Source organism: Setaria viridis, chromosome 1, assembly GCF_005286985.2.
Source record: "Setaria viridis chromosome 1, Setaria_viridis_v4.0, whole genome shotgun sequence".
In the NCBI taxonomy this organism is placed as follows: Eukaryota; Viridiplantae; Streptophyta; class Magnoliopsida; order Poales; family Poaceae; genus Setaria; species Setaria viridis.
Window position 1 is genome coordinate 23,281,463 of NC_048263.2, and position 144,179 is coordinate 23,425,641.

Genomic DNA, 144,179 nt, shown 5'->3' on the forward strand with positions numbered 1-144,179 from the left:
AGACCTCTGTCCCTCCTCCTTGATGGAGTCCTCCGAAGCCCCTCCGCGGTCTGCGAATCTTGTTATCCAACCAAGGAAATGGTATTGTTAGTTTCATTGCGTATTTAAAACATGTATTCATCACGCACCGTAGTGGCGTAGCTATGTGCCTGGTGCAGCAGAAGAGGGCCCCGCTCCACTGTAAGCTCTATACATCTGTGAGGCTGTGTTAAGAAATTATAAGTTATTAAGGTGAATGGGGCGCCAGTTTTATCCATGGTGTACGACAAAATAACAATCACGTACCTCTCAGGGTCACGTACTGTGGAATAGTGAATGGGCTGGCGGGGGCATACCAAAATGGTGGTGGTGCTGGTGGGCCCCAGGCTAGCCCGGCCGCTAGTGCATGTGCCTGTGGTGCAGTACAGAGGCCGCGTACGGCGGACGAACGGGTGGCTGAGAGGACATACCGCCTGGTGAGTAGGAGTTGGAGAGGACGAACGGGGGTAGGTAGCCCGTGGTGGAAGCACGACGCCCGCGTGACCGCCACGTACGCGGACGAACGGGTGGCTGAGAGGACATACCGCCTGGTGAGTAGGAGTTGGAGAGGACGAACGGGGGTAGGTAGCCCGTGGTGGAAGCACGACGCCCGCGTGACCGCCACGGTAGCTGACGGCCCTTAGGAACCTATTGTAGGCACCCAAGGTCCTCATGTACAGCATCTCATGCTACTCCACAAATAGCTGCTGGAAGTGCTCGATGCTGTATCTCAGCTCAGTGGCGACCTCTGCAATAACGTCGTACTTTTAGCAAGAGGATAGGGTTCAAGTTAGCCACACACATGATGCAAGTTGAGTAACAGAGATGATGCAGAAGCTTACCACGATGTCGAAGTTGACGTCCCTCGAGCGTGGGTATGTCTGCATCATAGGCACGGTCTCCGTTAGTGGCTGCCTCAGAACGTACATGACCCGCGTCCTGGTCCTCGGCAAGAACCACTGAACGTATGCTGCGAAAGCATCATCGTCATGCGCACGGTCCTCCTACACTACCTTGTCTAAAGCGGTCGTCCACATCTCAACCCACTGAACCATCCTCGAACCCCACTGGGCCTAGGCCCACCACCACCCTAACGGGTAGCCCTAACATAACCATCATGCAGCGGATTAGATAAATAAAAAATCTTTATTGCAAGGAGAATGAAAGGGTGGGGTGTACCTGTGAACGGCGGTCAGGACTGCTGATGTAACAGGAAGTGGGGACTGCTAGTACAGGCCAAATTGCCTCATGACACGGTGCACCGCGTAGTCCTCGACGTTGATGTCATAAACCAGTGGTCTTGTCGTCCTCCAGTAGTCCATGTCCCGATGGCACAATGAAGAGAGGCCATGCGGGGCACAAGCATGCACCTCATCCATGGTGTAGGGTCTCCACCTCATGTCGGTGTCGACAAGAGCGTCGAACTGACTGACAAAGTCCGGGTACGACTTCTTCATCTGCACCCCAACCCACGATCCCTACAACAAATAAATTCACGACAAGGCTCACAAAATGAAACACCGAGCACCTCCCTTATCAAAGAGTAATTCCCACTTTTCCTTCGGCTCATGCTCAATCCACTGTGAGAAGATCTTGATGGACCTTCCCTGTCTTCGCCTAACATTCGGACCATCGAGCCCGACGTCCTGCAGAGACACAGGGTGGTCCGCCTTACTGTTGACCGGCCTCTTGACTAGGTCTTCGTATTGTTTCTCTGTAAGGTCGTCAAGTTTCTTCCACGGCAGGTTGAATTTCTTCTCCTGATTTCTTCTACATAGACGCTTGAACAATTTTATAAGGCTCTTGTTCTTGAATTGCCTATGGAAGTTTGCACCCATATACCTCATGCACCACCTACTCTTCAAGTCTGACCATATCGCTACCCTGCAACGCTCCACACTTACATTCTGTAGGTCTTTAATTGCTTGTAGAATACCTTTCTGCCAATCATGAATGAGACAAACCCCCTTCACGTCCTTCATAATCATGTTCTTCACCCTCTCCAGGAACCAATATCAACCATCTTCAGAATCCTCCACAAATGCGATCATAGGTGGAAACACCTGATTGTTGCCGTCGGACCCAATAGCTGTCAATATTCTTCCTTTATACCTTCCAGTCAGAAATGTGCCATCAATGCAATGACTTGTCAACATCGCTGGAAAGCCACAATGCAAGGACCCAAGGCTAGGAATGACCGCTGCATGATCTGTTTGCTTGAAAATTGAGCACATGGATAGGCTTTCACGTCGTTGAATCTTCCTGGGTTCCTTTAGCATATGGTGTGCAACAAGACAGGGATGTTGTCATAGGATGCTTCGAACATACCCCACTTCATCTCCAGCGTCTTCTGCTTTGCTCGGTAAGCTTTTCAGTAGCTAGAACTTCTCCTCTATTGCACAAACAATTGACTTGGACTCAAAGCTGAGATTCTCCACTATTTGAGGATATATATATTGAGCAACAAAATTAGCAATGAGGTTGCGATGTGTTCCTTCCAATTCAGTCAGTAAGCATTGGTGCTCAACCACTCTAGCCACCTCCCAGTAATCCTTCCACTTCCCCTTGTATGCGTGCACCCTAAACGGACAATCATTTCTCACACAGCGGACATCATACACTGTTAGGTTGCTCTTCTCCACCCTGAACTAATGCTGCAAAGATAAAGTGGACCATCGCTTCATAGCTGCCTTCACCTCATCCCCACTAGGGTACAAAGCACCCAATGGACATAAGTTGACCAGTTCCGCAGAATAGGGTAAGCATCTTTCTCATCCGACGAGTCATCATCCATGATACTATTGGCCTCCTCTCCTTCCCTCTCCACCTGCTCAACTAACTCAGCAATTTCTTCCCCTTCATCAGCCTCCCCATTTGGCTCATGGGCTGCAACATCATCCTCTACATCTCCCCCTTCTGCTCCATCATCATCACCTTCTTCATTTGCCCCATCAGTACTCTCCACATCTTCCTCGGCTTCAACTTTAGCACCTCCCACTTCTTCTTCCATCTGACTGTTAGACCCAGCCTTCGTGAACAGTTGAACATACCATATGAGCGGTAAACCGCGTCTCGTGCAAACTTTTACGTAAGCCTAGTAGCTCGGGGTTCCTTCAAGCCGGAGCCACTCCCAAAAGTTTATGTCAGGCCGTCTCTTCACTACAACCCTCACAGACACATCGACTTGATTTCTATCAACACCGAAATCCTTACAAAGCCACCTGCATATGCCCCCAAGTCCTCTCTCTTGCTCTTGGTAAATACCTGCACAAATACTGAAATCCACTCAAATCTACCCCTTCTGGACCATATCTAACCTCCCCCAGACCATAGAACACTTGGAAATATAAACTATCCGACATGCCTGCCAATATACATGAAACAAGGTGTCCAAGTTACTCTCAATAACTTAAATCAGTGAACTAGAACGACACTTTCATTTCAATAAACGGTGGAATCATTTATTTCTATCATCGACACTAACAACTATTTAAGAGTAAACCAACCTTAAGAACTAATTCATTTCATTTTACTCGGTCAATATACATGATACTATCATAGTCATTTACAAAATATACGTGATACTACCATAAGCAATTACCCGGTCAATATACGCGACAAGCATAAAAGTTCTAACTAAATCTAATAATATAACCATAGCATTTGAAATAAAATTCATCTAAATTTAATATACCTAAATCAACAACCTAATTTAACTGTCAACTAAATCCCTAAGCTAAATTCACTAAACTATCTAACCTACATTTTCTTATGTCTCAAATCCACTAGACTAATTAAACTAACTACTACATTTATCTAAACTACTAAATTTATCTACTTCTAGATCTATTCACTAAACTAACTAAACTAGGGGATTACAAAAAATACCTGTAACGACGCGAGGAATGGGCCTTCAATCTCACCTCCCTCCCTTTCTTTTTTTCTTTCTTTCCTTCTCCCTCCCTTCCTTTCCCTTCCTTTCTTCTCCTCTCCCTCTCCTCCCCTCCCTTCCTCTTCTCTGTCTGGCTCTCGGGCGGGCGCACAACAAATGAAAGGGGCAAGCGCCCTGGCACCTGCGCGCTGCACTTATATAAGCGCAGCCCCGCCGGCTCATTCGGCGGAAAGGGGTGGCTTCCGCCATTTGAATTGGCAGGGCGCCAGTTCCGCCAGTCGAAACAGCGACAACGTCTTGAAACCTACGCCGTTGCAACTCGTGGGCGGCCCGCCGGACGGGGGTGGTAAGAACCCTTACCGCTGTTTCAACCGGCAATACAGGCCTATAGACATTTCGTCCGACAACATAGATCTATTTCTGCAAATTTTTTGTTTGACTATTTATTCTACAAATTCGTAAAAAAAATATAAAAATAAAAAAATTCCCTATGGTTGCAAGCTACAGCAACTTATGTAATTCCCAGCGACGAAACTCTCCATAAGCTCCCTGCTCTGGTGTCCTCCATGGTAATTTGCTCCAGCAATCTCAATCTTTTCGTCCCTCAAGCAGGCTTGCTCAAATATGTCAGAAGAGGTCTACCGTCATGAAGAAAGAGAGATGTCTACATGTGTTTTCTCTGTAAAAATTAAATTGGTTTGTTGATGTCTGTCATGTTCTAGAAACCTACATATTTGGGAAGTCTAAGAATTTCCTATAACTTGGATTTTTAGTATCCCGCTTATATGCTTCAGTAGTCTTTTTATGTTGTCAATGTTTCTTTTCAGTAATTTTTAAGCAACTACAGAGAATGTCCACCGATTATTATTTTTAGTAATCTGTCTGATTTGTTCCAATACTTGATCCACTGCGTTCAGTAGCCATCGTGTCCATAGTTGGCCCATCCCGTTGTATTAGAAGTTGATCCGTTAATTAGTGGCAGCAGTTGATTAATTACCTTCAGCAGTAATCATGATAATTCATCTTCAGTAATGGACGAGTTGACTTATTGCCTTTCACTCTGCAATTACTAGGAACCACTGAGTAATCTCTTTCTGGTCATTAGTATTTGATGTTCAGTAATTGCACAATCCTTGCCTGCAGATTGGATTCTCTTTGATACTTTCATTGTTCTTCTCTTTAGTAATTTTCTTTTCATCAGTAATTGATGTCATTTATCTTTACTTTCATTATTCTTCTCTTCGGTAATTTTACCGTTCATCCTTTAATAGCGAGAAATACCAAAAATTTGACTTTCATTATTCTTTTCTAGTCAGTATTTTTTTCTTCAGTAATCATCTTGAACTACTAAACACAATAAGCCTTCAGTAATCACCCTTTCTTTTTACTGACTTAATGAAAGTTACTGACTCAAAACTCCATTGACCCATGTGGATCGTGCTACCAATAAAACAGGGACCACCTTTTTAATTTTACTGACTTGAAGTTCAGTAGTAGTTCATCCTTTTAGCATTAAGAAATACCAAAAAAATTGAATGTCATTATTCTTCTCTTCAGTAATTTTTTTCTCGTCATCAATTTTGATGGTTCAGTAATTTCATGAATCCCTATGTTTGTTGCTACTTTTTCAGAGCATGGCAACATGTTCATTGTTCTTCAGTACCTTGGTCATTTCTTTTCTCTTCAGTAATTTTCTTTTCATTAGTATTTTTCCTTTTCTTTTAGTATTTATTTTTTAGCATACATTCAGTAATTGATGGTTCAGTAATTTCACATATTCTCCTTAACTTTTATTGCTTGATAGTATTCTTCTTAATTCTTTTCCATCATTCATTAATCTACAATTAAATGATTTTTATAGTGCTTCAGTAATTTCTAGTGCTTATTAGTGTTTTTCTTTCAGTAAGATTCCAAGTCGGTAATCTCATAGCAAAAGTATGAAAAGTTATGTGTGTATGTGTTAGTAATCCTAAATGATAGCAATTTTTGTCCTTTTCAATATGCAGGATAAATTTGGTGTTCCATCGTAGTGCAACCTATCAGCTTCATTTATCTATCCTTTGGCTTCAGTAATTTCTAGTGCTTATTAGTGTTTTCTTTTTCTTCAGTAAGATTCCAAGTCAGTAATCTCATAGCAAAAGTATGAAAAGTTATGTGTGTATGTGTTAGTAATCCTAAATGATAGCAATTTTTGTCCTTTTCAATATGCAGTATAAATTTGGTGTTCCTTCGTAGTGCAGCCTATCAGCTTCATTAATCTATCCTTTGGGTTCAGTAATATCTTTTTTTATTCAGTAATATCTTGTGTTCAGTAGTACATCCTTTTTTGGTTCAGTAATTTTCAGAGCATTACCGAGGCTGGAGAGTTCCCTTACAATTCAGTAATCATCCATGATTTTTCTCTCCTATATGCATTGCTCCACTGCACATTCATGATTGAAGAATGCTTATCACTGATGTGTGGTTGTGGCCAAATGCAGGAGCGTAGTTGGTGCTTAGCCAAGTGAATCTGTACGGTAATCCATTCCCTGATACAATAAAATTTTCAAACTTCGCTACTGTACCATTTTGTATCCTATTCTTTAGTAATTGTAAGAAATTACTAACAATAAAATTTTCTACTTTGTCAGTTCCTGTCAGACTCTGCTACTTGTACCATTTTGTATCCAATTCTTTAGTAATTCAAACTTATTTGTTCTTTCATCCAAATCACTAGCAGGCAGTGGAGGCCCTTCTCTTAATCTCCTTTTCTCTCACTTGAAACTACATGTCACCATTGTACTATACCATCGGTGAGAGCAGGAATGGGAGGTAAAGAAGCAATTGTAAAATTGTGTCGTTGAAACCACCACTGCATCAGTGAGCATCATGGTTATGGTTTAGTCATTCGGTATCCTCCCCCTTTTCTCCCTTTATCTCCTTTGCTTTTTCTTGTCATCAGTTTGTGATGGTTCAGTAATTTCATGAATCCCTATGTTTGTTAGTAGCTTTTTGGAGCATAGCAGAATGTTCATTGTTCTTCAGTACCTTCATTGTTTCTTTTCTCTTTAGTAATTTTATTTTGATTAGTATTTTTGTTTTTCTTTCGCAATTTATCCATACCTTCAGTAATTGATGGTTCAGTAATTTCACATATTTCTTCATAGTGTTTTTCTTAATTACTCAATACTTTTGTTATGCTTTTCTCTTCAGTAATTTTCTTTTCATCCATTAGTCCAAAGGTAAATGGTTCAGTAATTTAAGTGGTAGAAAATTGCATATCAATAATTTGGGTTCAACATTTACCCATCATTCAGTAAATCCAAAGTTAAATGATTCCATAGTAGCTTAGTAATTTATGTGCCAGTAATTTTCATCATGTGTTCAGTAGTACTCTCAGGTCATAGGTGTCAGTATTTTCACGAGTCCTAATGCTTTGTTGGTACTTTTTTATTGTACTCTCCATAATTGATGGTTCAGTAATTTTTACATATTCTCATTATTATTACCTTGTTAGTCCCTAACTTTTTGAGTTACGATTCTCGCCCAGCAATCATAGTAATTCAGTAACCAACAGCACTCGTTGACACTCATTTAGTTCAGTAAATCCCATAGTACATGGCACTAATTAAACAGCACACACGCACGGCACCAGTAATTTAGTAATCCGCAATTTTCAGCACACGCACATGTGGAGGAATTGGGAGAGCAGAATCTGCGCATGTTGCTCTCAAAGCATTGAATCATTCTGTAAGGAGGTAGGTTTATTTTTTAACTGACAGTAGTGTAGGATAATTACGAAGGAATTTAAAGGCTTCAATCACATCAAGCTCTGACGGAGAAAATTGGAAGCTTCACACGCCGCCGTGATACGCTGATTTGACAGCAGCGAATGAGCGGAAAGGTAGGATTGGATGCCGAGTTGCAGGATTCATCGATTTTGCTCGCGTCCGCCGCTCTGCTCCTGTTTGTCGCGCACTGCCGCTTGCTGGATTCATGCCTGGGCCACGCCTGACGTGCTCATTGATGAATAGAAGAAAGCACAATTTGCATCTAAATCAAAGCAAATCAACACAAAAAAGGGAGTTTTCCTCCTGCGAGGTATAGGATTCCTTTCTCACTATTTTTTTTTTGCATTTGAGCCTCAGCTGCGTACGCACGGGGGAAGCAGAGCTTCGATGGTCATGGTGTGCAGGATGCAAATCGAGTTCAGATCCTGTCATTGAATCGCTGGTGCCAGCGGCTCTGCCCCCGCTCGCCGCACGCGCTTGCTCCGGTCTCGTCGCACGCGGTATACTCCGCCGTGCCGATGGGGCCTGCAGCGCCGCCTGCGCCGCTAGCTCCCGCCGAATCAGCTTCGCGCAGACCCCGCGCCGGCACGGCTCGCGCTCGCCACTCGCCGCGCTCCGCACGTGTCGTGGCTCGCGCTCGCGGTGGAGAACCAACGTAGGAGGGGATCGGGCGGGGCGACATGGAGGGTTATCGTGTTGGGATGGGGAGGGAGTGGGATCCGGTCTGGTTTAGCCAGGTTGCTGGTTGAGGTGGGGGTGTTAGGTTGGTTGGGTGTAAAATACTATTCTACACTAGGGTGTAGAACAGTGCTGGTTGGGCCGCATCCCACACCAACCCAATAACCCACCAACCGATCCCCTTCTCCCCGTCCACCAATCCGATTCCCCGTCGCGAGCGCAAGCCGCGCGACGCGCGCAGCGCGGTGAGCGGCGAGCGTGAGGTATGCCTGCGCGGAGCTGGGGTGAGGAGCGTGCCGGCGCAGCGGGAGGCCCCAACGATGAGCGTGCCGGCGCAGCAGGGTCAGCGGTAAGCGGCGCACATCTAGGGCCCTGTTTGTATACGCTTTTCCTAGCCACGCTTGGATTATAATCTAAGCGAAGATTTTCTCGCTTCTCGCTTTTCGCTTCTCGTAGTTCAAATCGTTAAAGCGGCTTACCACATAAGCGAGAATCGGTGGAAATAAGCAAAGCGTTTGGCGGGATTCTCTCTTATTTCCACCGATAAGCCGCTTATAAGCGGATACAAACGGAGCCTAGCAAAAAAGGCCGCGAGCAGCGAGCTACGATGAAGACCCCTTGATGGGGAGCAGAGCAGCAAGTACAAGCAAATCGACAAATTCCGCCGCCTCGCGTCAAATCTCGTTGTTCGTCGACATCCTCATTGTACTACTCATCTCCTTCTGTCATTGACGAATCTCTCCGCGTGCGTTCAAGCCTGCCAGGCTTTCTCCGTTTCTTTTTCTACTTAGGGTACTTTAGTAGGGTTTATTGGACAGCTTCTCGGGTGGCTTCTGGAGAGGCTGTACCAAACGCCCTTCCAAAAAATGGCTTCTCTCGCGAAGCACCCGTGAAGCCATTCTTCAATTTGTACTAGCGAGGAGAAGCTCAAAAAATCAGCTCCCCGCGGCTTCCTCTCCGACCGCGCCCCACTCGATATGAAATTGCCCCTGGACTTCGCTGAAATTACAGCCCGGATGCCACCGCCCCCATTCTCATCCACACACCAAACCGCACGGTCTCTCCCCCTAATTGCTCGATTCCTCACGATCTCTCCCTCTCCTCACGGTCGGCGGCGGCGGCGCCAAAATGGAGGATGGGGCGGCGGCACCGACCGGAAGAGGACCCCTAGTGACTGAAAGGGGCGGATCCAGTGGTGGTCTGCAAGATGCGGCCGGTGGAGGCAGTGGTGGCATCCTATCCCATTCTCGTGGCACGGAGGCCCGTCGACGGGTCCCTTGGGCGCACTGCTGGCCGCCACCGGAGTTCCCCTAGGAGGGTGCGTGGGCGCATGGCCTGACGTCTCTGGCGTGGGTGCATCAGCGCCCGCCAGCCTCCGGCGGCATGGCCCCAGCAGCGGCGGGCCTGGCCTCTGGCGCATGGCCCAGCATCGCCATGGCCGTATGCACAAGCATGCCCCCGAGGATGGCCAGAGTGGTGGGCTGGAGGCTCTAGGGCCGGAACTGCCGATCCTAGCACTTCTAGCATCGTCAGTGGATCTCCGGCGCTGGCCATCAACGAGACAGCTTCATAGGAGGTTGGAGGCAACGAACAGGGTGATGAGCGGCTGCTGGTTTGGGCCAGCTCTGGTCCGGTTCAGGGCTCCTCAACTCGCCGGCAAGGTGGCCGTGTACCTAGGCTGCCACCGACGGCTAGGACAGCTCCTGCTCCTGCATATGTGGACGTCGACCTCACCGATCCAAGGTAAGAACATATGATCCAAGGAAAGTGATTTCTTAGTGGGTAGCACTATGGATTGGATTTGTTTCATTGGTAGACACAACAATCATCTGAATGGATCATCTGATATGCTTGTTTGAGCTTTGTAGATGTTTTGGATCATGATCATGATATTCTTAAATCCCAACTTGTTTGAGCTATTAACTTATCTAGAGTGTTGTCGGTTTGATTAGCCAAAAAATCATTTTGAGGGACATGTCTTGTTTGAGCTATTAATACAATGTGGAAATTTGGCATTTTGGGCGTTGATTGTCATGACAGTGAAATTCACTACCCTATACATCGATAAGCTCTGATTTTTTTTCGGCACTACTAGCGCCCGGACGTCCATTCTGGGCGCAAAAATCGGACGCACTCTCCACCGTCGGATTAAAGACGTGTCAGCCGTCAGATGAAACCCAAGGAGGGCAACTAGTCAAGTCCGCACCAAACACAAGGAGCGCACCCTGGCGTCAACTTCTTCACACGGGTCGGGACAGGAGCGAGCTCCTAGCTTCGTGCCACCGCCCAGATCCGCCGGCGCCGAGTGAAGATGGCGCATATCCTTCAAAAAATAGAACCCCCCTCCAAATCAACCACATGGCGGCCACCCACCCCCAATTGTTGCTCGGAACCCCTTAGATCTACAGATGATTGACCTCAACACCCTACCAGGTATGCCGACCATCCACCCCCCTAAATGTTGCATTGAATTCTTCGAACAAGCGTGATAATTCACTTTAGCACCTGCCCCCAGGTCTTTCGAGCAGCGTCCATGGGGGATTGGCATCCGAATCGAGTCTCCAAAAACGGCAGGTATGATTTTCAAAGCTGCAACCTCATTCGTTTGAAACACTAGATGTGACAAAATTTTATACAGTTTTGCAACATCTAATGATAGCATGTGGCACATTGAAAAACAGTTATTGTAACATCTCAAAATGCTCATGGGTTAACTGAATGTTACATATAAGTGTTGCAAGATCTAATGATAGCATGTGCCACATTGAAAATCAGTTATTGAAACATCAAAAAATGTATGTGCTAACTGAAAGTTACATCTTACTTCCATTTACAGTTTTTGCAACATCTCAACATTGATTTCGCTAGTCACACTAACTACAACATTGATAAGCAGGGGGATGGAGCATTGGTTCCTGTTGCGAGCATATCAACACTCTCAAGTGAAAATGTTTCAGTACAAGTTGGTGCAAATAAAGAGGTCTACCATGAGGATGAAGACGTCGTATGCTCACAGCCTATTGTGCCGAAAGTTGGGATGAAATTTGACACGATACAGGAAGCAAGGCGGGTTTCCAATGAGTATGCCATGAAGTTGGGTTTCAGCATAAGAGTGGCTTCTTCAAGAAATAGCAACGTCACAAAGGAGCTGATCAGAAAGGAGTGGGAGTGTTCTCATGCTAGCAAGCCAGCTCTTGATGGAGAAGATGATGGAGAGGAAAACACATCAGTGAGCACAACAACAAATGACACTGCAACACTAGTGGGATAAAAAAAGAGCAGCAACAACTGTGCTTACCACGGCAACAAGGAAGCGCAACACTATCAAAAAGTTGGACTGCAAAGCTCATATGGCGGTTGTGTAATACCTGCCATTTTTAGTCATTAAAGTGACTTTGAAGAAGTAGAAGCAATTCATGAAGAAAAGGGGAAGAAATCGGCTAAAAATCAAATTCGGGTCAAATTTGATCGAAATTTGAATTTTGAATTTGAAATTCAGGAAAATTTGGCAAAAATATGGAATGGAAGTATCAAAGTGATTAGAACTTGAGGATCAAGAATTTGGAACAAGAATTGATCCTAAATACCTCAAGAAAAATCAAAGAAAGAAAATGAAAACCAAGGTTACTGTTTCCCGTCCGACAATAGCAACTTCAGAAGAATCTCCGGAGTTTGAGGAAGTCTTTGAATTGGTCCCCTGCGAAGCCAACCCTTCGGACAGTACTAACCTTTTTAGCGAACAAGGCAAGCCCCGGTGCATTAATCCCTATTATTTTGGAGTCAATATTTCATGTGACCAATTATTGGTTAATTGCTATATGTATGCACTAAGTCTAGGAGTTGCTTGAGACCCATTCTTGTGCATTATCATACCTTGTTTTAAGGACATCTTTGCCACTTGTTTAAACCTTTAATAGATAACCCAAGTCTAGAATTGCTTAGTTGCTTAAATGCTTGGCTTACCAACCTTAAGGAAAATTTTGAGTCATACATGTTAATTAAGGAAAGATGACTTGGCAGTAACGAAGCAGACAGAAGCTAAGGATATAGTTCTGTCTGCTAGTTTAATCTGGTTAAGGCCCGATTCGTTGTCTTAACCTTTGATCAAGTGAAAACAACTGATCACTTACTGGGTATGGGACCAGTAAAGCCCAGTAGGTTAGTAAACTCTCTGATCGGGAATACTTCGTACCCACGCTTGACGTGCTGGAGATTGGCAGGGGCGTAGCCTGAAACTCACATGGTGATCGGGCCAGACGTGGGGTCCCATGTGGGGGTGCGTCCGTGGGTTCGGGTAGTCTTATTCCCAGTCATTGGATTTGCTAATCGAAAAGTCGTTACGTACGACCTGGACAGTCGTATATAACTGGTGATCAGGGTACTCTCCTGCAGGATGTAATATGATCCGGATCGCCGCAATTCTCGGTTATGAATGCACTTGATCACTGTTGAGCATCGTAGCATAAAGTTATGAATGTCATATCTTTCTGATAATGTTTAGTGTATGACTTAATACCTTGTTGTTCGCAATTAATCTTTATCACCACTTAGAATAATTAGGTAACAACTTAACCGAAATAAAAAATAAAACTAAGGTCTCACTTGTAGTAAGCTTTTTTGGCAAAAATGTATCAGCCAAGTACACCAAAAAAAGCTATCATGTACTTCTAAGAAAAACTATTATATTGGTTAGTTGGGTAAGACTTGTTGAGTACCCCGTACTCAGGGTTATCCCTTGTGGCTATCTTTTCAGAAGAACCGCAGGAATCCACCGAGGAGGAAGCTCCAAAACCCTAGGGTATTGTTATGAGTCTCACAATACCCTTAGAAGAAGTTTTATAATACTCATCTCCACCTGAGCCGTTTATGTTTTAAATCCTAGAACTCTGTCTAACACTGCACTGTTAAGCTTGCTTCAAACTATGTCTTGTATTAACTCGTACCTCGTGTATGTATGTAAAAATGTAATATTTGTTGATGCTATCCCATCGCGGATACAATCCTGATGTATGGCTATGAGACACGACGTGGATCGTTCGAGGAGTCCTAGGGACACTCGACGGACGACCGGACTTATACTGTTTTAAGTGCGTTTCGGATAATTGCTGCATCGGCAGCGATTAGGCGCATTTAAACCAGTTTAGGTTGGACGGTTCCGCCACAGCTGGTATCAGAGCCGTATGTTGGGATAATCAATAGATATTACCATTTAAAATACTGAGACTCTATTTTAAACAAAGAAAACATGAGTCACAGGTGGCAGTAGTGTTAACTGGTTGTTTATTTTGCAGATGCTAACTGTTTGCTGCGTGTCGCTAGTATTCGGTAGTATATTATTAGGGAGAGATTACGATGCCACCAATTTCTCTACGAGTGTGTATATGAGTCTGTGAGTCCGTAGGAGTCGTTGCATCATGTTGCATGAGCATGTTTTAAAAACTTTTGGGTTGGTGAGTGCCGTTAGACCTAACCTCGTTTCTTTTATAGGATGTTCCAAGAAGGCTACACCGACCAGGACGGATGGACCCGAGGGCATTACCTGGATAAGCCAGGGTTTGTGCAGCTGCTATGGAAAACGCTGCAACAGTTAGGCTTCCATAACCCTCCAGAGTACTATTGGAGGAAGGAGGACACGGGTCACAAGCAGTGCTGCACTGTTTATGTGCATATTCCAGATGAAGACACCAACCCCAATTGGCATCTAGAAGAAGTGATGGAGTCGGGCTTCGAGTTCAACGACACAATTGAAAGGGCGGCTATGACTTCTCTCACCGATCTATGTGAGAAGCACAAGGTAGAGATAGGGTCAAGCTCTGCTCGATTTTATCCTATAAAGCATCAAGATGATGGAATCTGGAAGAGAAAGATTAAAGCCCTGAAGAACTCTTCTCGTGTAGAGCATGACATCTTGGTTGCTGCTGCCTCCGACTACATGACGGCCATGTACAACTTGCACCAATCTTGCATCAGAGAGTATTATAATCAAAGGAAGAAAAATGAAGATGCCAAGATGGAGTTAATGGGTGCCAGACACGATAAGGAGTTATACAAGAAGGCGGCATTAGCAAGAGAACACGACATGGAGAAAATCATGAGAGAGCAGTCCAGAAGAATAGATGAATATGAAGAGAAGCTCAGGGTAATGCAAGGATTCATAGAAACCAGTAGGAGTATGGCAGACAGGGCAAGAGAAGAAGCCGAATCCAATGTTAATAGGCTTGAGGCAGAAAGATTCCAGCAGCTGGATGAAATCTTATCTCTTCGTCTGGCTTTGGAGGAAATGCAGGCCCAGGTACCTGCTCAGAACATAGTCAATGTTCCACCGCCTCCACCACCAGAAGAACCTCAGCCACTGAACCTAGAAGAAGCAGATCAGTTGGTGGACGTTGTAGGAGTGGAGGGTGATATTGCTCCACCTGCAGCTCCCGAGATTGACTTATACGCTCACGAGAACTTAGAAGGATTTGATGTTGACATGGAAGATGATCAGGGTGAAGCTCCCCTGGGAAACCAACAATTTTCCTGGGCCAATGCAAACGCCGATGGGTTAGATCCACAAGGCTACGGACCAATGCAGCAGTGGGGTGAAGCGGAGCAGGAAGACGGGGAAGAAGAAGAAGACCCCGAAGAAATGGAGGGAAATTCCGGAGTTAGTACCTCTGCATCCTATACTTCCTATACTTCAAGTGACCCCGGACCAGAATCAGAAAGTGAGAACTCAGTGAATCAGGCCCCACCTGTTGCTCCTCCGGGACAGACGCTGATGACAGTGGATCAAGATGTTCTGCAGGCAGCAATGGCCTGGCTAGGACTGAATGCCGAAGAGCTAGGCATCTACCCTTATGATGGTTGAAGCAAGACCTTAACCAAGAGATGATGTGATGTAGTTATGTAAGATAAATGCAGTGGATGAAGTAGTACGGTGGTTTTTGTAAAAAGTAACTTCAAGTCATGTAATATAAATAAATATGTATATAAGTGTGGTTTGTGAATGGTCATGCTGTGATGTGTGAAATATTAGTGTGCAGGGAACTGTTGGTGGAATGTAACTTAGATATTAATATTCTGTTTACTTTTGACAGTATGACGGATCCATGAGGTCCACGAGCTTCAAGGTCAGGGGGCCACGAGGAAAATTTACCGAGAGCTCCAACGCTGGCAGACGCCATAGCCAGCCTCATGAATTCCGGAGCCGAATAGGCTCGACTGCTTCAAATGATCGTGCAAAATACCGGCAATGGTGGAAACCGACGAGACCCAGAACGGGGTGTATCCTACACCTAGTTCCTGGAAACTCGTCCTCCAATATTCTTAAAAGCTGAGCACCCACTTGAAGCAAATGAATGGCTTCAGACGATGGAGCAGAAATTTCGAGTAATTCCCCAGTGCACCACCACCCAGAAGGCGGAGTTTGCAGGACTCCAGCTCCAAGGTCCCGCTGGGACCTGGTGGATCAGCTATCTGGCTAGGCAGCCAGTTGGTAGGGAGGTTACATGGGAAAACTTCAAGGAAGCCTTCCGGACACAGTTTGTGCCAGAAGGTATCATGCGTATGAAGCTGGAGCAATTCTTAGGGCTACAGCAAGGGACCCGTAGCATTCTGGAATACACCAATGAGTTTGATCACTTAGCCCAGTATGCACCGGAACATGTCAACACAGAGTCCAGGAAGAGAGATTGTTATCTTCGTGGGCTTAATGCACAAATGCAGGAGAAGCTGTCCACCTGCACCTTTGCTGACTATAGCTCTGCGGTAAGCACAGCCATTACTGTAGAAGAGAAGATGAGAATCTTAGATGAAACCTTAAGGAAAAAAGAATCCTTGAAGAGGAAGAATATTCCTTTTGGAACCTTCGGGGGTGCCCCACAGAGAATGAAGGTGATATACCGAGGTCCTCCTAGACCCGCGTATCGACCTTCTTTTCAGCAGAGGCCCTATCAGCCCTGGAATGCCAGAGCTCCTATTAATGCTCCTCGTCCTGGAAATGCACCACCTCTTGGGTTTCGTAACCCTACTCCTCCAGGGAATCCACAGGTTTGTTTTAACTGTGGGAAGCCGGGACACTTTGCCCGGGACTGCCGTTTTCCCAAGGTTGGGGGAAACGCAAATTTAAGGGCTCAAACCTCTGGTCAAGGCACTGGGCAGAAGTTTGTTCGTCGCAAGTTTGTGAACACCAAGACAGGACAGACTCATTATATGAATGTGGAGGAGATTCCGGAAGGAGAGCCTATTCTGGCAGGTATGTACCTTGTTAACGATTATCCTGCCATGGTTTTATTTGATTCGGGTGCATCACATACTTTTATAAGTAGAAAGTTTGTTACGCAACACCAACTAGAAGTACACACCTTAAATGTCAAATATGCTATTCAAGCTACTAGGGCTACTCAGAATACAAATCAAGTAGCTCGCAATGTGATTTTGAATTTAGAAGGAAATAAGGTGGGTGCTTATCCTTTAATTCTGGAAGATCAAGGAATAGATATTATTTTGGGGGTGAATTGGATGAAAGAACATAAAGTTCAAATCGATATGGATAATCGGGTCGTTAGTATGAGAGATGACCAAGGCCATCCTTTTGAGCTCCAATTACCTGCTTATCCCTGTTTGGACCAGATGGTCAAAAAGACTAGAGCAGTGACTCTAGAATCTATTCCTGTGGTTAATGAGTTTATAGATGTGTTCCCAGAAGATCTGCCTGGACTACCGCCTGATAGAGCGGTAGAATTTACCATTGAGTTAGAACCGGGCACTGCTCCTATCTCAAGAAGACCGTATCGGATGCCACCTAAGGAGTTAGCAGAATTAAAAATACAACTCCAAGAATTGTTGGATAAAGGTTTTGTCCGACCTAGCACTTCACCATGGGGCTGCCCTGCTCTATTTGTTAAAAAGAAAGATGGCACATTAAGGTTATGTGTGGATTACTGTCCCTTGAATGCGGTAACCATTAAAAACAAGTATCCGTTACCCCGGATTGACTTGTTATTTGATCAACTAGCTGGAGCCAAGGTCTTTTCAAAAATCGACCTTCGGTCAGGATATCATCAGATTAAGATAAAACCCGAAGACATACCTAAAACAGCCTTCTCAACCCGATATGGATTATATGAGTACTTGGTTATGTCTATTGGACTGACAAATGCCCCAGCGCATTTTATGTACCTCATGAATTCGGTATTCATGCCAGAATTGGATAAATTTGTGGTCGTCTTTATAGATGATATCCTTGTCTTTTCTAAAAATGAAGAAGAACATGCGCAACACCTGCGTATTGTTCTAACTAGACTCCGGGAACACCAGTTATATGCCAAGTTCAGTAAATGTGAATTCTGGTTAAAGAAAGTTCCATTCCTTGGGCACATACTGTCCGAAAAAGGAATTGAAGTAGATCCCGGAAAAGTCAAAGACATATTGGATTGGAAATCACCAACTTCGGTACATGAAGTAAGAAGTTTCTTGGGAATGGCCGGGTATTACCGTAGGTTTATCCCCAATTTCTCAAAAATTTCCAAACCAATCACCGAGTTAATAAAGAAAGAAGTGAAATTTGAATGGAAACCCGAATGTGAAGAATCGTTCCAAACCCTAAAGAAGCTACTGACTACCGCCCCAGTGCTAGCTCAACCTGATATAGAGAAGCCCTTTGATGTGTACTGTGATGCCTCAGGGACAGGCATAGGATGTGTTCTCATGCAAGAAGGAAGAGTTATTGCTTATGCTTCTCGTCAACTGAAGCGTCATGAAGAGCATTACCCTACCCATGATTTAGAGCTTGCTGCTGTAGTCCATGCACTAAAGATATGGTGACACTATCTTCTAGGTAGTGAATGTCGTATCTTTACTGACCACAAAAGCTTAAAGTACATCTTCACTCAATTGGACTTGAACATGCGGCAGAGACGGTGGTTGGAGTGAATTAAAGATTATAAGCTAGAAATCTACTATCATCCTGGTAAAGCCAATGTAGTGGCCGATGCTTTGAGCAGAAAGACCCAATGCCACTGTACTACTATCCAGCCTAATCTTAAGACCTTATGTGAAGAATTGGAAGATCTAAGCTTGGAAATAGTAAAACAAGGCGCCCTCCAGAACATTATTGTGCAAGACACTCTAAAAGGGAGAATCATAACAGCCCAAAAGGAAGATGGAAAGAACAGAAGGAAAGATTCCCGAACTCACTCAAGAAGAAGATGGAGGACTGTATTTCAAGAAAAGGATAGTAGTTCCTAAGGAGGAAAGCCTAAGAAAATTGATCTTAGATGAAGCACATCTGTCTAAGTGGGTAGCACTATGGATTGGATTTGTTTCATTGGTAGACACAACAATCATCTGAATGGATCATCTGATATGCTTGTTTGAGCTTTGTAGATGTTTTGGATCATGATCATGATATTCTTAAATCCCAACTTGTTTGAGCTATTAACTTATCTAGAGTGTTGTCGGTTTGATTAGCCAAAAAATCATTTTGAGGGACATGTCTTGTTTGAGCTATTAATACAATGTGGAAATTTGGCATTTTGGGTGTTGATTATCATGACAGTGAAATTCACTACCCTATACATTGATAAGCTCTGATTTTTTTTCGGCACTACTAGCGCCCGGACGTCCATTCTGGGCGCAAAAATCGGACGCACTCTCCACCGTCGGATTAAAGACGTGTCAGCCGTCAGATGAAACCCAAGGAGGGCAACTAGTCAAGTCCGCACCAAACACAAGGAGCGCACCCTGGCGTCAACTTCTTCACACGGGTCGGGACAGGAGCGAGCTCCTAGCTTCGTGCCACCGCCCAGATCCGCCGGCGCCGAGTGAAGATGGCGCATATCCTTCAAAAAATAGAACCCCCCTCCAAATCAACCACATGGCGGCCACCCACCCCCAATTGTTGCTCGGAACCCCTTAGATCTACAGATGATTGACCTCAACACCCTACCAGGTATGCCGACCATCCACCCCCCTAAATGTTGCATTGAATTCTTCGAACAAGCGTGATAATTCACTTTAGCACCTGCCCCCAGGTCTTTCGAGCAGCGTCCATGGGGGATTGGCATCCGAATCGAGTCTCCAAAAACGGCAGGTATGATTTTCAAAGCTGCAACCTCATTCGTTTGAAACACTAGATGTGACAAAATTTTATACAGTTTTGCAACATCTAATGATAGCATGTGGCACATTGAAAAACAGTTATTGTAACATCTCAAAATGCTCATGGGTTAACTGAATGTTACATATAAGTGTTGCAAGATCTAATGATAGCATGTGCCACATTGAAAATCAGTTATTGAAACATCAAAAAATGTATGTGCTAACTGAAAGTTACATCTTACTTCCATTTACAGTTTTTGCAACATCTCAACATTGATTTCGCTAGTCACACTAACTACAACATTGATAAGCAGGGGGATGGAGCATTGGTTCCTGTTGCGAGCATATCAACACTCTCAAGTGAAAATGTTTCAGTACAAGTTGGTGCAAATAAAGAGGTCTACCATGAGGATGAAGACGTCGTATGCTCACAGCCTATTGTGCCGAAAGTTGGGATGAAATTTGACACGATACAGGAAGCAAGGCGGGTTTCCAATGAGTATGCCATGAAGTTGGGTTTCAGCATAAGAGTGGCTTCTTCAAGAAATAGCAACGTCACAAAGGAGCTGATCAGAAAGGAGTGGGAGTGTTCTCATGCTAGCAAGCCAGCTCTTGATGGAGAAGATGATGGAGAGGAAAACACATCAGTGAGCACAACAACAAATGACACTGCAACACTAGTGGGATAAAAAAAGAGCAGCAACAACTGTGCTTACCACGGCAACAAGGAAGCGCAACACTATCAAAAAGTTGGACTGCAAAGCTCATATGGCGGTTGTGTAATACCTGCCATTTTTAGTCATTAAAGTGACTTTGAAGAAGTAGAAGCAATTCATGAAGAAAAGGGGAAGAAATCGGCTAAAAATCAAATTCGGGTCAAATTTGATCGAAATTTGAATTTTGAATTTGAAATTCAGGAAAATTTGGCAAAAATATGGAATGGAAGTATCAAAGTGATTAGAACTTGAGGATCAAGAATTTGGAACAAGAATTGATCCTAAATACCTCAAGAAAAATCAAAGAAAGAAAATGAAAACCAAGGTTACTGTTTCCTGTCCGACAATAGCAACTTCAGAAGAATCTCCGGAGTTTGAGGAAGTCTTTGAATTGGTCCCTGCGAAGCCAACCCTTCGGATAGTACTAACCTTTTTAGTGAACAAGGCAAGCCCCGGTGCATTAATCCCTATTATTTTGGAGTCAATATTTCATGTGACCAATATTTCTTACCAACCTTAAGGAAAATTTTGAGTCATACATGTTAATTAAGGAAAGATGACTTGGCAGTTAAGAAACAGACAGAAGCTAAGGATATAGTTCTGTCTGCTAGTTTAATCTGGTTAAGGCCTGATTCGTTGTCTTAACCTTTGATCAAGTGAAAACAACTGATCACTTACTGGGTATGGGACCAGTAAAGCCCAGTAGGTTAGTAAACTCTGTGATCGGGAATACTTCGTACCCGCGCTTGACGTGCTAGAGATTGGCAGGGGCGTAGCCTGAAACTCACATGGTGATCGGGCCAGACGTGGGGTCCCATGTGAGGGTGCATCCGTGGGTCCGGGTAGTCTTATTCCCAGTCATTGGATTTGCTAATCGAAAAGTCGTTATGTACGACCTGGACAGTCGTATATAACTGGTGATCAGGGTACTCTCCTGCAGGATGTAATATGATCCGGATCGCCGCAATTCTCGGTTATGAATGCACTTGATCACTATTGAGCATCGTAGCATAAAGTTATGAATGTCATATCTTTCTGATAATGTTTAGTGTATGACTTAATACCTTGTTGTTCGCAATTAATCTTTATCATCACTTAGAATAATTAGGTAACGACTTAACCCAAATAAAAAATAAAACTAAGGTCTCACTTGTAGTAAGCTTTTTGGCAAAAATGTATCAGCCAAGTACACCAAAAAAAGCTATCATGTACTTCCAAGAAAAATTATTATATTGGTTAGTCGGGTAAGACTTGCTGAGTACCCCGTACTCAGGGTTATCCCTTGTGGCTATCTTTTTTCAGAAGCACCGCAGGAATCCACCAAGGAGGAAGCCCCAAAACCCTAGGGTATTGTTATGAGTCTCACAATACCCTTAGAAGAAGTTTTATAATACTCATCTCCACCTGAGCCATTTATGTTTTAAATCCTAGAACTCTGTCTAACACTGCACTGTTAAGCTTGCTTCAAACTATGTCTTGTATTAACTCGTACCTCGTGTATGTATGTAAAAATGTAATATTTGTTGATGCTATCCCATCGCGGATACAATCCTGATGTATGGCTATGAGACACGACGTGGATCTTTCGAGGAGTCCTAGGGACACTCGATGGACGACCGGACTTATACTGTTTTAAGTACGTTTCGGATAATTGCTGCATCGGCAGCGGTTAGGCGCATTTAAATCAGTTTAGGTTGGACGGTTCCGCCACAGGTTGGCTTGAGAAATGGGAGGTAGAGAGTGATTGTAATGCAACATGACCATACTCATCCCATGGTGAAGGCGATTGGGGTTAGGAAACACTTGAGGTCCCACCGAAGCATCTCGTGGGCTGATTATGAGCTGCGGAAAACTCTACACCATAGAAATATTAGCACAACACAGATCATGGGGGTGCTTGCTGATTTCCATGGGGGGCTTGGCAACCTTACTTTCAACAGCAAGGATGTTTCAAACATGAGGACACACTTGAGAGGAGGTCTCACCTACAGGGATATGGATGCAACATTAGAGTATTTTCAAAAGCAACAAGCTGAAAGTCCTTCCTTCTATTATGCAACGATGATTGATGATAATAATGTTGTTAGAGGATTGTTTTGGGTAGATGGGAGGACTAGAGAGCTGTACAAGAGTTTTGGAGATTTCATTTTCTTTGACACAGCATATTGCACCAACAGATACGACATGCCATTTGCACCAATTGTTGGGATAAATAACCATTTGCATAGCATACTACTTGGATGTGCAATGTTGCCAGATGAGACAACGGAAACATTTGTTTGGGTGCTAGAAAGGTTGAAGGGAGCGATAGGTGGGCATGAACCAACCAACATAATGACAGACCAGGATAAAGCAATGAAAGCAGCAGTAGCAATAGTGTTCCCTAATGCAACACAGATGTTGCAAGTGGCATGTCCTGAGCAAGGCTAATGATAAGCTTGCTTGGCTTATTAGTGAGGAAGAAGACTTTGCAAAGGAGTTTGACTACTGTGTGAACAGGACTGAAACACCAGAAGAATTCGAGATGTTGTGGGCAAGCATAGAGGACAAATACCACTTGCAGGAAAATGAGTTCTTTCAAAGTATGTCTGGTACAAGGAGGATGTGGGCGCCTGCGTACTTCAGAAAGTACTTCTTCCCCTTCAAAGGCACAACAGGAAGATCGGAAAGCATGAATTTGTTCAAGAAAGTTGTTCACCCTTAGGACTCAATGTTGCAATTTATAACACAATATGATTACATCATGGACACCAAGGCAGAAAGAGAAAATAAGGAGCGTTGCAAGGGGGAGATTTCAGATCCACCACTATGGGGAAGGTATGCTTTTGAGAAGCAAACTGCTGCATTCTACACCGGTGAAGTCTTTGGTAAATTTCAAGAGTTGTTGCGTGATTCTACAAGATACAAGGTAGGGGTTGTTGAAAGTGATGACCAGGGTTGGTCCATTCAAATTGTGCACCCAAATTCAACTAGAGTCCGCATGGTCACCATTGATAAAGATGCAACGTCATATACATGCTCCTGCAACATGTTTGACTGTGATGGTCTCTTGTGCCCTCACATACTAAAAGTATTCACAAACAGGGATGTCGAAAAAATTTCAGAGAAGTATCTACTTAGAAGATGGTCAAAGGAAGTGACTATAATGATACCGGAACGCCTCTCGGGTATAGAACCAGCATTCGGTGTCCCAACCACAAACAAGCTAAGGTACAATGCATTGTGCAGAAAAATGACGTCACTAGCAGCTGAAGCTTGTTTGGGTCCTGAAAAGTATATTGTAGCTTCGGCTGGGATAGATACATTGGTACAAGCAATCAGGATAGCAAGGGGTTCACAAGAAATGCAACAAGATGAAGCGTCCAATGTTGCAACAGGTCAACAGTCCAAAACTCCTACTGTCATGGTAAAGAATCCGACAAGAACAAAAAGTAAAGGGAGACAAAAGGAGAAGGTGGAAAGGTTCAAGTCAATAGTAGCACAAGCTAAGGAAAAAGCAATGAAAAAGAAGGCTTAAGGAAAAAAGACGGCCCAAAAATTCCACCATGCTCATATTGCTTTGAAGATGGTCATAGTGTACAGACTTGCACGTACATGGCCAAGGCGGAGGCACTTGCAAAGGATCTCAAAGAAACGGAGTTGAAGCTCTAAATTTTAATTATTCTTTTATTAGAATGAGCTGAAACATGTATTAGAAAGTACTGCAACATTTCATTTTATGAACTGCAACATTATATCTCATTTATACTAAATTTTTTTTGTTGATGCTGTTGTTATGCCCATGTATGAGATTGAGCCTTTTGGTATTGGCATAAGACCATGAGCTGGAGATGAATTAAACTGCATGTTGTGTGGCATCAAAAAAAAAGATGTGATGTATCATTGCGACGGTTGATGTTGCAAGTTCAGTAGTTTGGTGTTTCAAATGTTGTGAACACTTGTTGCAAAATAGAAATGGCGCGACAACATTATTGCAACATGGTTCAGTAGAGTTTGCAACATTAAAATTATAGTACAGCAACATTGATAAAAAAAATATTGTACTACAACATTTGAAGATATAAAACAAGGAAGAAGGCATGAAAAAAAGATTTATAGTATATGTTGCAAAAGTAAGTTAATGATGTTTCATCAGTTATCCATGCATGTTGCAAACAAAGAAAATAAAAGCCAACATTTCTGCAACATGGTAAACCAGAATTCACAACATATAAAGTGCACTACGGCAACATATAAAAAAACTAAGCTGTGGTACAATAATTGTTGACTACATTTGCACAAAGAAATAGATTGAATAAACTGATATATGAAGCCAAAGGATTGCAACACTTGAATACACTGTTTGAGACAAGGACATACAAATATCTCAACGTTGTATCCCACAATCATGAATACTCCATACATCCACATTTCTAAGATGATTGTTACAGTGTCAATCATATAAAACTGCTAGCTATATACAGAGACCTAAACTCCTATATTGCACAACGAAACATGATGTCACTACTTCTGGTTGCAATACTTTTCAACAAACTCGCTTGTCAGGATATCATTTCTTGGAGAAAGTAGAAGAATCCCTGCAGCCAATTTCCTATAGTTTGCAATCATGTGCTAAAAAAGGGAAAAAGAAAAAAGAATTAGGTACCTTAAATTGCAGAAGTAACATCATGTATTTGGGTAAAAGAATTAGGTAGCCACATTGCAAAAAGACATACTAGCTCAAATGTGGTGTCTATCTTCTTCCCATTCCAAGACTCCATATATAGCATTGTGTATAACCTGCAATCGTGCCTAAAAACAAAAAGAATTGGGTTATCAAAAGAAACATGATGAAAAAACTGCATGAATAATTATTTATGTAAGCATATGAATGATGAAAAACTTACAAAGATTTTTGATGCGGGTAGTCCGTGGGATATTTCCAATCAAATAGAGAGACGTCTTTGTTTAGCACCTCAGCTTGTAGACATGCTTTTGAAAAATTGGTGACCTAACAATAGAACCAAATGGTACGTTATATATATTTGTTTGCAACATCTTTTCACCTTATACTATTGAAACATTTCAAATCAGCAGCTGCCACAATTATAATTAACTATTGAAACATCGCAAAATTAAAAGGTTAATTGTCTGTTACAATTTACAACATCTATAGTTCTGCAACATCGCAAATCATCAGGTGCAACATTGATTTTCAATTATTGACACACCATAAAATGGAAATGCATCAAGTAATAGAGGCTATTAATAAATAAAAAAGAGATGCAAGTTTTAGAGTACAGACCACATTCTTGGCAGAAACAAAACATATTGTATCATGAGATCCACCAAGAGAATTGAACCAGCAAATTTCCTTTAGAAACATGTTGACACTGATAAGTACCCAATGCCCTTCTTCAACAATAGGGAAAAATAACTACAAAAAAAAGTAGATAAGAAAAAAAGAACGGGAAATGAAAGGCAACTTAATTATGCAACGCATTACCAGATCCATTTTTGAGAGATCCCAAGACTTGTTCAACTTTGTCAAAGCCGTGTTGCAGCTGTCTTGTATGAAATTATCAGGTTCAATTTTTAGCTTATCCTTGAAAAAAAGTTAGAAACTATAAAAATGAATGCAGGCACATATGATGGTAATAAAAATTATTGGCAAAACAGAATTCAAATCTTACAGTGAGAACAGTAGATAAAGCAAATTTCTTGACGATGTTATTGTCCTTCTCACGCAATTCAGCTTCTTCAATGTTGAATTCATAGGACCATAAAGCCATCACGTGGTTATTAATTTCCCCCCTTTGCTTGAAGGATCCATAGAATTCATCATAAGGAACATGGAAGCTATCAATTCGAACAAATGGAGGGTTGTGATAAAAAAACTAAATTAGGATTTGAAACATTTAACTACTCCTAATGAAACATGTGAAACATACACAAGGAACATTGGAAAAAAATTGAACTATTGTAACATGAGTACTACATACTTGAAACATTTAACTACTCCTAATGAAACATGTGAACCATACAGAAGGAACATTGGGGAAAAAATTGAACTGCTGTAACATGAGTACTACATACTTGAAACATCTAACGACACCTACTGAAACATGTGAAACATACAGAAGGAACATTGGGGGAAAAATAAACTGCTGTAACATGAGTACTATATACTTGAAACATCTAACTACACCTACTGAAATATGTGAAACATACAGAAGGAACATCGGGAAAATTTTATTCAGATATTAATGATATTAGACATAAAGAGTTGCTCACGGTTGTTCTTGTTCATCATTATTCGAATTTGGATTAATTGGCACTTTCTTCATTATCCTCTTGCTGAGATACTTGTTATATGCAGTAAGAATTTTATCATCTAACTTAATTCTCTTCAATTTCTATCCTTGGTTCAGATGGATGGTAGCCCTCTTCCTCCTATTTTTCTTGTCAAATGTACTTGACCCAGACTTGTTAACAATAGTCTCATCAATGGTGAGATCAGCTGCAAACACAAGAATAACAAAATACTCAAATACGTGTAAGAAAAGAGGATTGAAAATGGAGACAAAAAAAGGTAAAAAAAAAGTCACCGAAAGTAGTTGTTGCTGCCGCTGGGGTCAAACAATCTGTTTCAATTCCTTGGCTGGACAAGAGATCAAATGAAGGGATGTCATTAAGATAACTTTAATCGTTGCTTCTCTTGTCAACAGGTGAACCAGCAGCACTGGTGGGGGCTCCTAAAGTGCTAGTTGATGCATCTGTTGTGGCAGCAGCATTAGAGGTTTGCCCATCTGAACCACCACACATGGAAGGAGCTGTTGCATCAACATTAGAGGTGGAAACCCGTACTTCAACACCATCATTCCTCGCCATGTTAGCTAGATATGCCATCTTGCCCAACATTTCAATGTGACGCCTCTTCCACATAGCCATGACCTTATCTTTAATTTGTGCACTGATGGTTGTAGAGATAGCATTGGCAAGTTGGAGAACATCTTGCTCCACAAGTTTAGAGTAATGAGAAGCAATATTCTGATACTCGAGAGGGATCTATTATATAGAATTATAAAATAAATAAAAGAGTATTAGCAAGAAGTGTATTGGCACATTGCAACATGATGGGATGAAACTAAAAAAATGAAAAACACAGAAAGTTAACATGCAACACCATAAGAATGTGAACTGAAACATTGGTGAAAACATGCTGAAACATATTATATTTTGTGAAACAGATGTATTTTTCTGCAACACCTATTTGTTCATTCTGAAACATTAAAGAACTACTACAACAACACAAATTTAAATGAAACCAAACTATGGGTCCAGAATTCATGTTAATCATATTGAAGGAGACATAAGTTTATTGCAACACTTATATTGTATTGTTGCAACATTAAAGATATACTACAACAACATTAAAAGTGTTTGAGCATAGAATGAATTGCAACACAGAGTATAATAAGATGACACAATCAGACACTGAAAATGTAACATGTTTTTTAACCTGATGTAGAAGATTGTTACTGGATGGTAGTTGATGCAGCCATTCATCTAAAGACCTGACAGCAGAGATTTTCTCAGTGGCAGCTGGGGCAAGGACTTCCTCAGTGGCAGCAGGATAGGAATTTCAACAGTAGGGGCAGGGTGATCTTGTACAATTGGGGCAGCACCATAAGGAGTACGGGAGAAGTCGCGAAACTGATCATGAAAAGAAGCATGAAAATTTTTAGACGGCAAAAAGCAATGAAAAGAAGGCAAAAGGAATGAAGAAAAGATTATGAAAAGAACATACAGGGAGTTTTCCAAATGTATTGCCTAATGCCAGCCTGTTTTTATCAACTGCCAAGACAAAATCAAAGTATATGTTTGAAACATTGCAGATACAAGGCAGGTTGTAATTCAATTGATAGCCTCCTCGATCAGTTGGCAAATCAAGATGGTCCATGTAAGCAATCTGAAATTACAAGGCACATGTAAGCAAGTTCAAATCAGGCTGAGTTTCTAAATTTTTTTTGAGGGTCGGCGGGGGTGGGACGGGGGCCCACCTAAATTCCATTATAGGACCTTTTGAAGGCCAAAAGCCTTAACATCTTGAGGTTGAGTAAAAGGAAAATAGGGGGGGTCATTCAGTTACAAGGTACTACATGGAAGAAAAGGTAGTACACCAGGCTTCAGTGACCACTCAATCCGCCGTGCGAAATCTTTGGCTCCATAGTCGCACCTCATCCCTGCAGGATGCCCAAAAGCATCCGTGAGATGGCGGAGCTCTTGAGAAGATAACGTCGTTGCAGTGTTTCCACAACATCCATGAGATTAGAAGGAGAAAGCAGTTGTAGTGCTACACTGGGATTGTTGTCGGGTGAGGAACAGTCCATAGGGATTGTACAAAGGAGTTGGTAGTGTGAGAGCCAAGCGACGCCCAAACCTGTGATGCAAACGGGCAACGGAAGATGATGTGATTGCAATCTTCTTCTTGGCTGCACAGCTCCCATGATGGATTGTCAAGAACATTCTTCTTCACCAAGTTGGTGCGGCATTGAACGCATTCTTGGACCAGCAGCCAGGCCAAGAACTGAACGCGAGGTGGCGAGTGATTGCAGCAGACAAACTTGGCGAAAGCACATTGGGGGGAGCCGGTGGACACCATGATTTTGTTATAGACTTCGCCAGAGTGCAGCACTCCTGCTTTCCCATTCAGAGGGCAACAGTGCCAGTCTGAACCTTCTTGGAGTGACACTTGAGCAATCAGTGTGTTCATCTTCACCAATTCCTCGCTGACCGCACGCGAAAGTCATGGAACAAGGTGTCTGTCCAATCCTTCCTCAATGACCTGGGCTACCGAGACATCTCCCCTGGTGGCGTGCGTGTGCAGCAGGGGGAACAGCTCGCACAGCCTGCCGACAAAGAGCCAGCGATCGAGCCAGAAGCTGGTTGACACCCCATCAAAAACCTCACAAATGGTGATAGCATGGTAGAGCGGTAGCAAGCCCTCCAGCTCTTTCCCGTGCATGCCAACAATGTCACCATGCAGGGTCACCAGGTCGATGTGGCTCCGAACCCAACGTGCCCGAGATGAGTCTTTTGGGTAATTGAGGCGATGAAGGAGCTTGAGTAGGAGGCTTTTGTTGTTGGTCACCAGGTCCTTGATCCCCAGCCCGCCCTGTGCTTTTGGTTGGCATGCCAGCTCCCACGCAATGAGGCATTGAGCGCCACTAACATTATTGTTCCCAGACCACAGGAAGCTTCGCTGCCGGCGGTTGAGTGCGTCGATCGTCCCTTGTGGCAGGAGGAGCACCGACACGATGTAAGTTAGTTGGGTGTCCATGACACTATTGATCAGTACCATGTGCCCCATTGGGTTTAGCAGGGAAGCTCGCCATCATCTGAGATGCCTATCTGCTCCGGTTATCAGTGGGTTCAACGTAGAGAGGCGGAGCTTCTCGTTGGATAGCAGCAGCCCCAGGTATGTTTGGGGGGAACTGCCTATCTGACACCCAAGGAGACCTTACAATGCCAACACATCAAGCTGGGAGTGTTCATTGGCACCATGGTGCCCTTGCTGTAGTTAATATGGAGTCCAGTGGTTGCAGAGAAGAGATCGAGCACCTCCTTCAGTGCCAGCAGTCTAGCTTGATCCGCCTCAAGGAGGATGAGGGTGTCGTTAGTGTATTGGAGCACTGGGCACAGCTATCCTCGCGCAGCGGGGTGTGGAATCCTCCCATCGCGCTTCATCATATATTGGAGAACATTGGCCACTAGTAGGAAGAGGTAGCGGGAGAGCGAGTCTCCCTGCCTCAGGCCTCTTTTGAAGGTGAACTAAGGACCGGGAACACCATTTACCAGGATGGCGAGCTTCGATGTTGCCAACATGTCTCCTATCCAATTGTACCAGAGAGTCAAAGGTCTTGGCAAAATCCAGCTTCAAAACTAGAGTAGGCAGCTTGCGGCGATGGCAGCACTGGATGAGCTCCATCGCGTAGATGAAGTTTTCAAAGATTGCACGGCCCTTGATGAAACCTGTCTGGTCCGGGTCAATGAGCCACGGGATTTGGTGCTGCAGCCTTGTCGTCAACATCTTGTCTATGATCTTGAGGGAGCAGTTCTGTAGGTAGATAGGGCAGTAGTCCCCCGGCCTTGTAGTGGTGGTGTGCTTGGGTATCATCACGATGTATGAGCAGTTGAGCCGCTCAAGCTCAGCAGAACCCGTCTGGAAGGCCCAGGCAAGATTCATGACCGCCAGCGCCATCGTGGCCCACGTCGCTATGTAGAAGCCCGACCTAAAGCCGTCTAGTCCACGCATGCTTCTGGCTCAGTGAACGGTGCAATCAGGGGTGCCGTGTCCACCTTCGTTGAAACTGCATAGAGGGCAGCAACGTCGATGGAGCCTGGCGCCACCGTGTTCGCGCCCAGGAGACTTTGGAGGTGAGATCTTAGCGTGGCCGTCTTGTCATGGTGGGAGGAGACCATGATGCCGTCCATCTCCAGGGCTCGGATGTTGTTGTTTACTAAAGGTTGACTAAATGGTTGACTAAATATGGACACGACTAGCCACTTTGTATTGTTTACATGGTGACTAAATAGGTGGAACGGCCACATAGTCAAACAAGTACAACTGCTTGCTACTAGCATGAGATTCGGAAGATTTTTGGTTGACTATTTAAGAGACAGTTGTAAGCTATCAGTTAAATTTAATTTTACTAGTTCTACAAACAGATACATTCAATTTCTGAGTCATTTAGTCAGATTACTAACAGAGAGAGTGAAATTAAATGTAAGAATCTATCTGATCTGGAACCAGGGTACTGTATGGCATACTCCTTTAGCAGTGAAATCTTTGGTAGAGGTAATTTATGCTACTTAATTTACCCTCTTTGTTCGTCATTGTACTTCTACTCTCTAAATTAAGATAACCATATCACAAATTTTGAATCTATCATTATGCTCTTATTGACTTGTTAGCACCAGTCCTATTGCCATTGTTAGGCTTCCCAGTCAATAATGCATATTGGATATCCTCCAGGTCCATCAGTGCACGGAGAAACTAAAACCCTATATATTGTAATCAAAATCTAACTGAAACTATGCATTTACTAAAATTTCTCAGGAACCAAGATTAGATGGAGTCAAAAACACCAGATTAATTGGTACTTGCACTAGGAACACTACTATGGCCTAGGAAGGGCTATGAGCCTTTTTCAGGCCTACCAACTGGCATTTAATATCTAGAGGTTAGAGGTGAACGCCACAAGCCTTTGCTGCAAGCTAACGAGCAAACTTAATCCCATATGGCATCACGTATCTAGTCAGCAAGGTACCTTGAGGAAATTCACCGCTATCACGATCGCAACATCAAAGAATGTTCGTTCCACATAGGCGACATGGTCCTCAAGCATATCCAAGACACCAAGGGGCTGCACAAGCTGAATTCACCATGGGAGGGTCCTTTCATCGTCTCCAAGGTCACTAGACCTGGGTCGTATAGGCTCCAAACTCTCACTGGGGAAGAAGTCGACAACTCATGGAACATCGAACACCTATATCGATTCTACCCATAGTTTACATACTCATGTAATTAAACTGGCCATCGGCCCCAGTTGTATAATTACAATTCAATAAAGCAGAGTTAATTTTTATCGTAAAACGACTAGTCTTTGTCTGATTACAACTTGCAAAAGCAAGATCGCCGAGCTATTCAGCTCCCACGGGTACTATCACCCAACTCGTGGCTTGTATTCACAAGACTGCACAGATATTTCTCGAGTTATTCAACTCATCTTTCATCACATGATAGGACTGGCTGTCCTTCGCATCAATATGCGTGTGTTTGCACTGGTCCTCTCCCACTGCTACATTCTTCTCCGACGAGCGGCCTCTCCCATCACGATTTCCTACTGCCACCGCAAGCTTGGCCGCTGGAATATGTGGTTGCCACGCTCGATCGCCTCGACCATGGTGCCCCGCCGCTAGATCAAGCGCTCGCTTCCGTTCCACTCAAGTGCCCGAGATGAAGAGGAGTGACAGTGTTGAAGTTGGACACAATCATCCGCTGAAATTGGAGAAATATATATATGAGCGTCCTGCATCTGAGATAAATATTCCCCTTCTGGGATTATCGCGTCATACTCATCCCCATCGAAACACCGTCAAAAGTAGGTCCGACCTATCCCTATTCCACTGAATTTGGAACCAAACACATGGTATCTCTTCCGCACCGGGATGCCCACCGGCGGCTACAAGTGCCCCGTAGCTTGATCTTGGTCCTTTCATTTCTTCTCTTCGATTTCTTCTTCTTCCTCTGACCTGAAGGTGAAGGTGCAGCGAGTGCAGCCGTTGGTCTTCCTCTTCTTTGTTTCCTTTCCCTTTTTCTGGTGAGGATTTTTCCTATCTTTTTCCTCCTCCTCCTCCAAGTTCCAAGTGACAGCAGCAATTCGGTGGTCAAATAAAATCAATAACATCCACGGCAGCAAATACGAAATGCATTACCATGGATTTGGATTTATATCAACTCGTGGCTAGAATTTTTTGCAGTTTAATTTCTTTATAAGTAAAAGAACAAAATTAAACTGCAAACATTCTAGCCACGGCTGTTGTTTAATTTTGGAATATTTCTTTCATCTGATTCTAAATAGCATCGAGCTATAAGATCACCTCTTCATCCGATTTGCAGCAGAAACAAGATTTATTTTTCAATTTGGATGGAACATGCTGCCAAGGATGCTGTAGATAGGAGGGAGAAACTTTAAAATAGTAGTCTGTAAGTGGAAGAGTAATACGGGATGGGAAGTTTTTTATATTAGCCCCTGGGACCACGCACTGCGTTTTCTCCGTTAACGGATGCTAAATACGGATGGATATTGATGTTGTATTTGTATCCGGCAAATATGTAAATATGGATATCCGTATTTATATCTGATTTTAATATGGATGCTAAAGCCTAAATGGATGTATCAAGATCTGATTTCCAGTGTTTTTCTCTATCCAAATCCACGTTCGTATTCGAAAAAAATGTGAAATTTTCGACATAATCTGTGCTCGTAAAGAATAAAGTACCTGATGAAACTATCTAAATGTTATATCTATGGTAATGGATTCAAAGCATTTATATAATTTTCTAGTCTTGGATATTAAATCAGACTATATCTCAATGTTATATCTATGATAGTGGATCCAGAGCATTTACATAATTTTCTACTTTGGATATCGAGAACAGGTTGTATCTTAATTATTGCATGTGTTTTACCAATAACAATGGATCCAAAGAAAATCGGTTGTCTGATTCACGCTTAATAAATGCCCCATCACCCGATTTCACCTTTTATACAATAAATAAATGCCACCATCACCCCCCTTCACCCTTTATAAGCAGGGTGTGAGGAACGGACATTATCGTGACATTCCTCTGCACCCAGCCAGTGAATTGGAAGACCAAAACCTGGTTCTTCCAACGCTGCTCTCTCTGCTGGCATTGGCCTCTCGCGCCTCAAATCGCATCAGAGAGGAACGGAAGAAGACCACCTTCTCCCCATCGTAGCTGTCGACCGCCCGCAAGCACCTCTGCCGGTAGCAGTGCGGCCGCCTCGGTATGGTTCTTCTCCATCCTACTTGGCCGTCCCCTTCCTTGATTTCGAGGATGGGGGATTTGTTGTGCACTCATCCCGTTTAATTTGAAGTTAACCTTAGTTCTTTAGTTTCTTGCCTTCAGCAGATTTCTCGTGCTAAGGTTTGCGGCTGGGGCGCGTGTCTTCTTGTCAAAGATGGAGGGAAATCTGCGACCGCATGCCCTGACCCCCGGAGGAGCCCCCTCCAATATGGAACAACCGCTCTGCTTCGTCTCCCAGCCCCAGCAGGTCGGGGTTCAGGCTAACCAAGTCGCGTTCACTGCTCCCGCAGTGAACCAGATGCAGGAGATTGAGAATGGGATCAAGGCCTCACTGAGCTTCAATAATGAACCCCGTGGCAGGGCAACGGCCTCGGCCTCTCAGAGGCAGCGCCGGGTCAAGTGGAACGGAGACATGGCCAAGCTGCTCGTGTCGGCCGTGTCCTACATAGACGACGACATCGACGCGGACCATGGCAGTAGGAGTAGGGTGAAGAGGATGGGTAAGTGGAAGCTGGTCTCCTGGGCCATGACCAAGAGGGGCTTCGCTGCGTCGCCACAGCAGTGCGAGGACAAATTCCACGACCTCAACAAGAAGTACAAGAGTCTTACCGAGATCCTCGGGTGGGGAACGGCTTGTGGCATCGTTGAGAAACCGGCTCTCCTTGAACAGATGAACCTATCTGACAAGCTCAAGGACGAGGCCAGGAAGCTCCTGAGCTCGAAGAACCTGCACTACGAGGAGATGTGCTCCTACCACAACCGTAACCGGCAGTGCCTTCTTGATGATCCCTCCCTTCAAAGGATGCTGTGGAGTATGGCACGTGGGAGTCCGGTTGAACAGGGAATGGAGTTCCCGACTGGATATGGTGAGGATGATCACATCGTGCTTTCCGTTGACAAGGAGGAGGGAGGCGACGAGTTCAATGATGATCCGGAGGGCAGTACTGAAGATCATCATCATCAGAGAGTTCATGGCACCAAGATGCTGAAGCATGATCGAGAGGAGGGATCTCATCTGTCACAAGATGCTGCCAATGACATGAAAGCAATTCAAATCAAGAGAGAACGTTTGAAGATAAAAAGAGAGACGCTCGAAATGAGGCAGAGCCATATGAAGCAGATGAGGTCCATCAAGGAGCAGGACAAGGAACTACAGAAGATGAGGCTGGACAATGAAATGATGGAGCTGGAAAATGACAAGCTGGAGCTCGAGCTGGAGCTAAAGATTAAGGAAATGGAGATGATGGGCATCAAACCAAAGAGGATTTAGTGATTAAAAGATAAAAATGGTAGAACGAGACACTCTGGAGGTGCTGATGGTGATCCTTTTATTATTGCCGTAGCTTACAGATTGGAGTATTACATAAATTTTCAGTTTGGCCAAATGCATATCGGTTAAGTTAATGACTGTTCCAGAGTTAGTGTTATCATTGCATCTGTTATCTGTGTTATGCGTTGATGGAGCTGTGTATTTCCTGTTCTGCTTGTTCTGTGTCATTATTATGAGTTTATGACTATGTCTCCAATTATTCAAGAACCTGTCCCGGTTCGTACTGCTTTTGTGGGATAATATGTGTTGAGGTGTTGTCTTTGCACTTTTTGAGTCATTGTTATATTATAATGTCAACCAGGAGTTTGTATCTTCATGATTTCCAGGTTGTTTCAGACAGCTCACGGTTATGTTTCAGAAATGCTGTGGTTTTTCACTGATTTTTAGGACTCATGTTTTGCACGCCATATCGACCATCTTTCAGGACTTCTATACAGGAGCAATACTAGTTTACTAGCAGCTATTCATCTCTACAAGCTATTTTTTTAAAGCATGTTCTGCCTTTCTTTGGACAAATACATGGTGGGCTACAACCTACAAGCCTACAAAACTACACTCATACATTCTAATGGTTTTACTCTATTCTGATGCTTTGCCGATTTATGTAGTGTACACTTTGCATGTAATTATGTGACAGTACAATAGTTCCTGCACGTAGCGCCCAGTTTTGTCGAAAGGGGATGAAGAGCTTGTAATCGCTTCATTTGAGGTACTGCAGAGTTTGATTGATCACTTGATCTAAGGTACTGCACAAAGATTGAGAAACCAATTCCCACTGATGTTTAAGATTGCTTCAGATCATAGGGTCGGTCAAGAAAACTCATCAGAAAATATAGGGCTGCAAAAGCACAGGACACCGGGTTTCTCCATTCACCTGTTACTCCTCTCTATAATTTTTCTTTTGCTTACCTATTGTAACTTACCTTCATGCCGTACGTCTTATGTCGCTTGCTAATCACCAGCTGCACGGCCCGCACCCACAGCTTCTCTCATTGTGCATCATCACCGTGGTCATTGACACTCGACACATTGCTTCCTATGCAGCTTGCCCCATGCCCGCTGCACTCGCTTCTATCTTGTGTGTCTCCCCACTGTGTCCAATTCCACCCACCATACCAAGTGAAAAAAATTACATTCTTGATGCCTCCCAATTCTATCCCAAGCTACCTATGCTGTTTGCCACAATTGCTTTCTAACCTACAAGAACTTACATTGCAGAGGAAGTATTAGTGTGATTTGGGGAGTGCAAGAAGATATAGCTACATTTATATATGCCCACCAGAATGTCCTCCTAATTCTGAAAAAAATATATCAGCAAAAGGGAAAACAAAACCTAATTAATCTTGAAGTAAAGGTTGATATGAAAATGGATGCACAGATGGGGCAATCTGTTATAGCTTGATGGATGGGTGAATTCGATAACTGTGTGGAAATGAAGGTGAGATATTAAAGTGATGTTATTTTGATTGATTTTTCTTCTTTTTCTTTCTGCAGGATGTTTTGTAAGTCCAAATGTCACAAAACAGTCCTGGTAGATATTTTAGCATCTCTATTTAATAACATATTAAATCTTTGTTGTTTATATATATAGTAACTTAACCATGCATATTTTTTATATATTTGTGGAATCCGCGGTTCTGCATTCACTATCATTATTAGACTTTGTGTGAATGTAGCAATCCAGCAAAGGAACTAAAGATTATTTTCATATTAGTTAAATACCAATTTTAATCATAGAATACATAGTTCCACAATTGCTTCCCATCCACCTGGAAAAGGAAAGTTAGCAGGAATAATTCTAGAAAGGAATTATGGTTCCCAAGGGTTCAAAAATTGACTTCTTTCTTCCTTTCTGTGAAATACAAATTTTAAAGAAATGTTGTAACCCTTTCATTTTCTCATCTGATATCTTCTAAATATGTGACGCCAGAGTTTGTTTAATGGATGCCAGTCTTGCCAGTGCAATCGATAATCGAAGAGAAATCACACGTTGCTGCCATCGGATTCGAGCTATGTCAGGCAGCTTGCTTAAGAGCACTGTTGTCTGCACAGCACATGCTAAGCACTCCTTTTCTTCAGTACGGCTACAGAATATCAAAGCCAACCAGGGCCTTTTCTTTTTGCCCTCGATTGACATATCAATCCGCATACTGCCTTCTTCGAATCAGTAGCAATTATGGTAGCAAAGCATGCCAGATTTAGAGGAGTGTCTGATGAATTCATTCCCAATACCTCAGCCATAGCATAAACTACAAGCACTCTCGAATAAAATGGCCTCGAGGGTCATAGGGATGTATAAATGGGGGGGGGGGGGGGGGGGGATCGAGGGTCATGGGGATGTATGTATGGGGGGTGGGGCATTTGAAGTCTTAGCTCCACAAATGCCTTTTTTCAAAAAAAATATTTGTAGATTGCTACAAATTAACTGCAAGCAAACCTCTATTTGGGTCAACAATAGGGGTGGACCCAGGCTAGAAACTGAATAATGGCCACCAGAAAATTCCATAGGAATTGCAAAATTTGAGTGGCAAACCATGCTAGGTCCGCCCCGTTCGGCAATAAGACAAGCAATGAAAGGTAAAGAAACCCTATCTAGTTTCATAACGATTGGACTCATGTGCATCAACCTATCTATCTTTGTCTAAGCTCTTCATACATATGCCAGCCTTATCATGCTTCTTCACACTGGTAGAGAATTGGCCTTTAGTCCCGGTTGATAGGATGCAAATCTCCCGAAAATCCATTCGGGATAAACCAACCGAGACAAAAGAGGGGGGTCTTTTGTCCCGGGTCACTTAACCGGGACTAAAGACCCCCTTTTATTCCGGTTGGTAATACCAACCGGGATAAACAGGTCACCATGCCAAGCGCTGCAAAAAAAAAATCCTGGGAGGGCCCCCAGACGCGCACGTCGCTAGTCACAAGTCACGCGATTTTTCACTCGTGGGGGACCCTTTTACCAACCGGGATAAAAGAACCCCTTTTATCCCGGTTGGTATTACAAACCGGGATAAAAGGGTTCTAGGGATTTAGCCCTCTTTCAGCCACCCCGTTTGGGACCCTTTTATCCCGGTTTGAAACACCAACCGGGATAAAAGACCCCCTTTTATCCCGGTTGGTATTACAAACCGGGATAAAAGGCTCTCGATCCTTTTATCCCGTTGGTGTTACCAACTGGGATAAAAGGTGGGATCTTTTATCCCGGTTGGTGTTTCAAATCGGGATAAAAGGCCTCTCAGGGTCCTTTTTTCCACTAGCCTTTACAACCGGGATAAAAGGTCTCGGTTGGTGAGGCCCCCACCAGTGACCGAGCTTTAGTCCCGGTTGGTGAACCTTTTGTAAATGCCCAATTAAGGTGAATTGAAGGTGAATTCTCTACTAGTGTCGGTAGCACATGGAATCTGAAATAGCTGCACAGGTTACAAGACTGATCCGAAAAGCTAATGTCTGGTATATCTCTTTCAGCTAATTAAGGTGAAAGCAATGGGTTCATCTACATATTTGTTGAAATTTTCAATTCTCACTTGTACTTTCAAATTGAAAAAAAACATAGTAGTTCAATTTTGGCACTTTATAGATCCGTAAGCATAATGTGCAGTTTTCGAGACAAGCAGAAAATAATTTGAAGGCACAAGATGCCAGTGAACCTGTTGGAGCTCATGCCCGGCAACCATGCATAAACCTCTTGCAAAGCATACTCGACATAAGTTGTGACTGAAAGTTGAATGTGAGTTAATTTTCTCAAAGGAAAAGGGTAAAGTAGATTGTGTATTGTTATTTTTCATGCATGAAATACAATACATTAGTAAATGTTCATGAGAAGGATCTTCTAACTCCTTCTAGCTTGCTCTAATTGGCATTTACTCGGCGCGAGGATTGCGGTAGCAAAGGGAGCCATCAAGGTTGCGGTAACAAGCGAGATCAACAGACTACGATGATCTCATTGAAGCGGCGGCGCACCTGGCAGGTTTCAGCTCCGGCGAGGCACAGACCTATGCCATGGAGAAGCTTTCTCCCGTAAGCAAAAATCCCAAATCCGATGAGGAGATCTGTGAAGAATTTTGGAACCAAATTGGTTTCCCAAAGGGATCCCGGTGGTGGGAGCAACATGAATTGGAGGCAAACCAATCGTCTGCACCATCAACGGAAATCCTCAACGCAACTGAGCCAATTCCTACCGTCACGGACCAGGGGAAATCCTGTGTTGTCGCCGGCCAGCAAGCTCGTTCAAGACCGCAAGGACGCGATGTTCGACGTGGTTGCATGATTCGTCCCTGGAAGGGGCCTTTGCCGCGGCCGAAAGCAACGACGATAACCTTGGCGGCGTTCATGCAATCACTGGCGACCGGTTCGGCAGATTGGCGAGATCATCGGGCGATTCAAAATTTGAACGCCGTCGAGGTATGGTGTCCGACCTGATCGGAGCTAATCGTGCAGGCAAGAAACTACGTACAAGAGTGGATTTGAGTGAGAGGACTCCCCCTGGGCCCACTGTTCGAGCATCTTGTGGGGCTAGCCTGAACACACGTGACCTAGTCCACCCTACGTCTCTCGCTACCGCCATCGCTCACGAAACCATCGCTCACGTCACTCAGTCGTCCTTCTTACGCCGCCATGGCGGCTCGTCAACCACCACCACCCAAACGCCAGGTGCCACCCCGTAATCCACCGCCAGCAACCATAGGAGTCAATCGGGCCGGAACTTTCCTCACGATCGGCAACAGAGTCGCCCCTACCGCCCTGATCGCGGATCAGGCCGAGAAGGACAGGGCGCTGGTGGTGGGTGACCTGGAACTGGCCATGGTGTCTATGGATCAGGCCATGGTAACCCAAACCGGGAACTACCACAGCAGAGGTACCAACCTGTTACGGCACTACATGGAAGACATCCCAATGCACCAGTGCCACAGCAAGCTCCTTCCGTGGCACAAAAGCAGTCCCGAGGAAGGAACCTGCAACATCACTTAAGAAGTCGCGACCACCGTCTCCCAAACCAAGACAGAGAAAGAAGAAAAGAAAGGAGCCTGAGGTGACTCACGAGGAACACTGGGAGATAATGACTCAAGCGAAACAGTGGGCCGAAATCCAAGCAGAAGCCAGTGAGTGGTTCAAGAAACAGGCCGAAGAAAAAAAGCAAGGGAGATGGAGCCACCACCAGTAAATCGAAGAGAATTAAATTCTTTTAATCAGGATGGAAGAAGGAGCCAAGAAGAGGATACTACTACTATCGAACTACGAACGGGCGTTTGTCAAGGCTGATGAGAGGGAAAAGGAAAGGAAAGTCATCTTCCAGTGGTGCTGTCCTGATCTCGGGCATCTACCAGAAAAAGACGCTGAAAAGATAACAGCAATGCCCTTGATCAACAAGCACAAGTATTGAAATTCATGGAAGAAACAGGAATGAGACTTGATGAATGTCTAGGGCAAGTTGAGGTGCCAGCTGCACCGCCAGTTGAACCGAGATGGAACTTTGAGCTAAGCAAGTCTCTAATAAGGCCTGAGTTGGTACGGAAGCTATCAACAAAGATGTACGAATTCCATCAATGGTACATGAAGGTGTCTGCCGACTCGAGGGAGATGTTCGGCCTTAAGGTAAAACCGATAGATTTTGATGGCGAAGGTGAGAAAGTCCTGTGGCTAGAATTCAAGGATATATACGAAGTGTACCATCATGATGCCCTGGACGTCTCTCTGATTAGCGCCTGGGTTTTGTAAGTGTCCGTTTATCTACATGTAAACTTTAGCTCATATCATTATTTTTTTTGTGTGCATCACCGTACTAACTTTATTTTTACAGACGTGTCGACAAGAAGCGTACCTCCATATTCGCTTCATAGATCCATCCGTAGTTAACCAAAAATAGATATAGGTATCGCTGGAAAAAACCTTGGTGGAAGTATACAATTTTCTAGACAAACAAAAATTCAAGGATTTCATACTAGTTCCATAGAACTTCAAGTAAGTATGTGTATACCGTTTACTTTCGTTTTCTTTTTCCTTACCTGATTAATGTTAGTTAGCTCTAATGTATATGAATATTTATGTACGCAGCTTGCACTGGATCCTCATTATAATTGAGCCTGAAAGAAGCCACATCACTATCTTCAATTCATTTAGGAAAGATCCGGTGGAGTATCAAGACATGCAAGACATGCTAGGCTTGTAATAATTATGGACCTTTATCTCTATGCAAAAGTTTATTTTCTAAATTTTATCCCGATTATACTATATCATTCATTATTTTAATCCGAAGCGTATGGAGACAATTCATGAGGACATACAAAGATCCATTCAAAGAAAAAACTTACATGGAACACAGACTTCCGGTACGTATGAAGCTGCACATTTTGTACATTCTATAACACGAATATTTCATAACTTATTTTTTCCCCACAGAAGTGCTTAAGACAGGAACCCAGGAATAATCTACGTGGCTACTACATCTGTGAGCACATGCACAGTTTTGTGGGACCCAAGGGACTAAAGATGACGCCGCACAACTTTAAAGTACATAAAATAAAACTATTAATAGTTAATTATTTCTAGCTCCTTATATTTAATTGTTCGTGTAACATTCACATATTTCCAAATTATAGATGTTAAATATTCAACAAGGACTCTTGAAGAAGGAAAAAGTAGCGGCAATATGTGAAGGTCTCATTGGATTCCTGATGGACGAGGTGGTAAATCCACAAGGAGAATTTTATTACGATGGACGAAATTTAGATGCTCCTAGCAACATCTCGACGGGAAGATTGTAGATATATAGTTTCATTTGTATATATAATACACTAAGATTGATTTGTATAGTATGCTAAGAATTGTATATATATACTAAGAATTGTGTATATAGTAATTGTATAATTACTAGTTCCATTCGTTTAAATACTAGTTTGATTTTGTTATAAAAAATCTCAACTACTAAAGGTTAACAAAAGGACCGAGGTACGTACGTGATGTATGAAATTACATGCACCTGCATGGCGCGCGCCAGCAGGACTTTAGTCCCGGTTGGAAAACCCAACTGGGACTAAAGGGGCTTTTACCAACCGGGAGTAAAGGGTCTGTCCCGCGCCTAGCGTGGCAGGTCCTTTAGTCACGGTTGGTAAAACTAACTGGGACTAAAGGGTGACTTTACTCCCGGTTGAAGGATCCAGGACTAAAGACCCCCTTTTATCTCGATGGGTTTATCTCGGATGGATTTTTGGAAGATTTGCACCCTACCAACCGGGACTAATACTGAGTTCTCTACTAGTGAGTAGCAGTTCATCAGCAAGTATCATCCAGCGACGCTGGTGTGGGAAAAGCTAAGAAACCTCGCCCTCCTTACTGTTGGAAATGTAAATCAAGTGTGCACTGAGCAGAGGATTGGAGACACTATCTTGCTTTCTGGGCGCTGGGCACAGTCGTTGGTGCAACTTCGGAGGTACACATGCTGACCTACCGCAGGAAGGGAGTAATTCGCGTTCTAGTAGGGATGCTGAACAAAGCACAGTTACCCTATACCACAAACATTGTTTTCGGGAAGGAGGGATACAATGTCACATTTACTTTGGAAGACAATAGTTTTGAGCCAGCCCTGTCAACACCTCCTATCCAGTACCCCTCAGATCGGGATGATAGGGGAGCAGATAAGGATGGAACACATGGGGACGAAGACTCTACAAATACAGGGAAAAAATCAAAAACCACTCAGCAAATAACTCAGCTCTAGGTGCTTCGGGCACAGGACCTGTTCCTATATATGCATATTGCAAAAATTCACCATTACTGTTTGATGGGAATTTACCTTTACCCCAAATTGCAGTCACGCCTCTCCCCACTAATCCTAATAACAATGGGAAAGAAGTGCATACGGGCAGTACCTGGTGAGAAATTACTGATGTCATCTAGTGATTTCTTGTGCACAGATACCAGTACTGATTCTATATTGTTGCATGCAGGAATTGCTGAGGAACCAATCGCTCATGTCCCCTTCACCCATGCGAGGTATGCCACCTCCTGTTTCACCAAAGGCCTCACGTCAAGTGGGCACAGGACATAAGGATGTTGCGCTGAGCGCTGCAGCATGCACGACCACCACCATGCCGAGAGTTGCGCTGAGCGCTGCAGCATGCACTACCACCACCATGCCGAGAACCTCCCCGACGAACACTCGATCTGGCAGCCCCACCAAGACGGGACTTGGTCCAAGCAGATCAGCCCCCGGAATCGAGTTTGTACGGAGTGTCCCTAACACCATTAAGCAGGACACTCGAGGGGGCATATTGCCTGTAGTGCAGCCAACCAAGCTGGAACCTGCAAATGCGGGCCAAAGTTTTCGGCAGGCACATGCCTTTTTGGTGATGAGGTTTCGCCGACGATAACAGCGGCTGATATTGCTACAACACCGCTGCCATTTGTTTCGCACCGAAGCGAGATAACATCAGGTACAGAACCTCAAGAACAATTAGTTGGGTCTGTATATTTGGATGGTAAACGTCGCAGCTTACGCCCTAGTGCAGTATCCTCCCCTAACGGAATATCTCCTGCTGATCAGGACATGCTTGTTAGAGCAATGACGCGTGCCGCGGTGCGGAACTTGGATAGACTGATGGAGAACAAGACGGAGGTATACAAAGACATGCCACCACGATCGCCTTCGACTCCTCACAACATGACGCCGGGTACATCTAACTCTTGCTCTGCATTTGCACTTTGTTTCTATACCTAGCGATCGATGTGCGTCAAATTTGAACAGACTGGGATTCTTATTGGGTACCAACAACAAGAGTGTCAACATGTCCATCAATGCATTAAAAAGCTAAGAGTAGACATGGATAGGATGACTGTGACCCCAAACACAAAAAGGAAAATAAACCCAAACTCAAAATACATGGATCAGAACAATCCCATAAACCCCTTCCATGCCAGTGATGACGAGAACACTGAATCTGACAGTGCCCTACTCGCCCACTTGGTGAAGGGTATCTCAGATGTAGGCTTTGATGACACGGACCTGGACACGAGAATTTGATACCTAATGGCAACCGGTCGAAAATCGAAGTCTAAATCTAAAAAGAACAACAAAGGGCGTATAAAGGGAACAAAAGCTAACCAGTCAGTTTCTCCATGAAAGGCTTCTTTTGGAATAGCAGAGGTCTATCTGACTTGGCTAAATATCGATACATTGCTGAAGCAACAAAGATCATAGTTTAGACTTTATTGCGGTCATGGAGACTGGGAAACAAGACATGTCAAAGTCGAATCTTGCCCATCTCTCTGGAGGGGCAGATTTTGTTTGGCATTGTCTTCCCCCGTGTGGGAGGTCAAGCGGTATCCTTCTTGGTGTGAATGCAGATCTACTGGACTTGTCATTGATTGTAGAAGGGGAGTTTTACATCAAATTCCATCTCTGCAACAAAGCTGATAATTTCAAATGGATTCTGATGGCAGTTTATGGCCCAGCTCAAGATGAATTTAAATCGGGCTTTTGTCTGAACTAGCAAGAGCTTTTCAACAAAATCCTTTACCAACTCTTATTGGAGGAGATTTTAATGTCATGAGAAAAGTAACAATAGATATAGTGACAGGTGGCCATTCCTATTCAATGCTGTCATTTACAGTTTTGATCTTAGGGAAATTGATTTAACCTGACGCCAATTCACCTAGGCAAATTCTCTTACGAACCCAACCTACGAAAAGCTGGATAGAGTCTTAATGACAACTGAATGGGAATTTAAATATCCGGTGGTGACCATACATGCTCTAGATAGAGGTGTTTCGGACCACATGCCTCAACTACTAAATACTGGCCGGAACTCCTGCTTATACGGGAAATGTATGTCAGTTCAAACTAGAACTTAGTTGGTTCTCCCATGAGGACTTCTACGATCGTGTTGTAGAAATCTGGAATAAGCTTGTTCCTTGAAAAAATTCCGTCCAGCGATGGAACAAGAAGATGAGTGCTTTACGTCCACATCTACGTGGGTAGGCATCTCATACATACGGAATTTACAAACAACAGAAATCAACCTTACAGGATACAGTTAATGTACTAGATATTGCCGCAGAGATCCGTGCTTTGACAGAACTAGAACATGATCAACTCACTTAGGCACGAGAACAGCCGACTAAACTCCTCCGAGAGGAGATCAATTATTATCAGCGTGCGAAAGTGACAGACATATATACTGCTTGGGGATAACAATACTAGATATTTCCAAATGATTGCCAATGGAAACGTAGGAAAAAAGGATTTTTTCCTTGGACCATGATAACCGTAAAATTTTTGGTCAAGCCAACTTGAAAGCTTACATCACCCAATTCTATAAAGATCTATTTGGTGCACCTGAAGAAAATTCTTTCGCTTTAGATGAATCAAGGAAAGATGACATTTTTCAGGTCACCCAAGTAGAAAACGATTCTCTTGCAGCGCCCTTCACAGAAAAGGAGGTTTGGGATGCAATATTTGACATGAAACATAATAAAGCACCAGGTCCCGATGGTTTCCCAGTAGAGTTTTGTCAAAAGTTTTGGGATATCATCAAAAGTGATTTGATGCAATGTTTCATGAACTGTATGCTGGAACCCTGCCTCTTTTAACCTCAACTTTGGAGTCATAACACTTAACCCTACAATCCAAGATGCAAATCGAATTCAACAATACATGCCAATTTGCTTGCTCAATGCAAGCTTTAAAATTTTTACGAAAGTGGCTACGATAAGAGTCAACGCAATTGCGGATCATGTAATTAGCCCAACTCAAACCGCCTTCATGCGAGGATGTAACATCGTAGAGGGTGTCGTCATCTTACATGAAACCATACACGAGCTGCATCGAAAAAACAGAACGTGGTTATCTTCAAAATTAACTTCGAAAAAGTCTATGACAAAGTAAGATGGCCATTCCTAATACAGACTCTACGAATGAAAGGCTTCTCGCCCAAGTGGATGAATCTCTTGGGTTGAATCTTTCATTTCGGGAGGTAGTATAGCTGTAAATATTAATGAGGACGTCGGGTCATATTTCCAAACAAAGAAAGGCCTTTGGCAGGGGATCCTTTATCACCCTTACTATTTAATATCGTGGGCGTTATGCTAGCAGTCCTAATAAATAGAGCCAAAGCGGATGGTCAGATTAGTGGGATTGTACCGCATCTTGTTGATGATGGATTGTCTGACGATACAATTCTTTTTATGGAACATGAGAGAAAGCACATAACATGAAGCTATTGCTTTGTGCTTTCGAGTAACTTTCAGGACCTAAAATCAACTTCCATAAAAGTGAAATTTTCTGCTCTGGCGAGGCACAAGAAACAATCAATCAATATACTGAACTATTTGGCTGGTTGCTATTTGGCTGTAACCAGGGAGATTTTCCGCTGAAGTATTTGGGTATTCCAATACATTATAGGAAACTATCAAATGTAGATTGGAAGAAGGTAGAGGAGCACTTTGAAAAAAGAATCAGTAGTTGGAAAGGTAAACACCTTTCAAGGAGGGCTGAGTAACATTCATTAACTTAGTGCTTAGTACTTTGCCTATGTATATGATCTTTCTTTCCGATCCCCAGAGGGGTACTAAAGAAACTAGACTACTTTCGCTCATGATTCTTTAGGCAAAGTGAAGACTAGAGTACCGCCTAGCCAAATGGAGTATCTTGTGCCAACCCAAAGATCAAGGGGATCTAGGAATTCAAGATTTAGATATTAAAAAGACTGCATTACTTAGTAAGTGGCTTTTCAAGTTACTCGCAACAGATGGAACTTGGCAAGAAATACTTCGTAATAAATATCTTGGTTCTAAGCCACTTTCGCAAGTTCAATGGAGGAATGGGAACTCACACTTTTGGGCTAGCCTTACGAAGGCAAAGCAGGAATTCCTACGATTTGGAACCTTCATAATTAAAGATGGAACACAAGTTAGGTTTTGGGAGGACAAATGGTAGGGAAATTCAATGTTGCGAGAACAATATCCCTGTTTGTACAACATAGCTCATCACAAACGGGACACTGTTGCAGAAGTGTTTGGGACCTCACCATTAAACATAAGTTGGTGAAGAGATCTTATTGCACACAAGTTAACAGCTTGGAATAATTTATTTCCACGTATTGCTAACATTGTGCTAAGCCGGGAACCAAATGAATTTCAATGGAACCTACACCCAAACAGTCAGTTCTCAGTGAAGTCTCATTATCCGGCAATGGTCCATAGTGATGTTCCCAATTTAAACAAGAACCTATGGAAACTAAAAGCTCCTTTGAAACTCAAGATCTTTATGTGGTTGTTATGGAGGGGTGTTGTTTTGACAAAAGATAACTTAGCAAAACACAATTGGCAAGGGAGTAAAATATATGACATGGGTCACAAGAATGAAACAATTAAACACCTTTTCTTTGAGTGTCGCTTTGCACGTGCGGTGTGGTCCATTATATATGCGGTGTCGGGACTTTCTCAGCCTCATAGCATGTCTAATATATTTGGGAATTGGCTATGGGGTATTGAAAAGGAGCTGAAACCGTTAGTTCTACTAGGAGCGGCTGCTACATATTGGTCGCTATGGCTATCCAGAAATGATATAGTGTTTGGTAAAAAAAATAACTCATCTGCATTGCAAGTTATATCCCAAATTATACATTGGTCCATACGTGGGCTATCTTACAGAAACTGGCTTCACAGGATATGGTTATTGCGGCATTACTACAGTTAACGTAGGTGGTCAAGGAGTTTTTTACCCAGGCACATGGGTGGCGATCTAGTCTGCGGATTGATTGTCATTAGATTTTTTGGGTTTCTTTATTTCTTTCATAGGCTGTGTGCATCCTTCTATGCAGAGGTCGGGGATATTTTTCAAGACTCTGTATCATCTCGATGTAATGCTCTTGAAATTTAATAAAGGCACAACACGATCATTCTTGAAATTTAATAAAGGTTGAACAAGACTTCCACCCCTTCTATCTAGAGCATAACACCACTGTGTCAGCTCTTCAGCCTTCTTATCCCACTTAGGTATTTTTTTTCTGATGTACCCACGAGACCTGGTTCCATGGGGATTGACATTTTTCTTAGAATTCTCAGTTGTGCTACTTGATTTTGCCTCCACCTGCAGCTTGTATTCGACATTGCCAAGTTTTCTCTCTACTTAGGATAATTCTTCCAATCTAGTTAGGCTCCCTCCTTTACATGGTTTGTATAGTTGCGGTGCCCTCGTCATCGCTAGTTCCTTAATACCCTCAGGGAAATTGAAACCCCGCTTTAATTATGCTCATTTGACATCTTAAATATTATTGTCATTTCTATAAACTTAGTCAAACTTAAAACCACTAGACATAGGACAAACCTATTTCCGGACGGAAAGAGTATAAGAGGACTTTATTCCTGTTTACATAATTTACGTACCACTTTTGGTGTTATTATTGTTTATTATTATTGTCTTTTAGCTATCAAAAAATCATTTAAACTCTAGAAATAGCAAAATAGTTCAAACAGTTCTGAAACTCTTATGCTCAGCTTGTATTGAAGTATAACACATGTAAAAAAATGTGTTTAGGGTATATAAGAAAATAAGGTCAACGAGTGTAGAAACTACAAAGTATGCCTTGAGTAGTATGAAATAGCATGAGAGATGTATAAGTTTATTAACAATGTATAGTCTAATTTTCGTAAAATGATTTCAATCTTTTCTGACAAGGTTACACATATAAGAGGACTCCGTGCCAATTTACAAAATTACGGACCACTTTTTGGTGTTATTATTGTTTTTTATCTACCAAAAATTCATTTAGGTCATAAAAATAGCAAAACAGTTCAAAAAAGGACCGGGAGGATTGGGGAAGCGGTGTGCTTAGGGTGGAGGTGACGGCAGGTTAGCGTGCGAAGTGGGGAGGGGAGGAGAGCGGTGGATTGGAGGCTGCACATGCGGGATGGGCTTCGCGGCCGAGCGAGATGGGTGTTGCTGTGCGAGTCAGGAGAAGGGTTCCAGTCAAGATGTGGTTCAGAAGTAGCACCTATGATTTTTTTTTCTTTTTTTAATGGCACGCGAGGATTTATATGCCTGTGCGCTAGCATGGCTGGCTCCCTCAAGTGCGCAGCCATGAAATAAGCACACAAAATGAGCACGCCAACATGTTTCTACTGCAGCTCCTACCGAAAAAGGGGAAAATTGAGCGGATATTTGGTGCGAGCCATTTGAATGTTCCTCTGAGTTTGTGTACAACCGACAGGCCTATATCTTAATTTCCCTATGCGTTTTCTCATAACTCACAGAGAATTTGTTATTGCCACATGTTTCTGAAACACAAAGGATAATGCTTAATTTCTTTGTGTTTGGATATTTTCCTATGCCTATATCGAAAACTGGCAGGATAAAATGTATTTCCCTGGATACCCACAGGGAAATTTGGGTTCCTAGTAGTGTTAGGCTGTTAGTGACTGATGTCAGTTGGTAAAGGTTAAAAATTATCGATGGATTATCAGTCGGTAAAAAGTTCCAATGAAAGGAGTATCGAATGAAATGGCCCATCAACGTACTGCTTTCTCATCTCACATCTGACCTTGAAGTGGGGTTCGGGTGCAAAAGCTCATGCGCACATCATCCCCAGCGCCCAACTTTCCCTCTTCCCCTTTTTATCATACGTATCATCATCATCCTACTCTAATTGTGGGTATTTCTAATTGTAGGTATTGTACCTCTGACAATGGATCCAAAACATTTACAAATCATTGTATATGTTGTATTTATGATAAACATCCAAATCACTTACAGAAATTTCTAGGTTTTCGATATTGAGCCTAGGCTATATCTTAATTATTGTGTATGTCGTACCTATGACAATGGATTCAAAGCATTTATATAATTTTCTAGTCTTGGATATCAAGGCAGACTATCTCAATGTTATATCTATGATAATGGATACGAAGCATTTATATAATTTTCTAGTTTGGATATCAAGAACAAGTTGTATCTTAATTATTGCATGTGTTAATATATAAGAATGGATCCAAAGAAAATCGTTGTCTGAGTAGTTTTTCACTATGCTTAATAAATGCCCCACCACCCACTTTCAGCCTTCATGTACTATATAAGCAGGGTGTGAGGAAAGGAGCAGGATTCAGTGTCGTGAGTTTCCTCTACATCCAGGCACCCAGCCAGTGAATTGGAAGCCTAGGACCTAGTCTTTACAACGCTGCTCTCTCCGCTTGGCATCTGCCTCGTCGAGCACTTCCGCCTCAAATCAACTGAGAGAGGAAGGCAAGAAGGCAGAAGCACGGCGGCTAGTGCTACTGTCGTCGCCCGCAAGCACCTCTGTCGGTAGCAGCGGGGCCGCCTCGGTACAATTCTTCCCCTAGTTTGTCGTCTCCTTCCTTGCTTTCGATGATGGGAGATTTCTCGTGCGCTGATCCGGTTTCAGGTTAATCTTGGTTGCTTCCGTTCTTCCGTTTTACAGATTGCACGTGCTCAGGCTGGGAGGGTGTCTTCCCGTCGGGGATGGAGGGGAATCTGCAACCGCATGCCCTGATCCCTGGCGGAGTCTCCTCCGATCTTGAGCAGCCGCTCCACTTCGTCGCCCAGGCCCAGACCCAGGTGGTTCAGGCTAACCAGGTCACATTCGCTGCCCCCGTGGAGAACCAGATGCAGGAGCTCGGGAATGGGGAAAAGGCCTCGCTGATCTCCAAGGAGGACCCCCGAGGCAAGGCGACGGCCTCGGCCTCCCAATGGCCGTGCCGGGTCAACTGGAGCGCCGACATGGCCAAGCTGCTCGTGTCGGCCGTGTCCTACGTCGACGACGACATCGACGATGCAGAGCACGGCAGCAGGGTTAGGAGGATGGGAAAGTGGAGTCTGGTCTCCTCGGCCATGACCGAGAGGGGCTTCGCTGCGTCACCACAGCAGTGCGCAGACAAGTTCCATGACCTCAATAAGAGGTACAAGAGGGTTACCGAGATCCTCGGGTGGGGAACGGCTTGTAAGATCGTCGAGAAACCGGCTCTCCTTGAACAGATGAACATATCTGAGAAGCTCAAGGAGGAGGCCAGGAAGCACCTGAGCTCGAAGAACCTGCACTACGAGCAGATGTGCTCCTACCACAACCATAACCGGGTAAGCTTGCTTGATGATCCAGTCCTTCAAAAGATGCTGCGGCGTATGGCGCGTGGGAGTCCGGTTGAACAGGGAAAGAAGTGCACGATTAGAAATGTTGAGGATGATCTGATGTTGCTTTCCGATGACGAGGAGGAGGACGAGGAATTCAATGATGATCTGGAGGTCAGTGCTGAAGAACATCGTCACCAAGGAGTTCATGCCACCAAGAAGCTGAAGCATGATCGTGAGGAGGGGTCTCATCTGTCACAAGATGTTGCCATTAACATGAAAATAATTCAAATCCAGAGAGAACGTCTGAAGATAAGGAGGGAGACGCTGGAAATGAGGCAGAGCCATTTGGAGCGGATGAAGTCCCACAAGGAGCAGGACAAGGAACTGCAGAAGATGAGGCTGGACAATGAAATGATGGAGCTGGAAAATGACCAGCTGGAGCTGGAGATGGAGCGGAAGATTAAGGAAATGGAGATGATGGGCATCAAACCACAGAGGATTTAGTGATGACAGCAGATGGAATTGTTAGAACGAGAAACTCTAGAGGCGCTGGTGGTGATCCTTTTATTTTATTGCAGTAGCTTTCATATTAGAATATTGCATAAAGTTTCAGTTTGCCTAACTGCATATCGTTTATGTTAATGAATCTTCCGGTGTTACTGTTATCATTGCATATGTTATCCGTGTTATGCGTTGATGGAGCTGTGTATTTCCTGTTTCTGTTTGCTCTGTGTCATTTGTTATGACATGTCTCAGATTAGTCGAGGATCTGTCCTTGTTGTACTGCTTCTGCAGGATAAGATATTGAGGCGTTGTCTTTTGCACTTTTTGAGTATCATTTCTATACCAATGTCAACCAAGAGTTTCTATATTCATGATTTCCAGGTTGTTTTGGATGGCTCACTGTTAAGGTTCAGAAATGCTGTGGTTTTTCACTGATGCTTAGGATAGCTCAGCTGGACTTGTGTTGCATGCCACTGCGTCATCACCGTGGTTGATGACAGTCGACATTGCTTCCTATGTGCATCCCACTCACAATGCCTGCTGCACTCAATTCTATCTTGTGTGTCTCCCCATAGTGTCCAATTCCAGTACCCACAGTACCAACTGAAACAACTATTCTTGATGCCTTCCAATTCTATCCCAAGCTACCTATGCTTTTTGCTACAATTTCTCTCTAACCTATAAGAACTGACGCTGCAGAGGAAGTATTAGTGTGATTTAGGGAGTGCAAGCAAATATATTGCTACATGTATATATGCGCTACAGAATGTCCTATTGATTAGTTGATTGTGAAAAATATATCAGCAAAAGGGAAAATAAAACCTAGTTAACATTGAAGTAAAGCTTGACATGAAAAGGGATGCACAGATCGGGCAACCTATTATAGCTTGATGCGTGGGTGAATTGGATAACTATGTGGAAATGAAGGCGAGATATATTAAAGTGACGTTATTGTGATTGTTTCTTTCTTCTCTTTCTTTCTACAGGATGTTTGTTAAGTCCAAATATCACAAAACAGTCCTGGTAGATATTTTAGCATATATTTAATAACATGCTAAATATTTTCTGTTTATACATGTAGTAAACATGCATATCTTTTATATATTTGTTGAACCCATGGTTCTGCATTCAGTACCATTACTGGACTTTATGGGAATGTAGGCATGTAGCAATCTAGCACAGGAACCAAAGGTTATTTTCATATCAGTTAAATACCAATTTTAATCATAGAATATATAGTTCCACGATTGCTTCCCGTCCAGCTGGAAAAGGAAGTTTGGAGGAATAATTCTAGAAAGGAATTATGGTTCCCAGGGGTTCAGAAATTGGCCTCTTGCTTCCTTGCCACACCAGCAATTTATGGTTCCACTGACGATTGTTGTTGCCTCCCATTTCTGTGATTACTCTCACAAATCAGAAGGGAGGCACTCGAGTTGATGGAATAATCCCGTATCAGTAATAATTTTACAAGATATTATACGTACACTTTCGGTATATTTAATATGAATTTTGAGTGACAAAAGACAATGCACATTATAGACCTAGACTATGACTAATTTACTAGGGTATTTCTTTTTTCCCCTACCGAGAGATCATATTTGGTTCAAATGTACAGAAGCAATAAGCAAACGTAGTGCGCTCGAGTGCACAGCTATCATGGTGCCCTTTCCTGACGTTCAAATTTGTTTCCAACGTTGCTCCTCCACAAATTATATTTTTGGAAACCTTTCTGTGTAGTATAGTAGGTTTTAAACAAACGTTGCAACCTTTCTTCAGTACGAGTGTACGACTACATAATTCAAAGCCAACCAGGGCCTATTCTTTGTGTCCTTGATTGACATATCAATCGGCATGCCAAAAAGCATGATAGCAAAGCATGCTAGATTTGAAGGAGTGTCTGATCATTTCATTCCCAATGCCTCCCAATTCTAGCTCTAGCCGTAGCATAAACTACAACCACTCTCAAACAAAAAGAAAAAAGGAAGTCGCAAACAAACAAAACGAAAAAAGGAAGTCGCAAACAAAATGGTCTCGAGGGGGCATGAGGATGTATATATACATGGGAGTTCTTCTGAGGTCTTGGTCCAACAAATGCCTAGCTTGCTACAAATTAACTGCAAGCAAATCTCCACGTGGGGTCGATAATAAGATCAGCAAATTAAAGAAAGGTATAGAAACTCATATCTACGGTGTAGGTTCTTAATGATTGGATTCATGTGCATCAAACTAGCTATCTTGGTCTCCTGAACAGCATGAGCATCAAAAGATCAAAAGACCTAAGATATGTGTGCAGGGTTGTTGCCATGGCCACAGCGAGTAACACGGCAGGTGAACATGGTCGTGTATGAGGGTGCTCAAAATGTTGATACAATGGGAAGTTCGAGAATGAACATCACCAAGACCTCAAATCTAATTTGTATTCTGCTAGGTTCAGCAACCAGAAACAACAAATGCGGCATCATTAGAAAATTTAGTCCCATGCCAGGTTCCAATCCATTGACAGACGAACAGGCACAGAAGTGTGTTAACCCCCGCAAAAGTAAGTTGTGGAACACTTCCTCGACCGATCCAGTGAGCGAGGGGTACAAAAGGGAACTTCATAATCCCTTGGAACCTAGGTTATAATTAGCAAAAGGACATCTAATTGTTATCCTAAACCTTGATTCTTTCACAAACTTCAATTCACATACAGCTTGACTGCTTGGACAACAGCAAAAGAGGACAGCTCCATCTTTTCAAGGAGAGTACGTAGTGCAGATTCTGTACAACTTTCTGACATCCACACTGAAAGTCAGCTATTCTCTCTCATTGTTCCGAGATATCTTGAAGGATTTCAAAGCCTCCCTGCATATTTCAATCAGAATAACAGTATAGACGGATGAGATCCATTACAACAAGGACATACATTTCAATAAGAATATCAGCATGAGGTTATTGAGGCAGAACTATATATGTATTGACGAAAGGGGCATGTAGGTTACCATAAAGCGGATTCTATCTCTGCATTCTCTGGCTCCAGTTTCAGACCATTAAGGAACGCACCACATGCTTTTTCATAATCCTGAAGATATAAAGATTAGTGCATGAAAAAGAAGTTGTCAGACACTGCAGGGATGCTGATTATTTCACCTAAACTTCAGTATCATTTGAGCAGCTCCTTCACGGTAGCAGGCTTTCGACCAGCCAGGTCGCACAGACTTGCAGGCAGCAGCATCTGTCAAAGCCTTCTTCCCATCGCCCAAGTGAAGCCAACAAAGACTCCTATTTGAGAACAAGGTTGCATCATCAGGATCAAGATTCAGTGCCTGCAACCAGTAAACAGGACTAGCAATTAGCATAATTCTGCACGTCATTCTCACATTTCCACAGAATCTGGCATGTTGCTTGCATCATAAATGTGACTAAAACTTAGTACAAATAGTCATGACTGACATAATCATGCTCAGATGAAAACTGATCGGCTGAGTTGATCAGTTCACAGTTCTTGGATATACAAAAATACAAAAACTAGTATGTTGGCGAATAGCTCAAGCACAACATAGTTCATGAAGGACATAAAACTACAAAAAAAAGGAGAGAATTAAGTGAAAATAAACCACAAAGTTAGTTGTGATTATGCACACTCATTGGCAAGCCTCATGGTCCTTACATCAGACTTCCAATCAAATATGCTACCAGGTTTTACTGCTAAAGATTACATATCTTGCAACAATGGCTCAAGATTAGTTCCTCTTCTTCAAAAAAAGGAAGAGCACAGGGTGGAAGTATAGGTGCAAGGAGCATGCCACAATAATAACATGGATTTAATGAAACCCACACCATTGCATTAAGAAGAGGATTAAAAATTCTCACACACCCTCTCCCTAGGACAGGAAGTGTTACATCGTGCCAGATACAAAGGATACAACCTGAACCACACCAAAAAGGAGACTCAAGGATCAAGGTACAGCTACCTCCAAATGCGCTAAGCCCCTAGCCCCTGCTAAGCACCACGGGTTGTTTCACAACAAGAAAACTCATAAAGAAGACTTTGAGGTGGAAATATGTTTTTGTTGTCAAATCTCATCTTCTCGTAAGCGATATGGCCTAGTACATTACTATCATGATGGTGGCATGACTTAACTAAATGGGTCCACAAACACTCCCGCCGGATCAAGCCACAGCAGAGCTCCCTATCATGAGCTATAAGGTCCCACGACTCTTCGTGCCCCCAAAAATAATGATCACTCCACAGTAAGCATATACAACATTCATATTCTGCGGTGGGCAAACACGCCAACAGGGGAAAAGCACAACTTGATCCAATATGATGTTTATAAGAGGGAAAGTGTGGTGCCTTCACCTTGTTGCTATTGATCCTCTTCAGATATGATCCCATATTCCCATCTAACCGAAAACATGATGAACTGGCTAAGCGTTCTATGCAAGGAAAACTGATAGGATGGATGCTAATCAGTATACAAGGGAAATTTAGGAATAAATAGGATGGCTATGCCCAATTGGAAACTCTTAAAAGAAGTTTTGGAATAAATAGGATGGCTATGCCCATTTGGAAACACAGTTATCATTGTTTTGTAACAAATCTACTTGAAGCCATCATGTTTTGAGTGGACATTATTCATTAACTCTGTTCTCGCGATTTGCTTCAATTGGTGATTGCATGAGCTCAATGAATTATTGTCTTTGGCACAGTTCATGAGGTTGGCCTTGTATTGTTACCATTTGTGCACTCAAGGGCAATTGTTCAATCAATCAAACTCAGTGTTCCACAACGTGTGCGGACAGGTCCATAACACAGTTCTTGCAAGTTGGATTCCCATAGCACTTAAACTTTGCCCTTGAGGTGGAACCCTATAGTTACTGTTACATTAGTGCTATAATAACAAAATGCTCAGACTGACTGCCTGATTATCGACGTTCCATACAAAAGGACATTAATAACCACAAACTATTTGAGGCAGAATTCCCTACCAGCCAGGCTATCATCAGTGGCCAGTACCAGCATTGGCTTATTGTTTTCTGGTGGTTTTAAATCAGAATTGTTGAGAGCAGAGAGGGAAGCACACTAATGGAAATAATGCTGGAGAGAAAATGCTAACTGACTATTGATATTCCTTGCTGTTCTGACGCCAATAACTATAAACCAATAAGGTCGAATTCCCTACTAAGCTACTGCCAGTGGCAATTATTGGTTTATTTATTTTCTGTTGTTTTAGTAGGAAATGTGGAGAGGGAGGAAGGTAAACAAGGAAAAAAAAAGGGAAAAAAATGCAATTAAACAAGTGAAATGCAACAATATACCTAAGTGTAAATTTCTTCAGCACTAAGGTAATCCTTGTTCTTGACTGCTTCATGTCCTTGAAACTTTAAATTATCAAGCATAAATCTGTACAAATGCTCATCCTAAAACATAGATAAAAAATCAATGGATCTGATTAGCAACATTTTAACAATGCTAAGTAGAGCCCTACCTAAATCACTGCAAGAATTCAACTCATAATTTAACCATATGCGAAGTGGCTATGAATACTGACATAGCACCTCATGTGATTCCTCAATTTGCCTCACTTCAACACTTTGAAAACAATGTTAGAACTGTTTGACTTGTGTTGCCACCAAATAATGTCATAAGCACTACTGAGTTGTAAAAGATTATAGGACAGGTAATGGTATATACTTCTCTCAATGGACTTTATTGCTGACAAATGAGTTGGCCACAATATCATATATGAATGCAAAGTCATATTTTTATATCACTAAAAAAAAATCCTTGCAGCAGCACAGCTAGAATACTACGCAACATTCATGATGGATCTATATTGCTTAACATTCATTCGAGGGTAGACTCAAGTTTCTGATTTTATATAATTGTAGTGTTTCCGATAATACCTTGGGTGCAGGCTTTGATTTTGCGTAACTGATAATTCCATCAACACTCCAATCACACACACTAGGAATACAAAAAGTGATAGGAAATAGTATCTCAACATCTTCCCTCCTACTGTAACGTGCAGCATTTTCTACTGGAGTGAATCCAAACTATCCAGGAAACAGGAATAATTAACTTAACTGCCGCACTTGATCAAGGACAAAGCAAAATAACAGGATAGCACCCATATGAAATAGACAAGTGTTGACCACAAGCATGTGATATATGACAAAACAAACAGTATAAATTAGCCAAAATACTACTACCCCATGAATTACCAATGTGAATGTTAAACCACACCAGGCAGACCTAGGACGAGTGCTGCTACACTTTATCAATTACCGTTGAAGCATTAAGAACATTTTGCTACAAAATCCATAAGTGCTGATCTGATGTGGTTACAGAAAAATGGAAGATAAATGCTCGAGGTATACAGCAAGTAAAATAGTGCATTATCATGAGCAATTAATAAAAATAAAATTACTAAGGAACCAATGAAAAGGGTAATTATGCACAAGGACGATCAGTGTATTGGTGTGACAACTAGAGTAACACAGTAATCATTAAAAAAACAAACAACGAATATTTAGAAGGATCCATACATATGGACTGTTGGCCCAGGCAGGTAAGCTCCCTGAGCTCACACCCTCACACAGCACACACGCACACTAGCCTGAAGGTTGAAGATGAGGTAGAGCACAGCACACACACACACACAAACCTGTTGCTGCTGAACTGAGTAGAGCTGCAGCTGCTCCTTCTACTTTATAGCACCCAAAGTCAATGTAGAGTACACTATACAATGAGTATAACTACCAACTATCTATCTACTCTAGTACCACAAAAGTGACAGGGCATACTGCCCACCTACTGATGGCACTGCTGCTCTATACAGCAGCCAGTCGCCTGCTACAGGGCATGGCCCAAAATGAGGAGCACCAACTGCTCCATTGACTTTAGCAAAAGAAAGGTTAAGCAAAGAGCTAAACAATTAACTAACAATCCTTCCCCTAATTGTGATGCTCTTGCTTGATCTCCTCCACTCCAATCTCCTTCCTCAACTCCTGGAGCTGAAGACGTCCCAAAGGCTTGGTGAGGATGTCCCCGAGCTGTCGAGCAGTCTCGACATACTCGAGCTTGATCCGTCCTCCATCGATGCAGTCTCTGATGCAGTGGTATTTGACGTCGATGTGCTTGCTTCTGTCGTGGAGGACGGGGTTCCTTGCCAAAGCAATGGCGGACTTGTTGTCCACCTTCAGGACCGGCGCGCTGAGCTTCTCTCCAGTGAGCTCTTGCACCCAGCCAAATCCCCTGGCAGCACGCCGTCGCCGCAGTGATGTACTCTGCCTCGCAAGTCGAGAGTGCAACGACGTGCTGCTTTTGTGTTTGCCAGGAGATGGGGCAGGAGTTGAGGACGAACAGCACGTCTGTCGTGCTCCTCCGCCCATGTCGCTATCGCTGAACCCAGTTAGCTCCAGCCTCCCTCCTCCGCTCCCCTTCAGATAGACCAGTCCATATCCAATGGTTCCTGCCACATAGCGGAGGATCCTCTTCACGGCGGCGGCATGATCTTCACATGGACTTTCCATGAAGCGACTCAGATAGCTTACCACAAACTCGATGTCTAGGCAAGTGTGAGTGAGGTAGCGCAGCCCGTCGATGATGTTTCTGTACTGCGTCGCGTCCACCTTTGCCGCCGTGCTTTCGTTGGAGAGCTTGGTCTTCTCCATTGGCGTCTGACTCGCCTTGCAGTCAGTCAGGTCGCCCCGCTCAAGCAGCTTCCGCGTGTAGGAGCTCTGCCGCAGCGTGATTGCACCCTTGCTCTGCTCCACCTCGATGCCAAGGTAGTAGGTGAGCAGACCAAGGTCGCTCATGTGAAACAGCTGCTTCTTCTCCCACTTGAACTCCTTGGTGTCCTCCTCCTTTTCTCCGGTGATGATGAGGTCGTCCACGTGCACGCCGATGATCAGCAGGCCCTGCCCTGACCATCGCTTGTACAACGCGTGCTCGCTGGCGCACCTGGTGAAGCCGAGCGATGCGAGTCTGGCATCCAGCTTTGTGTTCCACGCGCGCAATTCCTTGTGCTCCTGGCCAGCGACAGCAAAGCCCAGCGCCTACCGCACGTAGACCTCCGCGAGGTCCCCGTTGAGGAACACGGACTTCACATCAAGATGATGCACGCTCCAATTCTTCGCCGCCGCCAGCGCTAGCAGCATCCTCACCGACTCCATCCGTGCCACCGAGGTAAAGACCTCCTCGAAATCAATCCCCTCGTGCTGCACGAACCCCTTCACGACGAGCCGCGCCTTGTGCCGCACAACTTCCCCTACTCATCACGCTTCACCTTGAATACCCACTTCAATCCAATCAGGCAGCACCAAATCGAAGGATCCACAAGCTCCCAGGTCTTGTTTTCTTCAATTGAATCCATCTCCTCCAGCATATCTGCCCGCCAGCACCTTTATTTCTCCGCCGCCGCAAAGCTTGGCGGCTCCTCAGCGTTGCCCAAGTGCAGCTCAAGATCATCCAGCACACGTGCTGCCCGCCCAGGTGGACTTGTGTTCCCAACAATGTCGTCCACCGGCCTGAATCGAAGCGGTTCCTTGTCGTGCTCAGCATCAATGTATGGTGACAGGTTTACCGGCGAACGGATGAAGCGCACCGAGGACCCGGAGCTTGACGTTGTGGAGGCAGGGGTCCCTTGCCAAGCCGGTGAAGGTGTTGACGCTGCTCCCCCTGTTCCTGGCGCAAGGAATCCTCCCGTCGAGGAAGGCGGCGGCGAGGCTTCCCTTGCTCCTAGAACAGGGGATCCTTCTCCTTGCTCTTCCGCTGCCACTCCTCCTTCACCCCAGCGTGAACCTCTTCATACTCCACCGTGAAGTGGCTGCCCCTGCCACCAATCACTCCTTCACTGGACTCCCAATCCCAGCAGGCCGCCTCGTCGAGCACCACGTCCCGTGACACTGTGACGCGCCGAGCTCTTGGATCAAAGAGCTCATAGCCTGGGAACACCATTGGCGTGCTTCTATCATCAAGTTTCTTCAGCCCGGGCTTTGTCACCTTCACATGCCCGATGCAACCAAATGTCCTGAGGAAGGAGACGTCCGGCTTCCATCCATGCCATGCCTCGAACGGAGTCGTCCCCCTCAAACTCTTCATCGGCGATCGGTTCAGAATGAAGACCGCCGTGTTGACCACCTCGCCCCAGAATGCCGCCGGCATCTGCTTCCCCTTCAGCATGCTCCTGGCTATCCCAACGATGGTCTGATTCCACCGCTCCACCACTCCGTTCTGCTGCGGCGAGTATGGTGCAGTCAGGTGGCTTCCCACGCCTTCTTTTGCGCAATAATAGGCGAATTCAACCGAGGTGAACTCTCCTCCACGGTAAATGCGCAGCACCTTCAGCTTCTTCCCCGTCTCCCCTTCCACGCGCGCCTTGAGGTGCCTGATGGCCGCCGCCGCCTCGTCCTTGGACGACAGCAAGGTCAGCCACATGTAGCAGCTGCTATCGTCGACGAGGAGGAAAAATTGTCTTCCTCCGTGTGTTGTCGGCAAAATTGGCCCACACAAATCCCCGTGCACGAGCTCTAGTAGGTCTTGGGAACGGTAGGTCACCGTCTTAGGGAATGGGGCTCGCTGCTGCTTGCCGGCGAGGCAGCTTGTAACGCCTCAGTCCCAAATATGCCTCAGTCCTACTCGCACGCAGAGGAAAACATGCACTCGCATCAACCCCGCTTACGCTTTCGTCCTCGCTTCACATAAAAAGGTTAACCCGAGGGCTGGAATGCATTTGGCACTTGGGTTTATATGTTGGTGAAACCCACCCTCAACTAGCAAGGTGGGACTATTATCCACACACATGCCATGCCACTCACATGGGCCTCTAGTAGGCTCAATTCATCCTTAGTTGGCCCGGGCTGTCACACAGCTCACCCATGCGCTCAATGAGCACACCCATGCGCTCAATGAGCAGGAGCCCATGGACCATGCCGTGACGCGCCATGCTCGCGAGCGCGTCGAAGCTCTGGTGACCGAACCTTGTGTGCCATCACCATGCTTCATCATCCTTCCTCGCCAGGACAAACCCTCACCCCTGGATGTCGACGGCGGAGTTGTCGCCGAACTTCACCGTGCTGACGATGCTGGTGTCGAGCTCGGAGAAGGCTTCCTTGTTCCCCGTCATGTGATTGCTTGCCCCGAAGTCGAGGTACCACCGCTTCGCCTCACCGCCGTTGCGCCCAAGGTTGACCAGCGCGTACTCCTCGTTTAGCTCAACGCGCGCGCGCGGAGCTTCTTCAACTCCGTCGCTGAGGGCGCATACTTGTGCCATCAGGAGCGCGGGTTCTTCTTCCTCCTTGGCTAGGTGCGCTCCATCTTGGCGGCACGGCTGCTTGTAATCTCATGCCCAGTGCCTGATTTTGCCACAATTCAGGCACTGATCCTTGCTGACGTGCCCACCGCCACCTTCCTTGCCGCTGGCCCCACCCCTCTTCCTGGTCTTGCTACGCCCCCTTCCTCGTCCGCCACTACCTCCGCCGCACGAAATAGAGGAACCTTCCCCTGCCTTCCTCCAAGGAATAGTTGCTCTTACTGTCTTCAGCTCTTGTTCTTCAAAACACTCGAACGACGTTCCTTCTACTCACAACAATCATCAGGCACAAACATACAAGCAAACAAACAAGCACAACTAAGAACAGTACACCAATCATTAAGAACAAAGAGAGTAAAGCACTTTAAATTATTTTGCGCGTTGTTACGATCAAGTGAGCACAAGAATCGCTGAAATCATAATTGAATCGAATAAGATATGGGTTTTCAGAAGAAAAGGATAATTATTTGCACATGATGTAAGGATGATGTCACAGTAAAGCAATAATTGAGAAAGAAATTAATTGATAGATAAATTGGTTATGACGTGAGCAAGGGTTTTATAGTTAAACAAAGGATTATTCTATAGATCAAAGATAGTCAAGGCCAAAAGACTAGTGGAGTTTTAATATGCTGGAAAGAAAATACGGTTAGCAAGCATCCTAGTTATTTCTCTGGAAGAAAAGGTCCTACTTACTACGTAGGCATGACATCACCATGACATCATCACTTGCATGCCGAGTGCCATGTTCGCTTCTGCATATAGGAGGCCAGCATCAGTTGATTGATTATTTTGCTCGGCTTGCAAAGATCATAGCTGCTTAACGACGTGCCCAGCTTGCTCGACGGCGATGGCCAGTGATCTGTGCGGCTCGACAAGGTAGGTTGCATGGCCAGAGTGGCAGAGATGATGCAGGCATGGCGCGGCTGGCTTCCTTGTTTTAGCAGGCCAGTGGAGCGGTGGACGTAGTAGCAAACGCATGTTACACAGAGAATAAGTAAGCAAGCTAGAAAACCAAGAGATGATTCATGGCCGGCAGCGCTACGAGAAACTAGGGAGATGCGGTTGAGATGCAGAACAGAAAGAATGCTGAACGAGGAACGTGATGGCATGCTCACCTATGGCAAACGATAAATGACGGAAACGGCAACGGGCGGAGAACCAACTTCGTTGAGGATCGCTACGATTCAACCTTCGCGTGGACGTGCTCTTCCTGTCCTCAAGCAGCAGTTCGGCAACGGCGACCTCGGGATGGACTACCTGAAGGCTCAATGACGCTCGGGGTAGGGACGGCCGTCGGCGTTGGCGGTGACTGACGAGGGCTGATCGTGTGATGGATTCGTGTTGGCGGGAGCTTCCTCGAGAGGCTGCGGTGACGAGCGAGAGTGTGTACAATGTTGCCGTTGTGTGTCATTGATGGGGTTGCCGGCCAGCACAGGGAAGCAGCGAGGCCTCCTTGTGCCCTTGCAACGCTGGAGGTGGACTTCACTGGAGCCATGGAGATGGCTTCACGGCAATGCGGCGGTGGCAGCTTGCCAAGGAGGTAGGGCACATGCGGCTCTGTTTGGTTGAGGAATAGAAATAGAATTGACACGATGAGGCAGCCTGTACTTTATATAGAGAGGGAGGCGGAAACAAAGATGTGCACGCCCGGAATCGATGCGGCCGCAACAACTTCTGACTCAGGCTCGAGTTTGACATGAGGTCATCCTTGCATGGCAGATGGCTTCTATGCTTTTGTACGTACATGGCTTCCTTTCCATGGCTACCATCTTGTTGCTCGGGCCTCCATAACTTGTGCTTTGCACCTCATGGCTAGCAACGACAGCGGCGGCGGGGATGAGCTCGACACTGGCTGAAGGCAACGCAGGACCAGGGCAATCATCTGCAGTGATGCTCATGACCGATCTACGATGGACACCAGCAAGGATGAGGCAGGCGACGTCCAAATTTGAACGAGCTATGAAGGCAATTCCATCAAGGGTCTCTATGCCGGCGGCGACTTGGTTGAACGGATAGGGTTGGCAGCGACACCTAGGTGCTCCAGGTACTTGTAGTTTTCCCTGGCAGCAAGATCGGTCTGCGGTGACTCCAGATGAAGGCGGCAGCTCGAAGATAGTTTGGGACACAATGAATCCAAATAAAATGTTTGGAGCTCGTGAAAAGGATTATAGAGCCTTCTAATAAATAGATTTAGCTCTAGGAAAATAAGAATGAATTCCATAAAAGTTGGAAAATTCTCAGAAGAACCTTATCGTCGTCTAAACGCATTTTAAAACATTTGCACTCATGAAACACCAAAATGCATCGGCAATAATGCAACGCACACAGAACCATTTTATTTAATTCAGAAAAACAAGCAATTGTTTTCCTATACTAAATTTAATGTCAAGAAAATAAATGTTAGGAAAAATTTTAAAATTATGAGAAAATCATTGTTTAATTATTCTTTCTAATCACATCCTGAAATCCAAAAATTTCAGGGTGTGACAGTATTATACTCTTCAAATGAAACCTGATCAAGTTCACACAGTGAATGTGTACACTAGAAAGCTAGCGCACACTGACGAGCAGGGACTCCACCTGATCACTGCTGGAATACATTACACGTATACACCAAAATTGGACATTTTGGCACTAAAAACAAGACTACGTATGCACATCAGATAATAAGATTGTGGTTGGGGAAAGAACAAAATAGCTGCCTCTTCCCAGAAAAAAAAAACTGACTGCACAAAAGGAAATAACCACGATGACTGATGCATCAGCACAGAAAGATGAAAAGGAAATAACAGTGAGAAGTGCAACTTATATTGTGAAAGGAATTAATTTTCCAAAGCAAGTGGTGGACTTGGATGATTAAAAGTTAAAGATTTTTATTGAACCTTGAAGAAATCAAATTTGAGTAGACACAATGCACCGACCAAATGAAAAAAATGGATAGAGAAACTATCCAATAACAAACTTTATCATATTTAGCATCCTAAACAGAAATCCCTAGCAGAGAGAAAATAAAGTGAAGCCATACTTACATCCGCATGGTAATTCAACAAAATCTTCACCATATCATCACGCCCATTATGAGCAGCAAAATGCAGTGCTGCCCCAACAGTAGTTAATGCATCAATATATGCTCCTTTGCAGACTAAGGCTTGTACTATTTCACAATTTCCTGTAGATGACACAGAACATATCAAGAATTAACCATACCTACTTCGTAGTAACATGGTCTTCACAAATATTTGCTAATGTTAGGTAACCTGCTGATACTCAATTTACTCACCATAAGAAAAAAAGTGTAAACAAATATATACACTCAGTCCACATAAAATTGGATCAATAATCATTTGAACTGATGGAGTGCATGGAATTTGGACACATGAGCATGTATGACTAAACAAATAAGAAAGATATGAAATGGGAACAGAAAGGGCCAGCTAATTATATTTTCTTTCAATATATATAGCATGATGTCCATTTTAGACCAAAGGCACATGCCCGGATTTACTGAAAGCTTAAACAGAGTATAATAGCATGATGCCCATGAGAGGATAAAATTTCAACATATGACCTGTGACTACCCTTTCTCAGTGTCCAAACTACATTTCCTGGGGTTAATTTCATTACCTTCATTGCACTAATGAAGGAAAAAGGGAAATATTAATGATATAATGTGTGCAAAAGACTGCATGGAGATAAACTACCTTTTCCAACAGTGCAAACAAGAGGTGTAAGCCCAGTGCTGATGAGTGTTTCTGTATCAGAACCATTATCGAGGAGGTACTACACCACATCCACGCTCCCACCATCAATAGCATATGTCAAGGGGGTCAAACCTGTCATGGAAACCCAAAACCATGAACCAACATTAACAGCAAATTTTGGAAACTGGAGGAAACAAGTTTCCCAAACTAGAAAAGGGCAAGCACTAGCCCATCGGATGCAACTAGATCACTCTACTCCAGTATGTGACAGCAATCAATTTGAGAAACAAAGAGAGAGACGCACCCCCCTCGCTGATTGAATTGACATCCAGATGGAGCTCCTCGACCAGGTACCGGCACACCGGCAGCTTCCCACGGGCGGCGGCGGCGTGCAGCGCGCCGAGGCCGTTGCTGTCCCGCACAGCCCTCACCTTTTCCGCGGCCCGGCCCTCGTCCCCGCCGAGCTCTCTCGCCATCTCTGCAAGTACGGATCGATCAGCACCACCCAAAACGAAATCAACACCGGGACAGGAAGCGTCAGAGAAGGGGAGAGCGGCCGCGACGTACCCTTGACGATGCGGAGGTTGCCGTCGAAGGCGGCGCGGAGGAGGAGGTCCTGGGGCAAGCCGCGGGGAGGGGAGCGTGGCCTAGGGTTAGGGTTGTCCGGGTCATGGGGCGCGGCCCCGCGCCGGAGGAGGCCGGCGAGGGAGGGAGGGAAGGTAGGCGGCGGGGGGGCCATGGCGACGGCGGACAGCGGCCGCCGGGCGATGGTGGGGGCCTAGTGGTGAGGAGCGACGACTGAGAGTGAGGACTGGGCGAGTGGGCGGCGAAGCGGAAGTGGAAGCCTACGCGGGAAGAGGAAGAGACGAGGGTAGGGCCCGTGAGGGAATGGGACCGACTGCAAAATGGCGAGCGTACCCGAGGATTCTGCACGATGGGTTGTGTGAGTGTGATTGTCTCCTGTGTTGGGTTTGAATTTTAAATTTTAAACTAGTTTTCTAGGTTTGAATTTTAAATTTTGGACTAGTCTTCTTTCACAATAATTGTTAATTTTATGTACATTCCGAGCAGCTGGAATGTATCCAACAGTGAGCCATTACGGTGGACAAGCAGACTGTCAGTGAATTCCTCAAAGGCCTTGTTTAGTTGTTAAAAAATTGGGAGTGCCAAAATTACTGTGCCGTCACTGTAGCACACTGTAGCGTTTCGTTTGTATTTGTGAATTATTGTCCAAACATTAACTAATTAGGCTCAAAAGATTCATCTCGCAAAGTACAATAAAACTGTGCAATCAGTTTTTAATTCCGTCTACATTTAGTACTCCATGTATGTACCGCAAGTTTGATGTGATGGGGAAGCAAAAAGAAGATTCACCATCACATCAAACTTGCGGTACACACATGGAGTACTAAATGTAGATGAAATTAAAAACTAATTGCACAGTTTTGTTGTACTTTGCGAGACGAATCTTTTGAGTCTAATTAGTCAATGTTTGGACAATAATTCACAGATACAAACAAAACGCTACAGTGTGCTACAGTGTTGTAACAGTAATTTGTCACCTCCAAACTTTAGCAACTAAACAAAGCCTAAACAAGAGCAAACTTGCTTTGGGCTCTTCACCCCGATCGAGGCCGATGGTGCCCAAGAACTCTCTCTCGTCGATGTCAAAGGCAGGGCACGGAGCGCCAGGGATGCCTCCACCTCTTGGACAGCACGCTGGTCTGGACCACCTGGCGGGCCTTGAGGCAGGAAAGGATGGCGTGGAGGACGTCCGGCAGCTCGCTCAGCTGGTCCCCGGCAGAGCTGCTGCTGCTGCTGCCTGCTCCACGGGCCTTCTTCCTCGAGGCCGCCTCCATGTATGCGCGCGCGCCCCGTCCCTGCAAATAAGTGAATCCACTTATCCACCACATTTAGACGAATAAAGATGCAAATTCGCAACCGTCGGGGATAGATCAGCAAGGCGCGCAGACAAAATTGAGCCTGGATAACAAATACGAACCGGATCATGTCTAGTATGGATCTTGGGGCTACTATATGGGAAGGAAGCATGGGGACGCGCGGAGAAGGGGATGAGGACTGGTTTCGCTGTGCACTGTTGGAGAGAATGGCAGTCATGGTTTTCTTTTTTCAAATTTATTATTATTACATCATTTATTTGAGCCAAAACTGTCTAGAGATATGTAAAGTTGATCCTACATGGCTAAGAAGATCTAGAGTTTGAGGCTGAAAGAAAACATAAATTTTCCTTTATGTTTTATGCCTCTAAATTGTTGGCAATTTTTTCTAAAAAAGAAAACAACCTTCGTTGGGTGTATAATCTTATCGAAAAAGAGTGTGGTTGCTAGAGACAAAGCATGTAAAGTCACATGAAAAATACCTTTTTATAGAAAGAGCTTTTTCACTTCATGAAGACCCAGCCGATGTATCCCCACTTTCACATTTGCTTCCCTTAATTTAAAAGACGGAATGCTCCCCCATACTGATGTACTTTTACATCTACAATTTCGGTAGATTGATTAGCCCATTCATTCTCAGTATAAAATGCGCTCGATCATTGAGCTATCAGCCTATTACGCACTTTTTAAAGGATGGCTCTATGTCAATCCTACATTTTCTCCGTCAAAATGAGAGAGCATAGGCTATGAGCCTACTCGTCAATCTTAAGTGGAAATAAGTTTTTATAAAAAATGTCTAGTCCTGGTGTGATGTAAATATGTAACGAAGCATGACAGACATGATATCTCCACATAAAGAATGTTCATCGCACGATCGAGCAAGCCGCTCGTGCATGAGTTTTGACTTTTGTCAATATTTTTTTCTTTTTGGCATGAAAGATGCTCGTTCTATTTTCCTTTTGGTCAAATGCACTTCCTCAGATTCTTCCACTATCTTAAAATCTGTCTAGCGAATTTTCTACATATAAAGTTTCTCAAAGAAGAACAAAGAAACAAATGCGAAAGAAAAGTTCTTTTGAAGAAACGCTCTGACAAAAAGAAAGAAGGAAATACACAAAACTGGAACGGCTTTTTAAATAAAGAACATTTTATAAAAGAACCGTAGAAGAAACTTTCAGATAAAAAAGGATCGGATAAAACAATCTGGAAGAAAAAGTTCAGATTCATGAAGGGGAATCTTTCAAATGGGGAACATAGAACTACATACACATTTGCTTTGTTTCTCTGGGACGCACATATAAATGTTGGCCTGCAATTACTTACAGATACGAATACGAATGCTAATAAGGACCGACGCGCCATGCATTCGAATGATGAGGACACCATGCTCTGCGTGTGCTATTATTTTGCGACTAGGTGGGCTTTAGCACGACGTTCCAAAACTTGACGCCATATCATTTCTTTAAAATTCAATAAAAAGAGAAATATTAAAAATACAATATAACATAACTTATCCAAGTACAATAACCCCATTTTATCTTCCACTAAATTATCCATCCATGCAAGAAAGTAAAAATAATCTTTTCTGCGAGAAACTTCTCCTCGAGATTTTAAAGGCAACCGACGCTGCTACGAACTCGCAAGGAAGTAGTTCCACGCAGAAAGGTAGCACGTCTCTAAATTTTACTAGCATTTTAGCATTCGTCCATCCATTGATCAAAATCATTATTCTATTCGTCTATCATATATTCATCAAAATCGTTCATCTATTTATCTAGCCATATATAACATATCCATCCATCCATCCATCCATAACATATCAATTCATCAATGCATAAAAGGTACAAGAATGAGAGAATTCACCCCTCGTTGAGGAGGAGCGGCCCAACGGTACCAGAATGCCAGGTTGGGGTCCGGGTGTGTCAAGTCGGGTTCGAGCGGCGTCGTATCCAGGTCTAGGCGCGCCAGGAGGAGGAAGCGTTAAGTCAGGATCGAGAATGGATAATGTTTGTTCAAATAATATTAAATAAAAGAAATGCAATAATCAAAATACACATATTTTATCATCCAAATTATATATCATTTTGATTTATATAGCTTGTATCTAATTAAGTATATAGCAAAAGCTATAGACTAAAAATCAAAATGTGTATATAATTTTTTGTTTGAGGAACATGTGTATATAATTTGAGACTGATGGAGCACTCGCATTGCTGCGTCTTCGATCGGAATCACGATGTGTCATTGGTCGGCCAGGCTCGGCACAAGTCGCATCACCTAGTACGAGGTAGCCGTTGACCCATCCAACTGAACTCGATAAAGTTTTCGTTGGGCTGGTCCACACGTCAGCGAGACGACGCTCATCCCACTCATCCCACGCAGTGAAGCAAACCGTGCTGCGTTCTGTGACCGCGAGTGGCAATGGACAACCACGCCGGCGAGGCCCGCCGGACCGTCTACAGCTGGATTACGGCCAGCCCCGGGGCTGCCGCCTGCACCATTGGAAGGCACGCCCTTCGCCCACTGGATGCCTTCCGCTTCTGCTCGCAACCGGGGCCTGCATTTCCCCGGCGCGGCGGGGCTCCGCTTCGCTGGCAACCTGTTCGACGAAACGCTGCTGCGAGGTAACTAACCGTGGCGCTTGGGACTCTGGCTGCTTCTTTGATAGTTTGGTTCCTGCTGCTTGTGTACGTGGTGCTCGATGAATTTCAAAGGATCGGGTGAAAGCTGGACGCTGGTGGTTGGCGGATTGCAATGCAGAGATGGAACTGAGTCCAGAGGGGTGAAGATGAAGAAACGAGGGTTCCGTGAAGCTGAACAAACAGAAATGCGGAAGTTCGCAGATAGAAATTCATATATTCAGCAATGCGAATGATGCTACAGAGATACTGAGCTAGAAGGTCCAAATGTAGCAGCTATCATACGGGGTTTCCACATTTTCAACCACAAACAAGAATTGAAGGAATTTACAATTTCTTTGTGCTGGACAACAACAACCGGGTCGGTTCTCTTACAACTACCGTGAACTCGCCGCAGAATAGTTTCATCGTTGCTGATCCTTGTAACAATCTTCTCTACTCTACCACCGGTCTTGTGCAATTGATGCCATCTTCTCCGTGCTTGGTCAATAGGACTAACAGGCTGCATAGAAATGGTGTGGCACCGGGGAAAAGAAGGAACCTGGCGGCTCCATGCAGCCGCGATACATACCAGGAGCAGAGGGTGCCACAAGACCCGTGCCAACGCCAGGATACGCCGCCGCCTGGTAGAAGAGGCCTGAGACCGCAGCATCGGCGTCCACACATGCTCCAGGACTCATCACCGCCGGCAAAACGCCCGGGTTGGCTGAGGGCAAGTCTCCACCGTCTCCAATTGAACTCATGAGCTCGTCGAGTTCATCAAAGTTCTCCAGGATGCTGAAATCCCAGGACGTGTCGATGCCGCCAGTGGTGAGGTCATGGCCTGCAGAAACTGTCACCGGCGCTGCGTAGTGTTGTGCCCCATTGACATTGATGCAATTGACTTCAGCCTGATCTGCCAGCACCGTCGAAGAACAGATGCCAGAGGTGAGGTCCTTGCCCGCAGAAATTACCGCCGCTGCTGCGTGGTGTTCTGCCCCATTGACGTAATTGACATTAGCCTGATCTGCCAGCGCCACCGAAGAGCAGATGGGATGCAATGATGGCATGTCGAGCAGAGCATCCTCCGCCACACGGCGCCGGGCGGTGGTCGGAGCTGCTTCGTTATCTGCTTCTTCCCTCTTCCTCTTCCTCCCGTGGCCGCTGAACCGGAGGCGGTAGAGCCTCAGCTGCGACGCGGCCAAGTGGTCCGGGGCGGTGATGGCGTACTCGTGCATCACCCACCCGGTGCTGCCCTTCTCGCAGCCGTCCTGGAAGCTGAACGCCTTCTTCCGCCAGGCGCCGCCGGCGAGGCCGGGGGCGCGCAGCTCCTCGCCGTCGACGCAGGTCCTCTCCCCGTTCCAGAACCCGCCGCCCGCGCAGGTGCGCCTCTGCCGCGATCCCTTGCCGCTCTTTGCCTGTCCCAGCGCGAAGAAGAAGGCGTCCTCCTTGCGCCCGTTCCGCTCCAGGAGCTCCCACGGCGGCGCGCTCAGCGGGTCGTCGTCGAGGATGAGGCCGTCCAGCGGGAGGGGCTGGCGGAGGACGCGAGGAAGGAGGTAATGCGCGACGGCGTCGCAGTCCTCGGGGGCGAAGAGGAAGCCCGGCGGGAGGCCGAGCACGCGCGGCACCTCCATGGCGCCGCTCTGCTTCCTGCCGTAGCTGCTGAGCCGGATGTGGCACAGCCTCAGGGGCGACCGGGCCAGATCCTCCGGGGCGGTGACCGCGTACTCGTGCATCACCCACCCCGTGCTTCCCTTCTTGCCGCCGCCGCCGCAATGGAAGTTGAGTGCTTTCTTCCGCCACGCGGCCTCGCCGCCGCCGGGGACGCGCAGCTTGTCGCCCTCCGCGCACGTCTTCTGGCCCTCCCACCAGCCGCCGCCCGCGCAGGTGCGCTTCTGCTGCGTGCCCTTGCCGCATCTCGGCTGCCCTTCCGCGAAGAAGAAGGCCTCCTCCTTGCGGCCATTCCGCTCGAGGAGCTCCTGCGGTGGCGCGCTCAGGGGGTCGTCGTCGAGGATGAGGCCGTCGGCCGGAAGCGGCCAGCCCAGGAGGCGGGGGAGGAGGTAGTGCTCCACCGCGACCTCGTCTTCGGGGGCGAAGAGGATGCCCGGAGGGAGTCCGGTCGCCGCCATCGCGCCGCGCTCTGCTCTCTCTTGCTCTTGTGCGATAGGGCCGGCGATTGCTTGCTTAGGATTCACGCGTGCAGGAGGGCGCGCCAGGATGGTTTCTTTTTATTGAGGCGTGGCCGTGGCGTGGCTGCGAGCGAGAGGACGAATCCGACTCGGTCGGGGCACACGCGCATTTCTTTTCTGTGATCAAATGGGAAACTCCAGCTGGAATGTTTTTGTAGCAGTGCTCCTGCTGTTTTTGCAAAAAAAAAACAAAAAGTTGCTGTAATAATGAAACAAGCAATCGGATTCACTGCTACCCATTCATGAATCACTCGTTCACAATCGGATTCACTGCTACCCATTCATGAATCACTCGTTCACAATCGGTTTCACTGCTGTTCTGAATCACCTCCTAGATATGGAAGGCTAGCAATCTCCGGTTACCATAGTGAAATAAGTGACATAATCACATATTATAATAAAAAACAAAAGCATGCAAAAAAAACAAAATATTATCTAGGGGACTCAGAAAGGGACAGACATCTCAAGGATGTAAAATATTTAACAGATCGTAACAGTATAGTCAATAAGATGATATATATATAGACACACTATATATGGTACCTTGGGTACGAAATAAGCTATCTCGTACCAAGCTCACCCGCCGGATCCGGCTTGCACCTTCCCTCCCGCCGGTTTTTTTCTCCCCCACTTCCTCCGGTTTTTTTGTCCAACATGTTTCTCACGAACGTGGGTCTTTCGTCATGCGTGGACCTTTAGTTCCCGCCCAGTTATCCATATGCTCTCTCCGCTGCTAGCCTTTAGCTGCCGCCGCCGGTCGCCAACTGCCGCCATCACCGCCTTCCCGTGTTGTTCCCCCTCCAGGTCCTCGTTGCCTTCTCACCGCCGCTCACCATCGGCAGCGCCCAACGCCACTCCCCATCCGTAGCTGCCGGCGCCACTCCTCATCGGAACCAGCCACCTCCAATCTCCATCTGCTGTCACCGCCGCTACAGAGTTCTTGCCGCCAATCCCCATCCGTAGTCGCCGCCGTCACTCGTCATTGGAACCGGCCACCTCCATTCGCCATCCGCATCCGCCACCGCCATTCGCCATCCGCTGCTACCGCCCGCCTGCCCGAGCTTCTCGCTTGGGTCGGACGTGGAGCTATCGGGCATGGACGCGATGATGTGGCGTGGGGACGTGGTGCTAGGTCACCTTCGGCGCATCCCAAGCTGCTCGCCTTCTCCATCGCTCCCACCCCCGATTTGACGCGCCCAACTGCCAGCAGTGAGGGCCTCCACCGCATGCGGTTGACAGCTCCTCACCCGCAGGCCGTCATCTTCAATCCGGCATTGGTTTGACTACGTTCAAGTAGGTCCTCATCGGTGAGCACTTCGTCGCGCCCCTGTTCTTCTCTTTAATTCGTTGCTCATGTGCGCCCCTTATATCATGCAACACTATTGAGTTCCTGTCGGGCGAGCTATGTCCGAGCCGGGCATTAGATTTAACAATCTGAATTAACCATTTGATTTCACACATATTCTGTAGGTAACTCTGGGTCGAGGTGGGGATTTCCTCCCCCGTGTCAGGCAGCTTTCCCATCATCCCTCTAAGCTGTGTTTATCTTCATTTTCATACTTACTCATGGAGTCTTCAGGTATGTGCTAAATCGTTACAACACGAGTAAAGAAAGAGTCTTTATTTCTAATTCTCTCTAATTATTTTCTTCCGTGTGTAGGCTCTGTGCTCTTGTGCGACCTCATTTGCTTGGTCTTCAAAGGCGTATGCAACAGGTGGTTGTGAAATAGGTTTGCCTTTTTTATAACCATATCCACTTTGTTGCCTTCACTGTCATAAACTCTCGTAAACTTCAGATGTGCATTGCACTTCGTCTTCATTGTCGTCTTGTTCCGTACTCGCAGAGCCTCATCACCTTTATAATATTCTCCTTTTCCTTCACAGCTACACCTCATGACTCTAGAGAATTTTTTCTTATTGCCCATTTTCACACCGAACCCGGCCAGTTGTGCATATCTCATGAAGAACTCCTTTGCTTCAGCTTCTGAGTTGAATGACATCCCTTCTCTGGGAATCAACACTGGATCCATGCTTTCCTTCTGCTTCAAATAACAATAATTTCGATTAACATCACATACTGAAAGCCATTTGTTGATGACAATGGTCAAACATAACACCACCACCACTAACGCACCGTCAAATGATTCAACCTTAGTGTAGAAAATTCGATTAGCATCACAGACTGAAAATATGACATAATATATAATTTTTATTAACTACTCACAAACATTCGTGCTTATTAACCATGCATCACTGCTTTCAAAAATTCAAAAAAGGTTAACCATTCATGACTTACGTGTGTTTGTGGTGGAATTTCTTCTTCACTAGCATTCATCTGGATTGCGTTCAAAGTAGCCAGAGGCGAGAACACAACACTCTGTCTTCCTGTTGTAACGGTTTGACACTCACTTCTCCCATCCCGACTGGGTGTCTGTGTGGGCGGCGTTCTGAATCCATCGCTGAAGCTTTCCACCACCTCTGGAATGTTGATGCTGGAGTCCACAGTGCCTCGTCCTCCTGGTTGTGACGGTTCTGAACCACACGGTGTCCTTTCCGACACTTCTGAATTATGCACGTCGACGGCGACAGTCATGTCGTTCATCTCCAGCCTTGCCGGTGAAGGGCTTTCAGCAGACTCCCTGCTCGGCCCTGCTTCTTCAAACAATAGCCTCCGACAACCCATCACTGTCAAGGTGGTCTGTAAGGAAACAGTACAATACATATCCATTAGTGAACTGCAGTTTGCTGATTCAAAGTTTGTATAAATATTCAAGGATACAACAACCATTAGTTTTGTTCAAGGACAAAAGCCATAGCAACTGCATCATTCAGGTGAGTTAAGGTTGTTTGAAAGGTAACAGCACAATGCTTATCCATTAGATAACTGCAGCTTGGTGATTCAGAGTTTGTAAAAAACATTCAAGGACACAACAAATTGGACATATTGGACATGTTGTTGGACAAATAAAAGAAAGAAATCAAATTTTTCTTTGAGCCCAAAGTTTGTAAGTTGCACTGTAAAAGACTTGACTGTCGAAACTGAATGGCAATGACCATTTTGATTATAAAGACAGTTAAACTTGGTTGACTTTGGCTCAAGACTTTGAAGAATTCTATATGTAAATGATGGGCAACAACTTGCAAAATGGGATCTTTGATACATACTCAACAATTCACAGTACCTCTTGGAAAAGACAAAGTCGGATTGAATATTTGAATTGGAGTTCAAAGTTCGCACAGTGGCTGTCTGAATGTTAACTGAGGAAACTGAATGGGACTTCTGTTTCTCTAGATGGTGGCACTGACGCAGACTAGTCTTCTGCTATTTCAGGTTCAGAAATGCGTAGTGCACATAATAACACAGTAATTCTCCTTTCCAAGGACCTGAAAAAGCAATGGTTTCAATCTCCCAGTATGAGGTTGATCTTGCAGATAAAAATGGCTCCGATTCTATATGCGCTGAAGCTACCATGACTGGAGACATTCAAGGTGTCAATAAATCACCTTCGTGCCGATCGAGAGAAACGGCGGCAGCGGAGTCCGCTCTGCCTACGGCGTAGACCCGATGGGACGGCGTCGCCTGGCGCGGAGGCTCCGATTCGGCGAGCTGTTGCGGGAAACTGGCGACGGAACAGCGGTGGCGGTGACGCCGCGTCGACGTCGGAACTCCCAACTGATGCTGCGCTTTTCTAAACGATGGCGTGCGTGGTGGACAGTCCGGTTCCTGGATTCACTCAACCGTCAAAAAAACCGGACCCTGAAGCGCGTGCGATGGAGGCTCGGTTGCGGGAGTCGGGAGGGGCGCTCGGACGGGCGCGGAGATGGTGCTCGGGTACGGAATAAGTATTCTGGACCCTAAAAGTCTATTTGGACTAAAACTAAAACTAAAGTTTAGCTTTGGTAAAGTTTAGCACTAATTTTTAAGCGTCAAGATGGTTTTTTGTATTGAGGTGTGAGACACGAATCTGACTCAGTCTTCTTTCTGCGATCAAATGGAAAACTCCAGCTAGGATTTATTGGAAGGTGTAGTGCTGTAATAATGAATTAGTGAAATAAGGAATGGGATTCGCTGCTAGCTCTTCATGAATCACTCGTTCATGCACTCCTTGGAATGATTCGGCCGAGCGCGGAATCTGCAAATGCAGACAACTCTTTGGGCGGCGTGAGATGCCTTATTGCATGCAATCGGTTCATTTGGGCCTGTTTGGCTGCGGCGATCAAAACTGGCGCCGCACTTCTAGCACGTTTTGGCGTCAAAATACATTGGCTGGAGCCGGCAGCAAGTGCAGCACGCAGCATATGAGGAAGCCAAGCAAACAGAACAGTAGCGGGCACCAGAGAGAGTTTTTTTTTTTTGGCAAACTAGTCTTATGAAAAAAGAAAGGGATTAGTGCTTTGTCGATCTCAACATTTGCTGGATCGAGTTCGAGATCAGCAAGAAATGCATTTGTAAACTTAACTAATTAAGTTTGTGTGTTTATGACCCTTTGTGATGGAACCATGTATGGTTTGGGACCCTAAGAATTTATGCTTATCGAACAAGCATCGGTGTGTCCCTGATCGGTAGGGCATAGTCGATAGGTCGGTTTAGCTAATTTAATTTGAGCAGGTCCTCACAGGTATTGTTTTCATTTAATCGACTAAGATCTCTCTTCGTGAGCTTATTAGATGTGTGTTCATTTGTGGCACGTCTAAAAGCGAGCGTATGCTAGCTCCCGTCTATCTTTGTGTTGATTCAATTTAATCTATGATATTTTGGACGGCTTTTCACTACCGCCGCCATGTGGAAAAGATAAATATTCATGCTAGGACTAGTATGAGGCCAAATTGAACAAAAGCCCATGTCCCATTGCGTCGGTCTCGGAATCGAGGGGCGGGGGATGATTGGGCAGGCTTGGTTGGGGAGCCAGCGATTCGCTGGTGATGATCATAGTTAAAACTTTTGTAGGCTACCAGTACAAAGCCTACAACAGATTCCAAGCGGTGTCCCTTTGAGCTCTTGAGGCAATATAGGATGGAGAGAATCCCCTATTTAACAGTAGAAAAACTATTCGTTTTTTTTACCCTTAGAAATTTTTTTCATTCTGTATTTGACACCGAATTCAACTTTCATTCCTTATATATTTTTCATCCGTAAACCGTTAAATGTCCTGTCAAAAGATGATTTTACCTTATGGGTCCCACCACCCTCCTCCCCTCTCTCCTTCTTCCTCTGCTCCACACCGGCCTGCCGGCTGCCGTGCCCCCGCGGGAGGCTGAGCCCTGTCGGCCGTCGGGCCCCTTGGGAGGCTGCGTGCCACCGCGGGAGGCGGGCGCCGCCGGCCGCCGTGCCCCCGCGGGAGCACCGAGTTCCAGCCGCAGTGGGTCACGAACCCGCCCACGGCGCGGTACGCCAGGATCTCCGCTTACGGCGCCCACCGCCTGGCCACCACCATGCCGTGGCTGGACGGCGCTCCTCCCAAGACGTGCCGCCGCCCCCACCCTCCCCTCCGGCCGCCAGGATCACCCAGAGGAACGGCCGGCCGGACGCGCGCAGCCCGGCGGCAAGCTAGCGGAGGTGGCTCTTGCCCAGCGCGCACGTACACCACCGACCCCGCCGGGCGGCCGTCGAGCCACTGCAGGATGGGGTCCCGCTCGGCAGTGCGGGCAGAGACGGCGGCGCCGCGCGTGGGGCCGACGAGGAACACCTCCTTGGGGCGCCCGACGAGCTGGCTCTGGTAGTAGGCGGCGAAGTCGGCCTCGAGTGCCGAGAAGGTGTTGAACGCGATGGCGCAGCTCTCGACCTCGGCGGCGCGGAAGAGCGGGAGGGGCGCCAGAGCCTCCTCGTTGACCTGCGCCCTGCGCAGCTTGAGGGGGCACGAGAACCCGCCGGGAACGATGAATGGGTCCGGGAGGACCTCGGGACGGTGGAGGTGGACCGTGACAATGACGGCCGCGGCGAAGGCGCTGATGGTGTGGAACGTGACGTGCGGCACGCCGCAGTCGCGCGCGACCCGCGGGGTCCAGTAGAGCACGGCATCCGAGACGACCGCCACTGGCCCATCGCGGGTGCGGGGGGCGGCCGCGAGCGCCGGCGCCAGCGCGGACTCTGCGACGGTGAAGAAGGCCGACCCGGAGGATGCCTCGTCCGGGAGCAGCAGGGAGAAGTCCTCGTGGCCGCACGCCCGGGCACGGCACCGAGCGGCGTCCAGCCTCCTGCGGTGGCGCGCGGCCTCCCAAGGGGCCTGACGGCCGACGGGGCTCGGCCTCCCGCGGGGGCACGGCAACCGGCAGGCCGGTGTAGAGCAGAGGGAGAAGGAGAGGAGAGGAGGAAGAAGGGTGGTACAAAATTATCTTTTCACAAGGTATTTAACAACAGATCACGGATGAAAAATCCAACAGAATGTCATATAAGGAATGAAAGTTGAACTCAATGTTAAATAGGGAACGAAAATTTTCTGAGGAGGAACGAATAGTTTTCCTAATGCTAAATAGGGAATTCTTTCTTTAGGACGTGCTCTCAACCATAACGCATAGCCTACTCGCCCATGAGTGGCGCCTGGTGACATACCGTACGACAGCAAACCATAACCCATAGCCTACTCGGCCATAAGTGGCGCCTGGTGACATGCCGTACGACAGCAAAATTCATGCAGCCGAATCAATTGATTGAGGCAGAACATGAAGTGATGATCGTCAAGATCACACATTATCATCTCGGATAGAATCGGAGATCCTCAAGTAGGACGGCAGTTAGCCCACTTATTATAATCTTAATGTTCAAAAATCGTCTTGAGGGAATCGATATTTTGACAATATCCGCAGGGTATCCCAGCACGATCGACTCAAAATGGGGTGAGGCTCAAGTCGAGCCCTTAGCCACCCAACAACACCCAGTTTGATGGCTAAGGGCAAGTACATTGGTATCGTCTAATAGACGGTCTCATGCATTGACACGTAATCTTGAGACGATTTAACAGACAACCTGTACAATAGGTTGTCCTATAAGTTGTCTGGTAGTGGTATATAATTCCTTAATTGGTGCATAAGAAAAATAAAATATTATGAGTTGCATGAAAACAATAACTCGTACAATGGTTGTTAAGTTGTCTCGTAGTCCTACAATTTAGCTCATGAGGTGGTTGTTTCGCGAAACAACGACATCTTTCTCTCTACTCGCTCTCTTCTCCACATCATCAAAAATCCTACGTGACACTGCATAAGACGACCTATGAGACCGCTGACGTGTAGCAATGTACTTGCCCTAAGTCCTAGGGGTCAACAACGCGGTGCTCTTGTCTGCTTTGCCTGCCGCTGCAGTCCAGTATATCGCAGCTATTACTAGAGGCCAACTTACTGGCAACAAGGACTTACAAGGGCTCCATCACAAAGGATCATCTGCAATGCTGCTAACCAGGGAAGATACGCCGCAACAATACGAGCTCGCACACTGCAACAGGCAGCCGAATGTTCGTCCATGCACACTCTAACTCAACCGCGCATCCTGAAACGACTGGGGGCACGAAAGCTGCAATACAACATTCAACCGCTGGGCTCGTGGGTCTGATCAGATTCAGCAGCAAAATGTTAAGGTTGTGCGGTACTCCAGGGCAAGGTTTCACTGAGCCAATGACACTGCAGACAACTGTTTGGCGGCGTGGGATGCCTTCATGCAATCAACAGCCTCCCTGCAAAACAAAGTACGGCAATAAGGGTCTGTTTGGAAAACAAAGTACGGCAATAAGGGTCTGTTTGGATACGAGGTGCTAAACTTTAGCAGTGTCACATCGGATGTTCGGATGCTAATTAGGAGGACTAAACATGAGCTAATTATAAAATTAATTGCAGAACCCCTACGCTATTTCGCGAGACGAATCTATTAAACCTAATTAATCCATCATTAGCAAATGGTTACTGTAGCACTACATTGTCAAATCATGGACTAATTAGGCTTAATAGATTCGTCTCGCGAATTAGACTCCATCTGTGCACTTAGTTTTGTAATTAGCCTATGTTTAATACTTCTAATTAGCATCCAAACATCCGATCATCTGGACTTTGATGGAACCTTGAACACACAGGAGAGCTGCATGGCATTTCATCAAAGAAGAAAAGTATAGTTACCATCCCTAACACGGCACTTCTCTCAGGTAAGTACACAAGAAATTGGTGGGGCAGCTTGTAAGCTGGATATTAATTACCCGAGACATCAGATCCATGCAGAAGTTAAAGACATCTATCTGAATATGAGCTTTTGTCACGTCAACGAGATACATGTCCATGCTATATCATAACATATTTTTCACAGATACTCCCTCCAATCACAAACAAATGACATTCTGCTGTCTGAAGTGAACTATTTATAACTTTGATTACAAATTATTATTTTTGTTGACTTATGATACTTGAAAATGGTACAACTATTTTTTTTATCAGAAAGTAGTTTCAATGTTTCATAATAGTCTGCTTTTGCTATACATTGTAAACATATAATAACAAAAAAAAATAGTTGTCAAAGTTGTGTTCTGGACACGGTCGATGTCCAAAACATCATTTACTTGTGACTAGAGAGGGAGTATACTTTGATCCAGTAGTTATAATTGAAATTTTGTAGTAAATCTAAAGTGTGAATGTGTTGATTTTCCAGCAAAGTTTTCTAACAGCGATGAGATTGGCAAAAGTATTCCATAATGCAACCCTGTCACCAATGCAGAAAACTTAGTAGCATTGGTACTTAATCACAACAATGATTGCTTTCATTAGCAATCCATGCAGAAGTAGCATTCTTAATTTTCCACACATTGTAAGTGAACTAGCCAAAAAAAAAAATTAAACAGAAAGGAACAAACAAAAGGAGAGCACATACATTGTAATATTACTAAACCTTACTGAAAATCAAAATTAATATAAACCATGTGCTCAACTTAATAGAGATATGGATTCTTTAGTCTGGCCTTCAGGCAATATATAAGGAGTTTACCTGCCCCAGTATTAATATTTCGTAGTTGATTTTAGAGGTGTTAAGCCTGTTTATATTCCTACTCTTATGAAAATTAAGTTCATGTCCTTTTATGGTTAGTATCTCACAATAATCATGACTGGATAATTTGAAGAAAAGAGAAGTAGAGAAACTTTTGCATTGCTCTTTTTAAAGAGTATGAATCTGTTAATCATCTTTGGTACGAGTATGTTGTTGCTAGAGCTCTGTGGGAGTATGTTTCTGAATTTGTAGGATATGAGTTTGGAAAAAAATATGAGGAAGTTGCTGGTACCAAGTCAGAAAACATTTATCATATATGCCATTTCGGCCATGTCTATATGGCAGTGTCTTCGCCTAACTATTAATGAATTTACATTTCGGAAACAGATTGGAAAGACAAAAAAAAAGTGCCATGACTCAAGGTGAAGAATATGAGATGATGGCTACCTAACGATTAAGTGCATGTGAAAAGCTGAAGGCAGTCCAGATGTTACAGCTGAAAGCGAGTTGAAAAAGGATCAGAGAGGTTAAGTGGTAATCAGTAGTTACAGTTTTGTTCTTGGCCAAGTGCCGGACTGCCGATAAGCTGATTTGGCAGATGTAGGGCCGTATCAAGACGCACTAGTTTGGCTGGTGGCTTGCCAAGCAGTTTGTTGACTGTTGAAAACTCTGTGCTGTAAACTACTAAAGTCTTGTTCCAATGGAAATGGGACAGTAGCGCAGGGCTGTGGCATGTCGTTCTAAGAAATAGTAGAAAACATACCAACGGTAAATTTAGATACCATCCAACAGAAGATTAAGTGTAGGCTGAGAAAGATGATGCAATAATACCATAAAGAAGAGTTTTGCTGCAGTAACATAATCCTTTCTCTTGTATGCCTTGCTTCCTTCTAACTTGATATCAGCTGGTTTCATTCTGTACATGGGGTCATCCTGAAACAGCAAAGTAAATCATTTGACTCAGAGGAAATGCTGAGAGATAAATAGTTACACGAATTAATTGGCGACAGTAAAGGATTCTGGAGAAAGAAAAAAGGCATCTGATCCAGCATTCTTATAGGTTCACTTCAATCATTTTTATGATTGCATAGGCAATTACTTATTTTACACACCACACTAAACATCATATTGCTTCCTTAAAGAAAGATGGATACACATGTTTTGGGTGCTCACTTTTAGTTTAAGGACACGAGTTGAAGAAACAACAGAATAGAAACTGCTCTACTGCCATTGTTATCCAGCGGTAACACAAAACAAGTGACAATGATGCCTTGAGGCGTACCTCCATCGATGGCATTGATTTCACATAATTTATTATCCCATCAACGCTCCAATCATGCACATATGGAGCACGTGAAGTTACTGGAAGTAGAATCTCAACGTCTCTCCTGAGCGATTTCAATTGGAAGGTAGCCAAACTGTTAGGGGGAAAACAAGTATTAATTTAACAGCAGCATTTGCAGAAATACAACAACAGCTAGGAAGCATGAACACAAGGTTTGTGAGAATAAATATAGAAATTTTAGGGAGAACTGAAAAAAAAGAATATCTTCAATATACAGCTAAATCTTGCAGTAGAAAAAAATACATAACTGAAAAAGGACTCACTAATCATTGTACCAAAATTACCATCTCAAACTCTAACCAAACAATGCCAAAAAGGACTGGATATCTGGAGGTGAAGAGATCAGATTAAATTATATAACCTTTTAAACTCCATTGTTTCACTCTACCTCTTGGCATTCCTTATTATAGTTACTAATGGCTTGTTTTTTCATTAACATCCATAAATGCTCAGCACACCGATACAATGTACTCAAACTGATATTGGCATTGTTGGGGACTCTATGCCTGTGAACTATCAGCTGCACTTATCTTAGCCTGCCTCTATTGATCAAGAAACTGACAAGGCATCCTTATTACCTTGGGTGGACAAAGTGACTGATCAGCTCCCTCCGTGGAAGGCAGCCTGATTCATCCTGCTGGTAGAGCAGTCCTCATTAAAGGGGTAGTCACCTCCATTCCCATATATTTGCTATTGGCCATGGATGTGCCGCATCCACTAATCAAAGCAATAGACAAAAAACTGTCATTTCTGTGGAGGGAATGCTGCGGTGACTGTTGCGCCAGCAGAGCCTGCTGCTGGACCGGGCGCTGTGCAGGAGCACCCCGGGGGCCTGGCCACATGTATGTGGAACCAGCCCACGGGTTGTGGAGGCTGAGCTAGGTGCTGCCAGATGCAGAACCAGACCCAGGGCCCTGCTGTGATGAGGCGGAGCTGCCGGAGCCGCCTTTGCCATCACCGGAAGGAGGACAACCACCTTTCTTGCCACCCCATTTGCCATGCTTGGAGGAGCCGCCAGTGGACCCAGACTGCGGCTGGGAGGAGGAGCGTGGCGTGGATGGGGGCTTGGAGGAGGATGGCGCCTTGGAGGAGGTTCTTGACGAGGCAAGGAGGGCGGTTGACGGCGTGGACGACTTGTGGGACATGTGGAGTTCTTCAAGCAACAGCTCGTTGCGAGCCTCGAGGAAGGTCGGGAAGGGTCAACCGCGCCAAAGATGGATGCCGATGGTGGTGAAGTGCTCGTTGAGGCCGCAGATGACGTTGAGGATGAGCGTGTGATCAGCGTCGCCGAGAGCGTCGGCCATGGCCTTGAACCGGCAGCAGTACTCGGTGATGGAGAGCTCCCCTTGGGCGAAGTTGCGAAACTCGACGTAGAGGAAGAGGGCGCGGGTCTCCTGGTTGCCGAGGAATTGAGATTCCACGGCAAGCAAGGTGGAGCCGGCAGTGGTGTCGCGGTCCATCACGGTGTCAGCGAGGTGACGGAGATTGTCGCGAGGATCCAGGACTTGACGACATAGTCTATCTGCACCCAATCAGGGGAGGTAGGGGCCTTGACGTCGGAGAAGACGTGGTCTTCCAGGGAGTACTTCCCGACCGTGAACAGGAAGGATTTGCGCCAACGATTGAAGTTGTTGGACTGCAGACCGAGGACGAGCGGCACCAAGGAGCGGATATTCTGCATGGCCACCGCCTGGGCGTGCAAATTGAGTGCGGCGACTCCATGTAACAACAGGGCATCCTGGACGGTGTGCTGTGGAGGAGCCGAGGCATGGGAGGAGTCATCGTCGTCGACGTCGGGGATTTCCTCGGGCTAGGCGATGGCGACATGCAGGCAGGCGTCGGCCTCATCGTGGGGCTTCACGGCGGCGGGCTCGGCCGCAACACTGCGGGCAAGCGCCACGTCGCGAACCTCCACGGTTATGCGTGCTTGTGCCTCCTTGGTCGCACGGGCCCGCGTCTCCGCGGCCGCGCGGGCCTATGCTTCCTTGTTCGTGCGGTTCTGCACCTCCTTGGCAGCGGCGGCGATGAAGCGCTTGCCGGCGGCGGCATCAGCAGCAGATGAGGAGGAAGAGGCGGGTGGCAATTCGCCAGCCCATGGGTGCAGCGCAGAGAGGTGCGCGCAGGGAAAGCAGTGCCAGCGGCAGCACGCTAGAAGATGACAGTGGAAGGTGAATCCGATGAAACCCGGACTCGTGATACCATGAAAGCAATGAATATTGCGTGGAATAGTAGATTGAATTGATGAGGGCCAAGGGTACAGCTTATATGGGCAAGGTGACCGTGGAGAAACAGAATCATCCAACGGATATCCTTGCCCAAGCTCTAATCAATCTATCCCTAATGGCTGGCAGCAGCTAGAGGCACACGCCTAAGCCTGCCATGGGTCGAACCACACATATAGCACATATAGAATGTGTTTGGTTGCTTGGGTTAGTTATAGCTGGGCTAATAATTATGCATGGCCCAATGTAGCCTGTGTTAGTGTAGCTAGAGCCCATCTGTTTGGTTGGGTGGCTAATCTGGGTCAGGCCAAGATGAATTCGTGTTTGGTTGATTGGCTAACAGTCCGGCCTGCATAACAATGGGCTTTGCATCATGTTTGGTTGGACTGGCCAAGCCCGGTCACTAGTGTCAAACACACGCCTGCAGTAGACGGCAGCAGCCATTCAACAATCGCTCAATCGCTCAGAACTCAACAGAACTCAACAGAAAACAACGTTGTCACTTGAACTCAACAGAACTCAACAGAAAACGCCGGGCTAATACTTCTCACTTGAACTCAACAGAATACTAATGAGTAATAGCATATAGGTAGCAACTGATAACTCAACAGACTTCTCACTTGAACTCAACAGAATACATGTTCCAAAGAAGCTCAAAACTGAATCATTCTAATGAGTAATAGCATATAGGTAGCACTGATAAACCAAATAACTGAGTATCGACCGCACAACTGCGTTTGCAAGTGACCAATTGAACTGATGATGAAACCTGAGTGCCAAGGGCCCAGGACATAGAAGTTCAGTTTCACCAGTACGCTATGCCTAGTAAGACTCTCTTTACTCAGGAAGTTTGCCTAGTATTGACTCTCTTTCCTAGCGACACAATAAGCGATTGCTCAGGAAGTTTGCCATTACAGGAGAACGGGAACGGGATGCGCTTCTGCTCCTGGGGCTTCTGCTTGCAGATCTTCCACGAGAAGGCTGCAAAAGAGTTAAATGAACTGCATTTGAACAAAATAACTAACATACCATTTGAGATACTCATAAAAAGATAATATTTCACAGCATGTAAATGGATTGGTTCATAAGGGGAGCTACAATGCTTAGTACACATTTTGGTGTTTATGCTTAATACTTCCAATAAAATAATATTGTTTTTAACTGGAACTGCAAATAAGCAAACTAAGCAAAGTGCATCTTAAATATTATTATTAGTGTCAACTTATTTGAGATAAGAGCAAGCTCAGAATGCACATTTACAATAAAATGCTTAAAAAACATAATTTTTTTGTGTGCAAGAAGCACTAATATGAAAATTTTACCGGGATGGTAATATCAATTCAACAAAAAACTTGTGACTTAAGGTCCATTTAGTGCCATTGAAATTCAAGCGCAAATAGTCAACAGTTGTTTCAGTAACACCACAAGATCCATTTTAAATATCCTTACTGTCAGTCCTATCTTGCTCCTAAGACTGGTTGTAGCCCACTTGTCATACATGCATCACAATCCAGCTCTACTATCCAATGACAAGTAGTAGTAGCATATAGCATATAACAAAAGTTCAGAGGTAAGCAATCACCCAATGACAAGTAGTAGTAGCATATAGCAGAAGCATATAGCATCAAATTTTTGTCTATATCTCTACAAAACATATGTAAAGCTAATAGGCTGCAATTCTTGGAAAAGGGTGTCATATCTCAAGCTGACAACATGCAGAAAGAACATGTAACACCCTAAAACTGTGTAAAGCTAATGAGCTAAAGCTAAAGCTAAAGCATTATTGACAGTGTAAAGCTAAAGCATTAATGAAATGAGCTAAAGTCATACCAGAAATGTAACCATAACAAGTCATATGACAAATATTCAGTGTAAGCATAAGGAGAGTAATTCTCAGAAGATAACTTACTTTAGAGCACTAGCTTAAGCTGCATCTTATGATCACAGAAGGTTATTGTCTTCCAGGTAGGTTCTCATCCACAGGTCTCTATCTTCTGGTGACATCTTCACAAACTGAATAGCACTAGCTTTGTTTGCGGTCATGTGGTTCAAAGCTTTCATCAACAAAGGTCTTGGAAAACCTGGAGTGTTCATGCATGCTTCATATGTTCCAGGGTACACTTCAGCATGAGCAGCGTCTTGCACAGCAGCTGCAAATCCCCAGATAGCATCAGTCATTGCATGCATCAGTGAAGCATCCTCTTCGCTTACCATCCTCTTCCTCTTCCCCCCGCCAACCTTGCCTCCAGAGCTTGAAGCATCCTTTGCTCCTTCAGTTGGTGCCGCTGTTGCTGGAGCATCTGCCTCCACATCCATTGTCTCAGGCACTACAAATGGTTCTCCAAGGGCTTCATTTGATCCCATTACAAACCTTCCTGTAGCAACACCACTTCCAAAGATCATCTGCATCTGAACAAAGTTCTTGATTGGGATGTTGAGGTACTCCGCATCCTTAGGGTGGTCCTGCAAATACTAATATTGCTTAAACATTGCTGGCAGTAATGCTTAAATCAGTAGTGTTATCATGTAGACAGCAAGTTCAACAACTCACCTTGATGTGCCCTTTGTAGTGCTCTGGTGCTAGTGTTATCATGTAGTTCTCTTCATCCCAGTTGGACCCGCTAAGCTCCTTCAGTTTGCTGATTTTCACCCATTTGACCCGCCATTTGCGAAGATGATTGTACACTTGAGTTCCGCTAACCTCCAACCCTGTAAACTCACGCAGATCACTAGCCACACTATTCAGATGTACCTCTTTAAAACCTTTGTCGGTCTTTAGTCCCTCCCCAACCAGCTCAGTGAACCTCCTTAGGACAAATGCAGACATTACTTCTGTCCACACTAGTCTTGCAGGCCCCTGCCCACCATTTCCCTGCCCACCACCTCCCTGTCCACCATTTCCCTGCCCACCATTTCCCTGCCCACCATTTCCCTGCCCACCATTGCCCCCAAATCCCTCAAAGATACCCTCAAAGATACCATCATCCATCCCTGACTATGTAAGATAAGTATGTAAGACATATTGTAGTCAGAGATTTGAATCCAGCAAGAACATGAAGAGTTACAGTCAGAGATTTGAATCCAGCAAGAAATGAAGTGTAGAAATGTAAGACATATTGTAGACATATTGTAGTCAGACAGCTTGAAGTAACTGTTAAGTAACTGGAATGTAACAAAATAGCAAGAGTTACAGTGATCAGGAAAGGTAACTGATGATAATTGAGATAATTGATCAAGATAATTGAGGTGTAACAGATCAAGATAATTGAGGTGTAACAGATCAAGATAATTGAAATGATAAGTAACTGAAATGTAACAGATCAAGATAATTGAGGTGTAACAGATCAAGATAATTGAAATGATAAGTGTAGAAATGTAACTAAAATGTAACTGATGATCCTTTGATCAAGATAATAACAGAAAAATATTTTAGAATCTAAAGAGCAAAAGTAACAGATAAGTATGTAAGACATATTGTAGAAATGTAACAGATAATTAGGTAAAAAAATAAGTAGGTAATCATTGCAGTGCAGCAAAGGTCTCAGAAAAAGTTAACAGATAAGTCTCATCATAGCAGTGCAACAAAGGTCTCAGAATAAGTTAACTGCATCATTGCAGCAATACATAGTCTTAACAAATATTACAGCAACAACTGATAACAACAGTATATTCTAGTTTCTAAGGTTGCCCCTGTTATTCCACATTTGCTCAGCACAGTTGTCTCTCAGGGAGGCCCATGTGCTATTATCCACAATGACATCATTGTGGACAGTCTCATCATTCACATTCTCATTCCATGTGGACTCATTAGGTACATACTCATCTACTCCAAACCTAAGGATCCAATTGTGCAAGATGCAACAAGCTAGGACCAATTTGACTTGTGTCTTGTATGGGTGGAAAGGCTTATTGTCCAAGATCCTGAACCTATTCTTGAGAGCACCGAAAGCCCTCTCCACTGTGGTCCTAAGGGAGGAATGCCTGAGGTTGAAGAGCTCTTTAGGAGTCTGTGGCACCCTTGCACCAAACTCTCTCAAGTGATATCTTGTGGCTCTGTATGGAGGCAGGAAGCCTGGCCTCACTGCATATCCAGCATCTACCAAGTAAAATTTACCTACCATATGACAAACATAGCCAATGAGGTGGTGTTTCTAATTGTGTGTGGTATAAATAGGAGCATCCTATTGTTAGTTACCTGGTGGCACCCTTAAACCGTCTTCCCTTTCAAGAGCATCATTCAAGATTAATGCATCATGAGCGGAGCCCTCCCAACCAGCCAGAACATATGTAAACCTTAGGTCAAAGTCTACAGCAGCAAGCACATTTTGGGTGGTTGTGTGCTTCCTTCCTAGAAAGGCAGCCCTGATTGACCTTGGAACTCTTGCAAGAACATGAGTCCCATCAATTGCACCTATGCAATCCTACAATGTGAAACAAAACAGATGGTTACTACTTCCCATCAACTGCACCTATGCACTGGTTTGTGTATGCTAACCTTAAAATATGGGTTCCATCGACGGCTACCCACAATCTTGGGATGAATAGCAGTTGAGGGAGGTTGGATCATCTCCTGTCTAAGCTCACCAACAGCATAAAGGACCTCCTGAAAGTGCCTGCTAATGGTTTCAAATGACCTCCTAAAGGATAAATTGATTACCCTAAACCTTTGGTTGTGACCAACTACATGCAAGAACATTGCCACCTGCTCTTCCACATTACAGTGCATTGTGTCCTTCAGCAGCTCTCTTGTGCGGAGAAGGTCACACAGTTGGAAGAAGGGTGCTCTTTTCATTCTAAGGAGGTCAACACACCTAGTGTCATCAGCTTGATAAATGTAACTGAGATTGTTCTGCCTCTGTTCCTCTCTAGCACTCATGGGGGCATATGTGATGGGTGGTCTGGTGAGACAACGGCGCCTGAACCTAACAAACATCCAAGCTGTGACTACAACAACAAGTGATGCACCCCTCAAAATCAGCCATCGGCGTCTTTCAGCACCATCCATCCTCTAGAACAAAGCATCACATATATCAGAATACTACTATTTCATCAGTTGTGCTACAACATTTGAAAAGAAATGGATGCAAGTCACGGCTGCGACACCCAGACAGATGCGCCTCCCAGTGACAACCATCAAGGACCGTGCACTGCTACTCAGATAAGTTTAACTAAAACAATCAGCCAGACATGAAAAATTAGAAATTTGTCATCATTGACCTTGCTGCACCGCTCATATGTAGGTAACAAGAGTAACAATTTAAGCATTACTGCCAGATCTACAAAATCAGTCATATTGTACCATTTCATCAAGTAGATCTAATATTTCAAGAACATGAGAGCACAAATTCACAAATCAAGACACCAGTAACAAGCATCAAGAACCATGCACCGCTACTCATAAAACAATCGGCCAGACATGAAATTTATCATCATTGACCTTGCTGCACCGCTCATATGTAGGTAACAAGGTACCAATTTAAACATTACTGCCAGATCTACAACAAAATCAATCTCCCAAGAATAAGCAAATCAAACACATCTCATAGGAAAGCATCACACGCAGAAGGGAAACCATGCGGGAGTGACAAGTCTTGAGAGGAACTCGTTCACAAACCAGTCCAAGGAGCCGCTAGGCAAGCGATCTTACCGGATCGAAGAAGCTTTCAACCTTGCTACGGGAGGAGGAAGACGAACAGGAGGAGGAAGACGAACGGGTGGAGGCGACGGCGAACGGGGGGAGGCGACGGCGAACGGGAGGAGGCGACGGCGAACGGGAGGAGGAAGACGAACGGGGGGAGACGAACGGGAGGAGGACCCCGATTGCGGCGCAAATGGGGAGGGCAAGCGGTAACCTAGCGACCACCGAGCTGCACAAGTCAGGCCACCGAGCTGCACAAGTCGGGCCACCGAGCTGCACAAGTCGGGCCTGGCTGGTTGGAAACGGCCGAATCGGACGTTTTAGCTGGGCCTGGCTATGCCCCCTCGGGTGGCTTGGGCTGGGCTGGCTAAGTCCTCTAGCCAGGCAACCAAACTAGTGCATCTTGCATTGGGCTGGCCTGGTTAGGGGGATAGCCACCCAACCAAACACATTCATAGATGTCTAACAATAAGCTATCGAGCCATTTAATTAAAAGAAACACTGAAATTCCACACTCTCAATATATTGCTTGTAGAAAATCATAGCTTATATTGATTATAAACAATCTAAGACTTCTCATGTGGATAATCCGTGTAGTTATGACGGAAAGATCTATCCACATGAACCAAAAACTTAATCTTGTTATCATCATGACATTGACTTCTCACATGGATTCATATGATCCATAGATGAATCAAACTACTTACATTTTGTTACCTCAACAAATCCATATCCACCCGCCAAAAAAAATCCACAAGGTATTTGCACTAAATCGGAACACTAAGGCCCTGTTGGGCATGGCTCCAACTCCAAACTCCAGTCTATAGTTGAGTGGGGCCAGCCAAACACCCCACCTCCACCACTCTATCCGTTTTTCAACCTTAATGAAATGACACACGGCTCTCCTGCGTCGTTCGAGGAAAAAAAAGTGTGTTGCCCTGATCTGGTGCACACTCTACCTAACGGGATCTAAGGCATGGTGGCAGATGAAACAAAACCACGGTAATTCGCAGCAGGGGGATACCAGCAGGAGAGCAATTTTCCCTTTTCCTAAAGCTCTCTTCCACATTAGGGTATGATAATTTGCAAGGCAAGCTATTAACTAAAGATCAATGTTTGAGAAGACAATGACATTCGCACGGTGGCAAGAGGAACAAGTTGACACCAAATTTTAAAATGAAATGTTCATCCTACTGTTATTATCAAGAATTCAAAAAAAGAATAATTTGGCATGAGAAGAATGCACCATACCTTAACCAGAAGCTTCACACATTCCAGCGAGCCAGCAGTGAGAGCCACCATAAGAGGCATCAATAAACTGTTTATAAACTTGTTACACTGACAAGAAAAATTGAGAACATCAGTTCCTTACATGATGGAAGTTAACAGAAGAGTATAATGCACCGTTAGTCCATTAAGTAGTAGCAGAGTGGCATATAGGTCCACGAACTCCGAGAAAGTGCAGTTTTGGGTCCATTAACTCTTTAAGTCGTTCATTAAAGGTCCAAACACGCCTAGTTGGCTCTGCCATGTCAGATCTAAGCCTCCAACAAACCGGTATGGACCTCTAATGAATGACTAAACAGTTAATGGACCCAAAACTGCACTTTCGGAGTTTGTGGACCTATATGACACTCTGCTACAAGTTAATGGACTAATGGTGCATTTTACTCTTAACAGAAATATTTGATCTTCGAAACAGGGATCATTTTTGGTAGTTTTGGCAATCAGTTTTCACAACCAATCTTAATAAAAAAGAAGTGACCAACAGAAAGTAGTGAGATCTACCAGACAAAAAGGAACTTGTAATCAATAAAGTGGACTTTGTTAATATAAGAAGGAAGGATAGACAAGCATGTGACGTACATCTGCATGGTGGTCCAACAAAACCTTCAGAGCACCGTCATGCTTGGAGGCAGCAGCCATATGAAGTGGTGTGAGTCCAGTACCACAAAATGAATGAACATCGGCTCCTTTTGAGAGTAAGGCTTTTACTATTTCACAATTTCCTAAATCAGAAATATAGAATGCAGCAGGTTATTTGTTAATACAGAAGTATAGCAATACAGAGCATTCCACATGCTACTTGCATAATACAGAATATCAACAAGTTATATGGTGTTGCTGCTTCTGCTGCTGTTGTTACAGTCTCTTTGTTGGTGAAATCTAGCTAATATCATTTTATCATGGACATATGGTGGAGACAACCATTTAAAACCAAGTTTTTTATAGTTTCATTGGAAGGATTGACTAAATTCCTCTTTCATAACTGGTCTTTCGCTACAACTTCTGTTAGCATTTCTGCTAATATTTATTGACCGGTAAACAAACATAGTCTCATGCTCAGTGCTGGAGGAAGGGGGCTATCTATCCAGAAAGTTATTTTATATATCATTGCGTCTATTTTCTAAGGAAGGGCATTGGCAAAGTTAGCATATGAAAGGGCCGACGGTTCTTCATCAGGGGTAACTATGCTAGTTTGGCATGATTTCTAGTCGATATCCCATACCCTTTTCGAATTTAGAATATTAAACCATCTGCTAAGAAAAAAGGAATCTATAGCAACTGGTTCTCCATGGAAGATATACTTTTGCATGGAGTCAGTCGAAGGGTACAGAGAGTCTGCAATAAATGTGTTTAAACGACTCAGAAATCCAGTAAGTTGTCCTGAAAATAGGGGGGCTATTATTTCTTTCCCATATCTGATCATTTGCATTATACTCCATCCATCAAGGCAAGGCGTATGTTGATTTCAAAAGGTGAAACAGTGCTATCTAGTCGTCCGACTAATCGTGATTAGTGGGGCTTATCGCTCCCTTGGCACTGATAAGGGCCACCGACTAGGTTTGAGTGACTCCAAAGCTAGTCATCCAATTAGTCGTCGACTTGTCAAAATTAATCGTCCGATTTGGGGGGGGGGGGGGGGGGGGGGGGGGGGGAACGGGTTCAAAGCAGTTTTGTGAGCTGCCTCAGATATTGGGCTTCAGCCAGTGAGTGGGCTACTGGGCTGCCAATTTGTCCCATTAGGTTTTAGGTACATACTTCACAGCTGCAGGTGTTGTCGAGTGCCAAGCAACTGTCCATCCAAACCGCCGCCCAAAACGCGCCGCTGCCTGCCCAAAATTGCACACCACCGACCCATAATCGCGTCGCTGCCTGCCCAAAGGCATGTCCGCTGGTGCCATCCAGCCACCCAGGAGCCTGCTGGCGCCAGGGAGCCGTCTGGAGCTCCTGCCTCCCTTCTGCGCAGGAGCTTCCTGACGCCTAGGAGCTCCCCACCCTTCGTGAGCTCGCTGCAAGTTCTGAAGATGAGCTCTCCTCTTCTAGCTCTCTACTCTGCTCTAGCTCTGTTATGTGAAGCTTTGCGCCATTGCTCTAACTCTGCTGCTTAGTGCTTACATACACCCTTGTGATGGGTATGTGTAGATGTGGTCCATGTGGATCAGCAGCATATCATTGCGGTTTTGATGCTTGCTATATACTAAGTAATGTATACTATACATATCATATGGGTCCTGGCATGTATAGGACAACTATACAGACGACTAGGCTCGACTAATCGGCCTGATCGACGACTAATTGCGACCAATCGTCTTATATGTGCCATGGTGACTAGGTTCGATTAGATGACTGTAAGACATTGGGTGAAACTTCGTAAGGTTTGGCCAACAATTAGTTAAAATTATATGCTTGTTTAGTTTACAAAAGTTACATCAATAGATTCATACTCAAAGTGTTTTTCAAGTGGTGTTGATTTTATAGAAACAGACAATACACTGTAAGGGAAGTTAATGGTTAAAATATGCTTCCGAAGACTTCCTCATAAAAATATGCCTTATAATGATGGTAAGAGGGAGTAATATATTATAGTGCGTAATCTACCTCCAAGGTTTAGAGTTTCATATTAATATGTTTTTCATATTCGACATCAGATCTCAAAGTTTATTCACTCTTACCCAAGGAACTAACTTGTGAAATAATTATGATTCAACCTCTAGACAACAAGTTAATAGTTGGGATTTTATACATACTTGACCTATGTCTGTACAACTCATATCTTGTTAGATGAAGATTGCAGAATTCATGATGCATATATCTTGACAATGGCATTTTTTTAGACTTAAATGTAGCAATTAAACAACTCATTCATCAGGGAAATCTCTCCTACTCGCATGACACTATATTGAGCAAACACAGCCAATAAAGACACGGGCCATTTCCTTTCCTATTACCTTCAACGTATATGCCATGATCTGGTTCAAATCTCATTACATCACTTTAAACAAATAAACAAAGAACTTTAAGACAGTGTCATGGACACATAGAAAGAAAGAAATAAGTATGCATAGGGAGAGACCTCCTGCAGCTGCTAAATGAAGAGGGGTAGACTCGTTTCCAGCAGGCTTATCCGGATTAGCATCGCGATCAAGAAGATATTGCACAGTGTCCACAGTGTCACCCTGGACTGCATAGATCAGAGGTGTCTCTCCTACCGGAAACATCAAAAAGTAGAAATATACTGCATAAGAAACTAATACCAGAAACAACAGAAAATCGTAAATTCTAAATAGAAATTCGTACAAGAAATTAAATCTATGCAAACATGAAACTGTTACCAAAAATATACATAACAAAGGATATAGTTCATAAAGGATGTGATTTTTATGTTGAAAGTATCATACACGAACATATTTTGGCACATGGCCCTGACGTTTTTCATTGGAGTGTGTACTGGTAATTACAGCCGGGTAGCATCAAAAGATCGTGACAATGTTAATAAGAATTGAGAAAAAGTAGTCTAACTGTACCTATGCACACATAATCAAATAAGAGCCATATCATTCAACTTCAATATGTGCATGTTTGTGTGAAATATCATAAAGTGAGATGCTTTAATAAGAATACAAAACAAGCAGATATACAATATGATTAAAACTCAGAGTACTCGTGCACAGCAGTAAGCAAAAAATAATGGATGAATTCATTGCTGATGCAATGAAATCCAGAAGTTCCTGGTCAAACCTAAGCCAGCTACTTGTAGGGGGGTACTTGTAGAGGAAAAAAAAAGCTCAAATCGGTTTTTATAGAAATCATGCATGGAAAAAAAAAGTAGGCACAATTTTCAGGGGTAAAAGTGGACTGAAGCTAGCATCAATTACTCTTTCTACTGATGCAACTGTATGTGTTGCATCTGAAACAAATGAACTTTTAAGGTTAAGTCAAACAAAGTAATTAATATATATTTGAAAGACAGGATAACAAACTTAGAAATTAGAGGTGGCACATAATTGGAAGTTCATCTAAAGTTCTAAACAACCTTCAAGGTTACTATACTATGATAGTTGTAGAATCTGACAAAGTAGAAATATGGACTAGGGAAACTACATTGATACTCTAATAGAAGTAATATTCCACATAACCATGCATTGGCATCATGCAAACCAGGTGAAATTCAACCCGATCAGATAGCCAGCCTCAAGCCTGTTGATGCAAGTTAGTGACCAATCCCATTTCATGCCACAAAGAAACAGACAACCAAACAGCTGAATCACATATTCACAATATCCATATGCAGCCGAATGAAACCAATTTAAAAGTGAAATTGCGGTGCCTTCACAATGTCACCTCATCAAACTTCACAATCGCAAGCCAACAATGCCAAAACCTCTGGTCTAGAGAGGTGACCACACAGATATACAACGAGTAGGCAGAGAAGGGGGAAGGAAACCACCTGACTCATCGGCGGCGTTGACGTCTTGGTGGAGCTCCTCCACCAGGTACGCGCACAGCGCCGTCCTCCCGGGGAAGGCAGCGATGTGCAGCGCCCCGGCGCCACGGTCCTTCACGGCCGCCACCGTCTCCCCGAGGCGGCCCTTCCCAGCGTCCAGCAAGCTAGCTATCCCTGCAGACAGGCGACACACGGATAACCAAAATTCGGAACCCCCACCCCGAAAAAAAAATCAGCGTGCGGTCGAGCACCACCGACGGCGCGTGCACGTACTCTTGAAGCGCTGGAGGTCACCGTCGGCCGCCGCCTGGAGGAGCCGCCGCTTCGGTGCGCCTGGACCTGCAGGTGGAGGCGAGGGGGCGGGGACTCAGTGTTAATGCTATGGTTCTCCCGCGTGAAGGGGGCTAGGATTTGAGGGTCGCTTACCGCAGGTGAGGGGCGGCGCCATGGCCGCTCGGTTGGTAGGGTTTTGGAGTGGGAGAGGGAGGGGAGGGATATGCAGGTGTGCGAAGCAGGGGGAAGAAACGGGTCGCGGCGGCCGGACGGCGTGTCAATCGTGGGGTGGGGGTGGAAATGCTAGGCGCACTCGACACGGTCACACGAAGCGGGAGACATGGATTTATATAATTATTAAATATAAGTTTCATAATTAATTAAACAGGTAAATAGTACTCCCTCAGTCAAAAACACAAGTCATCTACGATTCAAAATTTGTAAAAAAACAAGTTATAATACTCAATTAGCACCAAATATGACTAATAAATAGAGGTAACTGAGGTCATTTTACCTCCTCGTTAATCTGTTTAGGTTGACTTGTTTTTTGACCGAGGGAGCATAGGTGGAGCTACAGGGTATGCCGGGGCCCACCCGGCATACCCTAGGCCTAGCACCTTACCTGTACTCCCGTGGTCCCCCTGATCCTCTATCACTTTGCCTAGGCCCAGCAGACGATGGCCAGATCTAGCTTTTGGCCTCCCTGGTTGCTTGTTGCATGGATACAACTGCATGAGGAGTGCCTGCCTGCCTCTGGTTACAAGATTGGCCCATGATTTGATGCGTGAGACTCCACGTCTCAATTTGCGCCTCCACAACTCCTCCGCCTGACAGTCCGCAGGACTCCTCCCATCCTCTATGGCTCCGCCGCCGGCCGCCGCACCAGGCTACCAGGGCCAGCGTGTCTGCGCAAGCGTAACTACGCGGGGGACTTCGCGCGGTTGCGTGAAAACTTCTGATCGTCCACAAGTCATCGGCCGCAAGGAGGTTTAAGATGAATTATCTTCTATTCTTTCTTATTTGAAAAGACTTATATTCTTAAATATTTTTATTTATTTATGTACGAGTGCTTTTTTTTATTTCAGTTCGTGATTTTATTGAACGGACCATTAATTTATCAACATTCTTAAATTAATATCATGTGAGGTTGTGATTTGTAAGTTTTCTACCCGAAAATTTAAAACATGATTCTATCGTTACATGTTTGTTTTGCTATAATGTCTAGTTAGTTGTTGTACTTATATTACATAGATATTGTTTTTTCAGAACGATTGGATTATGAAGAGAGGTGGAGATATTGCATCTCTTTTTTAGAAACACGCAGCAAAGAAGGCAGCAACAGCTGCTGCTTCAAACATTGTCCCATCTCCAATTGAAACTTTTGTGGAAGAACAGAATCAAGAGCAGGATAGAGTGGTAGTTGAAGAAATCGCGGATCCTGTGCCCTCGCCTCCACCACTACAACCACCCGCATCATAGTCATCGGTTTATGACATCAATCGTCTTCCACATGATCCAGGTGAAAGGCGGCCCATTGAAAGTTATCATGTTAATGATCAAGATGCAATTCGAAGAGGATATATTATTAAAGGCCGATTCAAACCTATTAATCATGATTTTCCATCAAGAAAAATTGGAGGTAGGGATCACCAATTCAATTATGTATGGATGTATAATCATGAATGGCTTGATATCAAGAAGGATTCTATGTTTTGCTTTATATGCTACTTGTTCAAGAAGGGTACTGGGTCAAATACATTTATTGTTGGAGGATGGAATAATTGGAATATAGGAAACAAAACACTTGTCAAACATAGTGGTTCTATGGCACACAATGCAGCTCAGGAGAGAGACATTGGTTTTATAAATCTGAAGGTAGCAGTTGATTATCACATTGAGAAGTGGACTGATGAGAATCTTCATCTTTATAAGAAAAGGTTGACATATTCACTTAGATGTATCAAGTTTTTTTGCATCAAGGATTGGCATTTCGTGAACATGATGAAAATGAAGAGTCTAGCAAGAGAGGAAGTTTTATTGAACTTTTGAAGTTTCTTGTAGGAAATAGTGATGAAGTGAACAAGTATGTCTTCAATAATGCTCCAGGTAATTGAACCTTAACTAGCCTAGAGATACAAAAGCAAATTATTCATTGTTGTGTCATAGAAACTAAAAAGAAAATAATTGAAGAACTTGATGATGAGCCCCATGCAATTTTAACTGATGAGTCCAGTGACATATCACATAAAGAACAACTAGCTCTTTGCTTGCGGTATGTTGATAAACTTGGAAGGTCTTGTGAATATTTTATTGGAATTGTTCATGTAGATGATACTACCTCTTTGTCACTTAAGGAAGCTATTGAGGGTTTACATGTTAGTCATGGATTGACTATGACTCAAATTAGAGATCAAGGTTATAATGGGGCCAGCAATATGAAAGGAGATAAAGGGATAAAAATATTGATAATGCAAGAATCACCTTCTGCGTATTATATTCATTGCTTTGCACATCAACTCCAACTAGTTCTTGTTGTTGTTGCCAAGAGAAATACTGATTGTAAGAGCTTTTTTGATCAAGTATCTATCTTATTGAATATTATTGGAGTTTCTTGCAAGCGTCATGGTATGCTTTGAACTGCTAGAGAAAGCACTTGAGTGTGGTGAGCTTGAATCAGGGAGTGGATTAAATCAAGAGATGAGTTTGCCTAGACCTGGTGAAACTCGATGGGGCTCTCATTACAAAATTATATGCAGCATCATTACAATGTATTCCTCAATCCATGATGTGCTCATTGATCTTGGTGATGATATTTCTTTGTGCACTTAATATTTGTTATTCTTGGATACACAAATGAGTTATCCGAGTGTTTGCAAAGAAGGAATCAAGATATTCTTAATGTAATCTCCCTTGTTAATGTGGCGAAGAACAAAATGCAACAGTTAAGGTCTGATGGTTGGGACCACTTCCTTAATAGGGTTACTTCTTTTTGCATTAAACATGATGTTGAAGTTCCTGCTATGGATGGTGATTATGTGCTGTATGGAAAATCAACAAAGTATGCCTGTGCCTGAAACCAAACAAATGATAACCATTTTAGAAGAGAAGTATATATTGGTATCATTGATCAAATTAGTCAAGAACTTGATAATCGGTTTTATGAGATCAATATGGAGCTACTTTCGTGTATGTCAGCCTTCAATCCTTCTGTTGATGCCAGATTTTGACACGTATGGAATCGGCGTCAAGAAGGGAAAGGGCTAATGCGATGAGTCGAAAAGATCACGACTAGGAATCGGCCGATTGGTGTTACAGTTGAAGATCGGCCGATTGGCGCTGCAGTGTTTTGACGGATGGAGTTGGTAGAAATCGGCCGATTAATAGGCTGGGGCAATTGGGCCAGTATGGGCTTAAAGTGAATTGCGAAGAGAAGATAAAAAGGGATTGGCCCACAGGAGCGCAATGACCAACTCCGATACGAGTTGTACTTGTAAATATTCGTTTTCGTTTAAAATTAGAGATTGAATCCTAGTCGGTTAAGAGGTTGGTTGTAACAGGCTATAAATAGCCGTCTTTAGAGATCTGTAAAGAACAACATCAAATCAATACAACAATCTACTATTTCCTCATACTTTACTTTCAAGTCGGCGACTTCGCCAATACTTTTCTTCTTTCACGAGTTCGTACGGGTTGGCAGGACTGCATCGACACGATCTCGAGTAATATCTAAGCTTTAACTTCGAGCACATCGCTGTCGTTTCGTTTAGATTTATTCACCAGTTATCGATATTTACTAGAATTCTAGGTTTTACCTGTTGTTCTAGTTTTATCACCAGTTATCCAGCTTGAAATTAGAGCTTTCGGCTTATTTATCTTTGTCGCTTATCCATTACTTTTGCATAGTCGATTAGATCTGTTTCAAGTGTTGTTTCTGTAGCGTTGTCTAGTTTACTCTGGCAGTTTCTTTACAAACGTTACCTAGTTGTCGGTTGTACCATAGCCGATTTCCTTGTTATAGCAAATCGGCCGATTCGCTGATAAGCTTCCTCGAGATCGGAACCTTAGCCGATCGCAGCCTCTGGGCCTTCCTTGCCAATCAACAGGTCAGATTGGCTGGCACGCCGCGCGAACCGCACCAGGGCGATTACCCGAACAGGAGTTAAGCAGATTCTCCTGGGTCGTGTGTCCGACGCTGAGATTCAATCGGCTGATTTTTAGCGCCAACACCTTCCAATTTATTTGCTTCGTTTGATGCACAGAAGGTATGCAGATTGGCTGAATTTTATCCTAAGGACTTCTCCAACAATGATTTGCTAAAACTAGAATTGCAACTTGATAATTATATTGATGACATGCGACGAGATGATAGCTTCAAGGGTCTAGACAACATCGTTGATCTCTCAGTTAAGCTTGTTCAAACACGGAGGCACAAAGTGTATGATATGGTTTACTTGCTTCTCAAATTGATATTGCTATTACCAGTGGCAACAACGAGTGTTGAAAGGGTATTTTCTGCAATGGTTAAAGTGAAAATAAAGTCAAGGAATAAGCTAGGTGATAGTATTTTGGATGATTGTCTAGTCACATTCATTGAGCGGGATATTTTCTTCCAAGTGAATGAAGAAGATATAATCAAGACATTCATGTCATTTAAAAAGCGGTGGGTAAACAAAGTAGACAAATAATATTGTAAGTTTCTTTTATGCTATATTTTGAAATTGTTTCTAGCTTAATCTTTGAATTTATCGAATTGTAAATGGTTTTATCGAATTGTATAATAATTTTTTTTCAGCATAGCCTGTGATAAAATCCTAGATCTGCCACTGCGAGGGAGTACAAATTTTCTAATCCATAGTTACATCTCACCAACTCCGTTACACCTCACTAGCCGCGTGGGTAACCTCGTTACAGCTCCGACTCCGGCCGCGCCACGCCACTCACCGGCTGCCCCTCCGGCTGCGGCGAGCCTGGCACCGCTGCCTCCCTAAACTAGTGCCTACCTTGCGCCGCTATTGGCCATTGTTGCTCAGCCCCATGTCACCATCTCCCTCATCCCGCGGCAGCAGCTGGGCCTCGATTTGATCTAGGTGCATCCAAGCCGATGGGCCCGAGCTTGTCTCGCCCAGCCGACGAGCCTGAGGACGCCTGCATGTGTCAAGCCAAGAAAGGTGGAGGGGCTGGTGGACTCCGATGGAAAGGGGACGAAGGAGAGGAGTGTGCGAGGGACCCCCTGGAAAGCTCAACATTTTTTATGGTATCGGATGAGTGTGTCAGCAGCCTTTTTTTTTTCTTCCTACCGTCCCCGCCCACCAACAAGAATGAGATCCTCTAACTTTGCCCTTTCTACTTTTGAGTCACCACTATGGTAGATCCAAGCACGATAGGATCCGCATGGCAGTGACTCAAAATTAGATGCTAAAAGTTAAAGTATCCTCTTCCCCACCAATGCGCGACGGGTTTAGGTAGTGTTTGGTTTTGAAACCATGTGGGTTGGGTTGGAGCTGACCCATTTTTCTGGATTGGAGCCGACCCATCTCTTGTTTGATTGGAGGGATGGGTTGGACCCAGTTTTTTGTTTAGTTGAGCGGGTTGAGGAGGTTGGGATGGATATCTATTTAATACCGTTAGTTGTGGACCCCACCTATCAGCCACGGGGCCTACCTATCAGCCTCTCTCTTTTTTCTCGTCCTTCCATCTTCTTCCTCCTTTCCTCCCCGCAAGCCATCCTCCTTCCCTACCGAGCCCCCACGCCGGCAGCCCTCCTTCCCCATCGAGCCCCCGCGCCGGCGGTCCTCCCTGCGCCACCTCATCCCCGCCCCCGCGCTGGCCACCTCATCCCCGCCATTGGAGGTCCTCCTCCCCCACCGAGCTAGCCCGGCCGCGGTGGGGCTCGAGCTCGCCCGGCGCACCTCCCCATCAGCGCCAGTGGAGGGCGGCGGCGGCATCGGGCGGGCGGACGCGGGGAGGACGAGCGCGAGAAGAAACGGACCGCGGACGCCGTTCAAGTGGGTCGGGGTGATTCCTTCTTTTTTGAGGGATCGGATGAACCCGGATCTACGAGGAATATTCCTCTACTGGGTTGGACCTAACCCCCACTCTCTCCAACAAAACATAGGTCGAAGTGGCTCAGCTCCAACCCCACCCACTTCAACCCCAGAACCAAACATTATCTTAGAAATCCCCCCAAGTTGTTGTGTCTGGTAGACGACTTCCCGCAGTCCGCGAGGAAAGCTATGAATTTTGTGTGGGCCACGAAGGGCACACTTTGATTTGCCCAACCATGGGCCTGCTCAGCCGTTCATAGCGGATTTTTCGAATGCTTCGGTAGCACCCAAAGCTTTCTGGACGAGTGTATCAAGCTCTGCCCGTTGATCCTAAGAAATTGCGCCTCATGGTTTGCTAGAAAGTAGAGATTGTATTAGATAACTTTTCTAATCCCTAGCAGAAGACCTAACTCGTTCTTTCCATTGGGATCTGTTATAGTGCGTACTGCGTATACTACTCTACTTACATGACACAGAAGTTGCCATTGAACCGAACAACTGCACTGTCCAACCCAGAAAAATTGTTTGATCCATGGGAATTGGTTCTTTGATCTATTCCTCATGATGAATCGATGATCATCTAGATGCTTCATCGACCAATTCGTGAGTCATATTTAGTTGTTCAGGACAGCCTACAACATTTTCCCTTTACAAGTGAATTTCATCAGTAACGTTCTCGAAGTTGACATAGCATCACTTGTTAGAGCATTCTAGCACTATACTAGGGAACCTCGGCATCACATAACTATGGTTGAATGCTCACGGCCGTCACACGACACACCAGCGGCAGCGCCACCTCATGCATGCGGCATGCCTGGTGTTGATATCAGGATCCATGATCAACAACACTGCACCACTGAGATGGCTGAAGCTAGCACATGATCTCGACAACAGCATGCATGCAAGTTCCAACACAACATCTAAAACACTAGATCTCGACTCTAAGATCTATCAGCATCTAGTAGCACAGAGTTAGGGTTGAGAACGGATTAAGGCCTTATTTGGAACCTTGTGCTAAAGTTTAGCACTCTCAAATAGAGTGCTAAAGTTTAGCACCTTGGGTTGTTTGGATATTGTACTAAACTTTAGCATCTTTGGTGAAAAATGACAACAGTGCTCCTCATTTATTATCTGTGCATAGCTGGCACACTACCCCTCCTTTACTTCTGCCTGTCCCGAGCTATCTCCTGTGCTAATCTTTTTTTGACGCCAAGGTTCTAGCTGTGAAGCGCTGCCACTCTTTTTTTTTTAAACTTCAGCGCTGCCCCTCTGACTTGTTTATTTTTCTCTCATTTGGCCAGCTTCATTTTCAAATAGTGAAGGATAACATTCAAAGTTATTTTCACTGTCCAATAAACATAAAATAACACAAAGAGTACAATACATTGTCAATGTCAATTACAACACAACCATACAAATTAGCTATGATCTATTATGCAGATTTCATCACGAAATTCATTCATATTATGGTCTTCATCCCCTACTTGGGTATTCATCGCATGTCCTTCAGAGTTCGATGGTTCGGCCATAGGAATAAAATTTTTATCACAATCGCACATATCAAAGGCCCTATTGGCAATAGCATTCTCTCGAATGAAATTGTGAATTGCCATGCATGCTACTATTATTTTGCTTTGCTTGTGATTGAAAAACTTGGTATACCCAACAAATCCTCCACTTCATCTTCAAAACTCCAAAGGACCTCTCGATAACATTTCTAAGGGACGAATGTGCGTAATTAAATGTCTCTTTCATACCTTTTGGCATTGGCCACTTTGAAACTTCAGGAGATGGTACTTCGTACCCTTGTATGGTGCAAGGTAACCCGAACGGTTAGAATACCCCGAATCTACTAGGTAAAACTTGCCTACAGATGAAGACAATTTTATGAGGTACATGAAGTTGACACCATATTTGGACAAATGAAGAGAATATCGTATACAAAGTAGTGTACCTGGAGGAGGATGTGGAAACTTGTCACCATATTTGGTTATGGCATCATTGAACACCCGCATATCATGTACCGATCCAGGCCATCCACCAACAACATTCCTAAAGCCTCCATCGTTGACATTCCTCTAGTTGCTCTCAAACCATATGATTCGACCAACAATTCATGAAGTTGATGAAATAATTGGCAAGACATCCTAAACATGTTGTAGCAAGAGTTTCTATTTGATAGTGTTTTTTGAACCCATTCTATGCCCGGTACAGTGGCTACCCTCCTTGGAGCTTTGTGCATGTAAGTATCATAGTACATACTGATCATGAGTGCCGTCTTCAAGATTTCCCGATTCCTCTTACGATGAATGAGTGCCATCTTCATGACAGTGTGAGCCTCAATTGAATAATCCCCATCAGAATCACTTGAAAAATAGGCATCCCCATCCTAATTCAGCAAAAAAAAATGTCAGTAGTAATTGAAACAGCCACATATAATAATTGGAACAGCCACATATAATATTCATCAAACATAAGAGTTCAAACAGCCACATAACAGTTCTAACATAATAGTTCAAACAGCCACATAAGAGTCCTAACATAAGAATCCTAACTAGACAATATTGTGGTTCTGGCACCATCTCTTCAAGAATGCCATCCTTGCTTCAGGAGAAGGTAGCTGACAGAAGAATTCCCTGTTATATGGGTCCCTACAAATGTTGTTACATACATACAATTCCCTACTATCAGGAGCTGCCCCACATTCCAGAGCCAACTGTTGGCACCTCTTAACATCCTCTGCCACCACTGTCATCTTGTTCATCTTCTGTCTTCTCTCATTGATAGATTGAGTAAGACTCTCCACACTCTTGAATATGCTATGAATAGCATCATCAGATGCAGACAACTTAGCAACTAGATTGCTCATCATTTTAACCATTGGGCTTTTGGACCTCTTTCCAGGACTAGTGGCAGGGGACTTGGTGCTTGTACTTGACCTCTTCCTGCTGTTAGAGCTCAGTGAGCTCTGATCAAGGTCATAAAAGACCCATCCTAGTCAGCAACCTCATCTTCTCCATCTTCACCATCTTGTTCCTCTTCTTGTTCAACTCCAGCCACAAATGAGGTCGATCCATCCACTGCAACATCATGGAACATTTCCTCAAGCTGATCAAGGTAGTCAGGAGCACCAACCTGTAATTTAGCACAGTGTGGTTTGCCCTGCAAATCAATTGCATTTTCAGATTAGAGATGTCAAAACAGCCATATATAGTGAAAGTTAACTACATGGAAATAAATCCTATGCCTCCCACCTTAGTGTCTTGTTCCCACCACCATTTTGGGGCAAAAACAGTACCATCAGCTTTCCTGCCAAGGTCACTCTGCTTTTGCAGTTCTTTCCAGAAGGCATACAGAGATTTCAGTTGATATATTCGGTGCCTCAATTGCGACTTGTCATGCCTCAAACCAGTAACCATGAAATATTTTTCTGCAATTATCTTATAACCTCTTACAGACATGGTACCTTTGTGACAGTTTCCTGATCTCATTTGCTCTACGCACAAATCACAGAACAAACCAATATTTCTTTCTATCAATTATGCTTTGTCACTTTTTATCTAGTAAGAACATGCAAGACACATTCTCAAATCAGCACTGGAAGTAAATCAGGCACACATTGCACAATTGGTAGGACTCTGACTCATCTACCAGTAATTAGGAATCCATGGCTGGTGTACTGGTTAATGGGTCATAGAAATTAAACAAGTTGTGCAATTGAACTCAAACAAAACTACCTGCTACTTGACTTAACAGCTTACTCAGTATCACATAAAACAATGTACTGGTCCTGAGAACTATCACCATCCATGCAGCACACATATTTCACATATATACCACATCAAAATTGCGTAACAATGAAGAAGAGGATGGGTGCAACCGAATACCTTGGAGCCGGGGAAGATAACTTCCACAGCTTTTGCACCATCGTTGCCATTTTCTTCATCAATATCAACCACATTATCTCCCTTAAAGGCCATTGCAGCACCAGCACTGGTTGTTCGTGGACGAGATCCGCGGCCACCGCCACGTCCTCCGCCACGACCTCTGCTACCGATACCACCTTCGGGCAAGGAACCTAAGAACAAAGACCTCGTTGCACGCCCTGCACCCCCACTGTTGCTGCTAGCTCCTCTATTGCCATCACCTCCTCTGCTACCGCCGGCACATCTGCTGCCGCCTCCTCCTCCGCTGCCGCCACCACCTCGTCCTCCATTGCGAGACACGCGTAAGCTGAGGGTACGGCTTTCGCGGCCTCGGGGTACTCCGTGTCCGCGAAGGAATTCAGAGTAGGAGTTAAGATCGGGGAAGTCCTCCTCCTGCGAGTTGAGGTCCAGGGCCTGCATGCCCTCACGGGGAGCTCGGGAAGATTCCGGCTACGAGAAGAAATCAAAGCCGCCGGGGGAGGGGGAATTGTGGATCCGACTGGGAGAAGAACTCCTGCAACCCATCGTCGCTATGGCCATCCATGATCACCGGGCGAAAAGATTGGGAGCACGGTGGCGGACGCCTGGGGCTGAGGAGGTCGTGGATCTAGGGGGCGGCGTGGGGAGCAGACGAAGGCGTGGTGGGAAGGGAGGATCTGTGGGCGGGGATGGTGACGGAAGGGGAGGACGGGCGGGAGTGAGGGGATGACCGGTGGAAGGGATTGGCAGCGTGACGCGGAGGACCGGAGGGAGGGGAGGACCGATGGGAGGAGCTGACTGCGATGGGATAGGGATGACCGGCAGGACTAGGATGGCGGCAGGATGGATGGCCGACGGGAGGAGATGGTGGCTGGAGATGCGGCTGCGGGAGGAAAGATGCGAGAGGGGCGGCTGCAGGAGACACGCTGCGGGAGGAAGAAGAGGAGCATCGGAGGAGAGAGAAAGGGGAGCAAACAGGGAAAATATGGACGGGGGGATCACTTTTAGCAGGTTTAACACCCTTTAGCATCCCTTGAGTGTGCTAATGAAAATGGGTGTGCTAAACTTTAGCGCTCATCTTTTAGCACACCTGTTAGGAAGTCCAAGTGCTAAAAGGGTGCTAAAAGTGGAGTGTTAAACTTTAGCACATTTTTTCCAAACAGGGCCTAATAAAGAGAGAGAGGAAGGGCCGCAGTGATATGACTTACGAGACCTACAAGGCGAGCATTTCTAGGCAACATAACATAATACTGCCACGCACAAACAAGAGACTGGGTTGAAGAGCATTTCTTCATGACCTAGTTGGCGAGCTGGCAAAACGAACCCATATATGTAAGACCAGAGGGGTGTCTTAAACTCAACATCGATTTACACGTTGATGAGGAACCAGTAATAGTGGAAGTTCTGGACTACTGTCCCCTTGGCGAAAGAGAATTCTGACAATTACTTGGTTGCGTCAGATGTCTTCAAGCAGTTGATGGCCTCACTGCATAAAAGATTACAGCAATTACTAGAGCATCTTAAATGCAGAAGCACATGACAAGCGTAAATGATGCTCTGGAGTTTAAATAACACAATTATCTAATTCACTGGCTAAGTCATCATGTATGTGTTTCGATGTGATGAAATATAGGAGATTTATAAATACAATATGGGGTATGGAAGTCAGCATTATCCTTGCAAACTATGTTTCCTGACAAAGAAAGGGGTGAGTACAATACCATAATGCTTTGTCAATCTCAACATTTGCTGGGTCCAGTTTGAGACCATCAAGAAATGCATCGCATGCCTTTTCATAGTCCTGAAGACAGAAGAGTTGCTGCATCACTAGAAAAAGGATTTGGCGCAGCAAAATGAAAGAGTAACAGAAAATGATACATGTCATCTCACCTTAAGTAGCATCCGAGCAGCTCCTTGCAGGTAGCAAGCCTTTGCCCAGCCAGGGCGCTGCATCCTGCAAATTCCAGAATCACTCAATGCCTGGTCCCCTAGACCCATCTTCAGCCAGCAAAGGCACCTATTTGAGTACAAGGTTGAGTCATCATCAGGGCACTGATCTGCTGCCTGCATTTAAACAAAATTACCGAATTTAGTTCTTGTTGCCTACACTTCTCTCGAGCAAGTGCACAAATTTGGTATGGCAGCTCATTTTGCTAGAGTTAGGGTGGTAAACTAGACCCTCAACCCGAGGCATCAAATTAGGATACAGAAGTTAAAGACATATACATCCAAAAAAGGAGCTTTACTCCTTGTATCCAATCCAATAAAATGAGATACATGTTGATGTTTTCTTAACATATATAGTCTTTGATGCCACAGTTATAACTGTTACTCCCTCTATTTCAAAATGTAGGTCGTTTTGGCATAATACTATATTTAGGTGCATAACAAAATCTATCTATCTAGAAAAGCCAAAACGACCTACATTTTGCAACGGATGGAGTATTTTGTAGTCAACCTACAGAGTAATATTCTAGTGAAGTTTTGTAGAAGTTTTAAGATTGGCAAAAGAATCCCATAATGCAAATGCAGAAAACTTGTAGCATTCGTGATTTATCACAACATCAATTGTTTCCACTAACATCAAATGCAGGAAGTAGCTTCATTAACTTCCTACACATAAATGTGAAATGACCGAAATAAAGTTTAAACAGCAAAAGAGCAAAAAAGCGAAAACAAACAAATTTTCATATTAATAAAATCTTATAACGGACTGAAAAGAGTACGAACCATACCAACTGTCAATTTAGATATTACAAAACAGCAAATTAAGTGTAGGCTAAGAGAGATGGCTCAATAATACCATAGAGTAGAGCTTTGCAGCAGTAGCATAATCCTTTCTCTTGTAAGCCTTGTTTCCTTCTAACTTGAGATCATCTGGTTTCATTTTGTACATGGGGTCATCCTGAAACAGCAAAATAAATCATTTGGTACAAAGAATGATGACGTGTACAAAGGAGGATAGAGTTACATTAGGTACTACTCCCTCCGTCCCAAATTATAAGTCATTTTGGCTTTTCTAGATGCATAGATATTATTATGCATCTAGACATAGGGTATATCTAAGTGCATAATAAAGTCTATGAATCTAAAAAAGCCAAATCGACCTATAATTTGGGACGGAGGGAGTAGTACTTGAGAAGGACACAAGAAGACCGTCTTATAGACTCACTTCACATCTGTACAATTACATAATGAGTTACCTATTTTACACACGCAACTAAACTTCACATTGCTTCGTTTCGAGCGCGTGCCCGCGCGCGGGGGTGGGGGGATTAATGAATACACATGTTTTGAGTTCCCCACTTTTATATTTAGGACATGTATTGAAGAAACAATAGAATAGAAATCACTCTACCACTAACATTAACACAGAACAACAAAAAGGAACTTAAATTGCAATACCTTCACAGATGGCATTGATTTCACATAACTGATTATCCCCTCAACGCTCCAATCCCGCACATATGGAACACGAGAAGTTACTGGAAGTAGAATCTCGACATCTTTCCTTCTGTTCTCATATGCAGCTATTTCAATTGGAAGGTGACCAAACTGTTAAGCAAAAACGAACGTTAAATTTACAGAACCATTCACAGAAATCCAAGGCAAAAGAGCAACGAACACAAGGTCTGTGATGACTGACGATAGTGAATTTAGCACTACAGTTCAAACAAGAACAGGAAAAAGATAAAGAACACCTACAATTTGAATACAGCTACATCTTACAGTAGTAACAATTACATAAAATATCTGGCTTGAACCTCACTAGGGAAGCCTTAAAGAATTGAAAAGGAACTCATTTATCATTGCAACAACTGAATGTCTGGAGTTGAAGAGGAAACATCAAATAATTGAACTCCACTGGTTCACTCTACCTCTTGTACTTCTCATAATACGCATTAATGTTCTATTCTTTCCTCAGACCAGCCAAGGAATCCTAGGTTATGATAGAAAGCACAACTAAGCCAACCACAACGTTAGAACCAAACTTTGCTCTGAGATTGAAAAGCAGTGGTTCTCTGGTAAAAATTCAGAAAAATCCAATTAAATACATAATGAAAAGGTTCTCCAGTATAAGCAAAATGCCATAATGTAAATTATCTAAATTTCACAACAGCAATATGATTCACCCAGACAAAAATTTAACATTTTGATGGACAGCGATGTACATAACACAAAAACACAATTTTATTGCATTTTATTCATCAAACCTTATAAGTACATCATAAGAAATAATCATAAAGCTGTTGTTAGTCATATATATGATTATTCAATTGCAATTTGTAAGCATTTCTAGACTTCACACCCATGAGAATAATCTTTTTAGTTTTGACTAAAAAAATCATATCAACATGAACCATCTATTTAACTGGGGCATCGAGTCATCAATATCGTGCAAAGATTCATATTACTTGTAAACTAAACCAACAAAGAGAATTAAATAGATATTTGTTACCATAACACATCAATATCTGCATGGTTTGCACTATAACCACAACACCAGTTCAGTGCGATGGCATATTAACTGGTTGTGCATCTGAGAAACAAGTTCATGGTCACTAAGGACAATTTCCACAAATTTAATTTGGAATGTTTAAGGACTTTATGGGTTGGCTTTGACGGGAAACAAAAAAAACTAGATTGCTAAGTTTTGCTTCTTAGCATTAGCAAAAATCATAGTTTCACAGAGGTTAGTTTTCATAATTTCCCATGCGTGAATAACCACTTGATGGTGTGAAAAAAACATGTATTTAGTGGAAAAGTGAAAAGTAAAAACTTACATCATCACGAACATCAGGATCTGCACCAGCCTCCAGTAAGCAATTGTAGAAGTCAGTTAAGCCATTGCTGACCGCAGTTATTAAGGGAGTTACAGAACCAACACCCTTCACGTCAGCACCAGCCTAACACATAAAAGGTGGCAATAAGCATATGAGAATTTGCACTCCTTCCTTTTCTATGAGATATTTAAGGAGTGATTTTTTTTTGGTTATCTGTGGTAATAGGAACAGAAGAGCATCACTAATTTTACCTAAACTCCCCTTCCACTTCAGTGCATGGTAGATTTACAAGACTATACATCTTCGCTAGCTTGTTACTAATATTAAAGATCAATGGTTTAAAGACAAAAATATTCACCAAGGTAGCAAGAAACACAACTTAATAAGGGTATGCATTTATTCTATACTTTTCATTAATTCACATGAAAAGGGCTCAAATGTGAGGAAAGAATGAAAGAAATGAAGCAATACCAAGTTTTGAAATGGGAGTTCATCTCAGATATCTTACCAAGTATCCAAAAGATTTCAATTTAACTGCCCTAAAAAAAATTCAATTTGGCATGAGATTAGTGGGCCATACCTTGATCAAAAGTTTCACACACTTGAGCGAGCCAGCAGTGAGAGACACAAAAAGAGGAGTGCATACAGTGTTAAATACCTTGTTACACTGACAAGAAAGATTGAAAAAATCAGTGCCCTTACATAATAAGCTGGCAGAAGTATATTCTTCTAAATTGTAATCAGTAAAGTGGATCTTGTTAATCTAAGAAGAAAGGTAGACAGGCATATTGCGTACATCTGCACCGCGGTCCAACAAAATCTTCATAGCACCATCCTGCTTAAAGAAAGCAGCCATATGCAATGGTGTTCCAGTATCACAAAACGAGTCAACATTGGCCCCTTTTGAGAGTAATGCTTTTACTATATCACAATTTCCTGAATCGCAAAAATATAATACAGAATTTTGTTAGTTATTTACTTGGATCATATATTGTAATAAGTCGAATGGGTAGAGAGAGAATCTACATCAAATTGTGTGTTCAAATAAAGCATTAAGTTGTCCTGAAAAATTGGGGCTCATGCTGGATGAGTCCACCTCCAATGTTAAGAGGTTCACGTTAATGTGTTTTTCATGTACTGCTCCCCACAATTTTAGTGAAAAGAATATATATATATATATATATAATATATATAATATATATATATATATATATATATATATATATATGTTTTCAAGTTCATCATCAGGTCTAGAAATGTATCCGGATACCCTAGGAAGTAACTCAAGAAATAACTAATGCTGCATGAACAGGACAAAGAAGTTAATAATTGAATTTTACAAACATCTGATCCATGTCAGTGCAGGTGACATTTTGATAGATGAAGAATACAAATTTCATGACACGTCCATCTTCATAACGGCATTTTTAAGATTTAAAGGCAGCGATTAAACAACTAATTCATCACTAAAGCTCTTTAAATGCTTGGATGACACTGTAATAACTAATAACTATCCACGAGCATGACATAAAGACGCGGGCCATTTCCTTATTACCTATAACACTGACATGATCTGGATTAAATTTCATTACATCACTCCAAACACATAAACTAAATATTTTAAGACACAGTGTCATGCACGCGGACGAAAAAAGATAAGTTGCATAGGGAGAGACCTCCTGCAGCAGCTAAATGGAGAGCGGTAGATCCTTTTCCATTAGGCTTATCTGGATTAGCATCATGATCAAGAAGATACTGTACAATGTCCAAAGTGCCACTACGAACTGCATAGGCCAGAGGTGTATCTCCTACAGGAAAGATCAAAAGTGGTAGCATACTAAATAAGAGACTCATACAAGAATAATAGATTACTACGATTCCAAATAGAAATTCATACAAGTAACAAAAGAAAATCCATAGATAGGTTTTGCGATCTAAACATGCATCTGTTTCCAAAATATGCATAGAAATTTTCCACATTCACTAGCACATTCAAAACTAAAGAGGATGGCATTTAGGTGCCTTTAAAAGTATCATACATGACATGAACACATCTTGGCATGTGGCACTAAGACTTTCGATTTAATTGAGCCTCAGAACTCAATGAACAGCTGGACAGCATCAAAAGATCAATACAAATATTACTGAGAATTAAGGAAACTGGTCTAATTAACAGTTCCTATGTGCACATAATGAAATAAGTGTCACATCATATGATTCAACTTCAACATGTGCATGTTTGTGTCAAGTACCATAACATGAGATGCTTCCCTAAGAAAGCATGATTCAACTTCAATATGTGCATGTTTATGTTGAGCACCATAGTGTGAGACGTTTTTCTAAGAATACAAACCAATCAAACACTGATGCTTGTTCAAATCCCAGATACTCTTACAAAGATTGAGAAAGATATAATGGATAAATTGGTGATGAAAAGAATTTCAGATTCCTGCCAAACTGAAGAGATGGCTATTTAAAGGGGTAGACGAACAAGTAGAAGCTAAACGTTTTCCACGGAAAGCAAACTGCTGCATGGGATAGTTGACAGAATTTTCAAGGTTAAAAGTAGATGGAAGTTGCATGCACCAGCACTCTTTTACTGATGCAATTCTGTCTGAAAGGTAATTTGATATATCCTTCGAAGAGTGGACCAAATGCCAAGTTAGCCTTAAATCTATCCAAAAGAATAAGCTAAATCAAGGGGTAAACATGCATACTATTTTTGTATTGAGTTGATATTACTTTCCCGATTGCGACACCAAATGCAAAGGAACCAGAGGACACCAAAGTTATGAGTTAACTGGAGCATATAATCTCAGTTTACATAAAGTTCTTTACAGCCTAGGCCTACGAGGTTAATCTACAAACCATCTCCAATGATAGTTGTAGACTGTGCCAAAAACTAGACATATGGACACCACATTGACAGAAGCGTAACTTCGCTCGAACTCGCATCAAGCAGACCAGGCAAAACACAACCAATTCAGATAGCCAGTCTCAAGTTCATGAAAGTCTACAATCACATTTCTTGGCATTAAGTAAGGAGACGACCAAAGAGCTGATTCATCACATCAAATCACATTACACATAGGATGAATGAAACCAACTTCTACTGAAAATGCGGCGCCTTTGCAATATCACCTCAGCAAACTTCCATCACAAGCCAATAGTGCCACCAATCCGTGGTCTAGACTCTACAGACGAGATCGTATTGCTACGAGAAGCTTGGATTCTGCTTTTGCGCAAGTACGGGGAGGGAGACGAGACGAAGAAACCACCTGAATCATCGGTCGCGTTGACGTCCACGAGGAGCTCCTCGACGAGGTACGCGCACATGGACATCCTCCCGCTGCCCGCGGCGGCGTGCAGAACCCCGGCACCGCGGCTCGTCACGGCCTCGACGGCCTCCCTGATGCGGCCCTTTCCGGCGTCCAGCGCGGTCGCGGTCCCTGCATGCGGAAGGCACGGACGAAAACCAAAATCCAAAACCCCTCCAAATCAGAGCCCGACCAGAAACTCAGCAAGGGGGGGAAATCCAGAGGCGGAGCGCGCCGCGTGCACGTACTCTTGAAGAGCTGGAGGTCGCCGTCGCCCGCCGCCTCGAAGAGCCGCCGCCGCAGCGAGGCGGGACCTGCACCTGCAGGTGGAGGCGAGGGATTGGGGTTAGGGGGTAGGGGTAGCCCGCGGTTCGGCGGGTGAGGGGGGCTAGGGTTCGAGGGTCCCTTACCGCTGGTAGGTGGCGGCGCCATGGCTGGCGGTGATCGGCGGCGGTTGGTGCTTGGTAGAGTTTTGGAGCGAGGACGGGGAGTCGGGGAGCAGAGGCAGGACGTGCAGGTGGGCCGTGGGGAGTGGTTGGGGTCTTGGGGAGGGGAAGCAATCAAGCAAGTGGGTGACGACGCCGCGTCGGCCGGAGGTGGGAGGAAAATGGTAAGCGTACACGACACGAACGAAGCGAAGGGTCGTCGGCTCCGCAGTTTTGCTTCGCCTCCTCCCGCAATGGAACCGATAACTCATACTCCTGCACGAGAAAATATTACCTTTACAACGTGAAAAAAACAAAGCGGAGAGTTCCAACTTTCGAATTTTGCCATTTGGCGATACTCCATTTCCTTTTGGATTACTACCATTTTCCACATCTTTCCCTTTTAATATGTCTATTCCTACTAGTACGTCTATTTTTCTACTCGATCGATGTTTTCTACTTGGAAATATTGATTGAACATTTGCTGATTAACTTTTTTACTAGGATCGTGCCCGTGCGTTGCTACGGGCAGAAAAAAAATTATATTGCAATACACGAAGCAATCACCAAGATAACAATCTTCAAAGGCAAGCTTGCCTTCATGCTTTAAGATGGAGCTGACTGATGTGACATGGTACTTCATCAAAGACAAGCTTGCCTTCATGCTTTGAACCAGATGGAGTGAAACCCAGATACCAAGTTTCAACATGCTTTATCGGCCAGGAGAAGAATATCAAATTAAATATCAATAAATACAATATACGAGCTTAATTCTCTGAACGAATATGGCTGCTCCAAGTCATACAGAAGTAGCTACAAATCAATACTTACAAAAACCATTTGGACAACCCAAGATTTTTTCATAGGAAGAAGAAATCAAAAGAAAAATAGAAACAACAAACCATGAACGGGAGGCTTCTTTCCTCTTCGATCTCCACTTCAAGGCTCAGCAGATGCTCACAGTGCAAGGTTGTTTCTCCGGACTCGCTGTTGCAATCAGTGTGCACGGTACCTTGATCCAAAGTCTTGTGCTCTCATCAACAGAACTGAAAGCCATTAAACGGCTATCAGCAGCACAGGTGGCGATACCATCTTGATCACAATATGCAATTGGTCTGGCACCAGGCTTCAGTCCTCTTATGAAAAATTCATTAAAAGTCTACAAACAAGAAGTAATTCAGTGCATACCGAAAGCTTTCCAAAAATCAAATGTGCCATCCAATCGATGCCTCGTTTCATTCCAAAATTATTAGCATTATGGGAAGTCCAAAAGATAAGATAATGAACACAATAATGGGGGCTAGGTTACTGTAATAGTTACACACCTTAAAACTTTCAATAGGATCCTTGACCTCGTCACACATAATCAGTGTAAGATCTCGAAATGACCATTTTGGAGTTTCCAACATCTTAACCAAATGGACAGCAGAGGTAAACAAAACCATCCCTAGAATAAAAGGCATAATTGCTGAGGACAAATAACTGAGCTGTCCATAGCGGCATTACGAATGAACCTCCCCTTCAGATCTTTTGGATAATTTCATTTACTTCCAAAGGAAGAAAACAGTAAGCATAAGTAGATAGAAACATTGTCCATTGTGTACTTGGCCCTAACGCATAGGTTAAGAGGAAGTTCTAAACCCAACTAATAACTTCGTTCAGTAAACAGCTATGGAATGGTTAGATTTTTAAGTCAAGGTAGTAAGTTACAGACAACAGAGACTACAAAATACTATACACTGAGACATTATTTTGCAGATACGCTGTATAAAATCCAAACATCTAATGCAGACCTAATGCCAAAAAAGTCACAATCAATTCATACAACTCCAATCAATTGTCGTTTTTTTTGTGCTGCAAGTTCTATCAGAGAATGATTTGACTGGGAAAAGATAAACAAAATCACAGGAATTTGGAAGCGGAACTGAATGAAGAAGAGAAATTAAAGGAAGGAATCGGATGAATCGGAAAGGAAGAAGACCTACCTGGTAGAGGCGCACGAAGCCTTGGGCTTGGTCGAGGAGTCGACACTTGGAGAGACCCGGGATGAAGTCGCCGCCACCGCCGTAGTCTTTTTTGCGTGGCCCAGACTGCCTCCAGTGGCACGTCGACGAGCACCCTGGCGCGCACGAGGCGCCGGTTCCGCTTCCCGATCTTGGAAACCTAGATCTCGAAGCCAATCCGCTTCTTGGCCGCGGAGCAGTCGGCGGCAGCGGCGAAGCAGGCTGAGGGAGCCGCGGTCAGGCGGAATGCGGGCGGCGGCTTTGTTGCAGGTCGAGCGAGCAGACGACGACGGTTCACGGGCGGAGGCGGCGTTGCAGGCCGAGCGAGGCGAGGTGATGCGGAATGCGGGCGACGGCAGCGATGCAGGACGAGTAGGCCAGCGAGGGGAACATCGAATGGCGGAGCGTGAATTGCGGGGATGGAGGAGAAGCAACGGACGACGCGCGGTGTGGCTGCGAAGGGCGGTGCATCGGAGGGCGCCGCGAGAAGCGCGGAGGATGCGGGTGCAAAGCGGACGGGTGAAACGAGCGGAGGATGGACGACGTACGAAAATTTATCTCGGTTTTGGTTTTTTTAGGAGTAGAGATTTAAAAAAATCTTGGCTCCAACTTTTCTAGGTCAGATTTGTTGATTCAACTATTTTTACAAGAAATATTGGATCAATATTTTCTTCATGACTCTACTTCTTTATATATTTACAGAGACTATTTTTTAGTGATTCAATACTTTTGCAATTAAAGGAAAATATATACTCTCTTTTTTAATCTACTAATTTCAAATTATATGTTATTTTGACTTTTCTATATACATAACTTTTACGATGTACTTAGATATATAGCAAAATCTATATACTTTTTCATAGACATAACTTTTCTTGACTCCAACTTTTGTAGGTTAGATATGTTGATTCAACTTTTTTTACGAGAAATATTGGATCCATATTTTCTTGGTGACTCTACTTTAAATATATTTACTGAGACTATTTTTTTGTTGATTCAATACTTTTGTAATTAAAGGAAAATATATGTATTCTCTTTTTTTAATCTACTACTCCCTCGGTTTCAAATTGAAGGTCATTTTGACTTTTCTACGTACATAATTTTTACTATGCAATTAGATATATATTATGTCTAGATATATAGTAAAATTTATGTACCTTGAAAAGCTAAAACGTCCTATTGTAATTTGAAACAAAGGGAGTACTTAGCTAAATATTGGTGAGCCACCAAATAGCAAGGCTAAAATTAACTTCCAAACGCGTCCAAGTGTTGTACTAGTCGGGAAATGAGGTGGGTTGATGGAACACAACCCCGCAACCCAAATTCTGCAGCAAGATGTAGCACTTGCACAAGATAGAACGATCTCATAAGTATCCCAAGATATATCTAAACGTAATGAAAGTTTCCATTAAGTTGCAGTTCAATTAACTATCTTAATTATGTATGTAAAATTCAGAATTATGAACCTAGATTTGATGTGATATACACTATAACCAAATTCAAACTAAGAATTTGAGAAAAATCTAGAGATCCATATATGCAGCTCCACCAAGAAAATGTCATCCTCGCCACCAATCTACAGTGTTGTCGCTTCGCACTGAATATACATAGAGTCGATGGTATGTATATTTTTTTCGAACATAGTACAGACGCAGATGTTCACATACACACATGCACATTCACCCTTATGAATACACGCGCACACCCCTATCCTTATGAGCACTTCCGAGGACTGAGCCAACAGATTTCAAGATTGACGAATCGACGAGCACGTCGCCTATCACCGAAAGAACAACACTGGTTAAATTCTGAAATAAATTCAGGAAAATGCGAACACCTATGCGGAGTCGAGGGCTCGAATCTGAGTAAGCAGGTCCTACCATAAGAAATCTTATAAACTGACGCTCAGTTTGTCGCCGATGGTATGTGCAGTTATAAACCATGCGTTTTTTTCCTAGTGGGAAAGGATTTTCACTACTGGATGATCGACCTCTAGTACCGGTCAGCAACCCCCCTTTAGTACCGGGCGCTCGCCCGGTACCGTTAGTTCGGTACTAAATGCCACGCCATTTAGAACTGGTCAGCTCAACCGGTACTAAATACGCCATTTAGTACCGGTTTGTGACACCAAGCGGTACTTAAATTGCGAGCCACGTCGTGCTATTTTTTTTTGAAGGGCAAACTGTGGGGTTTAGTTTTCTATTATGGTTGGGGGGTTAAAAGAGTTTAGTTAGAGAGAGGGACATACTTACAGAGTGAGAGGGGTAGGGAGAGCAAAAGGGGATGAAAGAAAAATTACAATACTAAGTTAAGCCATTGCAAAAAAAAAAGAACTCTACGATCTTCCCTAAAATGAATAACTTGGAGAAGAGCCCGCTCCTTGAACTTCACAGTCCAACGGATCACACTTGGTCTTGCTATGCCGAAGATGATGGCATTTCGCATTTTCCAGATTTCCCACGAAGTCAAGATGAAGACATCCATGAAGAAAGGAAGATATGCTGCACTTCTTGCTTTGGATATTTTGCTATGTATCTCTGCATGTGGACATCCATGAAGAAAGGAAGATATGCTGCAATTCTTGCTCTGGATATTTTGCTATGTATCTCTGCATGTGGACTCTAGGAAATATACAGTTTGGACCAGCAACTTCTGGAAAAGGAGCAATCAAAGAAAAGATGGTCCCTATCTTCCTCAGCAGCACTATTACACAAAACACAATTTACTCCAGATTGCACGTTTAGGTTTCTTTTGCGTAGGATGTTCCTTGTATTCAACCTGTCCACTAAGAGTAACCAGGCAAAGAACTTGACCCGAGGTGTACACTTTGATTTCAGCCAAGCAGAAGTATGGGGAACATGCAGTCTTGAAAATGCAAACTTGTAGAATTTGGCAGAGGTATAGTTGGCATTGCCCCAAATGTAGACCCATTGATCTCTTGTGTCTTCGTGATATGTGAAAGTATGTAGGTAAGCTTGAAGTGCTGCCAAATCTCCAAATGCTTCCTGAGAGAGTGTGAGGAATAAGATGGTGGATAAATCTTGAGCTGCCATAACTTCTTTGACTGACTTATTAGGGTTTTTAGCAAAGGAGAAAAGTCTAGGGGTAGAGATCAACAATGATGTGAGAACTCCATAAATCTTCCCAGAACATGGTTGTAGAGCCATCACCAATAGCACAGGTAGCAACCCCTCTGAAGAGAGTACTTAATCGTAGGATGTCCTTCCACCAAAATGACCCCATCTCTCTGGTGGCATGAGGTACCTATTAGCATAGTATGTTGACCATATCAGGCTTATCCAAGGGGTATCATGTTTAGCATAGAATTTTTCAAGATGCTTCAACTGGAGTGCATCATTTTGGACTCTAAGATTGATCACCTCCCTTTTCCTTGGGTAGCGTGACCATGGGCCAAGCCGTTAGGTTTCCCCCTTTCTTGCTAAGATCACTACCTCTCCATAGGCATTGTTTCCTAGCCCGGTAAATATTTTCAATAACACCTTTATGTAGTTTCAGGGTGCACATGGGGTATAACACTATTGGGGTGATAACCGAATTGACCATTTGCAGTCTTCCTAACAAAGATAGAAGCAAAGAGCAGCTGTGAGTCTTATCTCAATCCTATCCATGATAGGTGAGAAGTTGTTTATATTTGGTTTTGTTGTACCCATTGGTAATCCTAGGTACGTAAACAGTATACTCCTAATCTGGCACCTAAATTCAGCAGCTAGCTGCACTATTTTCTCTTCCGTAACATTGATAGGAATCATGGGGAACCTGTTATAATTAACTTTGAGGCCTGTAGACTTTGAGAAAACATGTAAAATCCCTTTCAGATATTGTAATTGTGCACTATCAACTTGCATTATCAAGATGGTGTCATCAGCGTACTGGACAATTGGAAAGTTGGGATGAGCTTGTGGGAGGGGTGCTTCAAGGTAATTGTCCTGGAAAGCCTTGTTGACAACCAACTGCAAAAGCTCTGCTGCAATGACAAAGAGTAATGGAGAGAGAGGGTCACCCTGTCTAACCCCTCGTTTGCATTTAAATTGTTTGCCAAGAACCCCATTGAGAAGAACCGAGGATGATCCAGAAGAGAAGAGCAAGTTAATCCAAGTCAACCATTTCTCTGGAAATCCCATGTGTTTCATGATGTCTAGCATTGCTGAATGCTCAATTGTATCGAAAGCCTTTGCAAAGTCATGTTTAAGGATGAGGATTTCCTTTATGGATTGGTGGCATTGGTGAATATATTCAAAACACCATGCAAGATAGTCTTGTATTGATCTGGAACAGAGGAAACCGTACTCTGGTTTTTGTGAAGTAGTAACAGAATAACTAGCTGTAATCTCTCGGCAAGGATTTTAGTCAGGATTTTGATATTGCAGTTGAGTAGTGAGATGGGCCTATAGTCGTTTACTGTCTCTAGATTATTATTCTTTGGAATCGGAGTTATGAAGGAAGTATTGATCGACTCAAGTGAGATGGAGCCATCAAAGAAATCCTGAATAGTTTATAGAAATCCTCCTTTATAATAGGGCAGCACTTCTTAATGAAAAGACCATTGAAATCGTCAGGACCAGGTGCTTTATCTGATGGCATTAAGGCAACAGTTCTATCAATTTCTTCTCTAGTGAAAGGTTGAACCAAACAAGAGAGATCAACCTCTTGGATAATCAGGTTCTGAAGATCAAATAGCATAGCCGGATTACAAGAGATCCCCATTCTACTTCTAAAAGCATTACAGATCAAGGCTGCCTTGCCCTGATGATCATGAACCTCTAAGCCACTTTCATCCTTATGCTAAGAGATCAAATTCTTTCTGTAAGACACTGTTGCCATGGCATGAAAGAATTTGGTGCATTCATCCCCAAGTTTGATTCTGTTAGTAGTGAATCTTTTCTTCCAATACAAATTTTTATATTTTAGGAGCTGTAAAAGATGATCTTTAATTTTCCTTCTGAAATTCCAATCAGTAATGTATAGTGGCCTGCATTCTTCAAGACAATAAAAAAAGAGAAGACCCTTGTTACAGTTCTCAATCAACTTGCTCAAGTTTGATATATTCTTGCTCCACTGCTTGAGGGTTTGTTTTAGATTTTTAAATTTTGTTGCCAAAATCGGTGCTGACCCTAATTTATGATTAGGTGTAGCAGACCAACTGTTCTGAACTTTTTCATAAAAGCCACTGACATCAGGCCAAAAGTTCTCAAAACAAAAAATTCTGGATTTGGGAATTGCCATCCCAATTATCACTTTGCATGGTATATGATCTGAAATTGGCTTGGCCAAATGGAGTACCATGGTATTTGGGTAGACTCCAGTCCAGTTGACTGTGGTGAAGAACCAATCTAGTTGCTCTAGAAGTGGGTTCTGCTGCATATTGCTCCAAGTATATGCCCTTCCTTTGATAGGAAGTTCCAGTAAGCCGAGATGACCAATAACATCATTGAAAATAAAAGTATCTTGTATGTCACCACCCAGCTTGTTTCAGTCCTCCAAAGAGTGATAGAAGTTAAAGTCCCCCATAAATAACCAATTATCATTCTGATGAATCTGAATGTTTCTAAGCCATTGAATGAATTCTAATTTGGCTGGCTCAACGCAAGGCCCATACACTATGGTTAGTTTCCAGGTTTCCAAAGAATGGCAAGATGTAAAAGATAGAGAGATTGCAAAGCTCTGCTTCTCCATTATGCATGCAGTGAAAATGGAACTATTCCAGATGACAAGAATACCTCTAGATGCACCCACTAAGGGGATGAAGTCAAACTTGTCAAAATGCCTAGGGGCAAAATTCCTAATGTAAGGGGTGTCAAAGCTCTCTCTTTTAGTTTCCTGAAGGCAAATAACCGCACACACACTTTCCTCTATTTTGTTTCTTAAGGCATCCCATTTCCTGTCATTGTTAATACCCCTAATGTTCCAGCAGAGAATATTCCAGCTTTTATTCATGTTGAAACCAGGAAAGGGAAGAACTGTACCAATGTAGCTAGCACATGGTATGGCACCTAGGAGGAATTTCCCAACCAAAAATAAATTGAATAGGAAGGCCCCTGATAAACTAATTGTAGAGCCTGGAAGGACTAGGCAAGAGAGAAGCAAACCACATATCACAATTGTCACCAAACCAAGAAAACTTTAACAAAGTGTCACGAAAAGAACTAAAAGAGGTCTGATCTGAGTAGCAACCACAGGACACAAGCATAGACATAATAGAAAATATAATAACTGCATGCAGACGCTTCCAACTAGCAAAAAGGGTCATTGGCAAAAGAATGCTTCCTACACAGAGCTACCTTCTGTTGGATCTTCATGAATTCACCTAAGATGGTTGCCCTTCCTTAAGGACGTCTTCTGTCAGCTCCTCAGAAGCCATGTTGCATTCAATTCCTCAGCCATGCATGATTTCCATTGGGATCTACCCTGGGACTTCCTCATCAGTTGGTTTAGGTGGATTATCAAGAAGCTCATTTGCATCATTGAGCTTGACAGGCACCTCCGCCTAAACTCTCTGCTTTTTCCTAGGATGGTCTTCTAGTTGGAAGAACTGATAACCATTTTTGTTCTAATTGAGCTTGCTGCTTCTGTGGACCGATGGTACCTCAAGGGGGATACTGGGTTCGAGATAGATGCTACTGTGGGCAAGGAGACCACCTTTCTAGATGAACCACTTGGGCAACCAGATTGAATTTGCATAGCTTGGGAACTGTCAACTGCCATAGCCTCATGAACTGTTGTTCCCTCATCCTGAGACATATAGATTGAAACATCAATTTCTCCAGTGTTCAGAGACTTGTAGCTACCAAGGTCTGCAACATGCATTGATTCAGTAGAAGGACCAATAGCCTACCTATCATGACCAAAGACATGTTCAGCCCAGAAACGCAGAAGGACAGCAGCCAGACACAACCTAAAAGGAACAATCGCCAACTCTTGCACATCACACTGCTGGAGTAGGTTGTTGTCCATGGGGAGCACCAGGGGAGATATGTTGGGGACCCTAGCCACTTCTAGCATTATTGGGTACTAGGGTGTTGGGGGAGCAGTTAGTACCTGAAAAGCTCTACATTCCATATTATGAAAAGCAACCGTGGGCTGACTCTAGACTTCGAAAGAGGAGGATGACGAGTCTCCAAATGATGTTGATCCATTCCTGTATCCACAGATATCCTCAACCCTTAGGATGATGTCAGGCCCATTGGCACGAAGGTATTCTGAAGTCGAGCCTGATTGATCAAAGGATATCGTGTCTTGGGGCTAACAAGGGGATGAGAAATCTGAATGTTGTGGTGAACCTCCTCGACAGTAGGCCATGCAGGCCAATCCCCCTCATTGTCACTATTCTGCATTGCATCCTGATTCTGAATGCCATCCTCCATGACTTCATCATTCTGCATGTCATTCTGATTCTGTGGGGCAAGATCCTCTTCAGCTGCCTGAACCTGAACATTGTTCATCCTTGCATCTGCCTGAACTGCTTGTGCTACACCAACAAAGTAATGGTGCCAATGCGGAACCACATTGTTGTGTTGAATGTTCACACCACCATGTCCTGGGTGAGGATTCCCATCTGTTGGTATAGGGTCCTCATCTGCTGGAACGACATTAGGAATATGACCTCCAAGAATGAGAACAGGTACTAACCAAGAACGACCATTACCCCCAGGGTAGTTCCTTGGGAGACAACAACACTACGGGGAACTCTATCCTGAGTGAGCACTAGGCATTGGGTAAGAATCCTTGACTTGTTCGGTCCCTCAAACCAATGCAGCAGATGACCAAAAGGAGCTACGACAGCCTTGATGAAACCGAGCGTTTGGTAATCCAAAGGAAAGGCTAAAACATGATCCAACACTACCTAATGTACGGACAAGATCTAAGATTTCTAGCCTCATCATGCTTCTGAAAAATCAAATTGCCCTGACCAGGCCAAAGGGGATTGGGGAAGCATCAAGTAACAGCCCCCTTTGAAAAGGGTTTTCTAGTTGAAACAGACCTAATCCCAGCAGAGAGGGGAAAGCTGAAACAATTCTCACTAGGAATTCTTGCTCAAGGAAGCCAGATACATATTGTAGGAGGTCATGCATTTGCTCTTGCATCGGCTCAAGCTCCAGCGAGATGATCGTGTACTGTTCATTCCGCCTAGGCGTCTCCGCACCATGGGCCACACGAGAATGTGCTAGACGGAGCCAACTATGCTCAACATTCTGCCCCATTGGAACATACAACATCGGGTTGCAAGGGAAGTTGGCCATGGCATCCGGTGATGGAGGTGGCGGAAGCAGCGGCGGAGGGGTTGATTGAGATTGGCAATTGTTGCTTGGAGGCGGTGATGGGAAGGGAGGCTTTGGTGTGGAAGTTGGAGAGTCTGCAACTGCCGCACGGGAATCGAGGGAGCGTGGCTCTTGGTTAACTGCACTAGCATCCTCAACTTCGAAGGCTGTTGACACTCATTGTTGACACACTTTTAGTGTCATTTTGTGCTGTTTTCATACATATTCTTATACTAACCCACCACTTGGTACTTGAAATAGCCCTATTTTTACATATGCAATGTATTTTGTAGCATATTGTGTTTTCACAGGAAATTGGACTAAATGGAGCATGATTGGATAAAGCCCAAAACAAGCGACGAATCAGAGAAAGACGAAGGCCAACAGGCCAAAAAGGGCCTAGGCCGATTAGCCTAGGGTCCTCTGGGCTCCTCTAATACTCATGTTTGGCAAACACTCCTCTAAGATTACTTAAAGGCTAAGTTTGCAAAGATATGGCAAGATGAGTTCGTGGTCAAGCTAAGGAAAACTCAAGATTGGAAGGTCAGAAGGCCCGTAGAAGCAGCAGATCTTGCACGAGGCATATCTCCCTCGTCCAGACTTCGATTAGGGTGAATTTGGTGTCTAAATTGCATGAATCAAAAAGATCTACACCTTTCATATAGAAAGTTTTGGTGTTTGAGGCCGGGAAGGTGCCGAACCCGCTTAGGCTGATCGGCCAAGGGCCTAAGCCGATCAGCCTAGCCCGTTTCTGGCCCCGATCGACGTGCCCTTCACCCCACGACACCTCCAGACTATAAATACTCTGATATTTCATTGAGCACGGGGATCCATCCACTAGAACTCTTCGGAGCTGAGGGTTTCCACAAGTCTTCGGAGTTGTCTAGGAGATGGCTTAGGCGGACCCTAGCCACCGTGGCCTCCCTGCATGGTTGTGCCATAGTGGAGTTCAGGAGCTAGTTGTGATCATCAATGGTATGTACTCAGAGGTGATGATCTGAATACATCTATTATATGAGCAATGTTCTTCATGCCATCCAATCTATTAGCGACTTGTTGTCTCCTATGCTTTCTACCTATCATGAATATGCTTGTTTTTAGTCTAATGCTAGTTTGGACTACATAGCATGCTTTATGTAATCATGGTGATTAGATCTAGTATGTTGACCCTTCTTGATAGCTAGACACGTTCACTTGTGATCGTGACCTTAAACTGCGTGCGCTGACAGAGAGGATCGTGATAGGATTTGGCTTGTGTAAGGTGGGGGTTTTTGGGAGGTTGACTGTAGGTAGTAGTTCATAGATTGCTTTGAATGAGATGCATCTTGTGCTTGCTTATTAGCTAGAACTGTGAGTAGAAGATGATAGGTTGTTGCTACCCTTGGTGGTGTTATATTATATACATGTCTGTGGATGTGATCTACTTGTTCTCATGATTCATCTTTACACCAAGGTTACCCTCTTCATATGCTATCTATGCTTCATGTTAGGATTAGATCCGTTAGATTAGATGGAAAATCCTAGTTAGTTCGCTGCCAATTCACAGATTGATAAAGCTTGGATGGAATACTCTGGGGAAAAGTTACGATGATCCGTGCACTTGCAGTTCACAAACTGGCGTGCTAACTGTCGTCAACAAGGGCCACTGTCGGGCTGAAAGCTCTCTCGGGGGCCCAAAGAAGTCTGGGTGAGACTTGGTAAGACACCATCTCTCAAAGTGACCATAGATAAAATAGGCCCGGCAGCAGACCTTAGACGAGCAGTAACGGGCCTGATGACCAGGCGCAAGGCAATGCGAACAAGGCCGGCCCAATCTTGGACTCAGTTTGAAATCTGAAAACCCAGACTTTGGCTCCGAAAAGCCCTCTGATTCTAGCATGCATTGGTTATGGCCTCTCGAAGAACACGGAGACTCTTTTCTAGGTACATCCTCTAAGGCAAAATCAAGATCAAGATCTCTGCCAAGACGATCAAAAACTGCAGAAACTGGAACATCAGTCAGACGATCTAGGTCCCTTGATTTTGTGGTTCCAAAGATGATAGGCTTGAAATAGGGAGGCACTAAATCTGGCAAAACAGGTGAACCAAAAGCAGCAAAATTGACAAGAATTGGCTGAGCATGGGGCTTAAATTTAGGAACCGAAGAATCCTGAACAAGCTGTGCAGCAAATTGAACACACTTAGGAATGAAATGATGACCACATGATTTTGTAGCTTGACGATCACGACGCTAATTCTTCTTGGAACAAATGTAGGTCCATTACTTAGCCTGTTCCTCTTCCCAACATCGTTTATTAGACTAATAATAAGCCACTACATTGTTCCAGAGATGAAATTAAACATCAAAAGATGATCCAATAAAACAACACAAATTGTAAACCAAAAAACCCACAGATTTGCATGAGACTGAAAAGCGGAAGTGGCGATCACTAACATAAGTCACATGAAAACCCGCAGCAGATCCACCAAAACAGGATTGCAAGGCTAAAGCGACTGAATCCTCCATGAGATGAAAAGTGAATCTTTGAAAAGTGGCCATCATCACGAAAGATCCATTGGGAAGGAAGAGGGGTGATGGATCGATTTACCGAGAGAAACCAGAACCTGTTTCTAGAAGGTGAGACCTGGAGAGAAATCCATCTTGTTCACTAGATCCAGCTGGAGATCCAAAAGGGAGGAGCGTTGTTCATCCATGACATGGATCCAATGATCAAGACCAGTCCGATGAGGAGGGAAGATCACCGGGGAGAGGTCACCGGAGGGTGCCGCCATCAGAGTCGCCACCCGAGTTGCCTCTCATTCTCTGTTGGTCAGGTTATAGCCATGTCGCGCTATTACGGATGGCAGTTTGTTTTACTAACCGATACTAAATGTTATTCCTTTTCTTTTTTTTCCCTTTTGTTTTTGTTTTGTTTTATATTTTGTATTCGTATCCCATGGAGATTTTACCAATAATATTACGTTAATATATCAACCCATTCAAATCCAAGTCTCACAAGTATCAACCCATTCAAATCATTAACACTCAGAGAAGATTGTATATGCAATGAAATATATACACCAATACTTAAGGTCTTAGAGAGAACAAGTTCAAATGCATAAGAAAAGGGTAGTGGTACATCCATGCATTAATTTATATTTCATACTACTCTGCTTCGCTTCCTTAGATATGGAACATACTTAAGGTCTCCAATCGTAAAGCCTAGCACTTCATCAATATAAGCTAGAGCATGAATTAGTGCACTCTCTATCGCTTCACATTGATGGTCACATACACTACCATAAATCTCAAACAATGGAGAGGTTAACTGATGTGCCCTGTAAAAAGTGAGATGAGCCTGGAGCTTGAAATCTCTGTTGCATATCGGGTTTTCATCTTGGTAACTCAAATTCAATACATCCAAGACTTGCTCCAAAATCGCACTTAAGCTCATTGACGCAATGGTACTTTCGAAGATATCATAAAAGATGAGAATAATGTGATGAGAGTTCAAAGATGTAAAATAACTAAAGATGTAACATAACTAAAGACAAAAGAATGATTAGAATGATACAAGAATGTGCCATACCATGTCATGTTGATTCAGCCAACAAAGCCTCTCAGTAGTCCTAGTCACATTGCTTTCTCCCTCCTCGAGCGCCTTTATTCGAAAATATGAGAAGTCTAGCACAAAGTACCCATGATCCTTAAGCTATTGTAGGCAGGCCTTCACGGCAGTCCTTTCAAAAGTTACCCTATTTGGTGCTACTTGACCCCATGCAGCAATTGAAACCATCGGGATGCCCTATCCTGGTGACATTGAGGTGAACTGTCTTTCTCGAAGAGGTACTTGAAAAGAGATATTACTCTTTTAAAATTCTATTTACCAACAACCTCGGATTGCACTAAAGGAGAAGTACCACCTATAGCTTCGACAATATCTTTGAGCCATCTAATAGGATCGATAAGCTACATGATTTGTCTGATGTTCTATTTGAGTCAGTTCCTACCTCACAGCACTACATGCGGCAACATGTGGCTGTTGTGCGGCAATAGAATGGATATGGATAATATATTTCACCATGTCTTTGCTCTCGCATGCTTGCAGAATTATTGGCCAGAGAAACCACATATCTACCTTGTATCGGACTCGTTTGTTCATGTACCACCATAGGAGCTTGTTCAGTCATGTCAGTTATTATTTGTCGTAGCTAGTCGATGGGTGAAACAAGCTTCAATAAAAATTATAAAAATCATTAGTATGATATAATAAAGAACGAAATTAGTATTAGAATACAAAGGGCGTAAGTACCACGCTCCGACGTAAGTGCGGTTGTGTAATGGGCACGGGTCCATGACCGACGGGGAAGGAAGCGCCAACAGGCTGCGCTGGGGGATATGGGGGAAACGACGTGACATATCGTTCAACGCTGCGACGTATCGGCAGTTTATCCTACAAAATTTGATCAAATACATAACAAAATTATTAGACCATCGCATACAGTATTTGGAAGACAAATATGGATATGGATATAGAATTATTGTTAAATTAGAGTGACATGAAATTTACACCAATCAACCTTCATATCATTCACTAGTTCGACAAAAAAATGCTAGAATTCTGGAACAAGACAATAAAGATACACTAAAGAATATATCCGCTCCATGGTGGACTTCACGGAGTCAAGAATCCTAAAGTAATGGTAGAACAGTGTAGAATGTTCACCCTCCAAGCCATCTCTGTGTTTGCCCATCACTAATCTCAATGAGTGTGCCCGTTTGCGTCTGATCCCACTAGCTCTTTAGAATGTTCCTATTCACCTCGGATTTCTTGACTGAAAACACATTGTTCATGAGAATTCCAAGTCTATGGAGAGTCACCTCCACTCCTCCAGTACTAGAAAATAGTGTAAGCACATTCATACCATGTGCAGACAATGTTCTCTAGTATTGGAGGAGTGGAGGTGGTCCATCCATTGCCGGTCCATTTGCATCGTATTATGTAAAAAATGGATATAAGACTTTGTATTAGATAAAGAACTTGTCAACTTGATCAATATTAGGTAGGGAAAAATAGAGTAAATGTATTTATAATATTTAGTCCTTGCAATAAACATGAGATAAATAAATTATTGGTCAAAGAAATAGAATTATTGTTGAATTAAAGTGACATGAAAATTTCACCAATCAACCTTCATATCATTTACTAGTTCGACAAAAAGAAAAATGCTAGAATCATAAATGCATGTGCCATCTGCATACGCCATATTGATTTTCCTATATGAAACAAATTGGCTCAACCAGCTGGAGCCCAATGGCTCCCATGCAGTAGCACGAGGTGGGCCAGATATTTCAATAGAAAGCGCACACCGCGGCATCATTAACAGCAAAAAGATTCGTGGTTTTAGCTGCCGATTCTGAACACCTGCTAAAGGTCCAGTATGGAACTGTTTATAGAGCAGCTTCTCATAAAAAATAAGCCAACGGGTGGCCAAACACGAAACTTATGAACAGCTTCACGAGGAAGCGCTTCCAGTAAATGAATTATGGGGCGGCATCTGGAGAAAGCCGTGCGACCTCCTCCTCGCCGCTTTTTCCCTCACCCGCGCCTCCCAGACCCTCATCGCTCCCGCGTTTCTTTTTTTGACCAAAGGTATTACACCCAGCTTTATTGAAAGCTTAGTAGGTGAAAATGTTCAGCCAACTGTTACTAGGATTACCAGTTTTCGATTACAGGGGATCTGTCCCGGCTTCAGCTTCTACTCGTCAAACGAACTAAACTAAACGACCTCTACTCTCTAGCTCTACTAGACTTTCGTCGCTGAACACATCTAGACCACCACAATTCTAGCCGTTGACAGTGACTCAAAAGACAAGAGGAGCCCAAGCACACAGGCAAAAGAAAACAGGTCCACTCCTGTAGCCGTTACTAAGCTAGTTGCCGACAGGCTTGTGAGAGCTCTCCAAGCAAACGTTTCACCTCCGCCAGGTCTTTCTGCTTCAGTAACGGCTTCACATTGCGTCAGCAAGGACGTCATCCTGTGCACCACCGTCGCCACGATCTTGTTGTTGAACACGACATCGTTCTTTATCTTCCACAGCGTCCACATCGTACATGCACACAAGAAAAATACGTTTGATTTTGTTAAATTCTCCCTCTCAGTACTACCTCTACACAACTTTAGCAGGATATGGGCGCTGCCTACCAGCCCAGCGTCTCTTTGATAAAAACCCACAGAAACCTCGCTACTGGGCAGCAAAACAAGATGTGATTTGTGCTCTCTGTCTCCTCACACAGCTTGCAACTTTCTAGGTCCGCTCACTTCCTCTTCTTCAGTTGGACTGCTAACTGGATTCTATCATGAAAAACCATCTACATAAACATTTTTATTTTCAGTGGCACAGGACTCTTCCAGACATCCATCATCAAATTGTCCTTGACACCTCCAAATGTTAGCTCTCTGTAAATTGATCTAGTTGTATATCTACCCAGTGGCGGATCTAGAATTTTACTATAGGGTATGTCGAAAAAAAATCTTATGTAATTCGATAAAACCATTTACAATTCAATAAATTTAAAAATTAAGCTAGAAACAATAACAAACCACAATATAAATAGTTCAAAATATAGCATAAAAAACTTACAATATTACTTATCTGCTTTGTTTACCCGCCGCTTTTTGAATGACATGAATGTCTTGATTATATCTTCTTCGTTCACTTGGAAGAAAATATCCCGCTCAATGAATGTAACTAGACAATCATCCAAAATACTATCACCTAGCTTATCCCTTAACTTTGTTTTCACTTTAACCATTGCAGAAAATACCCTTTCAACACCTTATTTTTAATGACCTTAGCACTTTCATTCGCTAAAGCGGAGCCAATCTTCGTGACAGCAAGGAGAACTGCTTCGGACATATTTCCGCTGAAAAACAGAGACAAACCGTGTCACTTGTAGGGAAAAGAGTTCAGCAAAAAGATACCAGGTCAGTAACTCATAGGTAAACAGATATTGCTCTCGAGAAAAAAAAGAATTTAGGAAAGATTAGAGGAGTTTGACTCATATACCTCGACTATTCTATAAACATATATCAACTACTCCCTCCATCCCAAATTACTATTCGTTTTTTCTCTTCTAGGTGCATAACATTTGCTACGTATCTAAACATACCGTATACATAGCAAAATCTATGTACCTAGAAAAATCAAAATAAATAGTAATTTAGGACGGAAGGAATATATATCAACATCCAGAAACGAGACATTCTGGAAAATCGCTTGTACTAAAATAATTCATAACAAGGTAAAATCATATAGAGCCACTTGGCTAGGAACTTGGGCAGAAAGTCCAAGATGTTACCCCATTTTCTGGATATCTGAAACTGTATAGTAACATTATAGCTGCAGCAAGGCTCCCAGTGTCATTCCTTGTTCGGAGCATGGCTCCTAATGTCCATCAAAAGTCTCTTTATTTGCATCTACAACTAAAACGAACAAGGCCATCACTGGAAACCTGAACACATCCTATGAGTAGCTAGCGTCCATCTACATTATCTTATTTGCATGTATCTCTAGATCTAAAAGGAACAAGGCTATCACAGGAAAACTTGAATTCATCGGAGGAGGGGCGAACGCGCACCTGCTGGAGGCTTGTGCGGATCGGAACGGGAGGATGGAACCTGCAGTCCGACCAAACCTGGCAGTCGTCAAGGGGTTCGTCTTCGAGGGATTCGAGGGACTCGTCGTTCGTCGAGGCGCAGCGCCGGCGCGTAACCGAAGCCGAATCGTCGGCAGGACGTCGGGCATCGCGGGACTCGGGCCGGGCGTTACGTATACCGGGTAATGATTGTAGCTGGGCTCCACGTATGCCGTGGCCCACCCGGCGTACCCTGTGGATCCACCCATGTATATCTATATGACTTCTGCAAGTCCCATCTTATCTCATCCCTTCCTTCACACAAATGTATTTGCTCCATCATTTCTATTTCGTACAGCGTTCTTCTAAAGTCAATGTGGCATGTTCCACCTCTCAAGGCCTCCTCTACCGAAATCTAGGGTCTCTGTCTTCAACGCACACTCCCCACACTAGGTGTCCTCCCAAAACTTGATCCGTTAGCCACTTTTTATTATAATAGCTCTACCCCTCCTCATTTCTACTACCCCTTCCAGAATTGGGATCCAGCAGACTTTTTGATTTGGTATATACTTTGTCACCCACGTATTTCCTTCTCAGCAGCCACCTGCGTTTCTCCCCGCCGCCCATGCCTCCCTCCTCCCCGCCGCCGGATCCTCCTTCCCTCGTCACGTGACCGGACCTCCCTCCCCACCACCCGCATCTCTGTCCCTTCTCCCCACATCTTTGCCTCTCTCCCAAATCCCCACGCCCGCCGCTGGATGCCTCCCTTCGCCCGCCACCGCCCAGGCCCAGCGCAGCCCAAGCTCCTCCACCCACGCCGGTAGCTCTCTCCACCGGGAGATTCCACCGCCGGCAGCTGCCCTGCACCGTGAGATAGCATATGATAGTTGGGGCCTGCACGTCAGCATCCATCAATAAGCTATAGGAAAGTTGCGCTGCCAAACAGTTGGCTTTTTAACTTATAGATGAGTTTCTTCAAAAAGTAATTTATGTGAGCAGCTGATGAGAAGATGGCTTTTTCATAAGTTTGAGCCGTTCCAAACAGAACCAAACCCAAACTGGGCTGATCTGAACCGAGACATGAATGGTACAGGTTATGTTCCCAACAAAACTTTGGCCCGAGTAAATCAATGCGCCAAACAATTTGATCTCAACAATCAAGTTAGTAGGAAATCTCAACGATCTGAAGCATGAGATTCTCAAAGGTTATCTATACCATTCCCGCAGTAGGAAGCCACACGACTTTAGAGTTTAGACGGGTCACCGGGAAGGGAAGTCTCTTGCTCGTCCTGCCGGCACCAGCCGCCTTGATCCACTCCGGATTGACTAAAACCTTGTTGTCCCGCGCGCACTGCGTCTCCTGGGTCCCCGGATCCTCCGCAACGACATGGTGACCGACGAGGATCGAGTCGAAGAAGCCATGACATGGGACTTGGGAGAAGCCACAAGCGAGCTGTTCCCTCTCATCCCGGGCTCCCGTTCAGCTCCGCCACGCGCGGGCTGGATGCCAAAATGAAATGGGCCCGTGGAAGCCAAGCCGCTTCAGCCCAACTCCCGCTTGTAGTAGAACTTGTAGTTAAGGCCTAACGGAAAACGCCAACCCGCCTCCCCCGTGAGGTCATGCATGACCGACCGAAGCGGGAGTTGGGCCTTAACTACAAATTCTACTACAAAGCGTAGCTTGGGAGACCGTAAGACCGAGCGTAGCTTGGGAGACCGTAAGACCGAGCGTAGCTCAGGTGCGGCTGCTGGCAAGGATGCTCATCCAGTCTGCTCCGGTTCGATCCCTGGATCGGACCTACGTGCTTCACCGGAGTTTTACCCAGTTGAGCTCAGGATTAGCTCTGGTTTACTAGGGTATACACACGCGTGCGCGTAAGTAGTACTGCACGTTCCCATGCACTAGAGGTCTATGCCTTCTAATATCTTCCATAAGCATGTGTATGAACGCGCACGCGTGTGTACGTGTGGTGTGAGTGTGGAGTGCGTTGGTTGTGTGCGTCCTTATTGTAAAAAAAATGACTGACGGACCGACCACCACCAACCAGGGTTGAAACTCTTGTGTTATCTGTTCCTAAAAAAAACTGTATGCTGAATCTGTATGGCAACCCTAAACCCTTGGAACGTTGCTCTTGCTCGAGTTGGAAATTATCTCCTGACTAGTCAGAACTCAGAACCCCGGCATAACGGAGCAGCAAGTGCAAAACATCCGGAACTTATTGGCCAGGCAGGGAAATACACATAGCTCAAACGTCAGATTACCCCCAGGTTTTCCGGTTTGAATCAAATACGATTAAAAATAAACTCACACAAATGTGGTCGGAATTTTTTGAGTGAAGCCTTCCGTAGAGCCTTTTCCATAGCTAATTTGTCATCGCTCAGTCGGTGAAAGCAATATGGAATTCCGCAAACTGCGTGAGGTCAATCCTGCTAAAACTGGAGCTGCCTCTTCTCCGGCAACCGCAGCGACTGGTGCGTTCCGGCACATGAGGATGAGCATCAACGCGTGTTCTTGGACTCGGAGTTGGCACGGGGAGATTCAGCTTGTTCCAGCAAAAGGAGAAAAAGAGCTAAATGTTCTTAAATTTCAGTTCAATTTAACTTTACTCCAATCTGTAAAATTTATACTGCCAATGAGAGCCTCAGCAACGGATTCAAACTCCAGCGTCCTCTGTCAACACATACAGGCATTCTTGGATAATGGATATGGAGAATTTCCGATATAAACCGTGAAAATGAGAAAATATAATGTAAACCATGGGCACCGGGGACGCCAAAAAGGTTAGGAAAGCCTTCACATGCGCTTCTGTTATCAGAGAAAACCCTTCATATATTTCCGAAGCAAACTGATGACAGTTTCAAGACATTTACATAATTCAAGCAACTAGGAACCGAGCATATATATTGACATATTGTAGCGTTTGAATGCGCTGCCGTGTACACCCTGGACTGAACTTCTATACAACCATCATATAAGATGTTACAGTAAAATGAAACAAAATTATTACACAATGTTCTTACAGACAACTCCCTGCCCCCAAAATTCATCAAGTAAACCCCGGTGGAGGGCGCCGTGTGACCTACATACATCAGTCTGGTAAGGGCAAGCTTACAAAAACCGCAAGGCACTTCAACCTCCTTCCTAGGTTTCAAGGCCATGTGCAGCCTCAAACTGCTAGGGTTGGTTTTCAGCAAAAAGCTAAAGATCAACAAAATCATTTTGCCACCGGGCTTGAATATTCCGGTCCATTCTCTGTCCTGGTTACACTGGACGACCCTGCAGACGTCACATTGCTGTGTGAAGAAACATTCGTTGGTTGGAGTTCCATCTCTCTTTGCCTTTCGGGGGCTGCAGGTCTCTGCCCCTCATCTGCTAATCTCTTCAAAATGTTCATTATCGTGGGAACAAATTTTGTTGACAGCGAAAGGAGGGCTGGAAGCTGTATAATATAGCAAGCATATCAAGGATATCAGTTTACACAACCTTTAGAAGGCCAAAAAATAGAACATAGAAATGTGATTTGAATACTCACAAAGCCATTTTGGAATTCCGCGGCAATGTCTAACTGTACCCAAATGGCCTTACCAACAAGGAAGACAACAAATATGACACCCAGGTACAATGGATTCCTGTTATCCAAGTAAAAGTCAGTCAGATCAAATCTGTGAATACCTTAATCAGCATTCATGTATGATTCTGCAAACAAAAGAAAATACTTCAGCAATGTCATAAACTCGTTGAATCCAAGAATAGCCATTGCGGCGAGTGCCCATGGAGGTGGCAGCCAGTTGTTGTTCCTCTTATTTGCTTCCTGATGAAGACAACAGTACATGTTTAGCATCTAAGTTTTATTATGCACAATAACAAAATTGCAGATGACAGTCAATATTTCCAGAGGATAATAAACAAAACAAAGGACTTTGATACGATAGGCACCACATTTTTTTTGTATCACACAATGAGCACTTGTAGAAATAATGGATCATGTGAGATACCTGAGCAGCTATGGCCTGAGTGACTGTATATTCTGTTTCAGCTTTAAATTGCCTCCACAAAGACTTGCACTGGACAGGGCTAATTAAAGTTTTCTCCTCAGGAACCTGCACATTAATGACATCCTGTTAGCAACATCCAAAACATCTATGTGCTTAAAGAAGATACTAAGTAAGAGTTAGAGTTTTGTTTCAGGCCTTCAGCAGAAGAGCATAAATGTAGCATATTCCTTACCCTCTCCCATGAGCTGGAGGCAAGTGGATCAAACGATTGGATACTTCTATCGGTAGTCCCAGGTCTTGCAGTATCAACAAGAGCAAGGGAGAGAGTGTTTTCTATGTTGTCACCATCCTCATCCAACCGAATTGCAGCAAGTGTAGCCAGCAACTTCATGGACTGTAGTAAAATGGGGAAATTATTTAATTACTAAAACAATTCATTTATGTTTCAAATATAGTACTGACATTTGACATACAGCTGAACGTGCAGTTTTAGTAATAGCTTTTATGTCCTCCTTTCCTGTCCACACCCTTGGCATGGAGTCAGCATCACGACTGAATAATGTTGAGAACCTGCAAAAATGTTTCCAGTTTAGTCTTCACACAGAAGATATGTCCCTCATTCTGTTGTAGATATGCACTGACTTCACCTGTCCTTCATGCGAATCAAGACCCGTCCAGCTTCTTCTTTTGCCTTAGATTCAACAACACTTCTTCCATGGTTCTCCAATTTCGTGAGCAATTCCTTCTCAGTGGCTTCATCGAGTTCAAAAGCTGAAAGAGTAGATTCAAGGCCTGAAATGGCAGCTTTTGTCTCACGTTGAAGAAGCTTTCTAATGGCTGGCCAGGTGTCTTCACTGGCTGAATCTAGCAGAGCTTCAACAGGTTCTGCCAGAGCTTTGGTAAGTTGTGCCTGAAACAACATTCTAAGATTAGGCAAGAATTCTATGTTCGCACTATGACATGAACAGAAAAACTCGACGAAGGGAGCAACCTCATATTTGGCACAAAGTTCAGATAATTTTGCTGCCCGAACTGAAGCCACATGTGACTCAATGTCACGCTTAAGCTTATCCTTAACTTTTGAGGGATCCCATTTCACTTGCTGAATAGCAGCGTCTGTCAAAGAGAGCACATATGTAACAAAGACATGTTTAGGTAGAAAAGGAGTGGGCTCGAAACTGAAAAATAACATTATTTAGAATAAGAGTTCACTCAAAAGTTTTTGTCCTAATAAATATTGCAGTGTGTTTGACAGCTGTTATGTGCAGCTGTGTTTGACAGCTGTTATGTACCCCAGGCAATCAGTGGTGACTGGTTTTGGAAACTGAAACACCAAAAGCGGATACACATTGTTTCATGGTAAAGCCTATCTACAGTTTTTTTACTCTTCAGCTGTTGGTAGATTCACCAGAAGAACCAGAAATGTACCAGCTTGTTTGTTGAAATTTTCATACTTAATTGGAGAACAGGAAAATACGTGGCAATGATCTGCTCTCCATGGATGACAGCATTAGAATAGATATTACTTATAGAAAGTTAGTCTGCTCTAATTATGGTTGTGGACTCTGAACTGTTTTTTTTTCTCGAACACGCAGGAGTACTGCGTATCATTATATTAAGAAGAAAAATGAGTGGGTTTAGAAACCCCATACATCCCCACACACACACACTCCCTATTACATCTTACGGGAAAAACTCTCTAACATGTCAAAGGCTTGACCCAAGACCACTGAAAGAACTCACGCATTGGCTGGCTCTAGAGCAAGGAGATTGGATATTCCCCGAGCTCCGGCCAAACTCCAAAGGCAAAGTTCATCTCTCACCAGAACCAGGACTCCATTTAGATTCAGTAGGATCCCATCAAACACACAACGGTTAACCAGTGGACTCTGAACTTTGAGCTGTATACTTCTAGCCTAATAAGTTGCCACTGGATTATAAATTTATACCGAACCAGTTTCCACTTTCCACTCCAAGCCCAAATTAATATCCCCACCACAACCCAGAGTCAACTGAGGTGATCAACATAACCTTTCTAAAGAAACCATAAAAAATTAAAGCAAAGCCTTTTAGTCCCAAGCAAGTTGGGTAACCATGAGGAAATCAATAGATAGCATTCCTGAAACCATACCTTCAGATCCTTTATCAAACTTTTCTAAGAAAGTCTGTGTACAATCACGAGCAGCAACAGCAAATCCCTCCTTTGTTAGGGCCTTGTCAAAGGACTCCTTAAATACTTCCAAAGTTCTAGTCCGTAAATGACCCAGAAGCGATTGGTATGCAGGATTGACAAGCTATAGGAGATGAAAGAGGCATGGGTTTAAGAATGAAGTCATCCAAAACAATGTGTTAGAACAACAAAATAAGCAGCATATGAGACTAAATCAGTGATCCAAACCTAGTTGGGATCATACAAGTAAATCCATTGAGAAATAACAAGTCATAGCAGAAAATGAATACGAGAATGCTCTTGGACTCAACTTAGGTTTAAGTTCTACTGTAAAAAAGCTTTCACTCTTCCACTAATCAGTTTTAGAAAATAGGGTAATCAGTACACAGGAAATGAGATCAATATTTGATTTCTAAATTCCAGGAAACTAGTGTGGTGTATGAATAGACTGTTGATTAATCCTTGTGTGAGAATCAGTTCAATTTCAAAATTTGGCTACAAATATAAGCAACGGTTCAAGATTCACCTAATGAAAGCAATACTAATGTTCATCACCAAAAAATAATTCTGTCACACTATATCTCAAATTTTAACCAACATATTGTGATAGAAAGTAGTAGCAAGTTGCCTCTTGGAGACTGCCACATCCAAAACAAAATACATTTATGTACAGATAGTAAATGTTAGGTAGTGAGGACATCTATATAAATGGGAGTAAATATGAGGAAGTGAGGTGAGGCACATCTATCATTTTATGCAATGAATCAAGTGTGTCTGTAACCCAAAAAAAAAAATAGAAGGGACAACCTGCAGAAGTTTAGACTCAAGTTGTTGTCTTTTTGAGGTTCTGACACCTTCATCAAAATAAATAGCCTCCATGTCATACCTGCAATCAAAGAAGTAAATCATCAAGTTACTATCTCTTTTTCAGACAGTACTCACAATGTATGCCAAAAAATAAACATTGCATTTCCTTTGGATGCTAAACTAGGTAATTCATCAATAAGAAAAAGACATGCTTTACAGAATGTTTTGTCCCTATGCCAACATTCAACGGGATTACCAAAGAGTCATTAGGAATAGACAGGGTCCACAACCAGGATATGTCCCTGGACTCTGCTGTTTTGAAGTAATTAGTAAAGATCCTAGAGTTCAATCGATAACCCATGAGACAGTTCTCTCTTGGATAGAATGGCTAGAATTGGGATATCACAACTAGAACAGACTAAATAGTAAGAACCAGCCATGCATGTTTTCTGAACTTTGGGAATACCACAAAAGGAATAAGAGAAAAGACTGCTCATGAAGACTAAAGTACTCACTCTGATAAACATCTATCAAGAAGGCTGCTGAGTTTCTTCCCAAAACCAGGTACATAGTCATGTTGAACAGCCTCCTCGAATTGTTGCCATTCCTTTACATAGAGAAATATTTTAGCATCCAGTGAATCCAAAGCTCTATGTAACATGGATCACGCACAATATGCACTTATAAGTCTATAATCACCTCATCAGCTGTAAAACTGGCAACTTTCTCATTACCAATTTCCTCACAGCGTACAGTAGCCACCATAACCTGCATGGATCATAGAAAGATATGTCAATATACATAATGGTGATAGCTCAAACTAATAAATAGTGGAGGGTACTCACTTTATGAGCAGGTAGATCAAGGTCTTTGTTCTCCTTAATGACCTTCCAAAACTGCTGTGAACTAAAAGAAAAACCTGAAGCTGGGACAACACCACGGCGGTCACCAGCAAGTCCACCAGGAGCAATAGAATGCTGAAATCTATCTCTTAATTGGGAAACCTTCAGAAAAAGTCATTTACTATTAGACATAATCATTGGGAGATTAGCAGTAAGCATGTGTTTAGTAATTTACATTGTATTTACACCAACCTGCTCTTTGAATAACTCTTCTTTTTCCTCATAACTGGATAGAGCCACAACTTCTACCTGGATGTGGATTGACAGTGAGTTAATCCACCATAACCAACAACAAGAACAAAGAATAGGTCAAGAGTTTTACATTGAAAAATTCACTGAGTGGAGTTTCTTTATGGGCATGGGGTTTAGGAACAGCATCCCATATCTGCAGCAAAACGAAAACAGTTCACAACACACTGAAAATACAATGAAACAGCAGACACAACACATAACAGATAATCAAGAAAGCAAATACCTTCTGAATATCTTCCCTTAGAATAGGTTCAAGATTTTCCAGGGGTGTCTGTTTTAAACCAAAAATAGCAGACATTACTTTACACATACATAGATAACTAGATGGGAAGGTTAAAAACTAAAAAAGTTAAAAGTTTATCTGCAATTTATCGTAGTTCTAAGTATCCTAACAGCAATAGCAAGCCCTCACCTTCGATTTATCACGAATTACAAATAACAATGTTGTTTTACGAGGACTGAACAACCTCATCATAACCTACACAGATAAACAATTCATGAGGATATGTAATGCCTCGCACACCACCGTTAATAAATAAATAAGATATAAACATTAAGATTTCAGTTTCAATAAAGTAACCTGGAAAACAGTCTTCAAAAGAGGCTTGTTTGCAGCCTGTTCCCTGCCAATGTCATGACACCACCTATGGAAGGAGGAAAAAAACAAATGCTTAATTGCACAATGAAATAATAGGTCCAATATTCACCACTTAGCAGAACTTACATATTGATAAGCACAATGTCCGAGACAGCCAAAGCAAACAATGCACTTTGTTTCTCAAAGGCTGTGTCATCCTGACATCAAATAGATCAAGTACAAGTTATACAGGCATAATGTGGAGTAAAAGCTTTGCAACACAAAATGGAACAACAATCAACCCTGACGTCTATGAGCAATCAGATGGGTCAGTACGAGCCAATTTCAGCTTCAGCTTGTTCACCTATAAACTGAAGCAAGAATGCAACAGGCAGGACATTGTCTGGCTGATCTAATAAGCTGGAGGCCACATTCCATCAAAAATTTATAATAAGATAAACTCAAATCAATGAGGAAGCCATTGCAGGCTTAGCACAAAAAGTGAAGGTAAGTATAGGATGGCTTATTGAAGATGCCCAAATGACTAGTTTATGTGGCACTACTAGCACAGTTTCAAATTAATTTTCTAAAAACAGGAGTGGCAGCACAGATAATCAGCGAGTTACTTTTGCTGGTTCCGAACCCAGTTATTAGCCAGATAAATGTCAGTTATTCAGGTGGCCATGTTAGTTACCTTTTAAAAGGCATGTTAGAAGGGTTATTGACACAACAATACAATTTGGCAGCTCTGCAATTAGAGCTAAATTACTGTAATATTACTTCTGGATTGATCATTCCTGCGTCTAGTGTTCATAATTTCTTAGTTTTAAAGGCTACAAACATCAACAGAGATGCATCGGGTTCTAAGCTATATAGGACATTGCATTTGCGTACATAAATCTGACAGGAAAATAGTAATACTGGTTGCCAACTCCCAAAACACCAACACGCACACAAAAAAAAAGATCTCATTGTCTTCATTTTCATTACCTCTCCCCTCTCTCTTCCATCAGTTCCTTCCAAATCCATTACAAGGGTGCATGGTTCAATATTTTGGGCCTTCGCTAACCATATACCTTTGGTAGTTTGGGACCTGAAAATTTCAAGAAAGCTACTGAGTTACTGACAAGAACAGGCTCCACAAAAGCCAAGAAGTTTCTGCTAAGCAAAGACATAGAAATATAGAATAATAGGAGCATGCCTTCCTTTGAAAGCATCCATTTCCCTAAAGTTGGTGCCAAAAAGATGATTCAAAAGTGTGCTCTTCCCTGAAAAAAGTTGGAGCCAACAATGTAACCAGGTAAAAGAAAGTGTTCATTAAACAGTATGGAAAGAATGAGAAAAGGAAAAAACCCCATACCACTACTTTGCGGACCCATTATTGATACAACAGCATATGAGAGCCCGCATTCACCCAATTTAACTTCCTTCATGAAATTATCCAATCCAGAAACATTGAAGACCCCATCTCCATCGATGAGCTGCGTTGAGAAACATGGATCCCCCATTTCTCTTCTTCTGCAGTATAGGAATGTAAGAATTATAAACCATCACAATATAAGCTAGGAAAGTTTTAAAAAAGCCTAAATCCAAAGCTGAGATAATATGACTGCAGCACATCGCCTGCCTCAAAGATTTCTCAAAAAATAAAATGTGACAAAACAAACACACAGAGCTTACAGCAACAATACTCGTTTGCCACAAAAGAACACTGATATTTAGGGGTTTAAGAACCCAAGCATGAAGTTGTACGGAGTGGCAGGCAGGTGTTTGCCATCCCACCGCAAAACCAAGCAATGCAGCTTATTGAGCTCACTGGTTAAAGTTTCCATAAAAAGGAAAACAAAGTAAATGTCCAGTTACTAGCATCCTATGCCTGTCAAGTTGAATATCAATACAGGAGGATTAAATGTGGGGAGAGAGAAAAGTAACATCGCCCCAATGTAAATGTCATTGTACCTAGGGGGGCAAATTGAACGATGCCTGCTCTAACTCGCTTTGATTTGGGTCTACCTACGGTTCAATACTACAATTATTACTGCAAGATCGCACACAGTACAGTACAAGCTCACCGCCAGCCCCAGGGGCGGACCAGTATCGGACATGGGTTTACACATGGACACCCGATAATTGTTTTGCAAAAAAAAAGAGTCGAAGTTAGTATAGGTATAATACCCGATAATTGTTATGCAAAAAAAAAAGTCGAAGTTAGTATAGGTATAATACATGTATGTGCTTGTTATTGGGTCAGATCCGAATAAAAATAGCTTAAATTAGGGTTTTGGGTGCTCGATTTCGCACAGCTGGAAGAGGAGAGAAGGGGCGGGCACACCTGCGGGGTACTCGTCGCCGGCGAAGGGCCCGACGAAGACCTAGCGAAGGGTGGCGCCGCTCGCGCAGTCGTCGCCGCCAGGAAAGAAAGGCAGAGAGAGAGAGAGAGTGGGGGGGGGGGGGGGGGGGGGGGCGTGGCGGCGGTGAATGACGGGAACGGGATCCGGAAGAGGGAAGTGGAGATCGAGCAGGAAGAAGACGCACCAGACTGAATCTATTTTTTTCAAAAAAATT

General features: G+C 43.9%; 6 protein-coding genes, 1 non-coding gene and 2 pseudogenes across 9 annotated transcripts; 3 read left to right on the top strand and 6 right to left on the bottom strand.

Annotated features, from left to right (window-relative positions):
• The first annotated feature begins 22,046 nt into the window (after positions 1-22,046).
• Positions 22,047-22,863, top strand: LOC117854980 (protein FAR1-RELATED SEQUENCE 5-like). The gene is made up of 2 exons (XM_034737253.1): positions 22,047-22,453; positions 22,557-22,863. The coding sequence occupies exons 1-2, from the start codon at positions 22,047-22,049 to the stop codon at positions 22,861-22,863; spliced, it is 714 nt and encodes a 237-aa protein (XP_034593144.1).
• A 10,803-nt stretch (positions 22,864-33,666) lies between these two features.
• LOC117838302 (uncharacterized) lies at positions 33,667-35,138 on the top strand. The gene has a single exon (XM_034718310.2). It carries the CDS (start codon positions 33,911-33,913, stop codon positions 35,024-35,026), a length of 1,116 nt encoding a protein of 371 aa, XP_034574201.1. The 5' UTR covers positions 33,667-33,910; the 3' UTR covers positions 35,027-35,138.
• Positions 35,139-50,519: 15,381 nt separating this feature from the next.
• Positions 50,520-51,774, top strand: LOC117864425 (uncharacterized). The gene has a single exon (XM_034748839.2). The coding sequence runs from the start codon at positions 50,556-50,558 to the stop codon at positions 51,663-51,665; it is 1,110 nt and encodes a 369-aa protein (XP_034604730.1). The 5' UTR covers positions 50,520-50,555; the 3' UTR covers positions 51,666-51,774.
• Positions 51,775-54,098: 2,324 nt separating this feature from the next.
• Positions 54,099-96,838, bottom strand: LOC117854992 (uncharacterized; annotated as a pseudogene).
• On the bottom strand, positions 61,682-66,556 carry LOC117851717 (uncharacterized). The gene is made up of 5 exons (XR_011897023.1): positions 66,235-66,556; positions 65,972-66,145; positions 65,668-65,799; positions 64,996-65,135; positions 61,682-61,981 (listed from the first exon to the last, which is right to left on the bottom strand). It is a non-coding gene; the product is annotated as an uncharacterized protein (transcript).
• On the bottom strand, positions 70,353-71,970 carry LOC117851678 (uncharacterized). The gene has a single exon (XM_034733551.2). It carries the CDS (start codon positions 71,917-71,919, stop codon positions 70,699-70,701), a length of 1,221 nt encoding a protein of 406 aa, XP_034589442.2. The 5' UTR covers positions 71,920-71,970; the 3' UTR covers positions 70,353-70,698.
• On the bottom strand, positions 75,684-78,981 carry LOC140221281 (UDP-glycosyltransferase 73B4-like; annotated as a pseudogene).
• Positions 96,839-107,656: 10,818 nt separating the features above from the next.
• Positions 107,657-115,152, bottom strand: LOC117851689 (uncharacterized). The gene is made up of 12 exons (XM_034733562.2): positions 114,998-115,152; positions 114,836-114,907; positions 114,549-114,719; positions 112,947-113,078; positions 112,067-112,206; positions 111,851-111,937; positions 111,271-111,393; positions 109,892-110,041; positions 109,290-109,391; positions 108,377-108,550; positions 108,208-108,287; positions 107,657-107,972 (listed from the first exon to the last, which is right to left on the bottom strand). The coding sequence occupies exons 1-12, from the start codon at positions 115,017-115,019 to the stop codon at positions 107,930-107,932; spliced, it is 1,296 nt and encodes a 431-aa protein (XP_034589453.1). The 5' UTR covers positions 115,020-115,152; the 3' UTR covers positions 107,657-107,929.
• A 20,633-nt stretch (positions 115,153-135,785) lies between these two features.
• LOC117853051 (protein ROOT HAIR DEFECTIVE 3) lies at positions 135,786-144,102 on the bottom strand. 3 transcript variants are annotated; one of them, XM_034735420.2, is made up of 23 exons: positions 143,947-144,102; positions 142,975-143,132; positions 142,816-142,882; positions 142,605-142,707; positions 141,762-141,832; positions 141,618-141,681; positions 141,450-141,515; positions 141,261-141,308; positions 141,108-141,170; positions 140,978-141,034; positions 140,729-140,887; positions 140,583-140,651; positions 140,399-140,490; positions 139,884-139,962; positions 139,038-139,200; positions 137,898-138,022; positions 137,554-137,816; positions 137,380-137,476; positions 137,139-137,300; positions 136,907-137,011; positions 136,628-136,722; positions 136,444-136,540; positions 135,786-136,350 (listed from the first exon to the last, which is right to left on the bottom strand). In XM_034735420.2, the coding sequence occupies exons 2-23, from the start codon at positions 143,120-143,122 to the stop codon at positions 136,126-136,128; spliced, it is 2,418 nt and encodes an 805-aa protein (XP_034591311.1). In that variant the 5' UTR covers positions 143,123-143,132; positions 143,947-144,102; the 3' UTR covers positions 135,786-136,125. The 3 variants fall into 3 exon arrangements, with proteins under 3 accessions (XP_034591311.1, XP_034591302.1, XP_072149138.1); XM_034735411.2 differs by lacking the exon at positions 143,947-144,102 and adding an exon at positions 143,679-143,734; XM_072293037.1 differs by lacking the exon at positions 143,947-144,102 and adding an exon at positions 143,687-143,706.
• Positions 144,103-144,179: the final 77 nt, after the last annotated feature.

What these genes read in the sequence shown, in the direction of transcription:
- LOC117854980 (XM_034737253.1), top strand. Translation starts at nt 22,047, where the DNA reads ATGGGGGTGCTTGCTGATTTCCATGGGGGGCTTGGCAACCTTACTTTC. An exon ending in TTTGTTTGGGTGCTAGAAAG is followed by an intron (nt 22,454 to 22,556) that starts GTTGAAGGGAGC and finishes AATGCAACACAG; the next exon opens with ATGTTGCAAGTGGCATGTCC.
- LOC117838302 (XM_034718310.2), top strand. Translation starts at nt 33,911, where the DNA reads ATGGAGGGAAATCTGCGACCGCATGCCCTGACCCCCGGAGGAGCCCCC.
- LOC117864425 (XM_034748839.2), top strand. Translation starts at nt 50,556, where the DNA reads ATGGAGGGGAATCTGCAACCGCATGCCCTGATCCCTGGCGGAGTCTCC.
- LOC117851678 (XM_034733551.2), bottom strand. Translation starts at nt 71,919, where the DNA reads ATGCACGAGTACGCGGTCACCGCCCCGGAGGATCTGGCCCGGTCGCCC.
- LOC117851689 (XM_034733562.2), bottom strand. Translation starts at nt 115,019, where the DNA reads ATGGCGCCGCCACCTACCAGCG. An exon ending in CAACGCGACCGATGATTCAG is followed by an intron (nt 113,079 to 114,548) that starts GTGGTTTCTTCG and finishes TCTTTCCTGTAG; the next exon opens with GAGATACACCTCTGGCCTAT. An exon ending in CTGCAAAGCTCTACTCTATG is followed by an intron (nt 108,551 to 109,289) that starts GTATTATTGAGC and finishes GTTTAAATGCAG; the next exon opens with GCAGCAGATCAGTGCCCTGA.
- LOC117853051 (XM_034735411.2), bottom strand. Translation starts at nt 143,731, where the DNA reads ATGTGTAAACCCATGTCCGATACTGGTCCGCCCCTGGGGCTGGCGGTG. An exon ending in AATGGGTCCGCAAAGTAGTG is followed by an intron (nt 142,883 to 142,974) that starts GTATGGGGTTTT and finishes AACTTTTTTCAG; the next exon opens with GGAAGAGCACACTTTTGAAT. An exon ending in CACTCAGTGAATTTTTCAAT is followed by an intron (nt 141,035 to 141,107) that starts GTAAAACTCTTG and finishes ATCCACATCCAG; the next exon opens with GTAGAAGTTGTGGCTCTATC.